The sequence below is a fragment of the Sceloporus occidentalis genome, unplaced genomic scaffold (assembly GCF_023333645.1).
Source record: "Sceloporus occidentalis isolate IW3139 unplaced genomic scaffold, rSceOcc1.0.p SCAF_9, whole genome shotgun sequence".
In the NCBI taxonomy this organism is placed as follows: Eukaryota; Metazoa; Chordata; class Lepidosauria; order Squamata; family Phrynosomatidae; genus Sceloporus; species Sceloporus occidentalis.
Genome location: NW_028316989.1, coordinates 26,565,001 through 26,680,504, shown reverse-complemented (window position 1 = coordinate 26,680,504; position 115,504 = coordinate 26,565,001). Strand labels below are relative to the sequence as shown.

Sequence of the window (115,504 nt, the reverse complement as noted above, 5' to 3'; positions counted from 1 at the left end):
TGCGTACATTTACAGTGCTTTATAAAGAAAGCATAATAATAATAATAATAATAATAATAATAATAATAATATGTTTTATTTTTATACCGCTTTTCCGAGGTGATCAAAGCGGTTCACAGAATCAATAAAAATTAACACATCATAAAAACAACCTAAAAAAACCCAATAAAAATAGAACAACATGCAATAAAGACAAGCAAGATGGCGGTCGGGAGGAGGGCTTGTCTTCTTAGCAGGCGGAGGCCTGTTGTTGCTGACCTGCTTCTCTCCCCCTCAAGATGATGATGATGATGAAAAGGCCTGAGGAAAAATTAGTGGGAACCCCCCTTTTTTGCTGATTCTGTTTACTTTTTATTTTAAAAAAATTATATATATATGTTATAGTTTATTCCTCTTACGTGCAGATAACCAAATCAACAAAAATATGAAAATATAAAACCTTCCAATAGCATACAGTCTACAAAAAACATACTCTCTCTCTCTCTGGCTTTGCTTCGCAATCGAAGATTCAGGAAGGATCATAGAATCATAGAATCGTAGAGTTGGAAGAGACTGCAAGGGCCATCCAGTCCAACCCCATTCTGCCATGCAGGAAATCCAAATCAGAGCATCCCCAGCAGATGGCCGTCTAGCCTCTGCTTAAAGACCTCCAAGGAAGGAGACACCACTACACTCCGAGGAAGGAGTGTGTTCCACTGTCAAACAGCCCTTACTCTCAGGAAGTTCTTCCTAATGTTGAGGTGGAATCCCTTTTCCTGTAGCTTGCATCCATTGTTCCGGGTCCTGTTCTCTGGAGCAGAAGAAAACAAGCTTGCTCCCTCCTCAATATGACATCCTTTCACATATTTAAACAGGGCTATCATATCACCTCTTAACCTTCTTTTCTCCAGGCTAAACATCCCCAGCTCCCTGAGTCGTTCCTCATAGGGCAAGGTTTCCAGACCTTTCACCATTTTAGTCGCCCTCCTCTGGACACGCTCCAGTTTCTCAATGTCCTTTTTGAATTGTGGTGCCCAGAACTGGACACAATATTCCAGGTGGGGCCTGACCAGAGCAGAATACAGTGGCACTGTTACTTCTCTTGATCTAGACACTATACTTTTATTGATTGCAGCCTAAAATTGCATTGGCCTTTTTAGCTGCCGCATCGCACTGTTGACTCATGTTCAACTTGTGGTCTACTTGGACTCCCAGATCCCTTTCACATGTAGTTTCATTCAGCCAGGTGTCACCCATCCTATATCTGTGCATTTTATTTTTCCGCCCTAAGTGCAGTACCTTACATTTCTCTGTGTTGAATTTCATTTTGTTAGCTTTGGCCCAGCTTTCTAGTCTATTCCGATCATTTTGAATGTTGATCCTGTCCTCTGGAGTATTAGCTATTCCTCCTAATTTGGTGTCATCTGCAAATTTGATAAGTATGTTCCCAATTCTGTCATCCAGGTCATTGATAAAGATGTTGAATAGCACTGGGCCCAGGACAGAGCCCTGTGGGACCCCACTGGTCACTTCTCTCCAGGCTGAAAAAGAGCCATTGTTGAGCACCCTTTGGGTTCGGCTGGTCAACCAATTACAACTCCATGTAACAGTTACTTTGTCTAGCCCACATTTTACAAGCTTGTTTGCAAGAATGTCATGGGGAACCTTGTCAAAGGCCTTACTGAAATCAAGATATACTATATCCACAGCATTCCCTTCATCTAACAAGCTGGTAATTTTATCAAAGAAAGAGATTAGGTTTGTCTGGCATGACTTGTTTCTCTGAAACCCATGTTGACTTTTTGTGATTATGGCATTGCCTTCTAGATGTTCACAAACTCTCTGTTTAATGATCTGCTCCAGAATCTTTCCTAGAACTGATGTCAGACTAACTGGACGATAATTGTTGGGATCCTCTTTTTCCCCTTTTTGAAGATGGGGACAACGTTTGCCCTCCTCCAGTCTGCTGGGACTTCTCCTGTTCTCCAGGAGTTTTCAAATATGATTGCCAATGGCTCCGATATTACATTTGCCAGTTCTTTTAATACCCTTGGATGGAATTCATCTGGTCCCGGAGACTTAAATTCATTTAGATTAACAAGGTGTTCCTCTACTATCTCTTTACTTATTCTGTGCTGAACTTCCCCTATTCTGTCCTCTGCTCCATTATCCTCAGGTTGAGCACCCTTTGCCTTTTCTGAGAAGACTGAGGCAAAGAAGGTGTTGAGGAATTCTGCCTTTTCTCTGTCCTCTGTTAACATTTTGCCATCTTCTCCACGCAGTGACCCTACAGTTTCCTTCTTCTTCCTTTTGCTGCGGATATATCCAAAAAAGCCCTTTTTATTGTTTTTAACCTCTCTAGCAAGCCTGAGTTCATTCTGTGCCTTGGCTTTTCTGACTTTACCCCTACACATGCCTGCTATTTCTTTGAATTCCTTTTTTGTGATTTCCCCTTTTTCCATTTCTTATACATGTTCTGTTTCAAACTCAGCTCAGTTGAAAGTTCCTTAGTCATCCATCCTGGTTTCTTGAGACATCTCCCATTTTTCTTTCTCACTGGAACTGTTTGAGATTGTGCCTTCAGTATCTCTCTTTTGAGAAACTCCCATCCATCCTGAACTCCCTTCCCTTTTAGTATTTCTGATCATGGGATCGCCCTCAATACTTCTCTAAGTTTACTGAAATCCGCTCTCCTAAAATCTAGGATGAGTGTCTGACTATGCCTGGCTTCTCCTTTCCATTGTATAACAAACTCCAGGAGAACATGGTCACTTCCACCTAATGATCCCACCACTTGCACCCCAGGACTCCTCCCGCGCTTTGTACAAGGACGTTGGTCTACAAAAAACATACACAACAGGTAATAATATGAACTAGAATGAGTTAAAAAAGCAGGAAACAATTAAAACATCAATATCCACTATCTGATCAAATATCATATATATATATATATATATATATATATATATAAAATAAGCAGATAAAAATGCAAAATAATCTTACAAAGCTTCTATTCAGTGATTGCATTATTCCTTATTATTATCATGATTGCATTATTCAACCCAACAATATTATTGCCAAGTGTAACTATTCATATAGCAGCTAGTTTTCATTATATAGCGTTTACATTATCTTCTACAAGACGTAAAGAAACCAATTTTGCTCTGTCTGCTAAAATAAAGCATCCGGCCGTTCAGTTATTATTATTATTATTATTATTATTATTATTATTATTATTATTAACCTTTATTTATAAAGCGCTGTAAATTTACACAGCGCTGTACATACAATCTTTTAGTTAGACGGTTCCCTGCCCTCAGGCTTACAATCTAAGAAGACACAACACAAAAGGAGAGGGGAGTGGTGGTGGGGAATGGGATCAGGTCCAGCAGTTCTCCACCTCCGAGGCCTGGACCAAGGCAGATGGACTGGAGGAAGGGCTTGGCTTCTTAATGGATGCTTAAAAGGAGGCTTCCTGGGTCAGAGAGGGGCTCACCTCTGGGAATGCTTCTCTAAACAATATAGTCTTTAATTCAGTTTTGAAACTGGGTAGAGAAGTGATGAGGTGTGCTTGTGGGGGAAGAAGGTTCCAGGAGTAAGGGGCAGCAAGCGAGAAAGGACGAATTTGGGAGGGGGCAGTGGTAGTCCTACACTGTGACAGGAGACCTTGACTACCAGAGCGGAGGGTGCGAGTAGGAATGTAAGGAGAAAGAAGGTCAGATAAGTAAGGAGGGGCCAACCCATGGAGGGCTTTGAAAGTCAGTAACAAAAGCTTGTACTGGATGCGGAAGGGGAAGGGGAGCCAATGAAGGGAGGATAAAAGAGGAGAAACATGGTCAAAGCGGTGAGTGGATGTGACAATATGAGCAGTTGAATACTGGTCAGAGATTAAAGGATGGAGGTGTGAAAGAGGAAGCCCTGTCAGAAGGAGGTTACAATAATGTAGTTGCGAAACCACTAGGGCATGGACTAGAGTCTTGGCAGTAGAGGCTGAGAGGAATGGATGGATCTTGGCAATGTTGTGGAGAAAGAATCTACAGGTCTTGGCGGTGGCCTGGATCTGGGGAATAAATGACAGAGAAGAGTCAAAAATGAAGCCAAGACTGTGGGCTTGATGAACCGGTTGAATAGAAGTGTCGTCAACAGAAACAGAAAAGGAATATTGAAGGGTGGGTTTAGGTGGAAAGACAAGAAGCTCAGTCTTAGACATGTTGAGCTTCAAGCGCCGAAGCCGCATCCACTGAGAGATGGCAGTCAGACAAGAAGAAACTTGCTGTTCAAGCCTTGGCGAAAGGTCAGGGCTGGAGAGATACAGCTGAGTGTTGTCAGCGTACAGATGATAGGAGAAACCAAAAGAACTGATGAGTTTACCTAGGGACAGTGTGTATAGAGAGAACGGAAGGGGGCCCAAGACAGAGCCCTGGGGAACTCCAACAGATAGCGGAACAGAGGACGAAGTCTGACCACTGGTGACCACTGCAAAAGATCTGTCTGACAAGTTTCCTCCTTTTCCCATTTACTTTTCTTTCCCCCCATTTTTTCCTCCTTTTTTCTTTCCTGGGGAAGAAAAACCAAGGAAAAAAGATTGACAAACGGAAGACAATCCATTGTGGGACATTATATGTATTTTATTTTAGCACGTTTCCTGAAAGGTCCTGCGCTGGGTTTCCCTTCAGAGCTCAGAGCACTAGTTTTTATTGATTTGTTTTATTATTATTGACATAAAATGCTATTTAAAAGCATCCTTTACATGGCATTCCACAGACAATATGTAATACATCACATGAGTTATCCATTCCTAATGACCTTATCTAAATTTTACTCACATTAAACCATTTAATATTAACTAAACCACTAATTAAAAAAGCACATAAAACCAATAGCCCACTAATTAAAATACACGTCACAGAGATATATCCATTTTCTGCCCTCCGACTCCGCCGGCCCCCTTAAGGCCCATTGCCCCCGCCGTGACCCGGGCGCCTTTCCCTTTAAGGGAAGGAGGAAGGAAGCGGAGAGCCGCCCGCCCTTCCCAGGGGAGCTCATTGCGCATGCGCAGAGCCCGGGCCTTACTAGCGCATCAACAACGCTTCCCTCTCTCTTTCCCCGACGTCACGTGACGGCAAGTGGGCGGAGAGAGTAAAAACACGAGGGAGAGGCGAGAGGGCGAATCAGGGCAGGGAGGGGGCGGGACCGTGAGCGCGTCGGAATCGGTCGTGCTTTGGCCCCGTCCATTTCGCTGGCGGCGTCGCCGACGTCGTTTCTAATTGGCTGGAGAAAGAAAGAGGGAGAGGGAGAGAAAGAAAGGTCTGAAGCGGAGGGGAGTTTGGGGGTTGTGCGCAGGCGCACCGGGCGCGGCCTGATTGGTCGGCGGGGGCTCTTGTGAGGCGACCGAGAGCGGGTCTTGTTCTTCTGAGGTACTTTTGGTGGCCGCCGCCGCCGCTGTTTGAGGCGAGGCCGAAGCGAAGGAAGGAAGGAGGCAGGCAGGCGACGCCGCCGCCGCCGCCGAAGGGGGAGGAACGGAGGGAGGCAAGAGGGAGGCGCCGCTGCCTCCTCCTCCGGGCTTCCTCCTTCCCTGGCTCCTGGGCGGATGCTTCGCGGGTAAGAGGAAGAGGAGGAGGAGGAGGAGGAGGAAGGCAGGTGGCGGCGGCGTCGGCGTCGGCGGGGCCCGCTCCGGGCGAAGATGGTGCTGCTGAGGGTCGTGGTGGTGCTCTGCTCCTGGGCCGCCGGAGCCGGAGGTGAGGAAGGGAGGCGCAAGGCCTCCGAGGGGGAACCGAGGGAGAAGGGAGCCCCCTCTCGGCCCTTCATCCCGGGGGCCTTTCCAGCCACAAGGCGCCGGCCTCCCTGCCGGCCTTCCTCCTCCCTCCCTTCCTTTGATTCTTTCCTTCCTGCTCTCTCGTTCCATCCTTCTTTCACACTCTCTAGCCTTCTTTCTTTTCTTCTCTCCCTTTTTCTTTCCTTCCTTCCTTTCATTCTTACCGTCCTTCCTCCCTCTCTTTCTTACCTTCCTTGCTTCCCTTTTTTCTTTGTTTCCTCCCTCCTTCCCTGACTTTTTCTTCCTTTCCTCCCTCCCCTCCTTCCTTCCTTCCTTCCTTCCCCCTCTCTTTTTTTCTTTCCTTCCTTCCTTTCCTATCTTTCTTTTTTTCCTTCGTCCCCATCTTTTTTCTTTCTTTCCGTCCATCCTTGCTTTCCATCCTTCATTCCCTCCCTCCCTCCCTCTTTCTTTCTTTCTCTTCCTCTCTTTTACTCCTTCCTTGCTTTCCATCCACTCTTCCTGCTTTCTCTTCCTCCCTTTCTTTCTTTCCCTCCCTCCCTTTTCCCCGTTTCCTTTCTGTTTTTGCTGCCAAACCCGGGGAGAGGTCTTCTTCCTGCCCTTTTCCCTTTGCCCGCCCCATCTCCTTTTTAAGGGCCCTCCCTTTCAGTCCTAAATGCCCCGAAGGCACCTGGACCTGTCAGCAGGGCCAGCCCTGGTTGGGGCTTGGATGGGGCCCAGCAGCAGTTCCGAGGAAGAAGGGACTCTGCAAAGCCTGAAGCAGGAGTTTCCATAGGCCTTAACGCTTTGTCTGGCTCTTGGCTATGGAATTCTGGGAGTTGGAGTATGCTTCTCTCTGGACCCCACAACATACTCCGACTTCCATAGCCAAGAGCCAGGAAGACTTAAAGCGGTGCCATAGCAGGTTATTTCTACAGTTAAACATTTCAGTTGAATGACTTGTATAAGCCAGAATGAAGCTCTCTTTCCAGTTTTCCACTCAAGCCTTTTCCTGAGCATTTTCAGGAGACTGGGCACCCTTCAAAGTTGCATATTTAGCTCAGAGACCCAGCAAGTATTTAAAAGGAGTTCTGCATTAAATGGACAACTTATACAGGTATAACCTTCTGCAGGTGGTAACCCTTGCCGTCTTCTCCTGGAAGAGACAGCTGAGATTCTTCAGAAGGCACTTCCTAGGAGCTTTGCTGGTTGTTATGCTTTGGATAGTCATGTTATTAAGGGGTCTAGGAATCACAAACAGTTTGCTAATTTTGCTTACTTTCGTATTTGTACCCACGAAGTTGCTACCGAGAACGTATATAAATGCAGCAGGATGTAAATAAGCTGTGGATTACAACTGGGTTGTTAATACACAACGTTCGTGAGGGGGCCACATGGATTTTAGTCGGTGGATTGCGTCAAACCTTTGTGTGAAGTAGAGCTTGATGCGGTGGGTGGGCAACAAGCCATGCAAACCTGAATCACAATAAATCAGTGTTGCTGAACGTTGGGTGCCATAACTAACCAACTTCCCTGTCGTTTGTATTCATATTTAACAAAAGGCAGGAAGGTGCAGCCTTGGTCTTGCAAACTTTGAGGTGATGTAATAGAGTTTCCTACATGAATCTGTTATCGGGAAGTACAGAAGGGCGTGTGCCTTGGGAGGGGGGGAAGGCAGCTGATAAGCACAGTTTGAGCTAGTTTGTAACTGCACACATTTTGTGTTGCTAGAGGATTGTCGGGCCTTTAAACCAGTGTTTAACTTTGGTGGTCATAAATGTTCTAGTACAAAATATTTGCATTCTAAAAAGAAAAGGCAGAAGGAAAACTTCATTGAATCCCATGGGGCTTGAGATTGGTCAGTCCCTATGCTGATAAACAATGCAGTATAAACTGGTTTCATTTAAGGTAACTGACGCCTGGAAAGTTCCTATTTCAATGTGTAATATGTCAGAGTTTTACAGTTATGCATAATGAGGAAGTAGACTGAAGTCTAGAAAAGCTCATGCTGCCAACTTCTTTCTTTCAGATAGGTCCACAACACACTGCAGAAATAATCCAGTTTGAGAGCGCTTTAACTGCCCTGCCTCAGTGCTAGGGAATCCTGGGAACTGTAGTTTATTGTGGCCCCAGAGCTCTTGGACAGAGAAGGCTAAATGTCTTGTGAATATCCAGTTCCCAGAATCCCCTAGCATTGAGCCAGAGCAGTTAAAGTGCTCTCAAACTGGATTATTTCTGCAGTGTGTTTTGGACATTAGTCTCAAAGGTGCTCCAAGATCTCTGCATACAGAATTTTACAGCTTTCGTGAAGAAACTTTTGTGAGTTAAACAACTACTCATTTTGTAATACTATGGCCCCATACAGACTGCCAAAATAAAGCTGCTTTGGGATACTTTGGAGATATGTTGTTTAAATGTTGTATGTGTCCTAAGAGTCTGGAAGCTGCGCCAAAGCCACACTCCAGTCCTTAGGACTAGATCGTGGCTTTGGTGTGGCTTCTGGATTCTTAGGATGCATGCAACATTTAAACAACATACCTCCAAAGTGTCCTGAAGCAGCTTTATTTTGGCCTGTCTGTATGGGCCCTATAAGTAGGGAAGGTGTGCAACTTGTGAGCGATCCAGTTCAACGCCATGGGAGTAAATATGCCCATCATTGAGCTGCAAACTCACAAAATTACATAGTATTTTAAACAAGATCAATATGGAATTGCCCATTTTCATTGCGCTGTATTGAAACATTGCCACAGTTAAAGTTTTCTTTTTTCCCCATCTACAAATCTTCAGTTGTATTCAGTGCGTTTACTTTAAGTGTTTGAGAATTTGCTGCCTTAAATATGCCGAGGATAAACTGTGAACTTCTAGCACACATTGAGAAGCTGTCTTCTCCTGAAGCTATTCTTGAAAAAGTATGGCCTTTACTATGGAAGTTAGTGGTAAAGTTAATGGTACAGTAGTGTCAGTTTCAGTTTTCCTGATAATAATATATAATGAACCTTCAGCCGCTGCTCCTATAATAGAAAATCCTTGATGGTAATGATGCATGTCTGAACCTCTCTTCAGTCTTACCAGTCACCAGTATACCTCTAAATGTGGACTAAAATATTGGATCCACATAGTATGTAGATGTCAAAACTTACAAGACAGGGAATGAATATAAATTGCTTAAATTGAATGAATGAGTCAGATCTTCCTTACAACTGTTGGACCATTGGATTTATCATGAGTACAGTATGTTCATGTACAACACACTGCCAGGCAATCCCTTAGATTTTTGTTCAGGTGGTTTGAAATGATCTTTGACTCGGGCTCTCTTCTCTCCTCCTCCCTGTTTGAGGGAGGGAAAATGAAACCAGCTTCTTTTGCTTCACTAGAAACCCAGATTCCTGGTAAGTTGTTTATCTGTATACTGTTGAAACAAATCTGGATGACAGGAAATGACTAAGGCTACCAGTCAAGAAACCCCAGTTCAGATCTAAGTTCTGCTGTGAGCTCACCAAGTGGTCTCAGTCCTCCCTCCAGCCTACAATCTGTGAATAATACTGTTAGTTTATGCTTCTTAAGATACAGGATGAAGGAAGGTAGTGCACAGGTAACCTTAGATGCTCAAGTCTGCTAAGCTCACAACTGAATGATGCCCAAGAATACTTGTGTAAGCCACACAAGTCTTAAGCATTTGTTGCTGTGTGCCTTTGAGTCATTTCTGCCTTATGGTGACCCTGAGGCAGTGATGGTGAACCTTTTGCAGACCAAGTGCCCAACTGCAACCCAAACCCCACTTATTTATTGCAAAGTGCCACGTCCCTCTGGCTTTCTAGTAGTGAACTCTGGCAAACTCTGTGCTGGGGCGACAGCATGCATGCCCACAGAGAAGGCTCTGAGTGCCACCTCTGGCACGTGTGTCATAGGTTCGCCACCACTGCCCTAAGGCAAATCTATCATAACTTTCTACATTTAGCATCACCATAAGGAGAGGATCATAGAATCATAGAGTTGGAAGAGACCACAAGGGCCATCCAGTCCAACCCCCTGCCATGCAGGAACTCTTAATCATAGCATCCTTGACAGATGGCCATCCAGCCTCTGTTTAAAACCTCCAAAGAAGAAGACTCCATCACTATCCTAGACATCGCTTACTGTCAGGAAGTTCCTCCTAAATTTTAGGTGGAATCTCTTTTCCTGCAGCTTGCATCCATTGCTCCACGTTCTAGTCTCTGGAGCAGCAGAAAGCAAGCTTGATCCCTCCTCAACATGACATCCCTTCAGATATTTAAACAGGGCTATCATATCACCTCTTAGCCTTCTCTTCTCCAGGTTAAACATACCAAGCAGCTCCCTAGGTCTCTTCTCATAGGGCTTCATGGTTTCCAGACCCTTCACTATTTTAGTCGCCTTCCTTTGGACACGCTCTGGCTTCTCAACATCCTTATTGAATTGTAGTGCCCAGAACTGGACACAGTCTTCCAGGTGAGGCCAGGAGCTACCACCAAACTCTCAAGAACCTGGCTAAAACGTCCTTCAGCTTGGCTGGTGGTGAGACATGCTGGGAACTGTAATACATCAGAACTTGAAGGGCCATAGGTTCTCTTCCCCCCCCCCTCCAGCTCTAGTGTGTATCTGAGCTGGGTGGCCTTTGTCAGACTGTTGTTTCCTGGCCTCAGACTCTCATCTGTAGCATGGTAGTAATACTGTGTTATTGTAGGAATATAAATAGAAAAATAATGTTACGTTATGCCATAACAATTTAATGTTTCTTCTTCTGGTACACCTTAATGGTTCTGCCGAAAGAGCGAACATTTCAATTTGGTGGTCATCCCTGAGAGAGAGATTGGGGAGTATAAAGAGCCAATATAATGTAATCTGCTGCACTAACTGTGCTGACACGTAATGCTAATTGTTGCTATGTGCCTTCAAGGCGACTCCGACTCATGGCGTCCCTGTCATAGGGTTTTCTTGGCAAGATTGGTTCAACAGAGGTTTCCCTTTGCCTTCTTTTGAAGCTGAGAAAGTGTCACTTGCCCAGAATCACTCTGTGGGTTTCCATTTGGGAGTGGAGATTTCAACGCTCTGTTCTAGAAAAACAACAAACTATAAATCCCAGAATTCCGTAGCATTGAACCATGGCAGTTAAAGTGGTGTCAAACTGGATTATTTCTGCAGTGGAGATGCAGCCTGAGTGTGATTTCTTCAGGCTCATCCAGTGGATTTCCATGGTGGGATTCGAATCCTATTTACCAGAGTCCTAGTCCAGCACTCAAACCACTATACTGCACTATGCTGTATTTTTAAGTGTGGCTTGCCCAAAGTTTACTATTACTAAAATAAATAGTTGTACAGTATTTATGGCCTAGTGTGGTGGTTTACTTCTTTTTGCAACACCAGTCCTGGCTCAGTGTTAGGGAATCCTTGGAATTGTAGTTTATTGTGGCTCCAGAGCTCTCAGACAGAGAAAACTAGGGCGGGTTATAGACCGCTGAAAAGTGGCGGTCTGGCTCCGCCGCCGCTTGCAGCGTCTGGGAGCTGCAGCCTTTAAATGGCGCGGCTCCCGGACGCTGCAGAGAAGGAGCGCGGAAATCGTGCTCCTTCTCAGGCCCCGGAAGAGGCGCCGCGAGTGCCAAAGGGCACACTCGCGGCATCACTTCCGGTGCGCCACGTGCGGACACAGAGTGTCCGTTACATCAAAATGGCGGCGCCCGTATGAACAGGGCGCTGCCATTTTGTACGGACTGAGTCCGTGATAGGGCAAGGGGCATCTAGAAGAGACGCCCCTTTTCCAAACTGGGACGTCCTCGGGACATCCCTAATGGCTGTTTGTAACCCGCCTAAATGTCTCACAGAGCTACAGTTCACCTCCAGCTTCTCAGAAACTGAGCTTGCTCCCTAAACTGAAAGTGTTTCCTCACATTTACTTTACTGTAAACAGCTGAGCATTCCTGTTGCTGATAGGTTATCTTATTCCCTCTTCTGAGTCATGATAATCTGTGTTTGCACTGACAAATTCAATAAATGCGTTTCCAAGTGATAGCTAACCGAACGTCTGATTACTTTGAGTCAGTCTAGGTAGATATAGTTGTGTCTTTAGGGTAGAAAGAAGGAAGTGTATTCTCATATTCTTTCCTTTTTTTAACCTTCCAGATGAATAGATTCTCAGAGTACACTGGGAATGGAGGAACAGGTTTCTTATAGGTCAGACATTAAGGAACTGGCAGTGTAATCTGATGCTGAATTGCATTTCTTGAATCTGATATGTTCCTTGCATCTTAGGCCTTATGCTTCATCTTGCGTATTTTCAATGGATTTCGGCTGTGGGGTGAAGAGATAAAAGTGATTGCCAGATTCAATTAACATTGATAAGAACCTCCATACCTATAATATGATGACTGTGTAAAACCATCAGAAAGATAGCAATTGTACTGATAGAAGAGCTAGGTGTCATAGGTCTTTGGTTGCCTTGCTGGCACACCTCTGAAAACTTCTACTAGCAGTGTAACTCTCCTACTACCACCCTGTGCAGTCCCCAGCCTGTGGCTATGGAGCTAGAGGAGGGTTTTACTTACACCCAGATACTCATTCCACACTCTCAGCTGTTCACATTTGTTTCCTAGATCAGGCCATTCATTTGAAAGTCATATGAATCAAGATTTGGAGAAGAATTTTGTGCTGGATCCAGAAGGTGCAGAAGAGAAGTTAGTATCTAACTTCTAGTATCAGAAGGGAAGTTAGTTAGAGGAGGGATGTTGCGTGCCGCAGCTAGCTCTGTTTTGTGCCATTTGTGGCAAAAAGAGGTGGGATATCATAATAAACAGATAATAGAGCAAAATGACTTTGACAGTGGTATTTTGGACAGAGGTGCAGCAACTGAGATATGGAGGTGGCAATTCAAGACACCAAAAGATAGCCAGCTGGGCCAGAGACACCTTTGAATGTTTATCCTGTTGGCTCCGGCAGCAAGAGATCAGAAGACAGATCTTCAGAGCCCCATTCTTCATTTAGTCAACCATATGCCATAGAGCAGTGGTCCCCAAACTGTGCTCTTTAAGGAACTGGCAGCTGAAGTCCAAAATCCCTTAAAGGGCACAGTTTGGGGACCACTTCTCCTAGGCGTCTAGAAGTTTCAGCTACCCAAATGGACAACACCTCAGGCTAGATGAAGTGCTGCTGTGCATCATTCATGTGTGACTCCCTGCCCTTTTGTGACTGGCCCAGCCATCTCTCAAAAGTGGCGGAGCCTTGGCCTTGTGTTAAACTGAATCTGCCAGTGTTCAGGATGGTTTCTCAAGGGCTAGCCCTTGGTATGACACTGCACTCCATCTCACCTGCTGTGTGAAAATGCCATTGTGCTTGCCATTATACGGTGCAGGCGTTGCCCAGGAAATCATCTTTTCCTCTTTTGTTCAGGACAAAATCTTGGTTTTGTGATATTTTTGTGTTCTTGAACAAAGCTGGACGAGTTTCAGGTAATACTGCTTTCCAAAGGAGAAGGAAGAGAAGCAGCCACTGGCTTCTTTCCCACCTGAGTCTGTACAGATTTGGGCATGTGTACATGTGTGTCAGACTGCCATTGAGTTGTTGCTCAGTTTTGGTGCCATTGTTAGAGCTCTGGAAGGGCAAAGGAATAGTGTGATGGTCAGCGGTGATCTTGTGTTTCTGATAAGGTCGGTGGCAAAGGCAGATGAGGTGTTTCACTGGCACATGGCTCAGCCAGGCTTGCGAGGAAACAAAGCAGAGATCCACAGACTTGCTGCTACCTTTGCCAACTCCTCATATGTTGCCAACCCAGGTCCTTGCATCTCAACTGCCATATTTGCTGGAATCTTGAATTTGACTGTCCAGTATTAAAAATCAAACAAAACAGCACATGCCTAAAATGAACTTCATGGGCTATTGAAACTGGCAAGCCTACTATATCTTGCAAGCTAAGCTTTTTATTTACCACACTAACAAAAGGAAATGCATTATATATAAAATTTAGAAGCACATCTAAGAATGGGTGATACGGTTATGAAGTAAAGAAGTGTGGCTTTTGTTTGCTTTTATTCAAACAAAAGTAGCCAGAACTAGTTAGAGCTTGAAGCTGCTTACATCCTCAAATTCTTAAGTATATATCTTTACCAAGTGGCAAATAAAAACAAAATAAAACAGAGGCTAAAAGCAAAGTACAATTTTGTGATGAACAAAAATAAGGATTGCATGATCTGAGCTTTCAAAAAAATATTTGGTCTTCTGTGTTCAACCTGGAAACAATTTCTGGAGAGAGAGAAAAACATGAACATCCCTATAATTAATGTTTTTATTTTTAAGAATGACTAGTGAGCTTACTTCATAAGATTTTGCTGCTAATGCACCCACCCCATATGAACTGTGGCTAATTCCCCATGGTTTCATTTATGTTTAACTATTTCCAGCTCTTCCCACTGCTTAGCCTAAATAATGCTGGAGTGATCTTGCAGCTCTGTTGGCCTATATTAGCCAGGAAATACACAGTGCGTCTATCTTTGGGTGGGTGGGTGGCGAGGGATGAGTGAAGAAGACAGGGAAAGGGTTTGAGAAACTTTAAAAAAGCTTCTTAGTATATAGCTTTCTGCTTTTTGGGCTGCTTCTAGGCCATTGGTCTGGTTCACATGATGCCAAGGTTTCAACAGGTCCCAGGCTTTCCCTGTGTAACCCTGAGTCCTGTCTTCCTGGTGTGAATTCAGAATTCCACTTATTTAGGCATATGTGAGAGGATGGCCATAATAGGCAGGTGCAGGAGGAGAATTGCACCTCACAAAGAAGCTTGGAGCATTGTGATGGAACTGTTAAGGAATCATTGTCTGAAATTCTGTTCTTATGAACCACTGAACCTTCCCTCTATTAATGAGCCCTAAATCAGAATCATGCCTCCGTCCAGAGGCTGCTGGAATGGATGTCGCCACGGTCCTAACCAGCAAAGCCAGTGCAAAAGGATGCTGGCAGTTGCAATCCAGCCGTATCTGGAAGCCTACATGATTCCCATCACTACCTAACTAAATACTATTCGCTAAAGGTTGCTGAGAACAGTTGACCTGTGAAAATTTATCTGTTTTGGCTTTCTGTTCTGTATCTGTCTTGCTTTCTGATAGTGCACCAAACTCCAGGGCTTGGGAATAAGCTGCTTGAAGTCTCTTGTATTATTTGTGCTATGTGGTGTGCTGTGAGAACCATTACGGAAGAAGGGTTTTCTGACACTGGCAAGGGATTCACATGGTGATATTATCATCATCATCCTACCTTTCACCCAGTCCATTGCTGAGGGCAGCTTGCTGAGGCTAAAACAGATGCCACTTTAAAATTCATGTCATACAAAAAAAATTAAAAATATAATTAAACCAATAGTAGAATTAAAAGCATGACTGTTAAAAAGGAAACAACCGATAAACAGTACAGCACATTCGGAAAGGCCCTTTCTGCCTGAGGACTGAGCACTCAAAGGCCTGCCAAAACAAAAAGGATTTCACCTGCGTTCCGAAGGACAGCAAGGAGAATGCTGAACCTTTCTAGGAAGGGAAGGAGAGTCTGGGAGCAGCCAGCAAGAAGGCCCTCTGCCATGTTCCCGCCAAGCGTACCTGTGAAGGTGGGTAGACAGAGAAAAGGTACCCCCTCAGAAGACTTCAAGATAACAGGCACATATGGGAGAACAGTTGTTATGCCTAAGTTTGAGCCAGGAGGAAAGTAGTATTTGAGCACCTTGGCCCCAAATACCTGGCTGCATGTACCTTGGATGCGTTGTTCTTAAAAAACAGCTTTGTTTATCAGATGGAGCATGCACACTCTTGTCTGAATGTCTGTTGGGGCTTTATACAGCTGACTCACTTTCACAGTTGGTAGTGTCTGCAAGCTCAGACGTCCAAAGGAAAAAAATATTCTCTCCATTCTTTTCGTGTTTGTGTCCATAATTCCCTTTGCAATACTGGCTAATTTTTTCTTCTTACATCCTTCACATTTCTAGTTATATGTTCTTTTGAGGCAACTTCACTGGAGTGCTTTTCATTAACAATTTTTGTGATTGTAATATAAGCAAATTAATATGTGCAAGGTCTAATTCTCCGTATCTTAGTGTTGGAGGGGAGTTAGTAACCTTAGAAAGCTACTCAGCATGCTTATGCCAAGCTTGTCAGTTTCTCACCCCAAATATTGCCAGTTCTAACTGGCAATAGCTCAGGCAGAGTGGGAGGTTTTTCCACCACCTTGTGCTGCCTGATTCTTCAAACTAGAAATGCCAGAGACTAGACTTGGCATCTTCTGCCTGCAGATCATTGCTCTGCCAATGAGCTGTGGTCCCTCCCTGCTTGGAGATAAATGCTTCATTTTTAAAATAACTTTGGCACCCTTCATCAAAGTAGCAGATTAGCCTAACCATGAGAAGAGTAGGTTAGACTGATCAAAAGTGACTTGTCCAGGGTTGCCCTGCGATTTAAGGCTGAGTGGAATTTGTACCGCTTGTTTCGGCATCCAGATGTAAAACTTCATCACTGCCACACTGTGTGATTCTAGGTTTGCTGAGAAAATCTCTAGCCCAAGTTAGTTTGGAAAAGGACAATTTCTCCAACCGCTCATACATTTAGCTTGAAGGTTGTTGTTGTGAGCAAAATGTGTACAATAGTCTAAAACAAAATGAACACTGTCAAACAAAGAACCAAGGCCACAGCAAAGTCTGGCGTTCCAAGAGTTCTTTATTTCAGAAACCCTCAGAAAATAGATTGATAACATTCAAGAATCTCTCCACCACTTAATAGTGGGTTTTGTACTAACACATCTGAATTCATTTTTTGCAAACAAAAAGTGTATTGTAGAATGAAAATGAAAACGGTTTCACAGAAGCTTTTCTCTGTTTCTGAAATGTGCTTGGGCTGATGTTATCAATCTACTGTTTTGTTCACAGGTCAATATGGGAACCCTCTAAATAAATACATAAGACATTATGAAGGACTGTCATATGATGTGGATTTATTACACCAAAAACACCAGCGTGCCAAAAGAGCCGTGTCTCATGAAGACCAATTTTTGCGCTTAGATTTTCATGCTCATGGGAGGTAAACACTGTGTCAAGCTTTCTACTTCACGTCCATTAACATTTGTCAAAAGGAATGAATGGTGAAATGCAATGACTATATTTAGTTAGAACTTGAAGTTGTTAAAATCCTTAAGGTTTTTCATTTTATTCATAGTGCAGGGCAGCATAGTACTCTGCAGTTTTCCCTTTTAAAAGAAACCTGTTAATCTCAAGATTTCAAGAAACTGGACAATCTGTGACTAGTCCACTTTTCAGCTTGGGGTAAAACATATAGAGTACCTTCATTTTCTATGTGAATGCCTGTGGTTTAATCTGTCATAAGATTTGTTGTCATGCATTCTCCATTCACATGTATATACAACCCTGAATATATACGCTCGTCAAGACAGATGCAGGAATAAAGGGACTTTTTCCAGAGGTGCGATGTGCACAATGGACTTGTACACTTCATTGGTGTTGAGGGTATGTGTGTGAAAGGTTCAAGCAGCGATTCAAGTCAAAGAGTGCAATGCATCCTTTATCTATCAGGAGCCGTTTTTTACCCAGTACTGTATATAATGCCCTCAAAGGGTTCCATTGGGACTCCTGTTTTTCTGCCCTTTTATTCACCTCCAGAATTCTAGCAGCAGTTCCCTAGCCTTCTGTTTTTCTTCCCTCCGTTTACATGCCTCAGGAGTCTTAACCAACACAACCACAGAGATGCTTGCCCTTTTTGTAGATAACAGCACCACCTGGTTCTGTATCTAATACCCTCAGAGGGGCCCATGGAGTCCACCCAGTTTTATGAGGCATATGGTACAATGTCCCAGTGGTAAGAAAGTGTGCACTATGTGTGTATGTGTGTGAAACAGAACTTTGAGTGAAAGGTGTGGATTGTGTAGTAGATGGTGATTAGCTGTGGAAGGGAGAGGGGTGGTGTTTTGAGAATATTGATGAGAGATGTTGCACCCCTTGTTTGCTTACATCAATGTCATGCACCAATTTTTTGAAGCATATGGTAAGAAAGTGTGCACTGTGTGTGTGTGTGTGTGTGTGTGTGTGTGAGAGAGAGAGAGGTGTTGTATAGAAGATAGTGATTAGCTAAGGACGGGAGAGGGGTGGTGTTTTGACAATGTAGATTTTATTACTATTTTATTTAGATGACAGAAGTTGCACTCCTTGTTTGCTTCCATCAATTTCCTCCAATGGAATTTCAACTTGAAATTCAGCCCCCAAACACTGTCACATTTTGAGGCATCTGGCATGGTATTCCAGTGAGTTATGGTTGCCATAGCAGGGTGCACAAATCAAAATATTTTATTAATACAGGTTCATGCATATATATATATATATATTAAAAACTGCTTATGAGTGTGTCAACCCACTAGCTCCTGTACCAGGTCTAATAGGCTCTGGGCCTCCCTTCCTGTTGCTGTCCTCCTCTCAGCAAGTAAATACCTTTTTATACTGGCAAGCTTTTAAGATAGAAGGATTTTAAAGAACAGGCTATTAAAAGAGTGCTGTATTGGGTTTTTTGACCGTTTATAAGTGTGTTTATAAAATAATTATTTTTAATGTGAATAATTCAGTTCTTTTTTAATGTTCACTTTTTGCCTGCTTTTAGCTGCATTGAACTTGTTTTAAACCGTAGACCTCTTTGAGTCCTACTTTTGAAAAGAAGGTGGGATATAAATAAAGATGATGGTGATGGTTATAATAATAATAATTCTAACAACATAGTGATAAAGAGAGATGAAAATGTCAGAGTTAATGTTTGACAAAAATGAAGTGGAAAGCAGTGCTATGGAAGAGCAAGGAATGGGAAGCTAGATGGTAGAGAAAGATAGAATTCTGGTGAAAGTAATGGGCTGTGAAATAATAGCTTCAGAGGAAGAAGGGAATTAAAAATAGAACTGGTTAAAATTATCTTGTACCAGAGCAAGTGGGACACACAGCAAGTCACTTCCTAGGTGGCCACAGAAAGATGGAAGGACATTGTGGGCACATGAGACCCTCACGTCTCTCAGCATTGGGTTTAATCTTCTGTCTGTTTAGGTGCGCCTGAGTGCTCTGCCTAAAATTACTTGGCCATCTTGCACTGCACGTGAAGACGGGAAAATGAAACAGAGCCATAGTTGTTATTTGGGTGTTCCAGAATTACAAAATCAGAAATTAAAACAGAGAATCTCTAACCCAGGCTTCCCCTTAGATATGCCTGCATGTGAGTATGCGACTTCAAGTTGCCTTATGGCAACTCTGTGAATTTGATAGGATTTTCTTAGGCAAAGAATCCTCTGAGGATTCACCAGTTTCTTCCTTTTGAAATGCAGCCTACAACACCTGGTATTTGTTGGCTGTCTACCATCCAAAGACTAACCAGAGGTGACCTTGCTTATCTTCCAAGATCAGCATAAATTGTTAAAACCAGCACAAACTTTGGGGTAGGGTTGCAGCTCCGCAAGGTCTCCCAGAGGCTAATGTGGTCCCCCTGGCCTTCCACAGTTGCCCACCTAGGCCAGCTGTCCTGTCCTATAGATAAGTTTCTTTTCCTGTGGCTTGGGCTGATCGTTGAACTGAGCCAGTATTAAAATGCATATGCCTTCTTAATATAGACACCTTTGTGATGAAATGTACCCTGCTAGGAAAGGAATGTAAGCGAGGGCCCTGAGCAGGACTGGATGTTCCAGGCAAACAGATGTCCAGATCAAGAGGGCCTGGAAGGTCTTCTCAAGATGGAGGCAAAGTGGAGAGAAGAACCACCATCACTTTGACATCCAAGGAGCTGGCCATATGACAACAGCAAAATATTTTATGGCTGAACAAAATTTGGTTGGGGACTGATTTTTCTTTTTAAAAAATCAATTTGTACAAACTGTGGATGTCTTATTATTTAAGGCAACATGGAAGATGTCCCTTCAGGTAAATTAAAAGCCACCTTCTTTCTTGGAAAGGCTTTTAAGCTGTTATCTGGTACTGGCTGTGAATATCCCTTCCCTGACTTGGTCTGGGATTGCTTTGCCTGTTAGCTTTTTTCTTTTTGTTAGAATTACTAACAAGCAGAAGCAGATATAGGCCCAGCTGGGCAATAGAACAGATTACTGCTAAAGAGCTTTATCCTGTACTTGGCTTCCTGCCGGAAATGAAGGAGCAAGGAGAAATTGCCTCTGTTTCAATTGACTAATAAATAAAAAAGAACCCAAAAACTGATTTTCTGTAAGGTGTGTGTAGGCTTTAAACCAAATAGCAGGGTTCCATTTGTCCAAATGAATCTCTTGAAAAATGTCCTTTGAAAATAGGAAGCCGTCTCAGTAGATGATTTTGCAGCAGTTTTGACCCATTGGGAGCATGTTGGGTTTTTTTTTAAAAATGACTGTTTGTTTTTTTTTTATTTGGGAGGTGGCTACAGGTTTTGGGGGCATCAGGGAGTGTCTTTTGTGGCTGCACTTTCCCCCTCCCTGTAGTAAATGTATTGCTGCTGTTTTGTTTGGACCTAATTCCCCCCTCCTTTCTCTCTGTAGTATATCACACCCTGCTATGCCGCTTAACTAAGCGCTGTTTCTTGGCAGCAGAATATGGCTTTAAGCAGTAATGTATTTCCAATATAGATAAGATGCCTGTTTTCCTTGATCCATAGGTAGCTCCTTTCCCGTATAAAGTTGACACCAGAAGCATCTTAAGATGATGAGTATGATGATGATGGCAATCACAAATGTTGGTTGCACTAGCAGGTAGAAAAAGGCTACATGGGATTTGAAAAGCCTTAGGCTGTGTTGAAAACCCATGACTATCAAGGCAGCGTGAAGGCAAGTGTTTGACAAGGTTGGGGATGTACATGTTCATTTTCACTTCAACAAGTTCTGTCTTCTCCCTTTGCAGGCATTTTAATCTTAGAATGAAGAGAGATATGTCCCTCTTTAGTGATGACTTCAAGATAGAGATGTCAGATAAAGTAATTGATTATGATACCTCCCATATTTATACTGGGCACATTTATGGTAAGTTCAACTGTTTTGAATTTCTTTTAAAAATGCTGATCACTGGAGGTAATAAGTATTTTGATGCAGAGCTATAGAACAGTTCTTAGTAAAGGAAATGAAAAGTCACTCAGATTCATTTATTTTTTTAAATTGCCAGGAAGATGAATTTACTTTCCAAAATTGCTCCCCTGGTTGTGTTGCTGAAGCTACTAAGGATAAAATTATGTTTCTTCTTCATGGTCTCTGCGAATCATACAAATGGGTTTTACTGCGCCTGCGCAGTGCTGTTCGGAAACTTCTGGAATCACTGGGCAAAGTTTACTTTGCAACATACAGAAACTTTTTGGTGGTAACTCCGCCCACCCATTATAAGGCCCCTGCCTTCCCGCTCGTTCCCCAGTTCCTTTTTTCCGCCGCGCTAGCTGCTTCAGGGAACTTCGCTCGCTTTAGCTTGCATTTGGAATCACTTTCGCTTTTGACCTCGGACCGTCTCTTGACCATTCTTTGTCTCCCGCCCCTGGTAACTTCGAACTCTCGGACTGTTGACCTCGTTTCTGGACTTTCCCTTTCAACTTGTCGACTCAGAAAATGCCTGCTCCATTTAAGAAGTGTGATGTCTGCGGGGGCAAGGTGCCCATCCAGGACCCGCACTCCTCCTGCCTCCTCTGCTTGGGCAAGGAACATGACACGAAGGCTTGCCCGCTCTGCAAGTCCCTCTCATCCCAGGCTCGCAAGAACCGTGAGTCCCGGCTGACCTCGGCCATTGCTCTGGGCAAGGTTCAGGAGGGAGGTCCCCGTACGTCATCGGCTCCTTCGGCTCTGCCGCCTGCCTCATCTTCCCGGGTGAGTGTCTCCAGCGTGGTGTCTGCCCCGCCGATGGCAGGTTCGTCCACCACCACCGATGTGGCCCGTGGTTCACAAAAACCCAGTGCCACCGACAAGCCCTCCAAGCACCCCCACAAGCAATCGGGGTCTGAGGGTACTGAGCCCAGGGCAAAATCCGGGAGAAAGCCGTCCCCGGAGGGCTCGCGCGCGAAGGATCGCACGGAGGCCTCGTCGGTCCCGATTCCGTCTTCCAAGGCCTCATCGAAGTCATCTCGACACGCCTCTAAGCTGCCCGAGACGGATGCATCCTCTTCAGGAAAGGCTGCACCGGTGGAAAAGGCGAAGACATCTAAGCCTCAATCCACGGGAGCCGTCGTCCTGCTGGACCTGCCAGACAACCCTTTCTTCCCCCCCGAGGATCGGGTCGAGACACCACGGTCGTCCAAGAAGAGGCACCTCAAGGAGGCAACGGAGGGCTCCGCACCAAAGAGGCCTAAGCCCTCCAAGGACCACACCGGGTCGGAGGCTTCCTCCAAGGGAAAGGAGCGCGCTTCCCACAAGCATCGCTCCCCGACGAAGAAGGCTCCATCACCAGCCTCTTCGCGCCCTGATGGCTCGTCCACCTCTACCGGATCTCCCCGTCGAGTTGCTCTTGGTTGGCCGAACACCCCAAGCAGAACTCGGCGATTGTAGAGGGGGCTCAGCAGGGCTTCGTCCCCAAGCAGGAAACTTCCCCAGTCGACCGGGAAGCGAAGAAGGTAGATGGTCTGGCCAAGAAGGCCTACTCGGCGGTGGCCCTCACACTCAAGGCCATCAACTATAACGCCTGCATGGGGGCGTACATCCAGACCCTCATGGAAGGGATCTCGCCACTCGTCCCGGACGTCCCAGACGAAACCCAGCGACGCCTGGTAGAGATCCGTGATGAGGCCCATTCGATCGGCAGCTGGCTCATCACCGCTTCCAGAAACGTGGCTGACTGTCCGGGACGGGCGATGTCGGCTTCGTTGGCTCTGCGCCGGCATGCGTGGCTGAGGGGCTCGGACCTCAATGCCAACGTCAAGTCAGCCATAGAGGACATGCCCCTGGATGGTAGCGGCCTCTTCCACGCCGAGACAGACGAGCACCTGAACCGCAAGTTCAGAATGAAGGCGGCGGCCAAGAAGCACGGGATGTCATCGGCTCCCATCTCGCCCTTCAGAAAGAGGCAGCGCCCGTGGCAGCCGCAAGGTCAGTCACAGGGGACCTTCCAACAAGACCTCAGCAGCAGGGCTCCCAGAGACGCCGTACCCCTCTCAGTCCTCCTCCTCCTCTGGCCGTCGCAGCTTTCCTTCCCGGTACCGAAAGTCCCGCCGGCAGGACACCGACCAGGGGAAGAAGAGAGCCTGAAGGGTTGCAGCGCGCTTCGTCTCTCCTTCCTTGTTCTTTTTGGACATTTTAAGGCCCTTTGTCACCACCTGGGCCTCCATTACGACGGACTCGTGGGTCCTCAACATCGTCCGTAGGGGTTATGCCCTCGAGTTCCAAGAGCTCCCTCCAACCGGAGCCTTCATGTCCACTCACCCCTCGGACACCCTTCTCGACGAAGTGCGCACTTTGTTGGATAAGGGGGCAATCTCCCCTTTACCACCCGAGCAATGCTCCAGGGCCTTTTTCTCCAGGTACTTCACGGTACTGAAGGCGGATGGGGGCATCAGACCCATTTTGGACTTGAGGGAGCTGAACTTTTTCCTTGAATACCACCGGTTCCGAATGGTAACCTTGGCTTCTACTCTGCCGCTTCTCCATCAGGGCCTGTGGTTCGCGACGGTCGACTTGAAGGATGCCTACTTCCACATCGGAATTCGGGAGACCCACCGGAGATTCCTCGCCTTCGCCGTCGGCTCCAATGCCTACCACTACAACGTGCTTCCGTTCGGCCTTGCCACGGCACCAAGAGTCTTCACGAAGTGCATGGCACCGGTGGTGGCATACCTCCATCAGAAAGGATTCATAGTCTTCCCATACCTGGACGACTGGTTGTTCGCCGCCGATTCCCAGCAAGAGCTGCAGGAGGCAGTCTCATTCGCCTTGCACCTCTTGGACTCCCTCGGACTGGTCATCAACCGGGAAAAGTCCCAGTTCACGCCGACCAGACAGGCCAAGTTCATCAGAGCCATCCTCGACTCCGAAAGATGCTCCGCCTTTCTCCCTCCGGACCGTTTCCAGGCGTTGGTGGCGTCGCTGAGGCCTTGCATCTCTCACAGAAGGGTGAGGGCCAGAGACGTCCAAGTGGCTCTGGGACACATGGCGTCGACGTTCGTGACACCGTGGGCAAGGCTTCGCCTCCGACCACTACAGTCCTGGTTCCTTTCGGTCTTCTCTCCGATGGAGGACCCTCCGTCCAAGTGGCTCATGGTACCGAGACCGGTGGCCGCTTCACTGAGATGGTGGCTGGACGGCCGCAACGTCTGCATCGGGATGCCCTTCCATCAACCTCAGCCTCAATTGACTTTGACAACCGATGCTTCCCTGGAGGGCTGGGGCACCCACCTGCTCGACCTGGTGGTCAAGGACAAGTGGTCGACCCAGGACAAGCATCTCCACATCAATGCTTTGGAGATGCTCGCAGTCCAGAAGGCTTTGAGGGCATTCGAATTCGCTGTCGCAGGCAAGGTGGTCCTCCTGAGGACGGACAACACCACCGTGATGTATTACATCAACAAACAGGGAGGCACCAGATCCAAGACTCTGCTCAAGATTACTCTTCGCATTTGGGACTGGTGCATCCAGAGACAGGTGCTCCTCCAGGCGATTTACCTTCCAGGAGAGGACAACGAGTTGGCGGACCGCCTAAGCAGATCCCCTTTGGTGTGCCACGAGTGGAGGCTCCATCCAGAGACAGTCAGCGACCTGTTCGATCAGTGGGGAACCCCCCAAGTCGACCTCTTCGCGACCGAATGGAACAGCCCCTGTCCCCAGTTCTGCTCCAGGAGGCGAACGGACGGATCCCTCGGAGACGCGTTCGCCTTCCCTTGGTCGGGAGAGCTGCTCTACGCCTTCCCTCCTTTCCCTCTCATCATCAGGGTGGTGTCCAAGATGACAACGGACCGTTCGGATGCGATCCTGGTCACACCGTGGTGGCCGAGACAGCCCTGGTTTGCATCCCTTCTCCACCTCTCCAGGAGATGCTAACTCCGCCTCGACTTCCGTCCGGACCTGCTGTCGATCCAGGACGGCCGGATCCTGCACCCGGACATCGAGAGCCTGCCGCTTGTGGCCTGGAGAATCCAGCCCTAACCTCACTGTCGGACTCGGTGAGGACGGTGATCCTGGCTGCGCAGAAGCCATCCACCCAGCAGTCTTATGCCCTGAAGTGGAGGAGGTTTAGCCTCTTCCTTGATCGAAAGGGCTTGTCTCCTGCTCAAGTTTCCACTCCAGTGGTGCTGGAGTTTTTGATGGCGCTGTTGGATGAGGGGTTGTGCCTCACATCCATCAAGTGCTACCTCTCTGCCATTTGTTCCAGGTACCAGTTTGAGGGTAGGGCTTCCTTCTTTAGGGACCCCTTGGTGAAGGGGTTCCTGAAGGGTTGTGCCAACCTGCACCCTCCTGCGTCGGTACCGGCCCCGGCTTGGAGCTTGGAGGCGGTGCTGGCCGCGCTCCAATCCAAGCCCTTTGAACCAATGGCCACAGCGGACTTGAGACTATTGACTTGGAAAACCGCTTTTCTTGTGGCCATCACCTCTGCCTGCCGTGCGGGCAAACTCTGTGCCTTGCGGAGGGACCAGCCCTTCCTGAGGTTTCACAAGGACAAGGTGGTCCTTCGGACAGACATTACTTTCTTGCCTAAGGTTGTGTCTGCTTTCCACATGTGTCAGGACATTGTGTTGCCTACCCTCGCTTCCAACCCGACTTCGGATGCGGAGCGAAGCCTGCACTCTCTTGATGTCAGGAGAGCGCTGGCGTTTTACCTGGACAGAACTGCTGCCTCCAGTCGGTCCGGGAGACTTTTCCAATGCTACTCGGAACCGAAGAAGGGGTTGCCCGTGTCTGCGCAGAGGTTTTCCAAATGGGTGGCTGGTACCATCCACCTCTGCTATGAACTGCTGGGCAAACCTCTCCCTGGCAGGGTTTGGTCCCACTCCACAAGAGCAGTGTCAGCATCCTCTGCATTCCTGTTGGGCATTCCCTTGGAGGATGTCTGTAAGGCTGCTGTCTGGTCCCAGCCATTGACTTTTATAAAGCACTATAGGCTGGACACCAGAGCCATCCAAGACGCAGCTTTTGGGAGGGCTGTGTTGGTTTCAGGGTTGCATTGATTGCACTACTGATGGTTTGTGTTCCAGTTTTATGTACATAATGCCACTGTTTTACATTCTGTTGAATGTTGGTTTGCACAATTCCAATGGGACTGGTCTTGCACGACCTTTGATCCCCTTCTCAGGTTCTGCAATGTTATTGCTGTGTTGAGTTTGTGCATGAACAAAAAGACTGACTCTTTTTATGGTTCAAGGTGTTTATTGTTGCAATAAATAAATATACCTTGGTTTACCATACCTTTGGTTTCAGGACACTCCCTCCGCCGCTTACCTTAGCTTGTCAGTCTAAACCCATTTGTATGATTCGCAGAGACCATGAAGAAGAGGGACAGGTTGCTTACCTGTAACGGTATTTCTTTGAGTGGTCATCTGCGAATACATACAAATCCCACCCGTCCATCCCCTCAGTGTCCTGCTCTTATTGGCTCTTTCCATCGCCTGCTTGGCGGAAAAATGGCGGAACTGGGGAAAGAGCGGGAAGGCAGGGGCCTTATAATGGGTGGGCGGAGTTACCACCAAAAAGTTTCTATATGTTGCAAAGTAAACTTTGCCCAGTGATTCCAGAAGTTTCCGAACAGCACTGCGCAGGCGCAGTAAAACCCATTTGTATGTATTCGCAGATGACCACTCGAAGAAATACCGTTACAGGTAAGCAACCTGTCCATCTTAGGAAAGTCACTGCTCTGACCTCTGCCATTCAATTCCCTAACAACAGCTAAGAAAATTAAACATTAAAAAAATATTAGGCGACACTATACTGCTGGGGATGTATAATTCAGTATAAAATCTTCCACTTTTGTACTTTTCCTTGGTAGCTAATTGGTTTGTTCAAAGTGTAGGGAAATTTGATGAATGAAAGAATGAAAACAAAGATATTCCAGCCTCGACATCTCTATTTACAGTGTTCGCCTGGGAAGTCTGGGAGTTGTAGTCCATAAAAGGTGGCATCCTAAGGACCATGCCTTGTCTGAACGTATAACTTGATTCTTGTTCAGATACCAAAATTGTGCTCAACTTACAGGCCTCTCTGTTCCAGTCATTTTTCACCTGCTGGGAAGTAGTAATCAATGTTCAATAAGATTGGCCACTTGAGGCATTAAATTTGTGACCCAGCTTCAGATTATACATGGACTTCGGAAGAGTTTTTCCCCACAAATTGTTTGTTGAGCATTAATCTAAGGTAACGTGACATTTAACACAGGAATTCTGGAGAAATACCCTCTTTCCTGCTGTGGTCAAAGTAATTGGGTGGCTGGTGGCAAAGAAGCTGTACACACTGTGAGACAAGGAGGGCACCAACTGCTTCTAAGTTTTATCTTGAGACACTTTGTTATGATTGGAGACTGACGTCTCTGAGTGTGTGCTTTCAGTGTACCTTAAACCCTGCATGCTTTTTAAAATAGGTGAACAGGGAAGCTTTAGCCATGGATCTGTTGTTGATGGAAGATTTGAAGGATTCATCAAGACTCACAGTGGAACCTTCTATATTGAGCCAGCAGAAAGATATATTAAGGACAAAACTCTGCCTTTTCATTCAGTCATGTACCATGAAGATGATATTCGTAAGTGTTTCTGTTTCTGTTACGCTGAAAGTATCCCCCCAAGTTGTGAGGAGTTTGCTTTTGAAAATAAATAAATGAAGGCAACCTTAAGGATTAACCTTAATGACAAGATTGGTCTGGCATACTTATGCAGGGATGCCCCATTTTACTGTTCAACAGAGATACTGTACATACAGTGGGCCCTTGATAATCTGCTGGCATTTTGGGTCCAGGAACCCTTGTGAATACCAGAAGTACAGCTCCCATCAGCATTTTGGCTTTTGGTTTGCAAAAGGGCACTTTTGAATGCAGGTCATTGTTTGCCCCTCACATCACAGGTTTAGTTCCTTATAAATATTTGACTAAAAGCCAATTACTCATTCGGTCACTTAGATATGAACATGTATGTGTGTGTATGAATATTGTCAAGTGATCTTGGTCTCAAGACTAATGGAAGCATCTGGTTTTTCTGATTAATCTTAACTAAGGTTGTTCTTTTGCGTGAAATGTTGGGTCAGTCACTTGCACAAGGTCACATCCATGAACAATGCATTAACGATATCTAGAAGAACTGTGGCATCATAGTTCCAAATTCTCACAATCTCTCTACAATTGTGATTGTGAGATTGGGTGTGAGAGAGTAGCTGAGAGTCTATCTTATGTGAAAGCATGAGATGTTCATTTGGTATGCAGTACTGGGTAATACAGCCTGCCCTCTCCAACCACGGGCTTGCCATCTGTGGATTTAAGCATCTGTAGACGGCAAGGTCCATTGCTCGTAATGGCTGTGCATGTTTGCGGCCATGGCAGAGCGGCTACGTGTGCACGTGGCAGCCTTGAAAACTGCAGGAATTAAGGTCCTCCGGCATTTTTCATCTGCTAGGGCGTCCGGAATGGATACCCCACGGATGCTAAGGGCTGACTGTGTATGTAACTTCAGAGTGACATCACAGCTGTAACTTATCACAGATGTGAAGCTTTGAAAGAAAAAACTAATAGCTTTGTTTGAGATAATATGAAATAATGGGATTATAAATGGCACAATAATATTGTGCTATACAATCTTCTAAACAATAGATGTGTATTGGGACACGGGCAAGAGTCCCTGATGCGCATTTTCAGCAATGCATGTTAATCATTGTGCGTTGGTCACAGTGCGCATCAGTTATTTGCTTGGCTCTTCTACATAGCAACATCACAACAGCTCTTTGCTCAATGCAGATCTTGCAAAACTGCTCAGTTCTGTTCCCTGTAGATGTGAGTCCACTTACAAAGATGTAAGTCCCCAAGTGAATTCCAGCCAATATTTTTAAGCAAACCATAATGTCTTGGAAATGAATAGCTTCACATTCATGTTTTTGGACAGTCAGTCTATAAGACGCAAATTAAACCTTGGCTTGAAGGAGAGTGGATAACTCATTTAATTTCAGTTTATTTAGACTGCCTTCCAGATGCTCCTCGTTTAATATGAGGCTCATTGAGACCGGGGGGGGGGGGGGAATAAAGATTTATAGTTTCCACTGTCAGTAGAATAATGTAAAGTTAGACTGCAAGTGGGCTCTTGTATCCTGTGTGTCTGTTTTTGAGAAACTATTTACACTGCAGGGAAGTAAAAAGGCCAGCATCAGTTCCAACAGATGCCTGGGATACAGAAGGAATCTGTATTTCTAATGAGCCAGTCTGTAGGTTGTCCATCTTTTGGTTTCTGGCAAGAAAATGCTTTTAGCAGCTTTTAGGGACAACAATGTGACATATGTTTAGCATCACAATGAAGTCTTATTCAGAGCTTAAACAAAAGCCTATTCTGCAAGTGAGGATCATCATGTCCGCTTCCTACAAAGTCCTTTGTCCATGTTGCTGTCAAATCCGTCACCAGCAAAAAGCAACCCTGCTTTCCAAAATATGTTAAATTATTTCAGATTCTTACTCTTGATCTGCATTCATTCTTTTTATAGAACTGATAATAATTACTGTAAATCATGGATCTTTTTGGAGAGGGAGTAAAGTTCTTTTCCTTTTATCTATGAGAGGAATTGTCTTGATTAGGTAATGCTTTGGCTTTGCCACATGTTAATTTACAAAATGCAGGAGAGATTGAAACTTTGTGTTTACAGTGAAGATGGCCTGAAAGTTTTGGCAATAAATCATAGGTTTAATGCATGACATGCTTTTGCTACTAAATCAGCATGGAATATTCATAGAATCATAGAGTTGGAAGAGACCACAAGGGCCATCCAGTCCAACCCCCTGCCATGCAGGAAATCACAATCAAAGCATCTCCGACAGATGGCCATCCAGCCTCTGCTTAAAGACCTCCAAGGAAGGAGACTCCACTACACTCCGAGGAAGGAGTGTGTTCCACTGTCGAACAGCCCTTACTGTCAGGAAGTTCCTCCTAATGTAGAAGTAGAATCTCTTTTCCTGCAGTTTGCATCCATTGCTTCGGGTCCTAGTCTCTGGAGCAGCAGAAAACAAGCTTGCTCCCTCCTCACTATGACATCCCTTCAAATATTTAAACAGGGTAATCATATCACCTCTTAACCTTTTCTTCTCCAGGCTAAACATCCCCAGCTCCCTAAGACGTTCCTCGTAGGGCTTCATGGTTTCCAGACCTTTCACCATTTTAGTTGCTGCCCTCTGGACACGCTCCAGTTTCTCAATGTCCTTTTTGAATTGTGGTGCCCAGAACTGGACACAATATTCCAGGTGGGGCCTGACCAGAGCAGAATATAGTGGCACTATGACTTCCCTTGATCTAAACACTATACTTCTATTGATGCAGCCTAAAATTGCATTGACCTTGTTAGCTGCCGCATCGCATTGTTGACTCATGTTCAACTTATGGTCTACTTGGACTCCTAGATCCCTATCACACGTAGTTTCATTCAGCCAGGTGTCCTCCATCCTATATCTGTGCTTTTCGTTTTTCTGCCCTAAGTGCAGTATGTTACATTTCTCCATGTTGAATTTCATTTTGTTAGCTATGGGGTCATATAGGAAAGTTGGTTGGCCCAGTTGATTATTCTGGGGTTTGTTGATTTGTTGTTATGTGGCTTTAAGTCATTTCTGACTTAGATTCACCATTGCCTTCCTCTGAGGCTGAAAGAGGGTGACTTGTCCAGTGGATATCTATGTTGAGCAGGAATTAACACCCTTATCTCTTGGAATCCCTAGTCCAACACCTAAATCACTACACCATGATGACTCTTTCTGGATTTGTTATTTGCTGTCAAGTTGGCTGTGATATAAGGTAAATCTCTCAATGCGAGACCTCCAAGAGCCCCCAGGTCATACACAGGCCTCCTCAGGTCTTGCAAAGTTAAGACAAGGATGGCTTCCTTGATGGAGTCAATGCACCTGTAATGTGATCTTCCTCTTTTTCTACTACCTTCCACTTTACCAAGCATTACTGCCTTTTTGAATGAGTCCTGCGTTCTTATGATGGGTCCAAAGTACAATAGTCTCTGTTCAGTCATCTCAGGTTCCGGTGAGGATTTAGGTCTGATTTCCTCTTGGACCTATTTGTTTCTGTTTAGCGTTTCATGGTTTTGCTTGCTTGCTTACTTATTATGTATTTATTTAGCAGTGTCAGTGTACATGGCATTTTACATGCAAAAGAACAACAGCAACAAAAAATAGCCCTTCCAAGGCATGCAGTGTTATACATACACACACATACACAAGTGCATTCGTAGGATAGGGAAGGAAGGAAGGAGCAATATAAATATAAAACTCTGCAATACAATTGTAAAAGAAATTACCCAGACAGAAATAGTGAAAGGGGGGGGGGGGGAACAATGCAATAATTATGTCACAGACTGCTAAAGATGTCATTAGTATCTCACTTGAGCATTACATGGTATGTCTGTAAAGATTTCCTCAAAACTAAATATGAGTCATTCTTCACACAGACACCAGTTCTTTTTTTTTTTCAGAATTGTTAGTATATGTTTGTCTTTCTCTTTGTGACATCATACCCTAGGAAAAACGGAATGGTACCCATCAGGGAGTTCGTAGCAGAGCTCCTCTTAAGTGTTGGGTCTTGGCCCACAGCCAGTTTGTACCAATGGCCACAAATAATGATATCAATCCCTCACACATTGCAAGGGGGAGGGATTGCCACTACTCCACAGGAGAAAACCCAAGAAGCACACATTTAGAGTACAGTCCGCCCTTCCCTTATGCGGGGGATCCGTTCCGGATCCCCCCATGTAAAGGAAAAAATGCGGATGCTCAAGCCCCATTCAAATGAATGGGGCACGAGCCCACAGAGATATGGTGGCAGCATGCAGGGTGCAAGTTGCGGGAGCGCACGCCATTGTTTCCTTCCGGAGCACGCTCCCTCACTTCCGTCGCGGGCTTCCAGCATATGCTAGAATCCGCATATAACGCGGGCGCACTGTACAATGTAAGACAGGACTTTCTGAAACATTTACCAGGAGAAGCTGTGCGTGCCAGAGGTCTTAAGCATTCTGCCTTGTCTTCTCCGTTGGTTTTCTCCTGATTAACACATTATTTCCAAGGCCTGAAGTCCCAGACCTTGGAGCTTGTGTGTTAAAAGTAGCAGCATTTTTTGTTCTCCTTTCTCTCTTTTGTAATTGGGCAGTATTGTTGCTCTATGTGTGTTTTAATGGCATCAAAGTATTAGCATTCTTGTCAATGAGTAACTTTTACTCAGTCTTACAGAAATGTTATTCTTGAGGGAGTTGGAATAGTTGGAGTGTCTTGCAGTGATTTTTTAAAAGTACAGCATTGAGAGTAATATACTGCTTTTCTTATGTGCTACTCTAGAAAAACAAAAATTAGAAAAATAACATGTTGCTTGTTTTGAGCAGTGATTCCAGGCTGACTAGAGAGGATAAAACAGCCGAGTGGGAAGATTTTGCTTTACTGCCAAAGCCACCCTTTCCCTAACAATATGCTGGAGAATTAGTATAGTGCTTGAAATGATGTCCTTAATCTCCTTTGGTCATTCCATCCCTCTTTAAAACAGGAATGGCTAATTGGTAGTTCATAAACAGCTTATATTTAGACAGCTTGTATTTTCTACTCTTATTAACATCCAGGATTAATTTTTTTAAAGAACAAATAATATCCTTTTCCTTCTTCAAGTGAAACAAACATGTCGATGATGCCTGTGTTCTCTTCAAAGACAGTAATTTAGACAAGAGTGGGGATGTCTTTCTGCCTCCTGACGATCTTGTCATTCACAATGCGCAGCTTCACTGGCTAGATCATTTTCACCTTTGAACATTTTTAGTAGATGTTCTCAGTAACAAGTCCCCCTCCCAACTCAAAGAAGTGAGTTGAACCCACAATGGACCAAGCCCTCCTACTACGTAAAGTGGGAAACAGTAAACCTATCCTGCCATTGCTGCTTCACCTCCCTTTTGGTCAGATGCCAGGAGGACTCTGTGTAGAGCTACATGGGCCTTTAAATATGGCTGGTGCAGCTTTACACAGAGACAGACATTTTCCAAATGCCTGGCTCTTGAGGATCCTTCTGGGCCATTTAGGAAGTAACTGGCTCTGGAGAGCTCTGCAAAGCTGAAGAAGGACTCTCGGTGCTGATGGAATGGTCAGCTTGCCACTGTTGGTGTCCACAACTCAGTTGTCAGTGTCATGGGGAGGGCAGACTAGCAGTGGCATGGCCATTTTCTTCCTCCTTTGAATTCTTATACAAAACAAGGTGAGTAAGGAAAAGATGGACAATGCTTTTGAGAGAAGCAGACATACACAGGGGAAATTATTGTCATATTGTAGTTCCATCTCATGATCTGAAGTTTTGACAGTTAAATCCATGCACACATCTGTGTAGCTTGCAAAGTACCAAGTGTTCATAGTTCATAAGAGTGGTTTCCCTCTTCCCTGGTTCCACCAATTACCTGCAGTATTTGTCTTGTTTGTTAGGAATTCTTGACCAGTTTTGGGCTTCCAGTTTCCCTTTACCTTCTGACTTGCGGTTAGTGAAGCTGATGCAGTTCCGTCAGGCTTTCCTGTGCCTTAGGCATTCTTTTGTTAGAACATCTCAGATTACTACTGATACTGATGTGGCGTCATCCTTTACTCTGCATAGGTTCTTTGCCAGCCTGAGGGATAGTGCCAAATTACCTGAAAGACTATCAAGACACAGCATCTTTAGCTTGGAATGGGCTGCCATTGAGTACAGATGGTCTTCTTTTGACCACAGTAGATAAGCAAGTCTAAAAGTCATATAACTGTACAGTCAATAGGTTTAGACAGAACTCATTGTGGTCAGCTACTCTCCCTACTGTTGGGGAGAGGGAGCCACGTACCACAGAAGAGCATGCTATTGGGTCTGGGATTATGGGATTGCCGGTAGTACTCAGTTTGGGGTGGATTCCTATCATGGAATGCAGATTTAAAAGCTATGTGCTATTAAGCTGCTGTCTTTGAGTAGATTGGAGCCAGTGTGTTTGTGTCATTAAGTCCTCCTTTAGTCTGTTTATGGCACATGGTGGCAGATATGACCCTATACCAGATCTGACTGCTTGACTAAGGATCCACTTGGGTATTTGTTTGTTTTTACCAGCTAGGAATCATGGAAGGGAGGCAGTTCTGACAATGTAATCTGATGACATGTCAGTTGGGATGGGACTTTGAGCTCTTATTCTTGCCCTCTCTTCAAGTTGGGGAAATGAATTACATACTGGGGACATGTGGAACAATTTTTCATTCATACATCAGTCCCCCCCACAACTTTCCCATCTCAAACAACTGACCTGTGCAAAGCATGTTGCAAGATATCACATGCAGCCTGTTGAGATCAGGAGGCATTTGGGCTATGCAAACCACTTTGTCCCAATAGCAGGAATGACTTAAGTTACAGCTAGAGGCACTGATTCTATTGGGAAACAATATATAAATAATTGAAACCTTGCTGTGTGCATGCAGTATCCCTTTTGTTAATATTGCCTGGCCAGAACCAGGCAGTGGCTGAGGGTGGTATGCTTCTGTGTATGAAGCTGGAAAATAAAATCTGTGCTGCAATCCTCTTAATCATTGTTTGTATTGAGATACATAAAAACACAAGTTGTGCTGGACATGCGTAGAATCTCCTGTTTTGTCAATTATTGCTATCTGATCTCCTGGCACTACTGCCAAGGAAGATCCTAGAAGGATATGTTTAATCTAGCATTGTCAGAATTACTGTTAACCCATTGTATGCCCATTAGCTGAAGGACAAGGGTGGGATTTGAATATTTTCATTTGAACATTGCAGACTTGGAAAATATGTGGATTGTCATAGCTTTTTTATGAGTAAAAAACTGGAAGTCACTTGGTTTTGTGTTTTAGGATATCCACATAAATATGGACCACAGGGGGGTTGTGCAGATCATTCCGTCTTTGAAAGAATGCAGAAGTACCAAATGACTGGTGTAGAAGAGCCAACGAACCAGGTAGGGCGCCTTAAGGTGGTCATCTGGTCTCTTCAGCAGACAACCCCCTGACAACTCATAACATTTTGAGGGAATTTGCAATCATTGGTCAGGATTCAAAGGACTATTGTAGGCATGGCTGTGGCCTTGGGCATACTTGCTGTGTTCAGTTTCATTTTTTCCTAATTTAAATAGCCATGCTGTTATCAGACATTGCTTCTGAATGCCTCCTTGGGTTAGGTTTGCTGTGTGTCACGGAAGAGCTTGTGATCTCTGAAGTGTGAGGCCAGTGATCCCTCAAACATATGGCAACAATTGAACCTTTCCCTGCAACCCAGCCACATTATCTGAGAGTGCAATGAACAATAAATTTCTGTCCTAAAAGAATTGATGTCCTGAGGCTTCATATATACTGAGGAACACGAATAATACTGGGAGAGCTGATTATTAAGTGTTGTCCCCCCCCCCCCCCCCCAGTTCTATTAAAAGTTAATTGTAGAGTTTAAGGACATTTTAAATACCTGTCAGCAGCAGCCCTAAAATCTTGGCTGAGAATTTCCTCAGGCTACAGAAATGTGTCATTATTCATTGAAATTTCATTCATGCATTCAATTGGGTCATGAGTTGTTTTATTTCCTCTTAGTCCTTGGATAAACTTTGCATGTGCCAAATTAATTGGAGGCAAACATTGTTAAGAGCCAAATGAGTATACTGGCACATATGGGAAGAGGGGGACTTGGCTGCTTTTGAATGGCTATAATTGTAGCAGGGGCAGGAATGTGCCCTTTCCCTCACTACATACACACAACACTTACAAGAGATAACAGTAAGGATGGTGGAGGATCTTTTTGGATTCCACATTTTCTTTCCTGTCACTCTATACAGAAGCTACTAAACTGTACACCTGGTTAGTAACTGGGCCTCCACCTTCTGCCTGCTTTGTTCTGTAATGCATATTCTTGCTATTATGTTAAACCATGTTTATCTTTTCCCTAGTTCAGTTTGTCTCCTCATACCTTGAACTGGAAGACTATACAAAAATTTCATTTAGAAGTACTGTATTACTAAGTTCCTCTGCTTTGTCTACTGCAGCAACTGTCAGAAGAGCACACCAATCATGGCCCAGAGTTGTTGAGAAGAAAACGAGCTGCCCAAGCTGAGAAGAACACTTGTCAACTCTATATTCAGACGGACCATCTCTTCTTTAGATATTATGGAACAAGAGAAGCTGTGATTGCACAGGTAAGCCTGTGCCTGTCGCTCCAAGGGCTCCTTTTCTTTTTAAAGGGGCAAAAGGAGAACAATTTTAGAACACAATCTTCCTGTGCTGTGTGACTCTGTCTCAGCCACTTTGAAGGCATCTTCAGTGTACAACTACAGGCTGGGAGTTCAGAAACATAGCCATGTTAGTCTGGAATATAAGTATATAAGGGTTCTTGTAGTACCTTTGAGACTAACTGTGTAGAAGAAGTAGCAGCAACATCTTTCATAGATTTGTCTGCTTCCTCTGATGCATGCTTTGGAGGTAGTAGACCAAGTCTACAAAATATTATGCTAGAAGTTCAACTACTGGCTTCATTGTTCTTTATTGATGAAGAATCGCACATAGGAGTATGTAAATTTGACTATCTGCTTCCTATTCCTATTTAGTTTTAGAAGATGCATTATTTTTCAGATGTGCAGGTTTTTTAAAATCTTTATTTGAAATATAAAAGACAAATATACATATATGTACAAAAAGACATATATACAAACATCATAAGTCAAAAATAACACATAATTATACCAATTATTCATCTTACTATCCACCAACTTCCAAATCTCCCTTCCAATGCCAGATTACATATATTCCACAAGAGGTTCACTCAAAACTAATAAAAAGAAAAACCCTCCATTGACTACATCATTTTGATTCAAAAAAAGTAACACCAATAATTGCGAAAAGAGGAAAAAATTAATAAATAAAAAAGTGTATGCCTATAAAGTACTTATTATATACATATATTCAAATATTGATCTACATGATACCATTCTTCTATCACATTTTCCATCGCCTTATCCTGCAAAGCGGCTGTTAACAAATCAAGATTTCTTGTTTCTTTCAACTTAGATAACCAAACTTCTATTTTAGGACATTGTGGATTTTTCCAACATTCTGCAAATAATAATCTAGCTAATGTAATCATATATAAAATTATCCTAGAGTATTTCTTCTCTATCACATTATCTAATTTATTGGTCATATTAAGCAAAAATAATAACGGATCCAAAGGGATATTGGTACATAATATCTCCACCATTTTCTCATGAATATTTTTCCAGTATTCGATAGATATTGAACAAGTCCACCATATATGAAAGAAAGTGCCTTCTTTAACCCCACATTTCCAACATTTAACACATCCTGTTTTATAAATCTTATTGATCTTGGTAGGAGTCATATACCACCTGAATAGCATCTTCATATAATTCTCCTTATAATTTTGACAGGCGGTAAATTTTTTTGTTACCCTCCAGGATTTTTCCCAGTCTTCCAATTTGATAGGGCTCCCCACATCTTGAGCCCATCTTATCATTGAGTGTTTGGTGGTTCTAGAACAGGTAGTAAATGTCCGAGTTGGTGTTGTGGGAGGGAAATGGAAAATTGCTGAGATGAATGCAAATAGCCCCATGGCTCAGTAGGAGAGTTTGTGCAAAAGTTCCAGGGTATCCTTAGCTAGAGCTGCAATGTTTCCCAGCCTGCATGTCCAGAGAGCCTTTCCCCTCTAAGAACCAAAGAGCTTCTTGCTATCAGGCAATGAGGTCCTGTGTGTACCCAGAGAGGATTGTGCAAACATCTAGAGCTTTTACCATCTTCTCTTTTTTAGATATCCAGCCATGTTAAAGCAATTGACACAATTTACCAGTCAACAGATTTCTCAGGAATCCGAAACATCAGTTTTATGGTGAAAAGAATAAGAGTAAGTATCCTGGTAACTTAACTTTGAGGCCTTCTGTTTCTCTTCACTCAGGGCTGACTCAGCAGCCCCTTTTTAAATAAAGGGAGCGTCTGCTGCATGTGATCTCTTCTGGCGCTCCATGACTGCTGTTCATATCAGTTCTTGCTCTCCATGTCTACACTTGACAGTGTTTAAACATCCATTAATTTTTTTAAAGCATTGTCTTTTATCCAGCCACCTGAGCTGTCAGCACAGAGAAGCCTCTGTCCATTGTAGAAATGCGACAGGCAGAGCCCCCTGTCTCTCCTCTTCCAGTCCCCCAGAGGCTAGTAGAAGAAGATATTTTGCAATCTAGTAAATTGTGTTTACTTATTTTTACTTACAAAATGACTGTTTATTGCAAAGCCAGTTCTACATTCTCCTTGATCATTAGGCCTACTTGCTTTTCACTCGGTTGGTCCCCCAAATATAAGAGCACATTGTCTGAGATCGCTGTTACTTAAATTTATGAAGGCAAAGCTGGAGAACGTCTGGGTGGCCTTTGTTTCATGTCTCCATTACAGTTGTCCAGGCAGAGGATTTCTCACTTAAGGGCTGTACATCAAACTGCAGTTTGCCTGTCTTGCTGATCAAAAAACCGCCGTTCTCAAATCTCCTCTCATTGCTTTTCAATGGGTGCCATTTACCCCATTCATCTATGAGTCAGTCTGTGTGGTGTGAGTCAGCACAGAGCAGTGCAGTCGAGTAATGCCTATGATATATGTGTGAATCAGCCTTTTAAGGCATTGATTTGTAATATGAAATGTCTAACAATGCAGAACTGTCTTTCTTTCAGATCAACACTACTCAAGATGACAAAGACCCTTCTAATCCCTTCCGATTTCCAAACATTGGTGTGGAGAAGTTTCTGGAACTCAATTCTGAACAGAATCACGATGACTATTGCTTGGCCTATGTGTTTACTGATCGTGACTTTGATGATGGAGTCCTTGGCTTGGCCTGGGTTGGAGCGCCTTCAGGTAAATGAACCTTATTTTAAATATTTTGCTTCAGGGAGTGTGGAGACACCTCCGCTATAGAACTCTTTATTGGCAAGGCTGAGAGAGACTTTTGCCTGCACTGCTTCCAGTTGGCATTCTGGGCTTGAGGCATCATGAAAGTGGTGTCAGCAAAAGACACAGCTAGATGAACAAGTGATTGATGCACTACAAGGCACCTTCCTTTGTTTGCGTTTGTATCCAGGTGTCTTTTGGGAAGTTTGCCTCGAAGCAGAGAATCTCATCTGAAGAAATTAAGACTTCTGTGAATTTAATAACGATATTAGATTGTTCTTCTGATGATGATTACAGGGTATTTCACATCCAGGAAACTGGGCCATAGACATAGAACAGGGAGGCAAAATGACCAATCTCAAAGTTGACGTTGTTATTGTTATTATTATTATGTTAAAAGTGTGGTTCAGTTCATTTGGAAGCGTGTGAATTATTTAGTCACAAGGATTGGGTGAAATTGCTATGTTATTTATTCATCTTTTAAAAGGTCTGATAAAAATAGTGCTGCTTCTATTTTTATGTAGCAGATTTTCCATTATTGTGTAGGTCAGAACCTCACAAGAGAACTCTGGTTGACTTAGGAGTTTCATCTTAGGCAAGACAGTTTTCAAGATCTCTGGTACCTTGGCAGCGGGTGTGACTTGTCTAACTGGTATTTTAGTCTCTGCGGTTTCAACCCAAACTTCCCAAAGTACAGTATGTCTGTAAATATCCTCCAAAGAATGAGTCATTCAGCTTGCTGAGTTAAGCAGATATTCTTAGCCTAAGTACTTTGGAAAAGCAAAGTGCTATTTCAGCACTTGAACTGAGGCACTTGGAAGAATTACAGCCCTTAAGAACCACAGCTCTGAGGACCTCGATAACTCCTGCTCAGCCCCCTCCAGGTTCTTCCAGTCTTAAAACCTACATCTTGACCACAGGTTTGACTTACCCTGATAGAGAAATACTACAAGGACTGGACAAGGTGCTTGGGGAGAATATCCCTGGGGCTTGAATGACAGCAGAATAAAGTTATCCCAGAAAGTGGTCTTGGAGTCATTTGCAGCAAAGCCCACAGCATATGTAGTTGGCAACCTGTGGTAGAGAAACAATGGGGTGATAGGAACTATACTTTAAAGAAAATGTAAAGTATTCTAGTTGATAACCTCTGTAATTTTTATTTATTTGTAGATTGGGGGCTACACAGGAAATGATTATGTCGGGTAGCATATATTGAAATTGCAGCATGACTTTATGCACCTTCCAAGTCATTTCTGACTAAGGGTCACCATATCACTAGGTTTTCTTGGCAAGATTTGTTCAGAGGGGTTTTTCCCTTGTCTCCCACTGAGGCTGAGAGAATATGACTTGTCCAAGGTCACCCAGTAGGTTTCCATGGCCGAAAAGAGACTCGAACCCCTGGTCTCCAGGATCCTAGTCCAACACTCAAACCATTACATCATACTGGCTCTCGCAGTATAACTATACCCAGCTACAATACTGCTATAATTCTCCCCAAAAATGAAATGTTTGCATAAGTATAATCCTTATAAGTACAATCCCGCTTGTATAGTAATGCCTCACCTTTGAACTTCGGGTGGAAGCAGGCTAGAGGAAGGCATTTTGAAGAAAAATAAGCATACCACATCTTTCTTTCTCACCATTTCTTTTGCACTGGCAGCTTTGTAATAGTTGCTCCTTGCTAATTATTCCAGCTGTAGGGGTGAGATCTTTGGGAGATAAAACTAATTGTGACTGTGCCATTTGATCATGTGTATTTTTTCCTTAACTTTCTGATCGGCCTAGAATAAACTCCTTCTAAAAAGTTGTTTTGGTTTTAATTTCAGGGAGCTCCGGTGGTATATGTGAAAAGAGCAAACTTTATTCTGATGGCAAAAAGAAATCCTTAAATACTGGCATCATCACCGTTCAGAACTATGGCTCCCACGTCCCTCCTAAGGTCTCTCACATCACCTTTGCGCATGAAGTGGGCCATAATTTTGGTTCTCCGGTAAGTATGGGGGCTGAGTCTCCATTTCTAGGTTGTCCAGCTTCTGTACCTGACCAGGAACATTTGAGACTTGTGTCAAAATTGTCCTCCTCTAGACCTAAGTAGAACTGATGAGGATCACTTGGACTACTTCATACACCCAGATTTAGCAAACCAAACATTGCCATTTCACCTAGATAATCAGAATTGGCCTAATGCATCACATTTCCTCTTAGTTCATGGTGCAATTTATGCCCTTTTGCAACAGAGCAGATGCTTTCATCTTACCTTACCTTGCTCACTGTGTGACAGGAGGAGCATATTGGTTTGTTTCTAGATGGTTTGGTTTTGGTACTCACACACCGCTGAGTCCCGTGTGTTAACTTTATGTCTACAGGATAGATGTTAACAAGGACTCTGCAGTGTTTTTACTGCTTAATTGACAATGTTGTTGTTCTGATCTGGTTTTCCTGGTTGTGTTGATTTGTTATTTTTTTATTGTTATAAATAATAATAAATCAGTAGGAAATAACACGCCACAGACTCAGCATGGCTCTCTAAGAATAGATTCTATGCAGGCTTCAGTGAAATAAACAGAAAAGTGAGATGAGGCTTCTGCAGCCATCATGTCTGATCAATGTGTAGAGTGTAGTATTTATACAAACTTTGTCAGAATGTAAGCAATAATGTGTAGAGCCAAATTTTCCTTTGTCTTCTGACTTTGCTTCTTACAGTGTGTAATCTGTAAATATTTTAAACTATAATGCCAGTGTTATAATTTTTAAAATGTTATAAATGTTGCTGTATAACATTTATAACATACTAACTTCTCTTTGTGTTGAGCAGCATGTTTAGCTGGAATATAAAACCAGCTAAAATCTGCAAATCCTCTGGTCTATTGAGAAAAGGGCAAGATATAAATCCCTTAAATAAATAAATAAATAAATAAATAAAAATATTTAGGCTAGGTTTGGACACCCACAACATGTTGAGGTATTGAAAACATTTTTGCTTTATCTGTTCCCAGAGTGATGTGTTGCAGTTAAGTATGAATTTGGCTTCAGCTGCTATTGAGGTTGTTTGGGTCATGTAAATGAGGCAAGGATTTTATAGCAGGTTTGTTACTAATGAATAAACTATGATTAAAGTAACTAAGTTTAGACCATTGAATTAAAACAAATTAATGACATTGCTTATCAGTAGTACTTATATTAATGTTTGAAGAGATTTTTTTCAGTGGATTACAGGAAAGTTGAATGCAATACTGCAGCAGCCCCCTCCCCCCCCCAATTGACCTCTTAGCCTAGAGATACTTCTTGGAACTTATTTCTCTGACACTGTTGCCATCAGGATGACTTTAAAATTAAGCATTCTGTGTAGATAAAGCTGAAGATCTTTCTTTCTTTCTCCCCCCCCCCCCCAGCATGATTCTGGAACTGAATGCACTCCAGGAGAGTCTAAAAACCTGGGACAAAAAGAAAATGGCAATTACATCATGTATGCAAGAGCAACATCTGGAGACAAACTTAACAACAACAAATTCTCTAACTGTAGTATTAGAAATATCAGTCAAGTTCTGGAAAAAAAGAGAAATAATTGTTTTGTTGGTAAGTACATCCTCTGCCTCATCCTTCCAGTGTTTTTTGAGGAGAGGGAGGAAGTGAAGAGGGTGTCCTTCTGGCATTCTGTCAGCTTTGAGACTCCCCAGCTTCTCATTTTAAGAAAGTGCCAGCGGGACAGACACACCAGATTGTCATTCAGTATAGAACCAAGCCATTAATGGCAACTCGGCTTGTTGTCCTCAAAGGGATGGTATAGTGCTTCACATTGAAGGACCTTTTGAAAATAAAATGTGGGGGGGGGGGGGGAGATCAGACAGCCTAGTGGAGCATTTATTTGACCTCCCCACAGCCTCCATGAACATCATTGCAAACCGATCCCCTCCTTCTTAAGCATCCATTCAAAAAAACAGGATATTCATATCTTGACACACAGACTTAGGAGAAGTGTCTTCCTTGCCCAGTGACTGAGGCCTAGTAGGGTGCTGTTAATCTGTGGCCAGCCCTCTCCCATTTCTGAGAGAGAAATGGCCCACAGATAGCCTACCTGTTGTATGCCCACCCTCAGCTTGAAGGAAACAATGCTCCTGTCCCATCCGTTTTTGTAGAAAGCAGTAGCCCCACTACTCAGTCCGACTTGGTGCGGTGGTTCAGCTTTGTACTCTACAGAATGTTTGAGTTCAGCTTAGGCCCTTTCAGTCTACATCACTGTTTCATTTTAAATGTTGGAGAGGGAGTCTAAGATTGGGGCTGTTCAGCTTTTCCAGAAATTGGCGTGCAACATGCATTGCTTTTGTTAATAGCAGCTTATGAATACTTGGTTTCCCTTTGCATGGACTGTGGTTCAAAAGATGACGATGCTGCCATTCAGAAAACAATAGAATGGAAAGTGTCAGCTGCCTGGGTCACATACCAGGAGAAAGCTGGGGTACAAAATCCTCATGCTCTCAGGCACAATCAGAATTCATCTTTTGAAGGGAATAACATGCTGTTGAGTCTAATAAACAGCCACAGCTGTCCTGGACTGAGAGAATGATACTCTTAACTGGCTACTTTGAAGGATTTGCCTATTTATCTCAGTTCATGTTATCAGTGTACATGTATATCCATGTTTTCCATGATAGCTGCCTGGTATTTGAAGTATCTGGTGCTTTTCAGAATCCGGTCAGCCCATCTGTGGGAACGGACTGGTTGAGCAAGGAGAGCAGTGTGACTGCGGCTACAGCGACCAATGTAAGGACGAGTGCTGCTATGATGCAAACCAGGCAGAAGATAAGAAATGCAAGCTAAGGCCAGGGAAGAACTGCAGGTACGGATGTCTGTTGTGGTTTTAAACTCTTTGAGCTTGTGGCCCCCAAGCGTTGGGCTAGCAATGCTGGCCGCTCAAGGGACACCTGTGGCCGTGATCAGAAAAGGAGACTCCAGTCCAGAGCCTTGAAGCGAACTCATAGATATTTATAAGCCTTAGCCTGCCTGACGTTTCTCTGCGTATGCGTGCTTTTGGGCAGTGTTTGAAGAGACATTTTCTTAACTTCTGGATTGACTTAAGGAGCCCTCCAGTGACAAATGTGTCTCCTTGATGCCATGCACCATGTCAGTTGCAATTATTTTCTGCCCCTTCAGGTTCCAACAACAAGTGAAGTCAGAAGAGAGGGCCTATACTCCACTTGCCCCAAGGCTGTGGAATGAGCCCTCCTCCCAGGCTTCATTTCCCCTGTGCTGTTGACCTTCCAAGGAGGGAGTCCGAATTTCATCTCTTCTGTTTTGGTTTTTGGTTCATGAGGCTTAGCTGTTTGCTTGCCTTCATGTAGGGGCTGTTGTTGGTCTCTTGAACCTGTTTTAGTTGTTGCTGCTTTGACTGTTGAGAAGGCAACTAGTTTGAATAAGAAGGGAGTGCTCTCAGTAACACTCGTATATTAGAAGGCACTGCTCTTTTTAATGTCGATTTATAAAGTTTTTGAGTGAAGCTAAAAACTGAAACTGATTGCAAATGTTACAAAGTGGTTAAAAAGAGCTCATTTAGCTTACCCCATCCTTGGACCTTTCCAGCGCATGCTTACAGGCAAAGTAGGCTTCAGGGCTGTTTGCATGCTGATGTGCAGCACAAGGTTCTGAGTGGTGGAACCCATTGGAATGATGTGCCTTCAGTCTATTCTCTTTCTCCTTCTCAGTCCCAGCCAAGGCCCCTGTTGTACGCCGTATTGTGTATTCAAGGGTTCAGGGGCAAAGTGCCGGAATGATTCTGAGTGTGCGGAGGAAGGAAGGTGCAACGGAACTTCTTCTTTCTGTCCAACATCTGCACCTAAGCCTAACTTGACAGAGTGCAACAGAAACACACAAGTTTGCATAAATGGCGTAAGTCTTCTTCCTAGATTGGTTTTGCAGAAAAGCTAAAGGAAAGGTGAACATTAACTTCCATACTTCTGCTCTGGAGCAAGTAGTGTTGCCCCCATGGTAAAAAGCACCATATACTCAGATTGGCTCACCCTCTATAACTCCTAGCTTATGTTAATAAGTCATATGGTATGCTCAGGCTTCCTACTGACTGGCTTTGGTTTTACCTGGCCTGTATTGGAAGAGTGGAGTGTTCCACTAGCTCAACTGCCCTGCTTAATTTTTGAAGACTCAGAAAACTTTCTCAACTTGGAGCAAGGTTCCTTAGAGCAAAGCTGGTGCACTGCTGAGGTGCATCCAGTTCTCAGCATCCTCTTCTTTCTTTGGATTCTCTAAAGTGTTTCTTTGAAGTCCAGTCAATTTAAGAACTTTTCATTTTGTTTCCAGTCTGGGAAAAGGATTGTTTTTGTACCCAGAAAGTTCAAGATACCATTGTGGTAATACAGTATTCTGCAGTTTCCTTGTGATATGAATGACTGTGTATAAGTGTGGTTAAAACAAAACCTATTTGGTTAAGAGTTGTATGCTTCCTTCCCAGCAATGTGCCGGCTCCATCTGTGAGAGGTATCGTTTGGAGGAATGTACATGTGCTAGCACTGATGCCAAGGATGACAAAGAGTTATGCCACGTCTGTTGCATGGAAAAAAGTAAGCCCTGTTCCACTGAAACCTTAAGCTAGCAAGCTTGGATCCAAAAGCTCCAGTTTCACCATCCCCTGTTTAGTAAACTTTTGAGCAACAACAAAGGAATTAACCAATGGGTAGATGGGGGAGCAGATTTCTCACTATTCCAGAGCTACTACTGCAGCATTCTCCATTAATTTGGTTATTGATCTTTCTAAAATGTTAATTTGCCCTAACCATCAGATTCCAGTCAGAGATGAGTAGCATAAAACACAGATTTCACAGATGCTCAGGACAGTGGACCCTTGTTACACGCTGGTGTTTGGTTCCAAGATCCCCCGTGTATAACAAAATCTGTCTATGCTCAAGTCCCATTAAATATAATGACATAGCAAAGTGGTGTCCCTTATAAAAAAAATCAAGGTTTGATATTTGGAATTTATACTTTTTTGGGGCATGTTCAAACCGTGGATGCTTGAATCCGTGTAAAAAAATCCGTGTATAAGAAGGGCTGACTGTATGCAAGTTGAAATATTTTCATACTGGTGTCAGACCAGCAATAGTGAAAACTGAAGGTGTGTAAGCTAACTGCAGTCAGGGTAACCCTTTCAGTGTTTGGCTTAATCCCACTTTGAGACCTCTTCAGTTACTCAAGACTCACTCCCTAGGCATCTGATTTTATTGCTTTTCCAAAAAATAACATCCATCCTCTGTTAATTTCTGACTTATCCAGTGCGTCCAGAGACATGTGCAAGTACAGGCTCTGATGCCTGGAAGGAATACTTCAACCACAAAACCATTACGCTACAGCCTGGGTCACCCTGCAATGATTTCAAGGGTTACTGTGATGTCTTCATGAGGTGCCGGTTGGTGGACGCTGACGGTCCCCTGGCCAGACTAAAGAAGGCCATTTTCAATCCAGAGCTGTATGAAAACATTGCGGAGTGGATAGTGGTAAGTTTAAGAGTCTCTTGCACTAAGCAATGAATTAAAATTTTAAAAATTTGATTTTGTAAGATTTCTTTCAGTTTTGTATAGGTGGGTTTTAAAATATTAGCTATCACAAAATGTTACCATGAAAGGTTGGTATTGTGCTATCAAAAAGACATAGGGCATTTCACAACGTCACAGCAACTATTTCTTTGTATGTAATATTTAGGGGAAGGTGGGGGGGGGGTAAGTGCAAGGTTCACAAGGATGTTGAATGGAAATCTAGTTTCCTTGTGTCACTTTCTCCCAAGTGGAGCATTTGCTAGCCCAGCAAATATGTTGTGTTTTTTCCCTGCCGGTCTCCCTTTGTGATTATTTTGCCCCAAGATTCAAATATGCCAGTTTTCACTGGGTGAAGATAATGTTTCAAACATTAATGAACTTCATTGCAAAAGAAGTGACAACATAGTGACAATTTGTCCTAGTTTTCACAAGACAGGTTGTGGGACATTGCACATGCGTTTTGGCCAGCATCCTGTTAGTGATCTCTGTGTGTGTAAATTGCAGCTTATATATATGCAAGACCCTTTTCCCAGCAGACAGGGTCCTAACCTCGTGTATTCTGGGTTAAGCTCCTCCTATTTGGTCCTGTAGGCAGGGACAATAAACAAAAGACCGGCTCCCTATATAGGGAGGAGCTAGCCCCCCTGGGCCTCAGTCTTGTTCCTGCCTACGCTCCTAGCAGGATGTGTCTCTTCGAGCCAGCGAAGTTTTTCCTTTCTCCGAAAGCGGTTTGAGAGTTTTGTTGGCCTTCCCTTCTTCTCCTCTCTCCTGCCTTTCCCCCCTTCCTTGGTGGTGGCTATGGCAGAGGAACCCAAGAGCACCGGTTAAGGGTAATTCTTAGCTTAGGCTTCCCTAGCTCAGGGTCTGCCGGCTCAACAGAGGGAGCTGGCTTCAGAGGGAGACTCATTGTTGCTCTGCGAGTTCTTCACTACAGCCACTCCAGTCCTTTTCTTCTCTTCGTTTTCTCTTGATGCCTTGGAAGCATGAAGAAAGGCTTAATATGGCAAGGGCTCTCAGGATTGAAGAAAGGTCTTGGCTTTGCCCATGAATCTCCCTCTCTTCCAAAGCTGCCCCCCTTTCATGGGGGGAGCACAGGAGATTTCTGTAAACAGCATTGCAGCACATGGGAGCCGTGGGATCAGATGGTGAGGGGTATCCCCTCCATGTCTCTGTTTCTCCACATCACCTCTGCCCAGCCCGTTTAGGGCCAGGGATCAGTGAGGAAACTGGCTAGAAGTTACGGAAACTTTTCATCATCTCTGCCCAGCCCATTAGGGTCAGGGTTCAGAGGACAGGCCAGCCAAAAGCCATGGCAAAGGATTTCTTTGCATCACCTCTGCCAGCCTGAAACAGGGCCAAGGTCAGAGAGGCAAGCCAGACAGAAGATACAGGAGAAGGGTGAGTACCAGGGGCCCTCTCTATCCAGCCACCAAAGAACTTTTGCCAGATCTAATGCCCTCACTCAGGGCAGGCATTGCCATGAGGCCTCTGCCATGGCCATTGCAGGCACTATGCCTAGCATAAGGTTTGGGACTCTGCCAGGAGGGCAGATGGGGGCATAAACCCTTGGTCTCCCCCTTCTTTCCCATCTCTGGCCCCAATGGCACCCAAGACCTCAACAGGTGTGGGGGATCCTATTGCAGACAGGGAAACACATGGTGGTGTTGCCAGGGCACCTGCACATTCCTTTTGAATTCTTATAATGAGATGGTGTGTAAGGAGGCAGAGGACTCCTCCTCTATGTTGTACAGCCGCATGGCTGTAAAGGAAGCTAGACTTGGCCCAGCAGGAGCTGAAGCTTCTGACTCTAAAATGGTCTTTTTTGGCTGCCACAGAGCATCCCACAAAAAGCACAAAATGGTTTCATGTCCTCCCCAGAGAGAGCATGGCCTCTGCCACCCACTTCTAAACAGAGGCTGGAGGGCCATCTATCAGTTATGCTTTGATTGAAAGTTCCTGCATGGCAGAATGGAGTTGGACTGGATGGCCCTTGGGGTCTCTTCCACCCCAAGGATTCCTTGAGAGCACATGGATACAAATCTTCCTGTGTTCCCTCCTCAAAAATTACAACAACAAAAAAGGGGAAAACCACTTGTCTATATCATGGGTGGAGAGTTCCCTTCACCCCCAATTGTGTTTGGCTGCCCCGAACTGTGGCACTCTTGAGAGAGCAGCTGGAGCGCTTGGCCTCTCCTTTCCATCAGAGATTATCCTTTCTCAGGATACAAACATACCTCAGGTAAATGGGGAGCCATGTCCCACAGCAGCCCCTCTGCCCTTCCCAGCTACCTATGTAAGTGGTAAGGGAGTTGAGGACCAAGCCAGCTTCTATCATGCAGTCAGGTTACTATAAAGCCTGCCTGAAATTGAAAGGGCTAAGCTTCTAAACCCCAGCTTGAAGTTGGGGCTGTTTCAAACATAAATAAAACAAAATGCCCTGTGAATATCAGGGCTACACTACAGGCCATATGCAGCTATCTACCCATGGTTACAAATGGTCTTCAGTCACTGCTAACTTAAGAGCAGTTTCCTCAGTGCCTGGAAGAAGCTACTGCCCAGGAAGCCTCCCTTGATGGGGCAAATAAAGGAGGGGAGAGCCCCAACAGCAACAGGTCTGGGGGCTCAGATTTCAAGAGATACTGGTTAACTTTTTCTGGTGTTCATTTTATTACTGTTAGCCCATGAGGTTTGAGTTGTGCTGTTTCTGCTCACCCCCCTCTCCTTTTTACCAGGGCAGAGAAGATACTTGGAAAGTAAGTCATCTAGGGAGAGGGCTAGCCATAAAAGCCATGTGATGACTTTTCTTCCCTCCTCATGGGCCTCCATCCCTGCCTCCATTAGGGCCAGAGCCTTTTTGCCTTAGCTGGAACAGCCTAAGACATAAGATGAGCACATGGTTCTGCCTCCCCTGTGCAAACTGGTATCAGCCATAGCACTTCTCATTAAGAGCATAAGCTTTAACAATACAGTTTCTTCCATGAGATGGTTCTCACTAATACAGAGGGTTAAGAAAAATTCTTAATCAGAAAACAAACAAACAGCTTCCTCTCCATCCTGGGAGAAACCTCCCTTCCCCCATGAGTGTTTTAAAACATAAACTCAGTTTTTTTTTGCTGAGAAGTTGCTTCAAATCCCATTTAGACATCCTGTAGAGCCCTGAGGGGTCTGCCACAAAGAGCACAATTGCCTCTTACCTTGTCTAGATAGTTACATTTTTAAATAAGAATGCCTGCTGATGGGCTTGCCATTCAACTGCTCCCTGGCTTGGTTGTGACAAGGTCTATTGTGACAAGGTCTGTCATTTATATCAGGGGTAGGCAACCTTTTTGAGCCGGGCCGGGTTGCTGTCCCTCAGACACCTGGGGGGCTGAAGCTGGGGGGTGGAGCTTCCACCTTCCGGGGGCGGGGCTGCGTGCCGGGGTGGAGCTTCCACCCTCTGGGGGCCAGGCCTCCTCCTCTTTGCCGGCCCCTGACGGGGCCCCAGGCCCTGTCAGAGGCCGGGAAAGAGCCGGCGGGTGCTGCTAGTGCTGGAGGCCTCCCCCTCTTTGCCAGTCCCTGACAGGGCCCCAGGCCCCGTCAGAGGCCAGCAAAAAAGCCAGTGGGGGCCGCCAGTGCTGGAGGCCTCCTCTGGAAAAAAAGCTGGTGGGGGCCGCCAGTGCTGGAGGCCTCCCCCTCTTTGCCGGCCCCTGATGGAGCCCCAGGCCCCGTCACAGGCCAGCAAAAAAGCCGGTGGGGGCTGCCAGTGCTGGAGGCCTCCTCTGGCAAAAAAGCCAGTGGGGGCCGCCAGCACTGGAGGCCTCCTCCTCTTTGCTGGCCTCTGATTGGGCCCAGGCCTTGTCAGAGGCCGGCAAAAAAGCCGGCGGGGGCTGCCAGCGCTGGAGGCCTCCTCTTTGCCGGCCCCTAACGGGGCCCCAGACCCCGTCAGAGGCCGGCAAAAATGTCCTAGAGGCCTGCTGCCGCCGCCGGAACCCTATTGGATGGCCCCAGCAATGGCATCGGGCCTCCCAGAGGCCCGCTGCCACCGTCAGAGTCCCATAGCAGGGCCCCGGAAACCGCAACAGGCCTCCTAGAGGCCGCCGCCAATGGCGGCGAAGTCTCGTGCGACCTTTCTGTGGTCGCACGAGACTTCGCCTCTACACTGCCGCCATTTTGTTTCTCAAAATGGCAGTGAAGTCTCGCGTGACCTAGGGAAAGGTCGCACGAGACTTCACCGCCATTTTGAGAAATAAAATGGTGGCACCCGGAGCAGCGAAAAGCTGCAGGCGGCGGCGGCGGCAGGAGTGTGCAGGGGCCGGCTGAAAGGCCTCCGCGGGCCGCATTCGGCCCACGGGCCAGAGGTTGCCAACCCCTGATTTATATGATGAATTGGGCTTAAGGCCAGGAAGGTTCATGCTGCCAATCTCTTTCTTTTAGTGGTCTCAGGGTGCTATAAGATTCCTTTGCATACTGTTGGGCATGCTTTGATTGTGATTTCCTGCATGGCAGGGGGTTGGACTTGATGGCCCTTGTGGTCTCATCCAACTCCATGATTCTATGATTTTATTGTTATATGGTTAGCTGCTGTGTGGATGAGTGTCTTATCCCTGACTGGGTTTTCATGCCAAGGTCTGGTCCAAACACCACCATTGTCCACTGCCTTCTGAGGCTGGGAAAATGGACTTCCTAGTGCCTATGCCTTGTTTTCTGCTAGCACATGTATGGAGCACATACTGCTCCATATAGAGACTTACACCAGCCACCTGTATGCCCACAGCTTGTGTGTGTGTGTGTATTTAAAAAAAACATAAACAGAAAACAACAACACCAAACTGTGATTTTACTATTTTATATAGGAGACTCCATTTTACTATGCCATTATATCTTATGTGACTTGAGCTTCCATGGATTTGGTATCCATGCAAAGTCCTGAATCCAACTCCAGTACATATTGAGGGCCCACTATACTATTTAAAATTTAGGTTTATATTCCTTTGACAGATCCTTTTTGTGGAGAAAATTCTCTCCTCGAAATTAGATACCAGAGGGCTATCCTTGCCAAGCCCTCTGTCCCCTTTTCATGACTCCTTAATCAGCAGTTCATTCAGCCAGGAGGCCCCTCAGCTTTCCTCTAGGTCAGTGGTTCCCAACCTTCCTAATGCCCTGACCCATTAATACAGTTCCTTATGTTGTGGTGACCCCCAACCATGAAATTACTTTCCTTGCTACTTCATAACTGTAATTAAATAGATATTTTCCAGTGGCCTTAGGTGACCCCCATAAAAGGGTCCTTCAACCCCCAAAGGGGTCCCGACCCACAGGTTGGGAACCACTGCTCTAGGTTGATGATAGTCTGCTACATGGAGTTGGGCAATTTTTGAAGCCTCTAGACAAGTTCATCCTCAGATGAAATGAGACTTAATTCTGACAACAGGCCCTGTTAACACAGAGTGCATCCACGCTTCTGCATGGTCTCACCAATGCCTGCGAGATAAAGGTTAATCCCTTGCCTAACCATGGAATTAGTCTTATTTTACTCAGGTGCACAGATGTTCCAGTAAAGAACTGCACATAGTTTTGAAATATTAGTTGGTGGTCAGACATTAACATTCCTCTTTCAGAGTGGTAAGTCTTAATTGCTACAAGTGAAATCACCTTAATATTACCTTCATTGCTATAACCAGTTGACAAGGTGATCATTGATTGGGTGGAAGCTGCCATAAATCCAGATTAGATCAGGTTCCATTCTGATTGATCACATAATCCACCATAATCCACCTTTTAGACAAGTTCAAATCGACTGCTTCAGGTTTTCAGTGGCTGATCTGCTATTGTCCGTCCAAGATGGCATTAAAAAGGGAATTACACCCAACATGGTTAGAAGACAGGTGTCTGCCATCATGTTGGTTCTGCTCCATAAGAGAGCAGCTAGAATGGCAGCCATCCTCACATTAAGAGGCTGTTGAGGGGAGTTTCCAACAGGGCCCAGCCCTCCAGACATCGTTTTCCAACTTGGGACATGAACACGGACTTAAAGGCGCTGACGGTTGAGCCGATCAAGTCCCTTCAGGAGGCCTCCCTCAAACACCTCTCCCTCAAGGTCATCTCCCTCATGGCCATTACCTCTGCCAGACGGGTGTCAGAGCTGGGACCCTATTGGTACGTAAAGACTTGTGTATTTTTAGGCCAGTCTCAGTGTGCCTTCGTCCAGACCCTACCTCAGCCTTTCACGTGTCACAGGACATTCTCCTGCCTCCATTCTGCCCCTATCCTAAGAAGGACTTAGAAAAGACCTGGCACACATCGGATGTGCACAGAACCCTCAAAATCTACATCAAGAGGACTTCAATCTTCAGGTCATCCGAGGCATTATTCATTTCCTTTCACCTGGGCTCTTTGGGCCACAAGGTATTGGTCTCGACTCTGACTAGGTTGATCAGGTTGTGTCTTCAAGACAGCTACCAAACTCTTGATCTCACTCCCCCCGAGGGGGTGATGGCGCACTCAACCAGGAGTGCATCAACCTCTGCGGCCCTGAGCCCTAGCGCCTCCCTGTCAGAAATTTGCAGGGCGGCCACATGGAAGTCGCATTCGACCTTCATAAGACATTACAAACTGGACATGTCTGAGTCTGCTGAGGCGTCATTTCAAAGGACAGTCCACCAACAGATTGTGTCAGGGGCCACAGTCTCCTAGCAGCACTTCCCTCCCGGTTCAAGAGGGCTTTTGTAAATCCCAGAATACAGGAGGTTAGGACCCTGTCTGCTGGGAAAACGAACGTTCATACTTACCTGTGATACGTTCATTTCCAGCAGACAAGGGTCCTAACATCCTGCCCACCTGGTGCTGCCTGCGGCCTCCGACTCTGTCTGTTGGTGGACCTGCCTTGTTCTTCTTGTTGCTGGATTGGTTTTCTGAGTTCTTGTTTGTTCTTGGACTAGTTTTTCTAAGGTGTTCTAGTTAACCCTTAGCTGATGTTACTAAAGTTCAGTTCCTTGATTTACATTACTACTCGCTTGGCTTGTTATTGACTGAGGCCCAGGGGGGCTAGCTCCTCCCTATATAGGGGGCTGGTCTTTTGTTTATTGTCCCTGCCTACAGGAGCGAATAGGAGTAGCTTAACCCAGAATACAGGATGTTAGGACCCTTGTCTGCTGGAAATGAACGTATCATGGGTAAGTACCAACGTTCGTTTTTAGGCTATTCTGTTGTCTTTGTGCTCCACGCATACCCTTCCACACCTGATGATTGTCAAGCACCACAAGGGGCCTCTGCTGTTCCTTCTTATGGGGTGGGGAGGAACGGAGGCAAGGGAGGGATTCAGTCTATGAGGGCCTGGTCTCTCTCGGCTCTAGGAACAAGGAAAATGGGGACACACTCCATTTGAGAGGAGGGCACCCTCATTCCCCCGCCACAGACCGAACTGCAGCCAGCTGCTTCTCCATGGTCTGAATCGCCTTCTCCTCCCTCCTTTTTCCATGTAAAAACGGCAGCTGCATGGGGCCCTTCCAACGTAGGATCTCGGCCTTTGTATGGAAAGTAGCATAATTGTGTACCCAGAGACTATTAAGTGTTGTGCAAATTGGGAAAACAACAGTGTTATGATAAGAAGACTTTGCAATAGCTTTCCCTGTGAGTGCTGTTGGGTTTTTCCCCTTTCAGAATACAAAAGAGAATATGGCCAAATTAAAATGAAAAGAAATTGTTCCCATTACAGGGCTTTGTCAGAGTAAATTAATGGGAATTCCCAGGCTGAGAAATTTAAATTCCATATGTGTAACACAAGCTCAGTGGCTGGTGAAACATCAGGAATAAACTCTTCTAGAACATGGCCACATAGCCCAAAAAACCCACAAAAAAATATGGATGCTGGCCATGAAAGCCTTTGACTTCATGTTATTGATAAAGTGCATCATCCAGAGACAAGACCTTTGCCTGTGTCCTTTAACTCCAAGGGGCTGGTGCTTTCCCTATTAATCAGGTGAAACTCCTTGCCCCTGCTTCATCCCGGCTGGTGGCTTTGTCTCGTCCAGGTGTCTCCCCCAGTCTTTCTTTCCATTCCTGCGCAGTTGCGCTTGCTGGGTCCATTCTATCTTGCCTGGTGTCCAGCCAGCCTCCATGCCTGCGCTCTGTCTAATGAGGCCGCATGGGAGCCAGGTCATGCTGTTAGCTCTTCCTCAGCAGTTCTTAGCTTTGTGTGCAGTAAATTGTTATGGGTAGATGTTTTCATTTTTTTTGGTTTTGGGTGCCCTCTGATTTCAGAAGCTTGAATTCACTGCAGCTGCTGCTGTTTACATTTCAGGCTTGTACGCTGCTAATAGTTGAGTCATTTCATTTTTCTACCTTGCTTACAGTACCTCTCCCCATCTTAGACTGAGTCTGGCAGATATAATTGCTGGTGAAATATTAGACCTTTCTAGGCCTGTGCCAGGGCCCTGTATGTTTTGCCATACCAGACTGTACTCTGTTGCTTGGAATTTGGTAGGGTGGACTCACCTTACCTATGCCAACTTACCTTTACCACTTATCCAAAACGATTCTGTGTCTCTCATGCATCCACATACACACAGAGAGAGCCATTAAGTCTGGCCATTCCCAGTGCTGGTTAATACAGTGCTACCTCGGGTTACGAATTTAATTCGTTCCGCGGCGCCGTTCGTAACCCGATACATTTCGCAACCCGAAAAGGCGCTGGAAAGCCGCTAGCCGCGGCTTCCGATTTGAATTTCGCGCCGAATTAATTTCGTAACCCGAAAAATCTTTCGTAACCCGGAACAGTTTTTTCCAATGTAACTTTTTCGTACCCCGGAAATTTCGTAACGCGGTGAATTCGTATCCCGGGGTACCACTGTATTCCTCTCTGTGTGTCTCCAGATTAGCCCAAGCTGAAGGCAACTTACTTTTTGTGAGGATAATTTCATTAATGGCTGCTTTTGCATTCAGCTGAAATTAAAACTGAGTTAAAGCCAGAGAGTGTATTGAAGAAATGTGGTTCCCCTGCCCACAAACCCACAATAATTGGGTTACTTCTCTTTAAGTAGCTTTTGCTGCACAGTCTCTGAATTGCTGTAGTGCAGCACTGAGTGCTGTTTCCCAACTTCCAGTTATGTGGGATGTGCTTCACTTGGGAATCCCCCTCCTTTCCTTCAGCCCTGCAGAGCTCTGTTGGCAGGGCAGGTGGTCTGTCATGAGCTGAATTCTGCATTCTGCTTCCTATTCCTTCACCATCATCTAATGGGTCTTTGATAACGTAGCTCCATGTTGCGTTTTTATAGGAAGTTGCCATTGTCAGTAGGTACTTGCTGGCAGGCTCTTCCTTCCTGAAGAGGGCTCTTCTCTTTCATTCGAGTTGCATGGCCAAACCAACTGAGAGGGAGAAGAGACCATCATGGCAGGAAGCCTATCCTGCCTTGCAGCGGGGCTTGGACATGATTGTCTTCCCAGTGGGTCCTGGGGGAGAGATAGGGCCAAGGTGTACAGGTAAACAGACACCGAGGAACTAACACCACTAAGGAGAATTAGGCCTGATTACTATTGGAATGGGAAACCTCTAGCGATCACCAAGTAGAGCTGGGAAGAAAAAGATCCTGCTGGGAAACTGGTGGGCAGTGGGCTGTTGCCAGCCAGAGTGGACATTTCAGAGCAAGAGGGACCACCAAGGGTCTGGCTTAGTCTGTAAGCAACTTCCTGTGACCTTCCCGCATCCTTCCTGGTAGTCAAGACATGTGCTCTCCTCTTCTGTCCACCCTCCCGTGGCTCTCCAAGGTGCCTTGAGTCTGGTTGGTGGAGACCTCTAGCCTCATGCAAAGCAGTGAGTTTTCTGGTGTGATCTTTCATACTGGGTAGAACTGCCCATTGATCTCTTAAGTCATCGGGGTGGCCCTAAGCTGAAACTGACCAGAGGGCAAATAACCACCACAACAGAGAACTGTATGTAGATTTTCTTTTGAATGGCCTTTTGTGTTTTGTCACTGACTGTCAGGCACACTGGTGGGCCGTTCTGCTGATGGGGATTGCCTTGATCATGCTGATGGCTGGTTTCATTAAGATATGCAGCGTCCATACCCCAAGCAGCAACCCAAAGTTGCCACCACCTAAACCGCTGCCAGGTAAGGACCCCTTGCTTTTGTGACCACTGTCAACCCTTCTTTGATCTTCTGTGTAAGAGAAGACAGGCCTGACACTGAAAGCCTAGCACTAGGTCTCTGTTGAAATCGTCTTGGATGCAGGAGAGAGCAAGATCTATATTACTTCCTTTATTGTATTGTTTTAGTCAAATAGTTCCTTTTCCCCAGGCTGTCTAGTCCTTGTGGACTTAGAATGGACTGCCTGTTATGGAATGTAAATTTGAACATGCTGCTTACTACCATTGAGTTGTCATTCCTGTGCTGTGATTTGTGGAGAAGAGGCAAATTTCAGCTCTGTGGGTATCTGCCTGTTTGACATCAACTGGTCAGTTCTCTTTTCACTAGACAGAAGCTGAAGCAGAATAATTAACAATAATTAATTAACAATAAAAAGACCACAGCAGTCATATACACCATGAAACAAGTTACACGCTGGGGTGATGTCTTCAAGAGGTCAAGCCAAAGGCTGACAATAAATGACCCTTTTTTAGAAGGCCCTCGATTTCTTCATCAGCAGAGTCACAGATCTGCATCTTGGAGGAGTGTGTCTCCCATGGTCGTGAGGGAACATCAACTCACATGAAAGGCTAGGCCAAAATCTCTTGTGATTGGGGACGAAAGCAGTAAATGAAATGCAGTGGAAAGTATTTTGTTAAGGGCTGCAGCAAAGTGCCTAAAATCCCTGGTTCCACAGACCACATCCAAGGCAGAGCCCAATGCATCTCCCGGGATGTTTCTGCCAGTTGCCTGTTGGAGTATTGCAGAGCTGGCTCTTAGGATTCAAAGGAGGGAAAGATGCTCTCCTGTGCTGCTCTTCTGACCTGGTTCTCCCTTTTGTTTGCAGGCACTCTGAAGCGACGGAGACCGCCCCAGACGGCCCAGCCGCCTCCACGCCAGAGGCCCCGAGAGAGCTATCAGATGGGACACATGAGACGTTAAGTGCTGATATTTTTCTTTTTCTTTTCTTTTTTCTTTTTGCCTTGGTTCTTCCTAGTGCCTACAGTGGGAAAATTTCGCTCCAAAGAAAACCTATACTAAGTCATTATTGTCCCTGGTCTAACTTTCAACTAAAAAAAGGAGGAGGAGGAGGAGGAGGAGAAGAAGAAGAAGAGGGGGAAGTAAAGGCCAAGTTGTGAAATTCTTGACCCAAGTGGAGAGGTCTGACAGTGGCATTTTGCTGCCCGAGGGAGAAGCCTCTGAACTCGTGGCAGCTTCTTTTTTTGGAACAATCTGCATTCCGCCCCCCGCCCCCCTTCCGCTCTTCGTTGTTGCCTTTTCTTCTTCACTTGCAGGCAAATAGGATTCTTGTGAAAATCCTCTTCCACACGACCTAAAGTTTATATTTTTCAACTGTCAAGGCTAGGAAGCTAGACCGCCTCAGCATTGGAGACATTACTTTTGCCAATGTACATAAAATGGTAATATGCAGACATTGTTATTTCTAATGTACACCTGTACTTTTTTTCTGTGTGCAATTGTAAAACAAGAAAAGAATTGCAATATGGATGTTTTCTTTGTATGATAAACCTTTTATGCTCTTAATGAAGAAATTTACTGTTTAATTGACATACTCAGGATAACAGAGGTTGATGGTGTCCAGGATTCTGAAATGCTTTACGCAGGAATTGTGAATCACATCAAGTCCTTTTTTTAAAAAAACAAACTAACAAATTGTATCTATCTTATGTCAGAAATTACTGCAAATGCACGCTCTGGATGCAAGAACCCTCCTCCTTCTCCCCTAAACGCTTCTCCTGCACAAGCCCCACTAAAACAAATGACGTCTTGCTCTGATCTGAGGGAGGCTTGTGCAGGATTCCTTCCCTTTGGATCATGCTGTTCCGTCTCATTTCACGCCATTGCTGACCTGGGAAAGACACATGCCAGAATGTGACTTAGGAGAAGAGCTCACAGCATAAGTATTTTTAAAAATGGGGAGGGTTTGTTTTTACAAAAAAGAACTCCCCACATCTTTGCCTATTATTCGGTTATATGTTCAACTACATTTTCTTTTGGTTCATGCTTTGGTAGAAAGATAAGTCTGTATTATATTTTTCTCAGAAGATTGCAGCTGGCTTTCTTTTGATACGCTCTGATAGTCTTAATGTGTGGTAATTAGGTTTCCCAATTCTGACCAATTTGGGAGAGATGAAAAGCTCTGTGTGTGTTAATGTTCCTTCCTTTCTTTCTTTTTAACTTAAGTTACTCCAAGTACTTTTTCAGTATGATACTGTTTTTTAAGGACAACCACTAAAGTCAAAAGTCGACTACTGTGGCTGCTGTTGTCGTTGTTGCGTTACTTGTGTGGCTGGCAAATGTCTGTGAACAACAGCCCTTACAAGGGGTAGGGGAGCTCAGCGGCACAACAGCCCAAAGCTTTTACTACAAGTGTATATAATTGGCATTTTTTAAAAAGAGGGCGAAGAAGAAATAGCGAAAGCAATGTCACAATACACTTAACTGCTATGCAGGAAATGGGAGAGGGCATTATTGTGGGCCTGCCATACACGGTTTCTGTTTTTCCAAAATTAGGAAACCAATGGCTGTAAAAAGAGATTTCTGGCTTTGCTAATGAATCAGATTTGACTAAAGGTTTGGCCAGGACAGTTTTCCTTTTTTTAGAAAAAGAAAATCTTTTTTGCCCAGGGTTGGGGGGGCGAACGTGTTTGTTTTCTTTTGTTTTCCAAGAGTATAAGGTTTACACACATTCTTACAAATGTGAGGCAAGCCAGCAAGGCCAAAAATGTTTTAAAAAAAAGAATATAATGGGATCTCTTCCTTGTAAAACTTGTACAGTATGTGGTGACTTTTTTCAAACTACAGCTTTTTTGTACATGGTTTAGAGACAAATTTTGTACATGAACCCTCTGCCCCCCACTCCCAAACCAATAGACTTATAAATAATTCTGAAGGATCTTAACTAGTTAGAAATCTCTGTAGCTGCTTTTAAACCATTAAAAAAGAACATTGGGGAGGGGGGGGGGGGGTTGTTGTTTTTTTTCTCTCCTTCAGGCTGCACAGAGATGGGAAGCTAGGTTTGCATTTCTAAAATGGTGACTTTTATTCTGCAAGAGATCTTAGTAACCTCTTGAGTGTGGTAGATCTTGGAACATGTAAATTCTTTGCTTGTAATGTTATCCTGTGGCTTGGGTGTTTGGCAGGGAGCTGGACACCCTCTTTTTGGGGGATTTTGTTTTGTTTTGGTTTTTTAAAATTTTGGGTCTAGGTTTAATGTTTATTCTGCAAAGAAGAAAAAAAGTGCACTGAACTCTCCACTACAAGTCAAGATGTGGTAAAACGAAAAATATCAAGGCAAATTGCGATCTAATACTACTGTCAGTTTAATGTCCACTGTGTTTTATACAGTATCTTTCTTTTTGTTCACTTTGGAAATTTTTACTAAAAAGTTGCAAAAATAAAATAAAATAAAGTATTGTGCAAACAAATGTAAGGTTTTTTGAAACTTGAAATGCATTAATAAATAGACCTGATGAAACAGAGTGGAGTTTGACTTGTTTTCTCGAAAGTGTTTGTGTTTGCCTACCTTTTTCCTATGTGGCCTGTTCTATTGCAATGTGTGGTCTGTTTCATGAGCACTTTGGTTTTAGCACTTTGGTTGCTGTGGCTGCAGTCCTGGAATTTGTAGTTTCATGAGGCACTAGAAATCCCAGAGGAGTCTTAATACCTCACAAAAGTTCAAGTCCCAGAATTCAATACGATGGAGCTACAACAAAAAAAGTGGTATCAAAGTGTGCCGTAATTGTGTATACAGTGTGAAGGGAAAATATGGTTCACAAAATAGTCCATATTCATAGGGACAAGATCTCCAAATTCCTTATATTCTTGGACCTGGTAGACTCATTTTCTTTGTCAGAACTATGCAAAATGTGTTTTGATCTATGTTTATGTTTATATTGCATTTCCATTTTAAGCTTGAGTGTGAAATTGCAGCACCATACATTAGGCGACTGGGAATTTTCCTGTGTACATCTGGAGAAGATTCACTTCTCAGGATCTAAAGATGTTTGCAACCAGGTCCGCATGCCCAAAGGAGGTCTTTGATGTTCCTCTTAAGTACTGATCCCTTCGTTGCACATGGCAGAGTGTTCCTCGCTTGGGTTAAAGTGGACCTCTCAAGGAGAAAGGCAAACATTCTGTTCAGTGCCCCTAATAGCACTTGGGATCTGCCCAGCCAGCAAAATCCTATTTTTGTTATTTATAGGGGGTTGGCTGAGTAATTTGGTCTGCAGGTCAGTTTGCCCTCACCTTCCATCTGTATTGCTCTGAGAGATGGGAGGAATGGGAAGTTGCATCTTGGATGCCTTTTAGAACAAAGGCAGAGCTGCTTTGTCTCTAATGGACTTCTGTTTTGGTTTCTAAATGTCATTTTCAATGTTTTATTTTCAGCACTGTCATCATTGCAAAGACCGTGAAGTTGCAATTTCACCCCTGTAGTTTTAAGATGCTGTGTAAAGTCCTGTGGAATATTTAGTGAGGCAAAAGTCACTTGGCGTGTATTTATTATTTGTTATGCATTTATGTATTATTTATTGAGTTTTTATTAGCGTCTGTAATTTAATAACAAAAAATAGTTGACCTAGTAGCAAAATCAGTTAACACAGATGGATATGTTATCCCAAACTTGGATGGATGTTCAGCATTGGTCTCTGTCTAGTGACTTTTGCCTCACCCTCTATCTCTGCAACAGAATGCAGATTGTGTAAAGTTGTGTAGTCTTTCACACGTTACCAGATTGTTGTTGTCTGCCTTCAAGTCATTCTTGGCAAGATTTGTTCAGAGGGGGTTGTCCTTGCCTTCCTTTCAGGCTGAGAGGGTGTGACTTGCCCAGGATTGCTCAGTGGGTTTCCATCAGTGAATGAGGATTTGAACCCTGGTCTCCAGAGTCATAGTCTAATTCAAACTACTATGCCATATAGGTTCTCTTCCTTAATGGAAAGTGATGGTTAAAATATTATTGCATGTCATGCAAAGATCTTTAGACAGAAGACAGGACATAAATACTTTAGCTAACAAATAAATCCAAAATTCTTGTACCAAAAGGAAGAGAATGCTGAGACTCCCCCTCTGACATTCAGCAACCTCTTACCTTGTTGCATTTGTTAAATATCTCTCGGTGGATATTCCCATAATGTGTCCTTTCCCCCCAAGCACTTTATGAGAAGGTCCAAATAAACAGGAGTTCTGTTTGTATTGTCACTGCCTAAAAAGCAGAAACATAGATGACAAAGCTATTTAAATTTTTTCTTCTCCTGGAAAAATAATGTGGTAAGCGGTTGAAATGAGAATTCCAGAGTCGTCTTCGTTATTTGCATGTCTTGTTGGAAAGGATGCGAAGTACCGCTGGCATGGCAGTTATTTCTCTATGCTGTTGTTGCTTTGGTGTGTTTGTGCTGAACGCAGCAGTTAAGAGCAGTGAGATGAATGGTATGGCTGCAGATGCTGGAGAACATGGTTCCTCTTTTAAGAAAAAAAGGGTGATGGGATAGCCTAGAGGGCATTGGGGGCAAAAATTATTGTTATTATTTTGCAGGATGTGTTTGATGGAGACCCTGCATGGTCTCATGAAGTCTAATGCAGCCCCTTAGTCACCTGAATTTGCCTACCCCAATGAAGAAGGTTTATGCTAGAGCCACATGCCTATCTTGGTGCTTTCCAGATGTCTTGGACTATAGCTCCCATCATCCGCAGCCTGCATGGCCAACACCATGTCCATGGAAGAAATGAGTTCTTAGCAAGTAAGTCGGAAGGTTACTCTTGTGACTTGAAGGGCTGGGGAAGGTTCACAAGGCAGCACTGCCCTTAAAAATGTCCCTTTACCTATTGCAACAAGGGTCATTTTTGTAAACTCAACAGACAGTCCATGTGTAAAAAAATCTCTATAGGGGCTTAATATTTGCTTTCTATAGGTGTGTGACTACAGGAGGAGTAGATAAGAACGCTGCCCCTTCCAAAATAAATTTCCATTGAGTTGCCCAATTTCTAACCTTGCAATGATTTAAAATTTTTAGTTGGTAATGGTTTAGACACCCAGAGAAGGCAGGTGATCTAAAGAACTGCAAATAGAGCAAGTAGGTGAGTTCTAGGTATGAATGATTTCAGTTCTCTGCTAGGAATTTGGGGAGGGGAGGAAAAATTCATTTAGCGGCAGCAGAATTCTTATTTTTCAGTGAAGTGATGTCCCCATTTTGCTCCTGCATAGCTATACTTCTGGGTATATATATTTACAAACAAGCTCACTTGGGGGGGGGTCCCAAACAGACCAAACAGACTCAATAAATGTACCAAACAGACTCGATACTTAATGATTTTGTGACTGCTTCTTCCATGGAATAACATTACTTATCTGCAGGCCTGTGTCCCTCTGGAACTACCGAGCATCCTTTTGGACTTGGTTTAGCATATTCCCTTCAAGGACCCTAAGATAATTGCTCAGTGGGAGACCATATTTCCAATTTCTCTGTATGAGAATAAAGGAAAAGGATCAATTCCTTTGAAAATTGGTGCAGGAGGACAGTCCTGTGGGCATCGTGGACTGTCAAAAAGATAAATGAATGGGCCTGAGGGAAAATCAGGTCTGAAGATGATTAAACTGAAGCTGTTGTACTTTGGGCATATCATGAGATGACCCATTGGAAAAGATGATAATGCTTGGCGAAATGGAAAGCAACAGGAAAGAAAGAAGAGCACAATACAGGTGGATAGACCCAGTCAAGGAAGCCATAATGGGTTTGCAAGACCAAGGGGACTCTTGGAGATTTCAGATTCATAGGGTCGCCATACATCAAGATGGACTTGACAGCATATAACAACAACAACAGTTGAACTTACAATCTCTAGTTGGTATGTTTGACTCACTACAGGGCCAGAAGAATTCATGCATCAAGTGTAGTTTTCTAAAGACTTCGGCAAGCATCAAAGCTTCCCACATTAAATGATGTCTCTTACTTTGATTGGTAACAATAATCCCACAGTCTGTAATCATCTAGTTCAAATATGTGTATTTTGGTCTACGACAGAACTGTGTTAGTTAATTTCACACTTTATTCATCCTTTCCTAATCAACCTTGCCTCAGATATATGTACGCTTTTGCAATTTTGATCCATCTTGTGATTTTTATACTTTTCCACAAATGCGTATGAAAAGAAACAAAAATGCTAAAGTTCTTTTTAAACAAAGCGGTTAAAGCTTGGAAACTTTTCTCAAGGAACGGCACCAGTTCTTCCAGGTTGTGGCTCAACTTTGCACTCGCCGCAGCTGTTCACACCTCACAAACATTTTCTCCTGCCCCGGATAGAGGTGCAAGTCATTCACAATTTGGGAACAGAAGGTCATTCTAGAAGGAAGACGAAGAAGAAAGAGGAAAAGGAAAATAAAAAAAACCAAAAACAATTAAACCAGATAGTAATAAGCAAAGAATCAGGCGTCTGTCCAAGATGATGCACATGGCACATTAAAGCTGATGAATCTAAAGTAGTCTCTTTTAAAAAAAGGAAAATTATAAACACTCAGCATCCAAAACTTAAGAGGATCCAGAAGCTAATCCTCTTCTAGGCTTTTGTGGCCTGCCCTTCCAATGGCTGCAGAAATGTTTGACTCTGCTTTAACTTCAAAGGCTTAGTGCTATGGAATCCTGGGTTCTGTAGTTTGTTGTGGCACCAGAGCTCTCTGACTAAATATTTCACAAAACTATATATCCCAGGATTCCATAGCACTGAGCCATGGCACATAAAGCAGTGTCAAATTGCCTTAATGCAATTCATAGCGTAGATGTAGCCAGTGTCATTTTATCTCCTGTGCCTTTATTTTTTAGCCAAAAATGTCTTAAAAAAATAAAAAAGATACAAGAGGCTGTTGACCCGTATTTAACACACCAGGGGTATTTCAAGTGTTTTGGAGTTCAATTCCCAGAAGTCCCAACTAGCCTGCCCTTGGGATAGGAATCCTGGGCCCTCAAGTCCCAAATATCTGGATACCAGTGTTTGAAAACCTCAGCTATCCACCATGTATTAGAAAATCATAAGTACAGTCACAGTAGGAATGGGAAGAAGATTTGAAAAATGGTTGAAAAATGTATTGCTCAAGTGCTGGACAACCCAGATGAGAAGAAATGTGAACTGGTGAGAATCTTCTCTGTTTAGTCTGTGCAAAATTTACATGTGATTACTTTGCACAGAAGACAGCTGTATTGTTTCCTGCACACAAAATGTTGTTTCCTGTACAAGCAATTCTGTTTTCTGCACAAAGCATAGAATAAGCCTTGAAGTGCAAACAGTCTTGGAAAACTATGCAGCCTTTGAAAACTTTTCATGCAACAAGAAAGTGGTTCATTGCTTCCTCTGAGAAGAAAAATGAATAAAGAATCGCATCTGTAGATCTCAGTGACATTGCAGAGCCTTGCTAACTTATAGGCCAGGCTTGGCAAAGTTACCCTTTTGGACTACAGCTCCCATAATCCCTCAGGCCAGCAGCCTCCCAGTAAATCATCACCCCTTACTTCCGCTGCGTTTCTCCCGCCTTGACTCGGATAGTCTTGACAATGAGTCCTGGGCGGCGGTTGCCTTTCGTCCAAGGGATGATGGTTTGAACAGTGTTCCAGATGTTCTCCCAGATGGCGATCCCTTCCCATTTCAGTTTGATCATCATCAGCTCCCCAATGTCCATGTCCAGAGGAACAAGGAAAGTGTAGGTTTTATTTCCAGTAATGCCTTCAACTCTAATGGAACAACGGGGGAGAGGATCAAAATCTCAACTGGGACTGAAGCATTTACATGTGTGTGCTCATTTATTTGTAGACTTCTTGCAAGAGATTAAATGAACAATTCTAAACATAATTCATATATAAAATTGTAAAGTGGAGTTGGCTACAGGAAGCGCACAACTCCCTTGTTACAACAGCTCTGCAACAAGGTAATGTATAAAAACAAATATGCAGCAAGGGCCAAAGAAGCAAACTAAAGAATAGGTGGAACTCACAAAGTGATAGAGAGGTTTTCAACATTGTCTTTGCTGCCGGTCAGTGAGATGGTGAACGTTGGGTCAATCTGCTTCGGTCTGAATTCATTGATGAAATGGATCTTGAACTGATAGTGATAAACTGTAGAGAAGAGAAAAGGATCAGCTGAAACACACCTGAGCAACTCCTACTGTGCAACTACCTGCCTTTATTCCAGTCTCAAAATTCTGCACAGAAGAAAGCTATAGATCTCTTTTAAAAAATATAAATGTATTCAATGTTGGAAACATGCTTCCCCCGCCATTTTATAAATTCTCCCACTGTTTTGCTTAATTGAGTTGGTTGGCCAACTCTTGTAGTCATCCTTCAGAGGTGAGTTTGTTGGAAGTTGGGAAAAGGGGACAAGGGTCTTTGCGGTGGTGGCACACTGGTTTCGGGAAACTTTCCCCAAAAGCATGTGGCTGGCCTTTTCCTTATTAAATCTTCAATGACAACATCATTGTATTCTCCAAAACCTTTTCTGGATTCTTGATTTTACTCTAGCTGTTAATCAGCTTTTAAGATCCACAAAATGGATCTTTATTGGGCTGACCAAAATGCACATTACATATGTTGCAAGCTTTCGAATCTTCACTGGCTTCTTCATGAGACAAAGGTATTAAAAATTATATAAGATAAATATATTGATGATGTTTTTCATGGCCCTACCCCTGGACAGCCTTTAAGAGTTAGTTTCAGTGTTTTGCAGTTCAGGAAGTTTGTTGTTTTTTTATTGACTTTAACGCTTTAACTTTTTGAGATACTTTGGATCTTTTTGAAATCCTTTAAAAAGAGCACCCAGCTTCTTCGTAGTCAGTGTTTACCAGCACTGCACCAATTGCAAAAGCCCATTCTCTGAAAATGGGTTCAAAGCTCCTGTTTGGGTTCAGGGGGCTTTATCCCAGTAGATTGTGCCCTAAATTCCAGATGCTGGGCTCCCCACTTCCTTTGAACATCTCCAGACCACAAATGTAAAATCCATAGATATCTGGAGTTTGCATTTTTTGTTCCTGACTACTTGTTTTTTTCACATGGTCTTTGCAACATGTGAAGGAAAGTAGGTGCAGATCACTTGATAGAGCCTGGAATAATAGCCGTACTGTTCTTTTCCACTAGCTGTTATGAAAGACAGCTCTTGTTCTCTGTGTGTTGACCTTTGGGGAACTTTAAAATGCCTTTTCTTTCTATGGCAGCACTGTCCAGCCCATCAGACTGAAATTGCAGCAAGCATCTTGTGGGGAAAGAAGGAGGAGAACAGTGTCCTTGTGATCTGGCTTTGTGTGTTGTGGAAGTTTGAATGTTGGATTAGGACTGTGGGCTCGAATCCCTGCTCAGCCACGGGAACACACCTGGGTGACCTGGCACAAGTCACGCTCTTTCAGCCTCAGAGGAAGGCAAAGGCAAACTTGGTAATTCAGTTTTTGTGGAAACTGACCGAGTGACCCTGGCTGAGTCTCACCCTCTCAGCTGTAGAGAAAAGCGATGGCAAACTTCCTTGGAATAATTTTTAGAAGCCAGTATGGTCTGGCTCACACCAACCTTTGAAAGGCTCCTGGGGTTGGGTCTTCAGGAAGAGCCTCCGGCTTTCAGGGACCTTGGCCTTCCGGATATGGTAGCCCAGCGTGTTGCACCTGTTGGCCCGGCAGTTGAGGCAATGGCCCTTGTCGAACGTCTGCATGTCTTTGCACCAGTAGCCTGTCATCTGCTTGTTGTTGTGATGCAACGAGTCGATGAACAGGTGGACTGACCTTTCATGGGCGCATTTCACAGTCTGAGCCAGACCTGCAAAAAAGTGGAACAAGAGACACCTTAGAAGTGGGACATTCCCTTCCTCTAATCTTATGGAAGAGATTATGGAGAGGACAATCTTCATAGTCATCTTGGTTGCCCTGTCTCCCTCGTGTTCCTGAGTGGAGCTTTGGGCCATCTCTGATTGAGATTAAATCCAAAAATTAAGGAATCTGTGAGATATTGTTGGAATATCTCAGTGATGGAGATATTGTTGGGACATCTCACTAGTGGTACATGCTCTTGGAGCAGTTCCAAATGTACTGACAAGACATCTGAATGAAATCACCCTAAATAGGATCCCAACTGCATAACTACTTTGATTGTCCCACATTATCTACCAGTGATAACATGATGATGGTGATGGTGATGGTGATGGTGATGATGATATGATGATGGCTGGAAAATTAGTCTGTAAAGGGATCTTGTAGCACCTTTGAGACTAATGGAAAGAGGTTGGTAGCATGAGTTTTCATAGACGTGACATCTGAGGAAGTATACTCAAGTCTGCAAAAGCTCATGTTACCAGTTCCTTTCAGTCAGACTCAAAGGTGCAGTAGGATCCATTTGCATAAGGATGAAGTTGGTGATGGTCTTGGGTTTTCAGCCTATTGGGTGTTACTGAATGGCTTTTTGGACTATCAATGATTTGGATTCTATTTGATAATCTAGGAATCAAGGAGATACCGTCAGAAAATGTGGCCCATACCAAGCAGATCCTGTCTGAACTTGGAAACTAAGCCAAGTCAGCCCTGGTTAGGGCTTGGATGGGAGACCGCCAATGAATCCCAAGAACCATAGGCTTTATTTTAGATAAGGGAACTGGCAAAAACCATCTCTGAGGATTCCTTGCCTTTGAAAACCTCATGATATTCATGGGGTTGCCATAAGTTGACAGGTGCAGTGAAGGCATATACACACATTAAGACAGCACACATTTAAAATAATATAAAATAATTTTAAAAACAAGAATAAAGGCACAGGATGCCTATGCCCATTCAAAGTCTCTTCTGCACAACCAGTCAACCATCAAATACCTCTATACATAAGAAGGTCTTTTTATTCTATTCACTTATGTCCTACCTCCCCAACCACAAACAGGGATTGTAGCAAACCCAGGTAAAAGCACATACAAAAGCATTCATAAAAAGCCATGAAAAGTGGCTGTTAAAAGGCAATTAAGCTATCTAGAGGATTAAAACCTTTTTAAAACAAACACATCCATTAAAAAGAGAACAACAGAGGGGGAAATCAATAGAACAGCGCACCCTTGAAAATCCCTGCAGCCGGTTCCTAAAAGCCTGTCAGGAGAGGACAGGTTTTGTGTCTCCTCCCCATCACCAAAGACAAAGGCCAAATGAATCATCTATAAATTTGGACCAGACATCGGACCAGCTTCCCTGCCAGAGTTTTATCAGTCTTTCTTCCTTAGATTCCTAAAAACCCTCTTCCCAGTGATCAGCTGCTGGCCTTGCTGGCCGGGGGATGATGGGAGTTCTAGTTTAATTTAAAAGTACATTTCAAAAGTTCTGAATATTCTACCTTTGTAGGCCCTGACAAACATAATCTTTCCCACTCTTGGAGCCCTTTCCTTCCTCCTTTCCTTTTCCATTGTTCTTTCTTCCTTCTTTCCTTCTCCTCCTTTTCCTTTCCTTTTCCATTGTCCAGCCTACCTTTCCTCCTCCTCTTTTCGCCTGCCTTCCTTTACGTTTCCATTTTCCTTGTCCATCTCTCCGTCCTCCTTTCCTTTTTTCTTTGTCCTTCCTTATTTCCTTTCTCCAGCCCTCCTTTTCTTTTCCATTGTCTTTCTTTCCTTCTCCTCCTTTCCCTTTCCTTTTCCTTTGTCCATCCTTCCTTTCCTCTTCCTTCCTTCCTTCCTTCCTTCCTTCCTTCCTTTTCCTTTCCATTTTCTTTGTCTCTTCCTTCCTTCCTTCCTTCCTTCCTTCCTTCCTTCCTTCCTTCCTTCCTTTGCATTTTCCTTGTCCATCCCTCCCTCCCTCCCTCTCTTCTCCTTTTCCTTTCCATTTTCCTTGTCCATCCCTCCTTCCTTCCTCCCTCCCTCCCTCACCTGTGATGCCATACTGGACGATATGGTTGTAGACATGCATGATGTGGCATCCTGGCTGGAAGGTGCCTCCGTTGGGGTAGAAGTCGAAGTGGGCGACCGGCTGCTCGATGCCCACGCTGAGCCCCATCTGCTGCTGGGTGAAGGTGTGTACAGCGTCCACAAAGTCTGCGTCATCCGGCGACAAGCGGTCAGTTGCAGACATGCCTTCAAAGAGGGGGCCGGCTGGATCCAGGCCTGCAAGAGGGAGAGAGAAAGTGAGCCTTGCCTGAGCAGGTTGGTTCGGCGTATTCACTGAATTTCTTTATATCCCAATATGGGAAGAGGCAGAAATAGCAAGGAAAGAATTGAGAGAGGTCACTCTGCCCCTTATAGAAAAAACAGTTCAACCTCTTTCAGCAAACCTTTTATTCAAAACTAACAAATTGCTCATGTGAAATGAAAAACCAAGCAAAATCCAGGCCAGGTAAGCCTTTCTAGGGACCACCTGAAGGTTTCTTCCAAAATGCATCCAGGGTTGACTTTTTCCTTCACCAGCCTCCACTTTTCGTACTGATTTCCTTTTTGGTGCCTAAATTTCTAGACTTGAGGATGATAATTTTCCACTTACAAGTTTGGGCTGCAACTCCCAGAATCCCCCAGCCAGCCCTTGGAATTATAGTAAAAAAAAGGTAACCTTTCCCATTTTGGATTCTATCTATCCCAGAGGGAAAGGAGCTCAGGTTTGTGAGAGCAAAGGGCTCGATCCATCTTTGGCGGGGAATAAAAAGACAGCAGGACATCGTAAATCCTGTTGTTTGCCTTCATCCCACTGGGCCCCAATAGGAACCCTGCGTGGCATTTCCATCTTTTCTGACGCAAGTCTTTGTTTTCCTGCGGCTCACTCAGCAAAGGCCCTGGCTTCTCAGCACCCTGAAATAATGGGACTCTAACCAGGCACTTCAATGGGAAACGCAAGGGCTCTCATTAACGTATTCATGTACGGCGCAAAGGGAGCGACATCAAGAAGTTCTGGGTGCAATTAGTTTGAAGGGGTCAAGGTGCATTTGTAGCAGCCAAACACTCACAAATGTTACACACACAACAGACACGGAGAGAAAGAATTATTCTGAAAGATGGCTCTGGATGTCAGTCCCAGACCTAAAACATAGTGCTGTTTAAAACTCAGGCAACGTATCCAGTTGTCGCATCTCTTCCAGCAGGTCCTTGCACAGTATTTTGGTGGCTGCAAAAAGAGTCTTCTAGGTGACATTGCCAACCTAGTCCTGGCTGTCCGAAGTGTTACTGTGTCCTCCTTTACCTGTGATCCTCCCAATCTTCTTGGTGCCCCCGATGGCGCTGCCGGCAAATCCTGCGACGTGAGCCCCTAGGCTGTAGCCAACCAGGTGAGCGTTGCTTCTGGAAAAGCCCACCGATTCCTAGAAGACAACACAGCCGATATTCAGAGGGGTGTTTCAATTCTAGAGCTGGAAGAGGTCCCAAGGGCCACCCAGTCCAATCTCATTCTGCCATGACACAATGAAAGCGTCCCCAAAGGATGCCCATCCAGCCTCTGTTTATATCTGGAATATCTGGAACTGTTGTTAGAAGGAAGAACCACTACAGCTATCCTCCATTTTTAGGGGAACTACTGTTTTGGAGGGCTTGCATAAGGTGCAAGTGCCTGACATGGACACACATTGTCCAGCAGCTGAGCATGTGAAGAGTGAGAATAAGACAGACACCTTTCCAGGCCATTCACTCTTACCTCGAGCCATCTGAGGAACTGAGCAATTTCTTGGCCAATGTCCCGCGTGTTCTGCACTGCAATGGGGTAATGTGCATGTGCGAGCACCAGCCAGTCGGTGATGATCACATTGGTCTGTGTGAGGTGGGATTTCAGAGCTTCGGCCAGTTTCCAAATCCAACTTTCAAGCCTTCCGTCCACCTGCAGATGCAGGAGAAAATGGCCCCCTGAAATTGCTTTTGCTGGTACATTTCATGACATCTGAGTGACACCAGTGCACCTAGAGAAGGGCTCAGTGCTCTTCCTTGCGCATTGCAAGCTGTGTGACTTGGAGGGTTGTGCAAACAGCTTTTCCTTGCTGGGGCGGGGCAGCCCTCCAAACATGAAAACAGGAAAACCGCAAATAAAAAACAATTTTTTTAATTGCGAGAACAACATTCTAGGAATATCTAGGTCTTTCATTACAACTCTCTGCTCAACATCTGGCAGAAGCTGACCATAGAATTGCATTGGAGGACTTACAAATGCCTAGAAAAGTCTTTTCTCTAGGAATCTCTAGGTCCTCTAGCATGACTTTATGGTCTTCTGGCAGAGTAGGGATGGAGGACCTAGGGAGTCATAGAGAGAACATATTCATCAAATCTGTAAATGATCAAAGCCACAAAAGTCAAAGCCACAAATGTAGAGGGCCAACTGTAAATGCCTCCAAGAGCAAACCAAGCCTGAACTCTCCCTAGAAGCCAAGGTGACTCAACTGAAGTAGTTGGCGTTTGGACATAGCATGAGATGATGAGACTCACTGGAAAAGCCAATAATACTGGAAAGAACAAAGGGCAACAGGAAAAGAGAGAGAATGGGTTGCATTGCAGGTGAATGGACTCCATCAAACAAATGGTGAGTTTGCAAGACTTGAGCAAGGCAGAAGATGACGGGGCTCTTAGAGATTTTGCATGAATGGCTTCACCAGAAGTCAAAGCCAACTTAATGGCAATTAAGAAGAATTGGCAAACCGTCAAAGGCCAGACCTTGAAGAAATAAATAAGAGAATAGGAAGCCCAAAGTCTTATCCTTACCGACCAACCATGGACAATCATCACCAAAGGGAGCGAGGCGTTGAAGCGGCAACTCTCCAGGCTGGACAACTGCTTGAACTCTACCAGGCATCCTTCTTCGGCTCGGTTGGAGTACAGGAGGAACTTGGTCTCCAAGTGCGGGTAGCCCTCCGTCTTCCTCCAGATTGGCTGCAGTTTTTGCCCTGAGGAGAGAGGTTTCCAAAAGCATGGCTAAAAGGATACACAGGTTAGGTTTCCATCTGATGCTCCGGTTGCATTTTCTTTCTTACTTCCTCACTGAAGGCTTAGGAATCTTTTTGACAATGAGAACTCTGGTGTTGCAACAGCTTTCCTGGGTGCTACTTAGGGTTATGCTAAGCAACAACAAGGAAACCAGATAATAAATGTATAAGCAATAACAATGCTGGTATAACAATAGTCTAGACTTACAATTAAATGGCAAGCTATGTCTAATGCTACTCTATAATATTACTAGTTATTGGGCAATGTAAACTACAATTAAGCATTATTTTATCAGGAATTGTATATACTGCGCTGTGTAAATTTACAGCACTATATAAATATAGCTTAATAAGGCAGCACATACAGTCAACTTCACATTAAACTACAGTCGTATGTATGAGAAATACTACTGATGGAGATGCAATAAGACATATAGAAAATGTATAAGTTTTATGACAGACCTCTGTAAAGGGCAACATACAAATGTTGATGGTACCCATTAATAAATGTGCATAACACAATAACTATCTCACATGAACATTATTTTATCATGACAACACGTACAGTCCTTTTGAGTATGGGCTTGCTAAAATGTATGCTCTCAGACTCTTTTTATACCAGGATTGCTATTGTTTACGCTGGTTAAGGTTGCCAGACTGAAAAATGGTGAGGGTTCCTGTACTTTTAAAGGTGACATTAAAAAGTTCAGCAGGTATTGTTTGTCATGCAATCCACCAACAAGCTGAACTTTGCACTTCTACACAACCACTAAAGGTATGGGAGCCCATGTTGTAGGTAACTACATTCCTATTGCACTGTTTTACAGTTCAATGCTGGATTTCTCAGCACTCTGTGAAAGGAACCTGCTGCATTCACACTGGAGAAATAGCCTGGTTTGGCACGGCTTTAACTGCCTTGGCTCAAGGCTATGGAATTCTGGGAGTCGGAGTTTGTTGTGGGCCAGAGCAGAGCATAGCCTTGAGCCAGGATGCTGAAAAGCGGTGCCAAACTGGGTTATTTCTCCAGTGTGGATGCAGCCCTGGTCTGAAAGTTTCCATCCTGGTGCCCTGGCAAGGAAGAGGCCATTTCATTGCATTTCACCTCCGATCCTGAGCCTTTTCTGTCTCCCCTGGTTTTGCTGCAGCTCCAGCGATGCTGTGCCAAACGCTTAGCAATCCAGGGTCCTCAATTACAGCTGAAAAATGCATTGCGTTTAAGCCTTGCTGAGATATCTCATTTGGAGTGTCTCCGGTAAATCGTCACATTTATTTATCAGGCCATTATGCTTGCGTGTGGGAATATGGCCTGCGCTCGGTTCGATTCACTGCATTAATCTGGAGAAAAGGATCCAGTGTGCAAAAACTGTTTACTTTTTTTCTCCCCTAACAGAGTTTGGAAAAGTTCTGTCTTATTTTTTTTAACTGCAAATCCCCAAATCCCTCAGCCAGCCAGGGCTTCCAAAGATTTAGGTAACACAGCACAGTTTTAAAAATTATTCGTACAAAGGTTAAAAAACAACAATATTTTGAAATTTCAGTGTGATCTGGAACACCAGCATAGTGTAATGGGAGACCAGCGTTTGAATGCCATGCTCCGCCATAGAAACCCACTGGGATAGAGTTGTCACAAGTCAGAAATGACTTCATCATCACCATTAACAACAACACAGCACATCATCCACAACAGTCCTTGTCCTCCAAAGGATTTAGATCAGTGTTTTCCAAACTCTTGCCCTCCAGGCATTTTGGACTCCCAGAAGTCGCAGCCATCTGGGCCATAGTCTAGGATTCTGGGAGCTGAAGTCCAAAACACCTGGAAGGACAAAGTTTGGGGACCAATTATTTAAACACTTCCTTTGTGTGCGGAAGAAAGTCTGAACTATGTATAACCCAGCACCAGTAGACTCTCACCCACACGGTTTATTAAATCTTGGATGCTTTGGACTCTCTTCCCCCTCCCTTGAGTCTGTTTTTATGGCCTCTTGTATATTATGCCCTCTTGCTCCAGAGGGAACCTTCTTACTGTGGTTTTGTTAACCTAACTTATTACAAAGCCGTGCATTAATGGCTAAAGGCACTGAAATAAGGCCAAGCAAGCAACAAGGGGAGGATGCTTCTGCAGGCAGAGGGATGGCCACTTTTGTGCTCAATGGTCTTTATTTTTAGCATCAGATTTTCAGCAGCGCCGGCATAATAAAACAGTGCTGGGATGCTGTATCATTTTATGGCCTCCACATCCTTTTGTAGGTACTGTATATCCCCCCATTTCTCCTCCTTTCTTCATTTTCCTGCAGTCTTGCAAACTACTCTGACAGCCTGTCTTTAATGTAATAAAGTGTAAGTATTTTTCTTTATTAGGTCTTTGGAATAAGGCACACATGGCATACATATTTCATGGGGCTACACTGCAAAGCAGCCTCAAAGCTCTGCATGCCAGAAGGGTTTCCAGCAAAAAGTGTTGAGACCCTTTTTCCCCGGAGCAGAGATCTGGGTTGGTTGGCTTGTCTTCCAAAGGGGGAAATTGGAAAGAATACAATACCAAGAAGGAGGATCTTTGGGTACCATAATTTTGGAGAAGCACAACAAAGCAGTGGCAGGCAATGGGATGGTATTGGGGAAAGTGAATTCTCCTGGATTTTAATCTCAAATGTGAAATGAAATGGTCAGTCCATGAGTAGATGAAAACATTTTGAACCATCTAGGGACCACTTGAAGTCTTCTTCTAAAATGCACCCAGGGATGATTCTTTCTTTCACCAGCCTCCACTTTTTTGAAAATGTGTCCCATTTTGGTAGCTAAGTAAGAGCTACCCTTTTTTGACATGATGGGTGGCAGCTACTGAGGCAGGTTTGCCTGTTTCCCCCTTTTCTCACCAGTTTGCTGTTCATGTATGCTCAGTAAGGGATTCTGGAGATTGCTGCCTACAGAAGGCAGGCCTTCTGTAGGCAGACACACAGTGCAATCTGTAGAATCATAGAGTTGGAAGAGACCCCAGGAAGGGCCATCCAGTCCAGCCCCTTTTTTCTGCCATGCAGGAACTCTCAGTCAAAGCATCGCCTTGGCCATCCAGCCTCCCAAGGAGGGAGACTCCACCACTCTCCGAGGAAGGAGTGTGTTCCACTGTCCAACAGCCCTTACTGTCAGAAAGTTCATCCGAATGTTGAACTGGAATCTCTTTTCCTGTAGTTTCCATCCATTGGGTCCTGTCCTCTGGAGCAGCAGAAAACAAGCTTGCTGCATTCTCAATATGACATTACTTCAAGTATTTGAACAGGACTCTCATATCACCTCTTAACCTTCTCTTCTCCGCCCAAGTCTTTCCTTATAGACTTTGGGGGTTTCCACCATTCACCATTTTGGTCACCCTCCTCTGGACACGCTCCAGCTTCTCGATGTCCTTTTTTAATTGTGGGGCCCAGAACTGGACACAGGATTATTCCAGGTGAAGCCTGACTAAAGCAGAATAGAATGGTACTATGACTTCCCTTGATCTAGAGACCATACATCTATCAATGCAGCCTACAATCGCATTGACCTTTTTAGCTGCCGCATCAGACTGTTGACTCATGTTCAGCTTGTCGTCTATTAGGTCTATGATTCTAGGAGGAAGCTAAATAGAGTCAGCCCTGGTTAGAACTTGGGTTGAAGACCATGTAGGGACCCCAGGTGCTGGAGGTTCTATTTCAGAGGAAGGAAGAAGCAAAATTACCTCTGAGTAGTCCTTGCTTAAGAAAAACCTAATGAAATTCATGGTGTCACAATAGGTTGACAGTCAACTTGGAGGCAGATTTAAAGATGGAGATTGGTGTCTCCAGCCACTTCTGCCTGCCTCCCTCTCTGCCTCCATTGATGGTGGCCAGTTGCTGGTTCCTGTTAGCCAACCTGATGCCAGTGCTTCTGACTGTAAGTATAAAAGGAAATTGAAATGAAGGCAGAATATGAGGGAACTCTGGCTTCAGGAACCTATTAATTCAGGAAGTGTTGTACCATCCCCTTATTTACTGCTGGGTTGTAGTTAAATCCCCCTATCCATAATTAACTAGGGTGAATACTTCATACACACATCTCCAGTTAGTATTTCTTATTTGCAGGGTCTGGAATAATTGAATTTAGAGCCTGAAGAGCTGGGGAGAAATTAAACCCTCCCATTCATAATTAACCAGGGTGAATATTTCAGACATTTCTATCCAGCCAGTATTTTTTATTTGCAGAGATTGGCATAAATTGAAGGCAGTGATGGAAGGCCTGCAACGAAAGGAGGAGTGGAGGAAATGGCAAATTCGGCCGGGTTTCATTAATTCTGGGCCTCTGTCTCATTTGATAGAAGGGAAACGGAGAGAGATGTAGGGGGATGGGAGAGAGTTGTACCTCCATCAGAGGCTCAAAATCCTCACCCTTCAAAGTTCAGCCCAATTGTAGGCTACCAAGAGTTCATGGGGGCAACCTACTTTGTGATCTGGGCATCACCATCTCCCTGAGGCTGTGGCTAGAATGAGTTCCTATTGAAAACCTTTTTTATTTTATTCACAGGAGGCTGTGGACATGTTCAAAGGAAGATATGAATCATAAAAGCACACTTAGGAAATCTGCCTGAGGGACGTTTTCAGACAAGGGAAATTGGAAGTATAATCCAATGGCAATCTGAACGCAATCATGGGGTTTAACATTATTGCGTGATAGACTACCCCACGCAATTTCGGGCAATGGGAAGTCAGTCCGAATGCAATCATGGGGTTTCATGTTATTGCATGAGAGGTGATCACACACAATTTTGGGCAATGGCAAGCTATTTTCAGGCAATGGGAAGTCAGTTCAAACACAATTCGAATTCATGTAAATTCGCTGAGCTGGCGAATTCACGTGAATGCGTTCTGGCCCCACTTTCTTTTCATTTGAAATTAAGAGAAATTCCTCCCGTGCGATAAACTCCTAAGGCTACTTTTTCTGGCTCTTTCCTTGTGCCTCCAGTCCAGTTGCCATTTGTCTATGTTTCTTTTAATCAGGGCACTCTTTAGGGATGAATAAAGAAATACCCATCCCTCTTTTTTAATTTTAAAAAAAGAGCAGGCACAATTTGCATCTCCCAGCGGTGAAAGATATCTGTTTGTCCTAACATGAGCATTGCTCGCCTCTCCTTTTCTGCGCCTTGCCTTGCTTTGCTCTATGCTGCCAGGAGGATTCTGGGAGTTGTGGGCCTTGAACAAAATAAAGTCATCTTGTTCTGGCCAATGTCCAGTTCTCTCTTTCTTTCTGTCCCTCTTATCTGCATCATTAAATATTAATCCAGGCTTGGAGAGTGTCACCTTGAAGATGAGAAAAGAGAGAGGGAAAAAGGAGAGACGTCCCTCCCCCCCCCCCCCCCCCAAAGTAGGCTGCAGATGGTCAGAGTTCAGCATTTATTTCTCCAGGGAATTGTTTGACTTTAATGGAGGTGGATGAATGGCCTCCATCAGTTTGGCCAATCTTCCTGGCACCACAATTTGGCCTCCCTTTACACTACAGACCTGCCTATCACCTCCGCATCTGCATCCCTCAACTTAACCCAATAGGTCCTATGCTAGGACAACATACCTTCCAACTGTCCCAATTTGGCAGATCCTATGTCTCAGATCCTATTAAAATGTCCCGGTTTCTCCTTCCTTCTCCTCCTGCTTTGCACCCTGGCCCTCAGCTTACTTCAGTTTCTGCAGACTGAATTCAAAGTGCAAAACTAGTTTGAACCCCAGTAAATGAGTCAGAGGGAGAGAAGAGGAGGACGTCTTGCCCTTCCCTATCTACTCAGACTTTCCTAAATTCCAGGGTTTCTCTTCTTAAGAAGATAGTTTTGTGTATCCATCCTCATTAATAACTCTTCTCTTCTTCTTGTCTAGGAAAAGAAATGTTTAGCCGCACTCTGGTGATGCTCATTGACATGCCTCCAGGTTTTCATTGGTGAGATGTTTGCAGGTATGGGACAATGTGAGATATTGTATAGACCTTGGGAAATTTCCCCCTTTTGGGAGCTGTAGCACCTAGAATGACTCCTGTGAGCAAGGCAAGAAACCTTTAGGACACAGTTCGCCCCAACCTTCACTGCAAATATGGTTGACAATAATGTCCATAAATGTGTTGGTAGTCTTGCTATGGGTCTCCAAGTTGACTCTGACCTAAGAGTTTCCTTGGCTTGATTTCTTCAAAAGGGGGTTGTTTTTAGTTATTGGACTATGACTGGAGAAGAGAGTTTGAGTCCCTGCTTGGGCATGAAAACCCACACTCTCTCAGCTTCAGAGGGCAGCTGTGGTGGCAAACCTAAACAAATCTTGCCAGGAAAATCTTCAGGATAAGTTCACCTTAGGATGGCTGTATGTTGGAAATGACTTGAAGGCATACAACAAAAATGGATTGCTCAGGTCTTGTCCAGTGGCCAGCCTCACTCCCTTTTCTTTTTGCTTTTCTGCCTGCTTTTCTCCCTGCCTCCCTTTGGAAAGGGTGCAGCCGGGTGCCTTGCCCCCGTCTCCAGCCATGGCACTCCAATTAGCCACCAAGGAAGGCAGCCCAGGCTTTGCCAAGGAAAACAGCTGTTGCTAAGCAAAGCCAGCGCTGCTGAGGCTCATCAGCGCTTTTGCAAGCGGCTGCTTGGCATGGAGGTGGGCATCCAAAGTCCTCATTAAAAGGGTGTTAGATTGAGAAGGCGGCCATGTGGGACCAGAGCAAGAGGCCAGACCCTCGCGCTTGGCTTTGGTGCCGCTTGGTGGCTCTGTGCCTCATGGCTGTGTCAGTAGGGCGGTGAGTTCCTTCCAGGTTTTAGCTAGAACTTTAAAGGAGTGATCTAAGGCGAGCTGAGCTTTTTTAAGCAAAGAGGATCCATAACCTTGGTTAGCTCCTCTATAGTTGAGGCTCCCCTGGTTGCCCCCAAGATTTCCTCACCATCATCTCCATTTAGGGCTGGAGAAAGACCCAGGCATGAAACCTGCCGCTTGCAAGGGATGCTGAGTCTTTGCAGCAAATAGACCTTTTCAACTGCAGCAGTGGAGGTGTGGCTGGGCTTATCAGTTTAAGCAATTTAAATGCAAAGATATAGCTGTGTTAGTCTGTAGAATCAGTATGTAGAGAGATCTTGTAGCACCTTTGAGATTCACTGGAAGAACAAAGTTGGCAGCCTGAGCTTTCCTAGACTTCAGTCTGCTTCCTCAGATGGATTTGGGGGAGTGGAAAGCCAGGGACAGACTGAAGTCTATGAAAGCTCATGCTGCCAACTTCTTTCTTTCACTTAGTCTCAAAGGTGCTACAAGATTTCTACATAACATTTAAATACAGTTGATCCTCTCTGTTCCCAGATTCTGCGTCCATGGACTCATCCATCAATGACCTGAAAATCCTTTTAAAAATATAGTCAGCCCTCTGTATCCACAGATTCTTTATCCACCAATTCAAATATCTACAGCTTGAAAATATTCCCAAAATATATAAATTCCAAAAAGCAAAGCTTGATTGACCTTTTATATAAGGGGCACTATTTTGATATGCCATTGTATTTAATGGGACTTGAGCATCCATGGTTTTTGGTATCCATGGGAGGTCCTGGAACCAAACCCCAGATGGTTCCAATGTGCAATTGTATTAGATGGATGGATGGATGGATAGATTGTACAGATAGATAGATAGATAGATAGATAGATAGATAGATGTCAACGACATACAGAACTTCATAAATATATTAGCAAAATGTTTTGGCTCTTGCCTTATTCAGCTGCTCAAACCAAAAGTGAGCTGCATCCAACACAGAAGCTGAAATATTGTGCAAATCTATTCATAATGTTCCTTTTGTTAATCACTCCGATAAATATTTATAGATTTACAGATGAGTAACAGCATCCTTCTGGGATCCAAGACAAACATGCCAGAAATGCTCTTTGTTTGCTTTTAAATTACACACGTGAACACACACACACACACACACACACACACACACACACAACACATGTATGTACACACATAAAGAGACTTATCTTTCCGAACACTACCCTGCTAAGGCCTATCAGTTCCAGATCGTATGTCTTCATGCAAATGTATTTTCCTTAGTCCAAACAGTTGTAGCCTGACACTTTACTAACCTGGTCTTGATACAGCAAATGTTGTCTCCCAAAGAGATGGCTGCTTTTTAGGGTCAGTAAGGTGACCACAAGAAAAACCCCTTGCCTGTTGGGGAGCTCAACCCCATGCCAAAATCCAAAAAATGGACCCACTCACCTTTCTTCTTCCTTCCATTGGGGCTCCCTTGAGTCACAAGGCAAATGGTCAGTAGGAACGTGAGGCTGAGGATGCTTCTCATTGCTGGCCTTTTCCCAGGAAAACCAAGGCTTATTCCAGGTGACAAAGGCTCAGGAAGGAGGAGAGAGAGAGACCCTGTTGATCATCAATTTGTGGCGAGGACTAGCAGCTTATTAATTATTAACTCTTAAAAGGGAATCCAGTCCCCCCCACCTGTAACCCCAAAGAAACCCCAGCAAAGTCTGATTTACCCCAGAGGTGGTCCTTTACGTACTCACGGCAGCCACCTCAATGAATTGAATTTTTTTCAGATTTCTTTTCCTATTGCATTAGATCAAAATCCTTTTTGTGAAATATCACTGGAGGTCACGGGTAGATCATTCTGTTTTTGTTTACCTTCCTCTCGACATATTGCAAAATGGCCATGGGAAATGCAAGCAAATTTATTTGGGAAGTTGACACAAAGCTTAAAGAGGGAGAGTTGGAATGAAACTGGAAGTGTCCGATAGGTTTCGTGTTTGGCCTGAAGAACTTGAAATCAGTGGATGGGATCCTGGTGAGATACCATGATAAGGCAGTCTGTGATCGGCCACATAGGCTCTGGGTTCCAGTCTGAACATTAAAAGGCCTATAAATGGCACCAAGCCCTGAGCTCCTTGTTCCTCTAGTGCATGCAAAGGTTGAAGTCCTTTCTGTTAATCCTGGTTGGAGTGGATCAGTTGAATCAATTGTTGACTGTTGAGTCCACACTTATACAAATTTCATTGATTCAGTTGGGTCTACTCTATTTGGGACTCATGTCCTTTTTGAACTAACCTTAATGCAGCAGGTAAGATCAAGGCCCTGCCTCATATTGTCTTGTTTCTATGCTTTGTTGCTCAACAAGGCTGGCATTTATTTACACTATCTGTGTGTGTGCCTACAATTCACCTGTTGACCTATGGCCACCCTATTAATTTTTTCATAGGGTTTTCCTAGGCAAGGAATCCTCAGAGATGGTTTTAGGGTTTCCTTCCTCTAAAATATAGCCTATTGCACCTGGCATTAGTTGGTGGTCTCCCATCCAAGTCCAAACTAGGGCTGACCCTCCTTATCTTTCAATACCAGACTGGATTTGTTGCCTTTTAGGGTATTTAGATCAGGCAAGGAATACCCAGAAGTGGTTCTGTCAGTTCCTTCCATTGAAAACAGAGCCTACAACAGTTGGTCTTTGTTGGTGGCCTCCCATCCAAGCAATAACCAGGGCTGACCCTACTCTACTTCCAAGACCAGATAAGATCTGGTGGCTTTAGGATATTTAAGCCCCCTAAAGGAACGCAACTGTGTGTAAAGCACCAATAGGATTTTGTCCCCAGTTTATTTAATAAGTGTCACAATGACTTTTTAATTTTGGGTGTGCACTGAACACATAAAAATTAAAAATAAAAGCTGTTGTTTTTGCAAAGTGCAGCCAGAGAGATTCCTGGGCAAGCTCCAGAGAGAGTTTGCATCTCACAAAATGGCACACTGTTAACGCACTACACACTCTTCCTATCTGCCTTGCTGCTTTTGTAAGCGTGCTTTTGTCTCCCCTTGGATTGTCACAGTGTGTGTGTGTGTTGCCCAGTGCATTGCCAGCGTTCCCAGAAAGAATGGGTCCTTTTCTCCATTTGATGTACATGAGTAATTCCAATTAATTTTAATGTGCAGTCATCAAGTGAAGAATGGGCAGCCTACAGCAAAATGTAGCTCAGTTTGGGACAGGTTTCTGCGTTATGTCTCTCGGCTTTTTCAATCCAAATCGTGATTTAACTAGCAAAAGATCTTTTAAGAACGCAGGCTTTTTTATTTTTAATAAATTGTCTTGGGTCATTGTTTGGGTTTTTTTAAAATTACTCGAGCATAAGTTAACGCAGTCACAAAGGACCCCCTTGAGCATGTGCAGAGTGCATTTCTCTCAATTACTATTGAGTGCCTACGCTTTATCATCTGGACTTCTAAGCACCAACACTTTTCTCGTGTTGGGTTTAGCCTCTTTCCTATCTCTGTGAGTCAAGTAACAGAAGGCAGTGCAATGCTGGAGTGTGTACAACTTTTGGATCATGTCCTCATGGAGTGAAAGGGAGGTCTCTATGAGACCCAGAGCTTGGGGAAGTTAGTTTTTTGGACTACAGCTCCCAGAGTCCCCATGCCAGTCATGTGAGGATGATTGAGGATAGTTCCATAGGCTTTTTGTCTAAACCAGTCATCCCCAAACTCTGGTCTTCCAGCTGTTTTGGACTTTAGCTCCCAGAAGCATAAGTCATCTTGGCCAAGGATCCTGGGAGCTAAAGTCCAAAACACCTAGAAGATCAGAATTTGGGAATAACTGGTCTAAACCAACAGTGTGGGGCCCAGCTGAAATCAATTGCTGAATGGTGTCCATTGTTGTCAGCTGCCCTCAAGTCAACCTTGAATCATGGTGACCCTGTGGATGAGGCATTTCTAAGCCCCACTGTCTTCCGTTGTTCTGCTCAGGTCCTGCAAATTCAGGCCCATGTCCTCCATTATTGAGTCTATTCATCTGCCGTGCAGCCTTCCTCTCTTTCTACTTCCCTCCACCTTTCCAGGGAGCGTTCAGGCTTGATCTGCTCCAAGACCCATATATTTGTCTTTTTGGCCATCCATGGGATCCCCAGCGCACTCCCCCAGCACTGTATCTCAAACTGATTTTCTTCTTATCCAACTTCTTCACTGTCCAGCTCTGCCATCTGTACAGTGGTGATGGGGATACGATGGCTTGGACAGTTCTAACTTTTGTGCTCAGTTGTATGTCTTTGCATTTTGCAATCTTATCTAGTACTTTCATAACTGCCCTTCCCAGTCCTAGTCTTCCTCTGGTTTTCTTCTGGTGCCATGACAAACTACAATTCCCAATGGTGCCAAACCGGATTGTTTCTGCAGTGCAGATGCAGCTTTAAAGTGGCATTGGGTGGAAACCAACTATTAACCTTCCTCTTCAGAGAGCCAATGCAAGTGTTGAAAGGTATCATGTTTGGGGTTTTGTTGGGAGACACTGCGTGCAACACTGGGTCCCTGGATCTCTGTCTCTCCGGAGATGGAGTCTGCATGCATCCTGGGCTGCCTTTCTCTTCTATATCTTGTTTCTCTCCTCTCCTGCCTGGTGGGCTGTTGATCGCCAGAAGGGCTGTTCTTAATCAGGCCTCTCCATCCGCTGGCTGGCTGACGTTCCAGTTATGAACAGACCTATGCATCCAAAATGAATGGCCCACTTTTGGAAAAATGCAGGTGACGAAGAAGAGCCACGGCTGTTGCAACTTGGAAGAAAAAAAATCTCCTCCACCTGCAGACCCTGGAGTTGGAGAGATATGCCAAACACTCCCATATTCTCCTCATCTTCTCTCAGGTTGCAAAATGGGCAGGATTGCACCCACCGTTTCATACTGGTGAGCTCTGTGATGCCCAGCATCCCTAGAGGTCAGGGCTTGGTCCTGCCAGGGGCATAACACTGGAGGAGGGGGACAATTGTGCCATCGGCATATCTTCGAATTGGGACGTTATCTTGGTTTCCTATTTTTTCTCAGTCCCAAAATTTCTAGCATTCCAAGGAGTGAGACTTTGAAAATTGTTGTCTATCCACAATAGACATCTGATCTTGGAAGCTAAGCAGGGTCAGACCTGGTCAGGACTTGGATGGGAGACTGCCACCAGACACTGTAGGCTCTATTTCAAAGGAAGGAAATGACAAAACCACCTCTCTGAGTATCCTTGGTTGAATAAAACCCCATGGAATTCATGGGTTGCCATAAGTTGAAGATACGTCCATAAATACATACACCTCTGTTTCATTTGTTGTGTTTTGCAAAATTTTAATGGAATAACTCCCAACCTGCGAATAGTCTTTGAAAACTGTACTGTTTTCTCAGACTTTCTCACGGTGGGAAGACAATTGCTAAAATTACTCATTGCTTTCTTTGAGAGGGAAATTCTTCCTTCCAGGGATGGAATTGCAGCAAAACCTACAAAGCCAGAGAGCATTTTTTCCCTTTCCTTGAAGCAGCCGCTTTGCTTCCTTCTTCTCATGCTTCAAAAATCCAGACATCAGAGTGGCCTACAAGAGATGGCGGCCTTCCTTGCTCGCTCTCTTCCCTTCGCAAGTGCTACAGGTGGAAAAGGTAAACATAAAACTAATACCTTGTTTGATATGAGCGAAAGAAAAAGGTCTGTTTCAAGAAGGGATCCGTGATTACAGCAAATGCAAGGCAAAACCAGGTGGCTGCGAAGAGGAGGCTTGCTTTGGAAGTGCTTTTGGAGGGAAGAGATAAGAAAGGGAGCAAAGGCTCTTCAGAGCATCCAGGGCTTTGAGATGCATTTTGATGGGGACTCTTCAGAGGTAAGACCTTTAGGAGAGCAAACAGCCCCACATCTCAACAGAGGAGCAATGGGGCCGAGGGGAGAAGTGGGGGAGGCCCATCTCTGAAAGCACAGCCTTTAAACAAAATACCAATTTGAAAAGAAGTGGGTGTTTAAAAACACCGGCAACAAATCTGAAGCTAAATGTTGTAAGCCGTGGTTTATGTGATCCACGTTTTGTTCATCACTTTGAAGGAGGCTTACAAGGAGTGGAACTGTCCCAAACACAGTCAGAGCAACCAGCCAAAGGCTTCTTGCTACACAGCTGATAGCCAGCAGCTCATGAGCAAGCCAAGTCACAGAGCAGCTGACACTTCAGCACTTATTTTACTTAGTAAACACAAGCCTTTAAGTCCCAAAGTTCATTCACAAGCTTCAGGTCTGGCAAAAGAATTCCTCAGTATCCAAGTCAGGTACATGGCACCCAGAGTCCACAAACACAGTCCAGGTCAAACAAAGAGCACAGGAAAGTAATGATGGGCCAAGTAAGTCAGATAATCTTTGGCAATTCCTGGAGGGCAAGGCTGGGATTTATAGATCAGCAGCTGAAGGCAGTTGCAGCTTAATTAACAGCTGCTTCCTATACATCCTCTGAGACCTCTTCAAGCCCTCCCTTCCATAGAATCATAGAGTTGGAGAGACCACAAGGGCCACCCAGTTCAACCCCCTTCTGCCATGCAGGAACTCTCCATCAAAGCATCCCTGATAGATGGCCATCCAGCCTCTGCTTAAAGACCTCCAAGGAGGGAGACTCCACTACATTCCCTCTTCCACTGTCAAACAGCTCTTACTTTGTCATTTCTGCTTGGCAAAGGTAGGTATGGTTAAGTTGTCTTCTGTATCTGAATGAGGAGCAGGACTCTGCCAAAGCTGGTCCTGCAACCTGGTCTGTCTCTGAGACGTGGGGCTGTGGACCTTCCTCTTGCTCTGGTTCAGCAGAAGGTCCCAGCAGGTCCACAGATTCAGTCCTGGGACATTATCAGACAAGGGAAATTGGAAGTATGGCAATCTGAATCATGGGGTTTTATTGCATGATAGACTACCACACACAATTTGGGCAATGGCAAGCTATTTTCAGGCAATTCGAAGTCCATTCGAACGCAATTTGAATTCTCGTAAATTTGCTGAACTAGCAAATTCACGTGACTGTGTTCTGGCTCCACTTTTTTTTCATTCGAAATTAAGAGAAATTCCTCCCATGTGATAAACTCCCTTGAGTCCATGTCCATCTTCTGGAAGCGAGGCACGATAGGAACACTATTCAGCACATGGAGAATTCCTTCCAGGTCCAGGGGGAAAGCTTGAGTGGGCTCCCTGTCCCCTGCTGACATGGGAAGCACCAGCCGCCTTGGCTACAGGTAGGCAAAGAGTCATGGCAATGTCAGAAGTCAGACCTGGCTGGAGTGACACATGACTTGTTTACATCCTGGTTGGACTACTGCAATGTGCTCTGTGTGGGGCTGCATTTGGAAAACGTTGAGGGGCAAGTGCCCTCATAGCTTTGTCTGTTTCCTGAACAGACAGACTGTCTGTGGGTCTTCCATGCCTTTGCTCAGCCTCCACCAGTGAGGGAGCAAGTGAACGCCATGCAATATAGATGAAGGGAGCTGGTACCTAAGCAGAAAGATGCAGAAGGCCTTGGCTGTTCCTGCAGATCAAAGGGATGCTAATGGGGATGGTGGGGCCTGTAATATTTTGTAGCCTCGGTGCATGACTTTTTCCTTTGGCTTTGTTGGCATGCAGATCTGTCACTCCACTGACTCGCTTGGAAAAAAGGACCCCTGTGTTGGAGCAGACCCCTGAGGTGTCATGGCACAGCGATGTGGAGCTCTTTTTACGCTCCTTTTTTTCTTCTTCCCAGTGTCATTATGTTTGATGAAAGGGAAAGCCTTGATATGGCTCTCCAAGCGTGCAGCTTGCCTTTGCTGAGAGGACTTTATTTGCTCAGGCCCAGATGTTTCTCTGTCTTCCTCTGTAGGGGGCACAGAAGGGATTTTTTTCCTCCTCTTCAATGTGCATATTTCATCACAGTCTGCAAAAAGTCTGGTACAGGGATTTCTCTTTGGGGGACAAAGCTGCCCAAAGCCTCTTTGAAACTTTGCAGCAATGAGGTGTTGCAACAGAAAACCAATTCTCTGCTTAATTACAGCCCCTGCTATACATTTCCAAAGCATTGTGCCTGCTTCCATTCACAGCAGAAAGCTATTTGGGTGAGAAAACCATAGCATTAGAGATGCACAGACTTAGGCTGCATCCACACTGGAGAAATAACCCGGTTTGGCACCGCTTTAACTGCCCTGACTCAAGGCTATGGAATTCTGAGATATGGAGTATGTTGTGGGGTCCAGAGCAGAGCTGTGAGCAACTTTGGTAGGTGCTTAATGCACAATGCTTAATGACATTACAGGGATTGTCCCTAATTTGTGGTGTTTTGGCCCAGATACCAAACTAAACAGAGACCTAAACTGGCAACCCTACTGCATGCACTTCAGGACTGCAAACTCTGAGCTGGACACGAGGATTCATTGTGATGTGCCTCTTGTTTGTGTATACATGCACGTCTTCATATCACCTGTTGATTTATGCTGATCCCTTGGTGAAAAATGGTATTTGAGGGAATGAAAGGGATCATTTGTCTGATCCTTCTTACAAGCTTTGGAGAGGAAAAGGGACTCAGTTTTTCACCAAATCACACTTGTCACTGTGGAATGATGCTTAACTGGCACGTGAAGCACATGGAGGCTGGCGGCCTCTTGCTTTCCAAAAGTGGTGAATCATCCACCAGACCCCGTCTGCTTGGCTGCAAGTATTTGCCCACTTTCTCAGCTGAGCATCTGCTGGCGTCTGCCATGCCAAGGACCCCATGCGGTGGGAACACAGTGTTCAATATTGAGCATGATCACACCTCTTCCCTCCCTGCCTTTACAACGCACAGAAGGAGAAAGAAAGAGAGCTTTGTGGTCTAATAGCAACATTAAACTGCATCCCTTTCTGGGCTCCAAACCCTCTCTGCTTGCGTATGGGTTGTGCTTGTGTGCATTTGGACCACAGTCCTGGGGGTGCAAATTTAATGTGTGTGCATTTTTAACATGTTGCCTCCTTTCTTCCTGGAGAAACCAATGGCTTAGGATGGTTTATTGTAGCTGCAAAAAGGAGGTGCCATTTTTGTGGGGAGACTGTGGGATTTTGCAGAAGGTGCCTGAGGGGAAACATAGGACTCAGGGGGTCTCAAATGTTTTTTAAATGAATTTTTAAAGTATAATTACAAGGGAGAAGGGGAAAAAAGAGAGAAAGAAAAATGGATTGGGCTGTACATTGATATAAATCTGTTGATATAAATTTCACAAAACATTTCCTTCAAGTTGGACAAGGGGCTAGGTAGTTGGCATTGTGCAACAGACATATTCTCCTGATAGTGTTGGAAGTGGAGTTGTGTGGGCAGCATGTTCCTCTGTTCTTTCGCTTTGCATATTATGCCTTGTGAATTGTGGTTGTGTGTCCTCTACTTTCCGTTGTGGTTGTGCGTCGCACATTGCAAATGGCACCCAGCCCTTGACATGTGTTGTGCAGTGGTGGTATTTTGCATTACAGTTGTGTGGTGCTGCTGTGGTGCATGCCTGCATGTGAATATTTATGCTATGCCAAAGGGGTATTGGAATGAGGCCCTTGACTCAAGCCATGGCACATGTCACTCAAGCCAGGCAATGATGATGTGGGCCGGGGAAACCAAGCTGTGGGTCATTAATAACTTCTTCCCTCTTGACCACATTCTGAGGTTGCTTGTCCATACGGATGCCTTGGGTTTTCCCTTGTGAAATATTGGAGTGTATGTGTTTCCTGTTTTTGGAAAAGTTCCCTCCCGGGACTTTTCGCCAATGTGGCAAAAATGGCCCCCGTTCTCTCTGGAGGCATTGCTGGGAAATAATGTTTGGCTTTGGACATCTGGAAAGAAGTTTGCTTAATAAGCAAGGCGGTGGTGGTTGGAAAGTGGAGGGTATTTGCATTTTAATCTGAGGATTTCCACGTCTCCCCAATTAAAGGCAACACACATATACAGAGCAGACGTTCTGATGAATGATGGGGACAGCTTGATCCCTTTCTCATTACTTCGACGTCTGAAGTGGAACCGATGCCATTTATTATTAATTTAATTAAAATGGCAACATTATTTCCCCCTCCCGCTCCTCCCACCGTACAGAACTGTAAACATTAATTGAATACAACCGAGAATCATGGAATTCAATCTTAATTACTCCAAAACTGGGCTAATCAGCCAAACTGAATCAGGGAAGCAGTTAACTCTTTCTCTCTTTTGAAACAGCATTCGGCTTCAAGGTCAGAAATAAACAACCGGCAGCGGGAGAAAAAGGTTTAAAAAGGAATTTTTGGAAGGCAAATAACTAGCAGAATCTTGTTGATGTCTTATAAACCTGTAAATTCCCTACAGAAGCAGATGAGTGTTTCTGTCTGGTGCAGAATGGCCCTTTGCAGACCAGAGAATATGGTGCCCTAGCATGTTTGCTCATGCACTTTGTGTGGTTGTGCATTTTGATGGTGCATGCATGCACGTGGTTGTGCATACAAACCATTATGCTTTTGAGGCGCATGGACATCTGCTTGCAACATTTATTTGTGCAATCTAGCAATTCACTTCTCCATATCTACAGTAGAAATCCATGACTGCAAAGTTAATGTTCCATCTCCTTCATGCATCATTTTAGAGCAATTGTCCCAAAAATATTTTTTAAAAACCAAGATGGTCTTTCTATGCCACTGTTGAGGAAGCTCTAAAATTAAGGCATTTGGGTCACTGAGGCAGAAAGGCCACTCCTTGACCTGGAGCTGTGATGCTGTCCTGCACAAGCCTCATTGCAAAGATGGCAGTTGTGCAACGACACAACAGCACACTTTCCACTTGTCCTGATTTTGCAGGGACAATCCCAAATAATCCTCTGTCATCTCATTTTCTCAGCTGCTTTCAAAGTGTCCCCATTTTTCTTCTCCAACCACTTTCTTCCTTTTGTCTGTGGCTCATTTCAATTGCAGCAAACTGAGTTCAGAGTCCAAATAATAATAATAATAATAATAATAATAATAATAATAATAGTGCAATCCGTTAACTCAGCAGGAGCAAAAGGAGAGGAGGGATAGATCTTGTTCTCCCCAGTCGGCTCAGGCGAAAGCAAACTGCTGCAGACTTTCTTTGCTTGTCTGTTCTTCCTCATGAACAACTTTTGCCATCTTGACCACACTCAGAGGTTGCTTGGCCACATGCGTTCAGGGTTTCATCTGTGAAATGTCGGAGGGTGTGTGCGTCTGCCTTATTGTGCAGCTCCCATTCATTCTCCCAAACAATGAACAATGGATTCTGGGGTGTGCAAAGACCCTGCTCCTTCTTTTTCTCTCGACTGAGAAGGCAATTCACAGATTTATATTACGTACCACAGAAACAGAAGAATAAGTTGCAGAACGAGTGGAATTTAAATTGCCTTGTTTCCAGGGACACTACTACTTTGAATTAAAAATAGCTCTGCGTAAAGCCTGGGAAATTCTGCTCGTGGTGCCTCTAAAAATGTCTCCAAATGCCCTTAAGGATAACTTAGAATAACTAGGAGAAGTTACTTTACATATCCAGGAGTGGGTGACTGTTGGGTAATATGGACACCCTCCTGGAGGGATTCACATGAAATGACTCACCCTAAATTAATATTTTGCCCCCCAAAAATCCACTCAGGAAATCCAGTCATGCCCGGGACAAACGAAAGGTTACTTGGCCTTCTGAGGATTCCATAAAAGGTCTCCCTAATGGCACAAACCAAGGCAATACTCTCCTTGTGCATGACCTAGCCACCTTGAATCCCATTTTGGAGAAAGGTAGGATATAAATCCCATAAATAAATAAAATAAAATAGCTTTGTGTGTAACTCCTCTTTCCAAATCTGGATTGAGACACTGTGCATCAGACAATGGTTTCCAACCTCTTCCCTCAGGAAACTTGTGTACCAATATAGAGCAGCAATGTAGTGTTGTGGTTTGAGCGTTGGACTATGACTCTGGAGACCAGGGTTTGATTCCCTGCTTGGCCATATAAACCCACTGGGTGATCTTGGGCAAGTCCCACACATTCAGCCCCAGAAAACCCCATGATAGTTATGGCTTAGGGTCACCAGAAAAAGTCTGCATCCGCCTCAAGAGCAATATCCCAAATTGCTGAATAGCCTTAGGTTTGCCATAAGTCAGAAATGACTTGAAGGCATACAACAACAACCACAACAACACCAATAAGGCTCTGGCTATTAAACACAGCATCTTGTGGCTGAGATGTTGTCCAGGGGTTGATGATGGAGAGGAATATATTGTGAGTTTTATCCTGAATTTTAAAGGACCTTGTCAAGGTGCTAAACCTCTTTTGATAGAATTCAGTACCTAGGAGAACTCTGGAATGGGAAGTTGAGGCTAAAACTTGAATTTAGCCCCCCATTGACATGAAAACCATCAGCTCGGATACACATGGTTGTTAGATTTATTTATATCCCACCTTTTCCCCAATTCAGGACTCAAAAGTTAAAAACAGAAATGACTAAAAACTGGTGTCGTGCAAAAGTCAAGAATGTGAGCAAGCTAGCAACCATTGAAAAGATAAAATAATCGCACAAAATCAATGTCTCTTTCCCCTCATGGCTGAGGTGACCAGATGTCCTAACCACAAAGGAGGACAAGGCACCGCAAAATGTAGGATGTTCGAGGAAAATGTTGGATATGATGAAATAAAAGCTAAGAACACTCCTATAAATATAAATGCATGCTTCTCGGCCGTGCTCAAAATGGGAGAACTTTTTGGAACTACTTCTGGTTGAAATGGAGGATATGTCTGGGGAAAGGAAGACATCTGGTCACCCTGCCCAGGACTTTCAGTCCTTAAGGAAGTCTTTAGCTGCCTGGAAAAGGCAAGGAAGGAGAGAAAAAAGATAAAACTCTTCTATTACATAGCCTCATAGCCCAAAAAACCCACAAAGAACTATGGATGCCAGCCATGAAAGCCTTCGACTTCATAAAAGTCTATGGTGCAGTACATTATAAAAAGTTCTTGCAACTAGTTCCTGAAAGACACTAAGCAGAGAAATATTGGCAGAATGAGAACAAGGAGAGGGCCATCATGGTCTCCTTTGGGAGGGAGTTTCAAAGCTGGGAAGCAGCCACCAAGAAGGCCCTCTACTCTCCTGAAAAATACCACTTCGCTTCTGTGATACTTTGTGGGGGGCATTTTTAGCCAAGAAAACTCTATGATAGGTTCACCATAGGGCTGCCATAAGTTGGAAACAACTTAAAGGCACACAACGAGAACAGCAGAAATGTTCCTAGAGAGAAAGCAAGGACAGGGCCATCATGATCTTCTTAGGGAGGGGGTTTCAAAGCTGGGGAGCAGCCACCAAGTAGACCCTCTTCTCTCCTGCGTTCCCACCAGATGCACCTGGAAGGATGGTGGGACGAAGAGAAGGATCTTTCCAGAAGATCTTAAAACATGGGCTGGTTTGTACGGGAGAATATGGTCTTTCAGATGATATAGCGCCATCCAGGCCAAGTATCCCAACACTTGTTAAGAGGGGTGTGCGTGTGTGTGCACCTAGGAGTTTGCAAAGTGACCTTTGGGCCTGCCTTCCTTTGCTCCTCTTGCTTCCCTCTGGTGCCCTCCTCCTTCATCTCCTCCATCCCACCCCAGTCCTCCCCTCTGGTTCTGAACTGGCCCCATTGCCAAGGGAAGCATGACTCCAGGCATCAACTCCACATTGAGCGACAGCCACCAGTTTTTCCTGAATGCGTTATGGGGGGCTCCAGATATTTCCTGTTGATGGAAGAAAGAAGGAAATGGAACCTTTGAGAGAGATGCAAAAGAGCTTCTCAGCTGAGAGGTAGTAATAGTAATAATAATAATAATAATAATAATAATATAGCACCATCCATGTACATAGAAAGCCAGTGTGGCATAGTGGTTTGAGCATTGGACTATGACTCTGGAAACCAGGGTTTGATTACCAGCTCAGCCATGAAACCCACTGTCCTCTGAACAAACCTTGCTAAACCCTAAGGTGACCCTATCATGGGATTTTCTTGGCAAGATTTGTTCAGAGGAGTTTTATCACTGCCTTCCTCTGAGGCTGAGAGAGTGTGACCTTCCTAAGTCATGGCCAAGCTGGGAACCTTGAATAGCTTGTTTAAAAGTTTGGACTACAAGCCAGAACGGATTCTCCACCTGCTCCTCTCCAGAGGTGAATGCCGAGGAAATGGGGACATTCTTCAGCCCTGATCAATGGCCCACTTGCATTGAGGGATTTCTCCTCGGCTCATTAAAGGACAGCTTTATTTATTTATCTTTCGCCTCCAACATTTAATGATTCTTCTCTCCTTGTAAAGTTTGTTGATCTCTTGGGTATTTAAACAGTTTTAACTACCTCTGTGTAACTCACATGCTTTCTTCGCTTTGTCAGCTATAATGGAAGGCTGGATTCCTCCCCACTTTTCTTTCTTTTGCAGAAGGGGAGTTATTGATCCTTCTTAAATCTTTTCTATAAAAATGTTGCAAATCTGTTTGTAGAAAAGGGAATTAGAATTTGCTGTTGATTCCTCCTCTCCAGAAAGCAGCTGGGTTTGGCCCTTAGCATCTTAGATGTAGTTTGCAATGCTAGTAATGCCCCATATAACCTCCAGCACTCCCAAATATCCTCCAACTGTCCCAAATCGGCAGGGACAGCCCCAATTCATCCTCTGCCTTCCCACCTTTTAAGTTGCTTTTAAAATATCCCAGTTTCTCTCTCCTAGAATTGTGGACAAAATCTGAATCAGTGATGGTCCAAAATTTCATTTAGTAAAACCCTGGGGTATCCTGGGAAAGTCCTGCTCTCTCAGCCTCAGAGGATAGCAATGGCAAACCCCTTCTGAATAAATCTTACCAAGAAAAACCCATGATAGGTCTGCCTTAGGGTCACCATGACTTGAAGGCACACAACAATACCCAGGAGACTGGGAAACAGAGTGATGATGATGTGGATGATGATGATTTGTTTATACTACTTAACACTGAAAAATACCATGTTGCTTCTGTGATATTTCTTGGTGGGGGCAGTTTTGGCAGTATAGGGACTTGGACTTGCCACGGTTGCCCACCCACTGCCCTAGTTAGTGATGCTGTTGAAACCCCTTGGAATAAGCAGTGCCTTCCCCCCATAAAGGAGGCCTGGGGGCAAAGGTGCTTTTGTGGGTCTGGGAAGTTACAGAGAACTGGAACCGTTTGCTAACACTGCCCAGAGGTCACCTGCGCCCAGGCCAAGCAAACAAGGCAGGCAAACACAGGTGCTGTACCTTTGACTTTCCAAACAGGGCCTCTTTGTAATACCTGGTGGCCAGGTCCCAGTCGCCCAGGCAGAGACCCCTGGCACCCAGTTCTTCACAGACCTGTACCTCTCCAAACCAGTCTCCTTGGAGGGAAGGAAAGAAGGAAGAGAATGCAGTCAGTGCCAAAGTCACGTCCCATTTTGGGTTGCCGCCATGCACTCTGCATGAGGCTGCTTTTTGCAAAGGGCCCAGAAACTTCAGTTCACCCAAAGAGCTGCAGCCAGATTGCCAATGTTGCAAGAGCTTCACTGGCTGCCAGTCTGTTTCCAGGCACAACTAAAATTTTTACTTATGACCTATAAAGCCTTGTACAGGTCCAGGCTATTTGAAGGACTATATCTCCCAATATGGGAATAATTCCCCCCAAAATCAACATTTCTGAGTGTGGCGTGGCTCTGGACTTTGGAGGGTCTCTTACCAGCATCAGAAAAAGCTTTCCAAGCCTGGTGATAGTAGAAGTTTGCCATATGGTGGTTCTTCAGCTAGCTGTGGGCAGTGGTCAGATTGTAGAGACTCTGGGCCTGGGCTGACCACTGACTTTCCCCTGAAGTGCCTGAAGGAGAGAGTTCATCACAAGGGAGTTAGAGGCAAAGCAAGGGAGCTTTGCTGTTTCCAGGGCCATGCGCAAAAGCAAAGGGCCTCCAAATTTTTCTCTCCACTGCAGAAAATCAGGAGAGCTTCTGCACTTGGTCACACTTTATGGTTTTGGTTTTTGCAATGCAGTTGGCCCTCTCTATCCATGGAGTTTGCACCCATGAATTCAACCATCCATGGCTTGAAAATATTCTCCCAAATATTCCCAAATTCAAACCTCAATTTTATCATATTATATTAGGGACACCATTTTACCACACTGTTATATATAACGGGACTTGAGCATTTATGGATTTTAGTATCCACGGGGGGATCCTGTGACCAAAACTTAGCAGATAAGGAAAGCCCACTGCACTACTTTTTCCTGGTTGGGGGATTCTGAGCATTGTAGTCTGAGCACTGCTTTAATACAGCCAGTGTGGTATAGTGCTTTGAGCATTGGACTTGGGAGATTATCACACGGGATAAAGGACGGATCTCAACCGTGTACCGTATTTGGTTGGCACAGGTGTTGGTCCAGGCTAGTGGTTCTTAAACTTTGGTCCTCCAGATGTTTTGGATTACAGTTCCCAGAAGCCCAGCCAGTAGGCCAACAGTAAGTCCAAAACATCTGGAGGACCAAAGTTTGGGAGCCACTGGTCCAATCCCATCTGGAGTGAGAGAGATGGCCTGGCACTCACCGTACAAGTCGGCCACCTCATTGTGGTACCACAAGGATTTTGCAAACTGGCCCTGAGCAATGCAGATGGCACCCAGGTTTTGGAGAAGGATGGCCCTCCTCTGCATCAAAGCCTTCTCTCCACTGCAACCTCTGCAGCAAAGCCCCAGAGCCTCCTGGAAGCATCGCCCTGCCTCCTCAAAGTGGCCCAGCTCCACGTAGTGCAGCCCCACATCATTGTAGAGCTTGCCTAGTAGTTAGAGCAGAGCCAGGGAAGTTACTTTTTAAAACAGGAATTTTCATTACTCTTTACAGCGTTCACATACCATTACTTATTACAATGCCATACCCTCCAACCTTTCACAGATGAAAACCTGGACATGTGTGGCCAGTCAACACCAGAGCATGATCAAGACAGCAAACGTTACAAATAAGGAAGAATACAGAAGCTGGGAGATGCTGCAGCTGTTTGCCTTTGCCTGAGCTAATTGGGAAAGGTAAGGTTCTTCCATCACCACCCCGGCTGAATACAATTGATTGAATACAAACTACTTTTTCACTTTGAAATCAAAGAATTCACTTTGATTCACTTTAGTTTGGTTTCCCTTTGGAATCAAAGAATCTAAGGACAAGGGGAAAGTTGGAGGAAAGAGAAACCAGGACATTTATGCACCCATATTATTTTCTCCACAGAAAAATGTTTGCTTTCTATGCAAATCAACCACGTGTGAATTTTGCATCTAATAAGTCCTCAAACTGCAGATATTTTCATCACAATTCATTATTTTTCTTATGGTTTCCCAGCACTCTAAGGGGAATATTTTTGTATAGTCTCCCCATCTCTAGTGTGGTACTCTTGCGCAGAAAGATGTGTGCATGTGAACTGGTTTTTTATATCCAGCTGTGCATTCAGTCATGCAATGTTGCCATTCAGCACAAAGTTGCACAGCGCAGTCCATGCATAACTTTACAAGTGGAGGTTCCCAACCATCAATGCTCACCTACCTTACAGTTTCCGGTTGGCTATCTCAGCACACAGCTGGCTACATGCCCGCAAGACCTCCAGGACGTCCTCCGAGGAATACTTTGCACTCTGTAGGGAGTAGTTGGCTGCCTCTCTCAGGGCCATGGCCGCCTCTTCCACCAGCCGTGCCTTTCGGTAGGCCTGGCCTGCCAAGCAGAAACATTGGGCAGCCAACGCCATCTGACCCACACTCACCAGGCAGTAGGCCAGCTTGACCAGGACCTCTCCAGTGCCTTGTGGGTCATCCAGGCTGGGTTCCCCAATGGCCTTCCGATAGAATTCAGCTGCTAGGAATACTTTTTCATGTGTTTGTAAGCAGCGGCCACGTTGAAGCAGAAGTTGGAGTCTTGCTCCCCAATTGCCCCAGTCCTCTTTGCCTTTTGCAAACAGCAGAGGGCTTTATCTGGCTTTCCGGTAGCGATGTAGGCTGACTTGAGGTTGAAGAGGCACAGCGCTTGCGTGGGGGACTCCGGAAGGCTGCTGGAAAGCACATATGCCTTCTTGAACATGCCCAAGGCCTGGGCATCTTCGTTGGCCCTGAAAAGCTTTCTTCCAGCCTTCAGCAGACTTTGGATTTCCCCTTGGATGGACGCAGGGAGATTCCTGGGCTCTTCTCCTTTGGGAGAACTGGGAACCAGAGCTCGGGCCATCTTGCCAGAAACAGATGCGGAAGGAAAACTGCACAAAAGGAAGCATGGTTTGCATCATATAAAGCAGAGGGCTGGGATGCAGCTGGTGCTTTGCGCCTGCCTAAGTTGCACTGTGGAAGAAGCTGGACACTTCTGTTTAATGCAGAATGTGAGCTGGAGATTTGCACCCAGCACTTCCCTGTTTGCTCCTGATGAGCGCAACGCACCACAGGTTGCCATGACATTTTATGGCACAACAAGGGAATGTGTCCTTCTTATGCGATATTGCACTGGTGGTGGGTTGCTGCTGTGGTGAGCATTGGACTGCAATTCCCAGCACTCCTAACTATTGGCTATGCTGGTTGAGGCATTCCAGCAATATCTGGAGGTCTGTATGATTGCCACCCCTGGCGCAGTGATATTAATCCATGGCCTCACTTTCAGAACATGGAAACATTGTTTTTGGATTACAGTTCCCAGTATCCCCCAGCAAGCACAGAGGTCCTGGGAGTTGTAGAGCAAAAGGAAAGAAAATGTTTAGAAGCTCTGATTTCAGCCAGTTTCAGCCTGGGGCTTACACTTTTTGCATTAAGTGGATTTTATGCCACTCTTGTTCTGCTTGTTCCTACTTGCTCTGCCTGGCCCTTGGTTTGTTTTAAAGCAATTTCTAAAGGAGGAAAGAGGTAACTGGTGATTCTCCTCATATTTGGAAGAACATTTACTGGTTGTGGGTGTGAGTGAATGTGAAGAAACCCACAAAGAAAGGGAGAGGCGACGCATTTGGAGAGCAAGTGAGTGAGAGATGTAGATTTGGGTATACTATTAGCATCGGTTATCCTGGGAACTCATTAGTTCTTCATTAAATGTTTGCTCCAAACATACATTTTGGAAGGTAATTATGTAATGAACTGGAGGATCTCATTCCCAGTAATCATGTTTGCAAGCACAGGAGCTGCTCCTGGGCAAACAAGACGTTGATTAAAAAGCATCCATTGATAGAAATGCCCAAAGAGATCTGGCAGAGGAGTTGGCAAAGAGGACAGGAAAGCTCTTTCTGAAGCATCTGGGTGGGGAGTGTTACCGAGTTTGGCTTTATATAAATTTTGGGTGCCAAGTGATAAAAAATCATGACCCCTGACTGACCCCATCACAAGCCGCCATTACCCTAAAAGCGAGCTGACCACGTAGCCAGCCAGCCCTGCTAGGCATGGTCATAGGAAAAGGTAGATTTAAACCTTAAAGAAACCAGTTTTGGGAGTTGCCCTACAAGTTTCGCAAGCAGCCCAAAGAGAAGAAGACAAAGAAGTCGTCTCTTTCCTAATGAGCGAGTGATTGTCTTAAACAGCTCTGCCATCTAGGTATTTGTCTTCCCTGAAAGGTGTCAGATCTCTCCTTTGTATATCCATTGTGTAAGTTTCAGCTTAGACAAAAGATAGCCATCAAGACCTTTGTTCACCAGGCAGCCATAGCCTGAGGATACGTTTCGCAGTATAAATAGAACCGAGATTTCTGCCCTCATTGGGCTTGTTGAGCTGAAGTTCCAAACCTCAAAACCTTGCTTGCTGAGCTGCTGCTCCAGGCTTGAGTTCTCTGAGCCTTGGGCTCCGCTGAAATCACTTGAGCTAAGCCAATGCTCACTGTCTCTCTCAGGCCTTGGGCTTTGCTTGCTGGAACTCAGCTCCTAGCCACTGCAGTCGCCGCTTGTTTTCCCTGTTCTCATGGCCGTGTCTCACCTTCCCCCATCACTCGCATCCGTCACATTGGAGAAGACTCCTAAGGTAAATATTTCAACGGTGCCTCTATCCTTTCTCCTTTACTCCCAAACTCTTCCCCTCCCTTGCTTTAGCATTGAATGTATGTGCATGTGTGATCCCCTTTGTTGTGTGGCTTTAATAAATGTTTATATTTTAATTGCAACTCATTGGCATTGGAGTCTCTGTTTCTTGGGGTTGGACTAGATGACCTCTGGTATACATATAGGGACCCGATCTGCTGCGTGCGTTGTTAGGACACGCCTCTCATAAATTTGAACTAATTAAATTTCCCTAATTCGATCCTTCCTAACAGGAGCCTGTCCATGTTCTAGCTCTCAAGTAGGAGTGGGGTCACTCATAGGCCCCATTTTGGGTGCATTGGGGGCCCAGGAGGGCCAGGCTGGCACATCTCTCAATCCATCCTGGGGATATATTTTCAGTTCTTTTGAGATGAGGAGCCCCAAAACCATATCAGACGCTTGGCCATGAGTTCCACAAGCCAACGGCGTGTGACACAGAGATCTCTTGCTGCAAATACATTTACAAATAAATAAATTCAAATATCAATGTAAAAAGTGATAGTGAAGTTAACTTTATTGATGTCACAAGTAACAGTTCTAGTTACTTTCAAAAGTTATCCATGGCTAGCCATGTTGGCCACATAGGAATGTGCAACATATAAATTTGAACAATGTACAAATCCCAAATCCACAGAACATCATTACCTTGATTGGGCCAACATTATAAGTTTGCATCATGTATTTTGTGCATTTTGGTTGGCCTGATGGGGAAGAAGAGAGCTTACCTGTAGGCCCACAGGCTGGATTTTGGGAAGCTGGGGAAGGGCACCCTCAGAGCTGCCTCTGACTCACCTGTCAGAAAGGGATGTGGTTCTGAGTAGTTCCAGGAACGGTGGCTGGAGAGGAGCCCCAGCGGTGCCTCCTTCTCTCTTGCAAGGGCTGAGGAGATGCTTGTGGAAGGAGGCAGGCTCAGCAATGGTTCTTTGTCTCTTCCAAGTTGCTAGCAACAAACCAAGCAAAGCTGGAGTCCTGTAACCCCACTGGCTGCGCAGGGAGGCCATGAAACTGGGTGGACTAGCTTTCTTTTCTGCACTACAATTCCCAGAATTACCCCAGCGGCAGCAGCAGTGTTGCAAAAGATCTGTGAGATCCTTGGAGTGGTAATCTCTCTTTTTAGTTTCCAAGCCCTTGGTTATATAGAGGTAGATTGTCTCTGAACTTGGATACTCCATTGAACCATCCTCAGCCACAACGTGTAGCACAACATCCCCCAAGCCAAGATGCCTTCCATATGGAATTGACTACAGCACCCATAACCCCAGCCACCCATGGCTTGGATGACAACTCCCATAATCCCCATCTAGTGAAGATTTGAACTATGAAGCTCTGGAAGGCATGGTGTACCTTTTGGTGTTCATTGGCCTCTCCCAAACTGGAGTGCGCCCCAAATGGTTTGGACTTTTGGTTCTGGGCACTGCAGTCCAAACCATAGAGGAAGCACTCTGGTTTGGGAATGGCTGATGGATCCAAAAAGGACCAAGAAAAATAAGTTGTTTCCTTGTATGGCTGGGTCCAGTTTTCCCAGATCCAGTGAGAGAGAGGATGAGATTTCTGCCACAATCCCATCTGGCAATGATTCTGTTTCTCTGTGTGCCAAGGGCCATTGCTCTGGGATGCGTAGGATGGGCAGGCAGTGTGGGATCCCAGTCTGTTTTTTCCAATGGGGTCGGTGGGTGGGAGGTCAAGGAGAGCTGGCCCTTTGGCGCTGTTTATCCTCCTCCATCTTGGTGAGTTCATACTGGTTGCATGTGGCACAGTCCTGTTGGGGGGAATGGTGAAGTTCGATGAAGAGGACATAGACGGCTGCGCCAATGGCAGCGCCAACCATAGGGCCAATGATGGGGACCCACCACCAGTGATTGCCAGCCCTGCGAGTTGGACAGAGAGAGAGAGCAGAGTTATTGCACTAGGCCTTATCTCCTGGCTACATTTTCTTTTGTATATACATTTCTATTGGCAATTTCACAATTCATTAAAAACATTACAAATTCCAGTAAGGGAGAGATCAGTGCTTAGACTAAGTCTGGACGCAGCCCTCCAAGGTGCTGAATTTACTCTGCAGAAAAGGGTTTGGCACCTTGGAAATCTCCTTTGAAATCCAAAGAGGACTCCCTATCCAAATGACATGGAAGCCATCAACTGCCCTTGCATGTGACTGCAGACCTGGATTGGGTTGACTTGAGACATGTATGTATGTAGGTTTGTGAGTGAGTGAGAGAGAGAGAAATGTTGCCTGTGCAATGCAGAACTTTGGAAAAATTAACATTTTTGGATTATAGCCCCTAGCCAGTGGGAGCTCTGTTAGTGAAATAAATGACTGTTTTCCCAGAGACCTAGCCATGTTAGTCTGGAGTATTGCAAAGGGATCTTGTAGCACCTTTGAGATTAAATGAGCAAAAGATGTTGGAGTATCAGCGTGGTCTGCTTTCTCAGATACATCTTTGCATACTGCTGTTTTTTCAGTTCCCGGTATGAAAAATTACTTGTCTCCACCAGATGTCACTCTTGCAACACAATGGAACAAGCTGCAATGGTCATCATGTACTGTAGTAGTTTTTCGAAAGAGAAGGTGGCTGGATATACAGGCTGTGAATTCATAAGTGCTTTCATGCTGCTTATCCAGGGCCAGGACCCAATTGGTATCCTATAGCTCTTTAAGTTCCCTTACACTTGTGTTTGCAATCTTTGCAATGCAATCCTATACATGTCCTGCTGTTATGTACTGTCAAGTCAACTTCTACAGTCCCACATTTGCACCCTTAAAATATCCAACATCAGTTGTTATTACGGCCCTTGGATAAGTCTCAGTTGTCCATCCTGCCTTACCGTGTTGCTGTAATGCTTGCAAATGGCCAAAATACCTATAAGGCACCAGATCCCATCTGATCTTGGAAGTTAAGCAGAATAAGCCCTGGTTAGTACTTAAATGGGGAACCACCAATGAATCCTAGGTGCTATTTGATTTATTTCAGAGGAAGAGATTGACAAAACCACCTCTGATGATCCCTTGCCCAAGACAGCCCTTTGAAATTCATGGGGTCTGTGATGTAAGGTACCTTTAAGACATCCCTTAGTGATATCAGCTGCAATACTCTCTCTCTCTCTCTCTCTCTCTCTCTCTCTCTCTATTAAGAGGGTTGAAGAGGGATTGAGCATGTCCAAAGGAGGGCGACTAAAATGGGGAAGGGTCTGGAAACCATGTCCTATGAAGAACGACTTAGGAATCTAGGGATGTTTAGCCTGGAGAAAAGAAGAAGAGGTGATTTGATAGCCCTGCTTAAATATTTGAAGGGATGACATATTGAGGAGGGAGCAAGTTTGTTTTCTGCTGCTCCAGAGAACAGGACCTGGAACAGTGGATGCAAGCTACAGGAAAAGAGATTCCACCTCAACATTAGGAGGAACATCCTGACAGTAAGGGCTGTTCGACAGTGGAACAAACTCCCTCGGAGAGTAGTAGAGTCTCCTTCTTTGGAGGTCTTTAAGCAGAGGCTAGATGGTCATCTGTCGGGGATGCTTTGATTTGGATTTCCTGCATGGCAGGGGGTTGGACTGGATGGCCCTTGTGGTCTCTTCCAACTCTATGATTCTTCCTCATCTCACTCTCCTGGGACTGGCTGTGCTCAGTAGCTCATGGATGAATAAACCTACTGTTCTTACATGAAGATTGGACTCTGTGTGGATTCTTACAAGATAGGATTCCAACAGCAGACATCACAGGGTCGCCATAAGTATACACACATACAGAGAAAGAGTAAGGCTTACAAGTAGACAATGGACACGGAAACAGGCATTTGAATACTTGAAAGCGCTACACAAGGATGCTTAAACTGTTGTTGTTGTTGTTTGACTAAGTAGGAGCAAATGGAGAAAAGGGGACTCTGTGGATCCTAAGTATGTATCCTGGTAGTAAAGGTGAGCTGACTTACGTAAAGACTTCTGGCCCCCACCCGGCAAAGTAGGTAAAAAGTCGGGGGGCCAAATCCCTGGCGGGGTTCATGGCGCAGCCACAGTTCAGGGCCATGGAAGAGGTCAAGAGGATGATGAGCATCCCCACGCCAATGGGCTCCAGCCCTTTGGGGATGCCCAGGTTGTTCGTGTCAAAGATGGCAAAGACTCCCAGGAGGAGGAGGGCCGTGGACATCACCTGAAATCACAGAACGGTGGGATCAGAAGGTGGCCCAAGTTTCATTCAGCCACTAGAACCAATGTGGTGTTCCAAAACCCACCCAATGGGTTAAAAAAACTCATTTTTTAAAAAAAGTTTTTGTTGCCCCTATCACATTATATGCCCCAAACAGGGCTTTTTTCTAAAACAGAATCTTTTAAGTCTTCTTGGTTCAAGGATATGGAATTCTGGGAGTTGGAGTATATTGTAGGGTCCAGAGCGGAGCTGCTCCGCTCTGGGCCCACAGCAAACTCCAACTCCTAGAATTCCATCGCCTTGAGCCAGACAAGTTAAAGCAGTGCCAAACCAGGTTATTTCTCCAGTGTGGATGCAGCCTGGGAGTTGAAGTCCCAGGAACCAATGAACAGATTTGATTGCAAGAAAACTTTTAAGAATGTCGCCATTTCCAGCCATATTCATGGTTCTATGCTTATTCTACACCAAATTCACAGGGGATAATTTTGCTCAGAAAATAGCATTTTCTACGCAGAAAGTGCTGTTTTCCTGCACAAAATGACAGTCCGTGAACTTTGCAGAGACCTCAGTCCCAAGATGCAAAGATTTCCATCAGTCCAAGATCCTCCTTGTTGATAAAGAAAGCCAGCAGTAAAGAAGCATCTCCTTCAATCATTTTCTGAATATTCTCCAATATTTCCCCCTCTGCCTGTCTTTTTCTTACCTGATCTGCAAATCCATTTATCAAGGACAAATACTCTTCTGGATAGGTTGCAAATATATGGGCTGTGGCTTTGGGACCAGTGACGTTGAAGTCTCCACCAGTATAGGACATCAATGCACCTAAGGAAAAAGGGTCGTGGTGAAACAGAATATATTTCAGATGTCTCACCTGTCTTCTCAGCAGCCAGGTAAGACCAATCGTCGTTGCTCACCTGCATATTATGATGGACTTTTTTCTCCTGCCTTTTCTGTTCCCATTTTTCCATTTCTCTGGTATCAAAACTTATATTTCCCTTGCATCCTATTCCAAAATATTCCATTCTGCAAAGTGTCTGTCAGGCACCTTTATTAAGAGCGGCTGAGGATGTGATCCTAAACCAGAGTTTGCAAAAGTCCTTTTTTAACTACATCTCCCACAATCCTAAGTGGCCACATGGCTTCTGGGGGATGCTGGGAGATGTAGTCCCAAAAGGGAACTTTCCAAAGCTCTGTCCCAAACATACTTATATATAGTATAGAGTAAACCACACAGACACACTGAGACTTATTTCTAAGTCAAATGGTTGCCAGTTGCAAGAGCTGAGCAGATATTTAAGTCCATCATCCCAAGGTGTGAAATATGTTTTAAAAACTAGGAAGGGGGAGAGGAAAGAAAAAAGGATGTTGTTGGCACCAATAGAGGATCCTGGGGTTGCCTTCGCATGACCCTTCCAGCGCTGCTGCTTTTCTGCAATCAGCTGGAAGTGAAATTAAAATCATTGGCACTTAATATGGTGCTACATTCCCCATAAAAACAAAATAAAATTTCTCGCGTGGGGTGCATTCCTGAAATGGCCCCTTAGTTAGTCATTCCTCCTCCTTTGCACCAGGGATGGAGGGATGGAGGGATGGAGGGATGGATGGAGGGGGGCAATGGCTTAATTCTTCATTTCCTCTTTGCAGTCATAGCAATAATGCATATATTTTTAAAGGTGTTTGCATTTATTACAAAAGGCAGTCATTAAAAAAAATTGATGACTACATAGGGGAAACCCAAATTAAAGCCTTCCTGACTCATACCAAGAGAAAGCACTGACTTACTCACAATGTAGAGGACGGGAAAGATCCAACTACAGGAGTAGAAGCGGTTTAAAGGGGCAAGAAGGAATCTACTAAATAAAGAGACAGTCATCCAGTTCCAAGTTGGGCACCTGAAACTGGCCTGGTTCTGCCTGTGCCACCATTTTTACTCTCCACTGAAATAGAATGGGTTTCTAGTTACAAATTTCAAATTTCACAAGGAGATTTTTTCTAATGACACATGATGTTTGAATTTATTTGGACAATATCCTATGGGGGGAAAAGCAGGTTATTTCCGCTTACCATAGTTGATGCCAAAGACTGCAGCGGCTCCAGCGAAGGCCCCCAGAAATTGTGCCAGGACATAAATAGGAAAGCGGACCCATGTCATCTTTCCCGTCAGGCACATGGCGAATGAAACAGCAGGGTTGATGTGGCCACCTGAAAGGAAACGAGAAAGGAAGGGGCCAAGGATGGTCACGATGCAGAAACAAATGATCCAGAAGAAAAGAGGGAATCTCTATTTAAAACAGCTGCAAGGATAACAGTCGCCCAATAGTTCCGTCCTTCTCCAAAGACATCTCTGCTGCAATCCTGTAGGGCTCGGCATTGGATAAAAGTGCTATTCTTGTGGTTGTGTACCTTCAAGTCATTTTCGGTTTATGGTGAGCCTAATGTGAACCTATCATGGGGTTTTCTTGTAGGTGGGACTATACTTGGATGACCATTTACCCTGACCCTGGATATCTTATGGAGATGTAGGCAATGGGATTATGTTAACAAGTGTACTTGTGTAATAGTATTATGATATACAGTACAACTATAAAGTACAACTGCCGATCTCTTCCGGCAGGCCTTTCCAGACTAGGTTAGATCTATGAGATCCATTAGGCTTGCCTCCCCCTCTGTTGATACCAATATAAAAATTGATTGATACCATCACCCCTGCCCCCCTCCTCTAGAGGAAGACTCATTTCTAGCACTAATTTGCCCTAAATTTTAGTGTATTCCTATTGGACAGTTTTAAACTTTTGGATGTTTAATCTCTCTTTATGGGTTGATCACTGTTTTTATGATTGGAGGGAGGGTTGGGGTTTGGGGGTTTTTAAATTGTAATTTTTAATTGTTCAATGTTATATTTATACTGTTGGAATCCACTTTGATTCCTTTGTGAAAAAGTGGAATACAAATTATTATTATTATTATTATTATTATTATTATTATATTCAACTAAGACTATTGACAGTAATAAGAATTGTAACTTTGTAATAAGAGTAGCCAGTCTATTGAAATAGGTTTGTGTTTAGAATATATTAGAATGTATTAAGGTTTCTTAGGACTTTATCACATGGAGGCAAATTGAAGGCAAAGTGGTTAAATTTTGTGCAGAAATGGGATGTTAAAATCTGTAAAACACTCATTTTTGTGGATTGTTTTTCAGATGCATCAAGGAGGAATAATGACATTAATCCGAATGCAAAGTTGACAAAACACATTCCTTTTTACTTTGGGAAGTTCCTGAAAGTAAAAAGGAACAGGTTTTGTCGACTTGTGTTCAGATTAATGTTGTGTCATTCCTCATTGACACAAATGTCATCTGAAAAAAACCATGCTTTTAAGGGTTATATCTAATTTCTGTTTGGCTTAACCTTGAATGTCGTGTGTAAAACAACCCACTTTTGCAGGTCCCCCCCCCCCCCTTTAAATCAAGTTTCCTTTGGTGGGAAGGATGGGAGGAGGGCATGTCAGCTGTAAAAACAAACACCCCCCAAAAAAAAAAAAACCCTGTATACTAAAATAAAAATATGAGAAATACACCAAGATAGTAACCAAAGGGTGAGGAATAATCATTATTTTTTGCTCAGTGTCCTGTTTTCCCAAGAGAGGAGGGCATGGTGTTTGTCGGTCTGTGGCAAAGGTTGATCAGTGCAGCCTTCAGAGAGAGACAAGGCCTTTGGCTTCCCTGAAACATTCCTGATAAGGGCAGCCTTGCTCTGTCTGTCTCTCTGTTTCTCTGTGAGACATGGGGGGAGATGTGGGGCGAGAGGGTCCCTGGGCTGCCGGCCTCTGTGTGCTTGTGCCAGGCGTCAAGGTGTTATCATGACAGGGCCAGGCGCACCTCTGATGGATCCTGAGCAAGGAAACCCAGGCCAAGAGAGCCAGAGAAAAGGGGGCATTGTATCTCTCCCAAAGGGGAGTGTGGCCTGCCATTATGGCTGAACTTTGGGGTCTCTTCTTTCAGGCTCTGCATCTCCAGGATGGGAGGGTGGGCTGTTCCCCTTGTCCCAAAGGTGGCTTTGAATCGGGCAGAACAATATTCTTCTCTTTCAGCAATTCCAAAAATGTGGATTGCAAGGGGGTGGAAAGTGCACATCAAGGTCTGGAATGAAGAGTTCATTTTTTAAAAAGGGTTATTAAAGCCCAGCACAGAAAGGTACACTAAGGCCCTATTGATCTATAATGGCGTATTTTTGAAAGAACCTGCTTTTGTATTTTGAAAGTCTTGCTGTCATTCCATTGCATTTAGTCATAACAGGAGAGAAGCGATGTGAGGCTGTGGGCACATGAGGGCCACGATCCCGACCGTCTCACATACTTGTGTAAGTTCCAATATGGACTGTCTGCCTTCAATTTAGTTGTGGATGCAGTGCCATTATGCATGGGTACGCATTGCACATGGCTGTACATTGTGCATACATCACTGTGTAACTGCTCATGCTGACATTTATGCAATGCATCCCCAATGTGGGATCTTGGTTGGGTTCCCAATGAAAGGAGTGGGTTGATATCTCTCGACTCCCCTGATGGTCTGGAGCTGTACCGGAGCATGAATAAGGCCACAGCTTCATTGGTAGCATCCATGCAGTGGTGATCCTCTGGAAGGCTCTGCCAGTAGGGCTGAGAAGTCCCACATCGGAAATCCCACCAAGAGACTTGCCTCCTGAGTTCACTGTGCCACATCTGTGCAGAAGTACACCCCCAAAATCTCTTTAGACACCAGTTGGGAAATGGGCATTGCATCACCACCACCCACCTTGCCGTTCTGTGACTGTGATTGGATTGGATTTATTGTCTGGAATCCTATTGGGGCCTTACACATCTATGAGTTCCCTTTCAAAAACAAAGATTTGTAGTTTCATGAGATACCAAGCATTCTATGGCAGAGAGTTATAGTGCCTCCCAGTCTACAAATCCTGTGGGATGGAGCCGTGCGTGATGGTGGAGTGTGAAAGAGGGCCTAGTTTGAACCGCAGACATTACTACAGATTTCTCTAGGAGTGAAATAGCCAGCTTACCAGAAACCCCTCCGGCCACATATATGGCAATGACGACCGCCATGGCGAAACCGACAGAAGCCACCTGTGGTCCTCCCAAGGCCCCTCCGCTAAGGACAGATTGGGCGACGCATCCGCACCCCAGGGCCTGGGGAGAGAGGAGAGAGACTGGTTGCAACCTGAAGCTCAGCATTGGAAGGAGTCAAAATGTTTCATGCTCTGCCTAGCAAAGGAATCCTAGAGTTGGACAGGACCCCCAGAGGTCATCATGTCTACTCAGGGCAAGATGTCCAGCTAAAGCATCCCCAGCAAGGAGCCCTCAGGTCTCTTTTTAGGGATGGCCGGAGAAGAAGACCCACCACAAATGAGCATCTCCACCTGCCTCAGCATCTCCATGCACAATGGCACCACTGACACAGCCCTACTTCTACAATCTTGACCTGAGTACGGATGTTGCGCATCAAATCAAACTGCCCATCATGGAGGAACCTACACAGGTGTAAGACACTAGCACTAACTATTGTAATTTGCTTGATCTTTAACTCGTACGGAGGCCTAGCACTGGCTCCGACAGTGGTGAAAATAGCCCAAACTCACCTGATTTCGCTTCTTTGGGAAGGAAGAGAGGAGCCAGGGGTCTCTTATAGAGAGATGTTTAAACCCAGGGAGGAGAAATGGGTTGAAAGAGAAAATTCCTCTATACACTATTTGCTTTCCCTGGTAACTTATCTGCTCTTTGTAAAAACTTCATGAGAAATATGGCTTGTTTTATTAGATGCCAGTGAAACCCAGTCCTCTTTGAACTCTCCTTACAGTCCCAGCTCAGGATGTTTTTTAGGGATTTGGTTATAAAAGCATCCATCACTTCTCAGGCAAAAAATGCCTCCCTGTCCAGAGCAGTTACATCGAACCAAAATCTCCATAAAACCAGGCTGCATTTTTTCTTCCTCAAATGCTGATAAAATAAAGGCAGGGCTCAGAGGTCCCTTCCTGTGAGTAGTTCCCCTTTTTTATTTTCGGAGGCTGGAAAAGTTACAATAAAATAAATGGAACATTGACACTGAAACATGAATTCCAGGACATACTGAAGCAGGAAGAGGCAAAGGGGTGTCCAAGGGCTGCAGGTGGTCCCTGGGGTCCTAAAATTTGGACAGACTCATGGTGGGAGATACAGGTGTTTATCACACAAAGGTTTATCCAGCTCAGATCCAGGGTGACTCTTGCTTCAGCTATGCGAATTCACATTATAATGTGAATGTTTTATCACACCTGGTTGCCCTTCCGTTGCCCTTTCAAATCGAGGGGGAATCAAATCCAAGGCAAGTCACGTGATGTGGATTCACGCAAAGCAGAGTAAGTGCACGTTGTATTACCACACCAGTACATACAATGCAGATTCAATGATTTAAATTTATTTATTTAGATATTTATACCCCGCCCTTCAGCCCTAATGGCTCTCAGGGCGGCTTACAATTATTATTTTTAATCAGACAGTTCCCTGCCCTCAAGCTTACAATCTAAAAGACACGACACAAAAGGAGAAGGGAATGGTGGAGGGAAAGGGGATGAGGTCCAGTGGTTCTTCTCTCCCTCTGAGGCCTGGACCAAGGCAGATGGACTGGAGGGAGGGCTCTTCCTTCTTCCAGGCTAGTCCTGATGGAACTGGACCTGCCTGGTGAACTCCCTCTCAGGCCGGCGGATGGCAGTTATGGAGGGCGCAGTCTCCTTCCTCTCAGGCCGGTGGATGGCAGTTAAATTGGCACCCTTGTGCATGCTCAGTGGGGATCTGAACGCATCGTGACCTTGTACGTTTTGGGGTAAAAAGGGGTGCAAGTTCTTCTTCCCTGTTTCGCGTAATTGTGTGATAGCGTGAATATTTGCCTCGTGAATCTTTCTGTGTCTTCTTCATCCCCCTTTTTATTTTCCCTTCCATTTCAGCAATTTCAACACACACACACACACACACATAGACAGACAGACAGATAGACAGACATATCTGTATATTCACATTCATGCACATACACACACATATATATATTCTCAAAAAATGAGTTGCCCTGAAAGTTGTCCTGAAAGTGAAAGGACCACCGAAAGGAAATGGGGGAAAGTTGCAGAGCTGCATCATGGGAAATTTGCAACCAGAGGGGTTGCAGAGGTGTACCAGAGCAGAAGCAAAGTTGCATTCCACACCAGACCAATTTGGAGTGAAATCGAAGTGAGCTTGGAAGCAAATTCTGTGAATTCACTTTTTCCGAATTCATCAAAATGAAGTGTCACTTTGGATTCACTGCAGAAGCGCCCATAGAAAGGAATCGTGTCTGATAACACATTCATGTTTTTGCATGAATTTGCATTGGACCCGCAGTCACCCTGGAACTGAGCTGCAAAAAGCCTCAAAAACCTCCATGTGATAAGGCTCACAGTTTTCCAGCTCATCCCCAGGGCTTTGAATTATGCCTGGAAATGGATGACAGCTCGCAGAAGAAAGTGGCATTTCTCTCCTTCCAAGTCAGGTTCCAGAACAGGTGGACCTGAACAAAAATATTCAACCTTGAGAGGACAAGATTTTGCAATGGACAAAAAAAGAACAGATACATTTCAGGAAGACTGGATGACCTTTAGTGACTAGGTAAATGAATATTCCCATCGACTCTGACCTCCCATTTTACAGAGAGATGTTTGGAAAGACCCTTTACAGCTGGACAAGATGGACTTACTGGCTCTGGCTGAGAACCGTTTCCTTGGTTCTGCTGCAGAACAGTTGTTCAACAGATATTTTTATTTATTTAATTTTTTAACTGGATTTATACACATCCTTGGCCCACGATGTGTATTGGTGTTGCTGTCGCTATTTATTTTATTTTGGTATTCCTTTTTGCCATTGCTGTGCAGAATCTGTCCACTTTATTGCAAAAACACAATACAAATCATTTTTAAAAATGCAACCTTCCTTCTGGGTTTTGCTAAGTTTTTCTGCATTTGCAGAAAATGCCTAAAATAATTCCACACAGTCATTGTATTAGGAGAAGGTTATGCAAGCAGGAATCGGATTGCATGAGAACCTCTTTGCCAGCATCTCCAGTGGTCCAGGTGCAACACACCCACCACCCTCTCCTTGTGTAACCTGCTTGTATAACTTACTCACCTACTAGCAAACAGACAGGATTGCTAAAGGCAAAATATTTGCCTCCTCCTTCATTTACTCATTCATTCCTGAAAACCATAGCCTGCCTTGGCTCCTGCAACACACAAGCGAGTAAGACGACTACAACAGCTTCCTTCCCGCCTACAGACATGGTTATAATAAGTACTATTAGTTGCAATTTTCAAAGAGACAGCCACGCAAGCCTGTTGTCATTTAGGAATATAGTGCCATCAAAATGCACAGCCCTTCAATGAGTAAAAAACTCAAAGAGGCAGCTAGTTCTCACAAAGGAATGCAATCTAATTTTTTTTAAAGCAATATGAGGAAGGAAAGGAGTAATACAAATGTAAAACCAACATGTTACAGTTGTATAACAAGCTATCCAAATGCACCTATAAAGCCCAAAGTAATACAATGGGGGAAAAACAAGTTATCAAATACATACAATCAAAATGTACCAAGATGAGGAAACCAAAGTAACTAAAATTCCCAAAGCTTTGGAAAGCAAGAAAGTTTGTAACTGAGTGAGAGAGAAAGAAATCTGCAAATATTCAGGGGTAATGTTTTATGTCGCGAATAAAAAGGTAAAGGAAAGGTATCAACCCATGAAAGCTTTTGCTATAATAAATCTGCTTAAAAATGCTGCTAGATTTTCTCTTCCCTCTCCCTCTTTCTTTTTTATATGAGTTGCAGCGACTACTCTGTAAAAACAGAATACTGTACTTCTCAAAACATCTAAAAAATACATTCAGCAGCCTTTTCTCATTTTCTCTGAAGGGCATATTCTCTGCAAGGAAGGCTAATGTTTAATGTCGCCTGCTTCATGACATCACCGGGGATTCCCTTGTTACATCACTCTTGGAGTGATATCCGACTTCCTGTGACATCACAAGAGGTTATCCGTTCCTTTAGGTTTGGGCCCTGAAATCTCAAGATCTGGGATATTCCTGACTTCGGCTACATCTGCTTTTAGAATTAATGCACTTTGACGCCACTTTAACTGCCATGGCTCCATCCTGCAAAATCCTGGGATTTGTAGTTTGGTGAGGCACTAGTACCCTTTGGCAGAGAAGGCTAAAGACTTGGTACAACTACAAATCCCAGGATTTTGTAGGATGGAGCAACAGCACTCAAAGTGGTGTCAAACTGCACTATCCCTACAGTGCAGACACACCCAGAGAAGCACTGGTCTGCAGCATTGCACTGATTGACTTGACTGTTCTGCTCAAGGATGGCTTCCCAGCCAACGCTAAATAAGATGGTAATTCTTAAATTAAATTTTGGCTTGGCGGATTGCAGAGGAGACGGACGGAAAACCCTTGCCTCTCGGTCACCGGATCCTTGTTTTTGCCTGGAAGAGGGCTTGCATCGCATGAAGGAAAACAACCCTCTCCTTGGAGCTTCTCCCTCATTCCCTGGAAAGCGGCAGTAGTGTTTTATCAGCATCCCACTCACAAGGAGAAGATTAAAGATTGCCTCTTCTCAGGATGTATGTCTCAGCCTTTCCAAGATACATAAATAGGACTCTCCAGTATAAATAGGGTCTTTCGAAAAGCTCCAGGCCTCTGCTTTTCAGAACAAGGCGGCCTCCTCTCTGGGTGGCCTTGGCCAGGATGGTATCCGCAGCAGGCCTGGGTTCTCGTTTTGCAAAAGAAAATGGGAAAATCAGAGAGCACTCCTCCTCCCCTCCAAGATATTTGGGATGGGAATAGATAGATGCTTCATAAAGAGTAATAATAAAGTCACTTTGGCATCTATTGATAGTCCGAGGCTGGACAAATCATGACAGTCTTGTGCTCAAGTAGGTTTCCTTACAGAAGCCACTGGACCCTTTTATCCAATTGGCATGGCACTATGGAGGGGGCAAAAGGTCCATACTGACTGGCCACAAGGAATTTTTTCCTTCGGACCTCAAATTTCTAACATTGCAGAGAGAGCGAGACAATGAAAATGCCTCACACTTAAAATTAATCTTTTCTATTGTCATTCCCTCGATCACACCATCTGCCCCTTTTCTTTGAATGCCTTGTGCTTCTCAATGCTCAGTGCTAGAAATTGGGAGACTGAATAAAATTTTCATTTCGAGGGACATAATTCTTATTTGGGGTGGGGTAAGCATTTCCTCATTTTCCCATAGCTACACCCCTTCATCCGACGCAGAACATTTGGTTCAAACTTGCAGAAGCAGAGTTGTGCCTTTCTTCAGGGATGCCCATTGAGTGTGTGCACTGATATTCAAGTGTATTTCTTGAACAGCTATATTCAGAAGAAGATTGACGTTGCCTCCCTCTGAGGCTGAGAGAGTGGTATTCAACTCAGTGGGATTCAAGGACTGCATGGGAATTTGAACCCTGGTCTCCCAGAGTCCTAATCCAGCAATCAAAACTCTACCCCACAGAGACTCCTTGCACACTACAAACTATCAATCTCTAAATCAAGCTTCACCATACTAACTACTAGGCTATCCAGGGGTTTTTGTGGTTGCATTAATTCAAAATCTGAACTCCCAGAAGTCTAACTCTTAATCCATGACACCATGTTGCTTCTCCTGGTTTTGGGTGACAATGGCCTCATTCCCATTATTTTTTAAACCAGGTCACAGTTTGGTTTGAACTGTTTCAAATGACCCTGCTTCCCATTTAAAGCGATTTGGTGATTCATGCACCAGACCCATTTAGCCCGCATCTTTTTGGAGCTGATTTTTCTGCATGTTTTTGGATAAATTGATTTTGCGCAAGTGTGAACCAGATGTGGATCGGAATCAGTTTAAATTTGCCCTTCGGCTGGCTGGAGCGGGTCCATTTTGAATCGATTTGTGAATGAATGTGAACCACAAGTGGGTTGTTTTAGAGGGGGGAAATGCAACTGGGGCAAATGTAGTGGGAACCACGCTCCGCTGTTGAATCAATTCATCAATCCGGATCGCACACCAATTTATCTGTAAGTGGGAATGAGGCCAATACTTGCTCAGGTTTTACCTGTTTTTTCACCCACTTACTTGGGTCTTCCTCATCCTATTTTGACTATCACCTTTTTCCAGAGACAATTCCTTCCCTTGTCTTTTAACTCTTGCCTGCTCTGACTCTTTGACATTCATATTCCACATATTCTGAACAAGATCTTGGCTTCAGAAATTTAATTTACTTCTCTTCATGCGTGTGGTCCATAACTCTCTGATTAAGTGTCCAGTTGACCAGATAACTAAGTGGCTCTTTCTGAATGGTTAGCGATGGAGTTGTATTTTTCCCTGCAGCGTATTGCAAGGTAATCAAACAATCCATAAGAAAACCAGCCAAATCTATTATTCCTCCTGTCTCCTACGACTACAGTTGGTAGCCTTACTGTTCAAATGGATTTCCTTAATTGTTTTCAGGCCCCAAAGTTTCATTTTTTTAAAAAAATAATCAAAATAATAATAAAGCAGCTTGGAATTAAAGGCCGTTATTTAAGTAATCCACCAAAAATGTGGATTTAAACCTTGAGAAGAAGAAGACAGTCTTTGCAAAAGCACCCTGTACTTCCTTTCGAATGGCAGACCATGGGATTATTGCTCAGTTATGTTAATATAGGTTTCTGAAGGCGCCAGCCCCAGTGCATACATTTTAAATCTTTAGAAACTTATAAAGATTTGGTTCTAATTGCTTGCGTTAAATTAAACAACTCAAAACACCATTGCTCCCTCCCCCCCCTTTTTTAACAGACGTCTTTAAAAATATTTTCTATTGATTTTGCATGTTAAGAAAATGAAGAGGGAAAATAATAATCAAACAGCGCAGGGGGGGCAAGGAAGAGGAATTTTCTCACAGGGACGAAGGCTGACAGTTTGCACCTGGATGCTTTAAAATATATATATATATATATATATATATATATATATATATATATATATCCCTTTCCCCCCTGTTTTTAAAGCCAGGTAGGCAAGATGTCAGGTTAGCACAGCCATCGCTGAGGAGGAGATGAGAAATGAACAGCAGCCCTTGCAAGTCTACTGCAAATGAATCCCACAGTCAGATATAACACTGCATTTTCTTGTTGTTTTGTAACTGTTTGGAAAAGGATTCCAGACTCCTCTTTTCTCAAGAGGCCAGGCTGCAATATGTGGA

General features: G+C 44.5%; 3 protein-coding genes and 1 pseudogene across 9 annotated transcripts in view; 1 reads left to right on the top strand and 3 right to left on the bottom strand.

Annotated features, from left to right (window-relative positions):
* The first annotated feature begins 5,410 nt into the window (after nucleotides 1–5,410).
* Nucleotides 5,411–59,915, top strand: ADAM10 (ADAM metallopeptidase domain 10). Of its 4 annotated transcripts, none has more exons than XM_089538096.1 (16): nucleotides 5,411–5,717; nucleotides 16,632–16,782; nucleotides 20,619–20,737; nucleotides 27,246–27,404; nucleotides 34,701–34,804; nucleotides 35,876–36,025; nucleotides 37,651–37,743; nucleotides 38,558–38,741; nucleotides 40,601–40,764; nucleotides 42,167–42,350; nucleotides 43,461–43,611; nucleotides 44,474–44,657; nucleotides 45,235–45,343; nucleotides 46,053–46,273; nucleotides 56,271–56,397; nucleotides 57,260–59,915. In XM_089538096.1, exons 1-16 carry the CDS (start codon nucleotides 5,663–5,665, stop codon nucleotides 57,352–57,354), a joined length of 2,250 nt encoding a protein of 749 aa, XP_089394222.1. In that variant the 5' UTR covers nucleotides 5,411–5,662; the 3' UTR covers nucleotides 57,355–59,915. The 4 variants fall into 4 exon arrangements, with proteins under 4 accessions (XP_089394222.1, XP_089394224.1, XP_089394223.1 ...); XM_089538098.1 differs by lacking the exon at nucleotides 5,411–5,717 and adding an exon at nucleotides 20,377–20,545 and having other exon boundaries at nucleotides 16,698–16,782; XM_089538097.1 differs by lacking the exon at nucleotides 5,411–5,717 and having other exon boundaries at nucleotides 16,698–16,782; nucleotides 20,377–20,737.
* A 3,542-nt stretch (nucleotides 59,916–63,457) lies between these two features.
* LIPC (lipase C, hepatic type) lies at nucleotides 63,458–80,662 on the bottom strand. The gene is made up of 9 exons (XM_089538090.1): nucleotides 80,532–80,662; nucleotides 72,082–72,263; nucleotides 71,030–71,209; nucleotides 70,583–70,700; nucleotides 69,286–69,519; nucleotides 66,969–67,211; nucleotides 65,411–65,531; nucleotides 64,932–65,150; nucleotides 63,458–63,770 (listed from the first exon to the last, which is right to left on the bottom strand). Exons 1-9 carry the CDS (start codon nucleotides 80,611–80,613, stop codon nucleotides 63,671–63,673), a joined length of 1,479 nt encoding a protein of 492 aa, XP_089394216.1. The 5' UTR covers nucleotides 80,614–80,662; the 3' UTR covers nucleotides 63,458–63,670.
* An 11,193-nt stretch (nucleotides 80,663–91,855) lies between these two features.
* On the bottom strand, nucleotides 91,856–97,260 carry LOC149307096 (tetratricopeptide repeat protein 24-like; annotated as a pseudogene).
* A 2,315-nt stretch (nucleotides 97,261–99,575) lies between these two features.
* The window catches only part of LOC149307095 (aquaporin-9-like), a 26,691-nt gene continuing 10,762 nt past the window's right edge, over nucleotides 99,576–115,504 (bottom strand). The window contains exons 2-6 of one of the 4 annotated variants that reach the window (XM_089538083.1): nucleotides 108,275–108,401; nucleotides 105,282–105,419; nucleotides 103,921–104,039; nucleotides 103,003–103,220; nucleotides 99,576–100,832 (exon numbers count right to left, since the gene is read on the bottom strand). In XM_089538083.1, the coding sequence (XP_089394209.1) occupies nucleotides 100,256–100,832; nucleotides 103,003–103,220; nucleotides 103,921–104,039; nucleotides 105,282–105,419; nucleotides 108,275–108,401 (1,179 nt within the window). In that variant the 3' untranslated portion in view covers nucleotides 99,576–100,255. Of the gene's footprint in view, nucleotides 100,942–103,002; nucleotides 103,221–103,920; nucleotides 104,274–105,281; nucleotides 105,420–108,274; nucleotides 108,402–115,504 lie in introns of those variants that run through there. The other 3 variants (XM_089538087.1, XM_089538084.1, XM_089538086.1) reach the window with 3 other exon arrangements.

Bases quoted from the DNA above. Each gene is read 5' to 3' on its own strand.
- ADAM10 (XM_089538096.1), top strand. From the start codon at position 5,663: ATGGTGCTGCTGAGGGTCGTGGTGGTGCTCTGCTCCTGGGCCGCCGGA. The intron at 5,718-16,631 runs GTGAGGAAGGGA...TTTTGTTCACAG, and splicing joins CTGGGCCGCCGGAGCCGGAG to GTCAATATGGGAACCCTCTA. The intron at 42,351-43,460 runs GTAAGTACATCC...GGTGCTTTTCAG, and splicing joins GAGAAATAATTGTTTTGTTG to AATCCGGTCAGCCCATCTGT.
- LIPC (XM_089538090.1), bottom strand. From the start codon at position 80,613: ATGAGAAGCATCCTCAGCCTCACGTTCCTACTGACCATTTGCCTTGTG. The intron at 69,520-70,582 runs GTAAAGGAGGAC...TCCCTCTTGCAG, and splicing joins GAAGATTGGGAGGATCACAG to GCCTGGATCCAGCCGGCCCC. The intron at 63,771-64,931 runs GTAAGGGGTGAT...TCTTCCTTCTAG, and splicing joins GCGGGAGAAACGCAGCGGAA to AATGACCTTCTGTTCCCAAA.